The 136,112-nt window shown below is 38.0% G+C and overlaps 6 protein-coding genes across 10 annotated transcripts; 4 read left to right on the forward strand and 2 right to left on the reverse strand.

The window, feature by feature from the left end:
• Positions 1-317: 317 nt before the first annotated feature.
• On the forward strand, positions 318-18,640 carry LOC106052502 (uncharacterized). Its single transcript, XM_056014901.1, has 7 exons — positions 318-579; positions 3,984-4,120; positions 7,115-7,379; positions 11,915-12,190; positions 13,104-13,262; positions 14,752-14,781; positions 17,801-18,640. The coding sequence occupies exons 1-7, from the start codon at positions 417-419 to the stop codon at positions 17,866-17,868; spliced, it is 1,098 nt and encodes a 365-aa protein (XP_055870876.1). The 5' UTR covers positions 318-416; the 3' UTR covers positions 17,869-18,640.
• A 9,109-nt stretch (positions 18,641-27,749) lies between these two features.
• On the reverse strand, positions 27,750-45,246 carry LOC106053089 (uncharacterized). 2 transcript variants are annotated; one of them, XM_056014963.1, is made up of 9 exons: positions 44,976-45,246; positions 42,860-42,961; positions 41,690-41,880; positions 40,944-41,130; positions 39,565-39,840; positions 37,076-37,189; positions 34,819-34,848; positions 32,489-32,561; positions 27,750-28,314 (listed from the first exon to the last, which is right to left on the reverse strand). In XM_056014963.1, exons 2-9 carry the CDS (start codon positions 42,912-42,914, stop codon positions 28,149-28,151), a joined length of 1,092 nt encoding a protein of 363 aa, XP_055870938.1. In that variant the 5' UTR covers positions 42,915-42,961; positions 44,976-45,246; the 3' UTR covers positions 27,750-28,148. The 2 variants fall into 2 exon arrangements, with proteins under 2 accessions (XP_055870938.1, XP_055870939.1); XM_056014964.1 differs by having other exon boundaries at positions 28,179-28,314; positions 32,484-32,561.
• A 2,006-nt stretch (positions 45,247-47,252) lies between these two features.
• LOC106063002 (uncharacterized) lies at positions 47,253-77,632 on the forward strand. Of its 2 annotated transcripts, XR_008775728.1 has the most exons (11): positions 47,253-47,415; positions 49,437-49,530; positions 51,298-51,488; positions 61,806-62,019; positions 64,877-65,152; positions 67,015-67,161; positions 68,383-68,412; positions 70,250-70,457; positions 74,587-74,613; positions 75,460-75,508; positions 77,052-77,632. XR_008775728.1 is itself a non-coding variant. In XM_056016359.1 (10 exons), the coding sequence occupies exons 2-9, from the start codon at positions 49,467-49,469 to the stop codon at positions 74,588-74,590; spliced, it is 1,134 nt and encodes a 377-aa protein (XP_055872334.1). In that variant the 5' UTR covers positions 47,253-47,415; positions 49,437-49,466; the 3' UTR covers positions 74,591-74,613; positions 77,052-77,632. The 2 variants fall into 2 exon arrangements, 1 of the variants encoding a protein (XP_055872334.1); XM_056016359.1 differs by lacking the exon at positions 75,460-75,508.
• A 1,323-nt stretch (positions 77,633-78,955) lies between these two features.
• LOC106059506 (uncharacterized) lies at positions 78,956-83,019 on the reverse strand. Its single transcript, XM_056016360.1, has 3 exons — positions 82,919-83,019; positions 81,624-81,675; positions 78,956-80,252 (listed from the first exon to the last, which is right to left on the reverse strand). The coding sequence occupies exons 2-3, from the start codon at positions 81,655-81,657 to the stop codon at positions 79,663-79,665; spliced, it is 624 nt and encodes a 207-aa protein (XP_055872335.1). The 5' UTR covers positions 81,658-81,675; positions 82,919-83,019; the 3' UTR covers positions 78,956-79,662.
• A 4,005-nt stretch (positions 83,020-87,024) lies between these two features.
• Positions 87,025-114,284, forward strand: LOC106076029 (uncharacterized). 3 transcript variants are annotated; one of them, XM_056014904.1, is made up of 13 exons: positions 87,025-87,098; positions 88,678-88,804; positions 90,493-90,671; positions 91,816-92,008; positions 93,205-93,483; positions 93,732-94,007; positions 96,634-96,774; positions 97,426-97,455; positions 99,894-99,965; positions 102,203-102,235; positions 110,647-110,658; positions 111,605-111,649; positions 113,952-114,284. In XM_056014904.1, the coding sequence occupies exons 2-13, from the start codon at positions 88,720-88,722 to the stop codon at positions 113,960-113,962; spliced, it is 1,356 nt and encodes a 451-aa protein (XP_055870879.1). In that variant the 5' UTR covers positions 87,025-87,098; positions 88,678-88,719; the 3' UTR covers positions 113,963-114,284. The 3 variants fall into 3 exon arrangements, with proteins under 3 accessions (XP_055870879.1, XP_055870878.1, XP_055870880.1); XM_056014903.1 differs by having other exon boundaries at positions 99,882-99,965; positions 113,952-114,283; XM_056014905.1 differs by having other exon boundaries at positions 87,082-87,098; positions 88,678-88,829; positions 99,882-99,965; positions 113,952-114,281.
• Positions 114,285-116,268: 1,984 nt separating this feature from the next.
• LOC106050357 (uncharacterized) lies at positions 116,269-135,589 on the forward strand. The gene is made up of 8 exons (XM_056014902.1): positions 116,269-116,447; positions 118,757-118,824; positions 119,439-119,726; positions 120,311-120,409; positions 124,255-124,284; positions 126,908-126,955; positions 131,007-131,036; positions 135,339-135,589. Exons 1-8 carry the CDS (start codon positions 116,422-116,424, stop codon positions 135,341-135,343), a joined length of 594 nt encoding a protein of 197 aa, XP_055870877.1. The 5' UTR covers positions 116,269-116,421; the 3' UTR covers positions 135,344-135,589.
• Positions 135,590-136,112: the final 523 nt, after the last annotated feature.

The following is a 136,112-nucleotide window of genomic DNA, read 5'->3' on the forward strand; positions in this document are numbered from 1 at the left end:
GTGAGTATGTGAAGTCATATGAAACTCAGCACTCTCCCTTAGCTTATATGTCAGAAAAATTCTAGATTTATTTCTATCAATAATTATGTCCTGATGTCCCAAGTCCTCATTCCGATGTTTTATCAAGAGTCAAATGTATATACTTTTTTAGCTTATCAAGACGTCCATATTTTGGTAATTTTGCACACCAGATACACCTATGACTCCATTTATGAAAATCGCCCATACAAAAAAGACTATACGCACCAGCAGTGTGATGCTATGTCTTCAAATCGTGCGACACCTTCCCTGAAAGCTGCTTACACTACCGGGTCAACTAATCCTCAACACTTTCTCTTTACATGCTGCATGCTCATACCTTGAAGGTTTGGTTTTAAAATAGTATCGGTATAATTTTTGCAAAAGTATTTTCCGCTATGTTCGCTTTCCGACAATGCCACCAGGTCCTATCTTCGCTGTACTGGGCGCTCTGCATGCAAATCAACTCACTTGCCATGAAGCACTTTTCTCAGGATGTATCGGTTTTACTTATATACGTAATCCTCCAACAGGTCTCATTTGCATTTGAAAACTTTCAAGGTAAATTTAATTAGTATAATAGTAATAGTAAATCATGTCTTCCAGTCTGATGGTAAAGTAGGACAGTGATATTTCAAGGAGCTTAGTAGGACAACATTATTTCAAACAGCTTTGTAGGAATGTAGTTTTCAAGCAGCTTCGTAAAGCAGTAGTATTTCAAGCAGCTTCGTAAAGCAGTAGTATTTCAAGCAGCTTCGTAAAGCAGTAGTATTTCAAGCAGCTTCGTAAAGCAGTAGTATTTCAAGCAGCTTCGTAAAGCAGTAGTATTTCAAGCAGCTTCGTAAAGCAGTAGTATTTCAAGCTACTTCGCAGGACAGTAGTTTTTCAAACCACTTCGTAGGACAGTAGTATTTCAAGCCACTTAACAGGAACGTAGTATTTCAAACAGCTTCGTAGGAGAGTAGTATTTCAAACTGCTTCGTAGGAGAGTAGTATTTCAAGCAGCTTTGTAGGAAAGTAGTATTTCAAACAGCTTCGTAGGACAATAGTATTTGAAACAGCTTCGTAGGACAGTAGTATTTCAAGCTGCTGCGTAATCCTAGCTTCGATCTCAAAGATGTGTCTAATACATTAATTTGTTGACATTAGTTGGGGGAAAAGTAAAGGCGGTTGGTCGTTGTGCAGGCCACATGACCCCCCCCCCCCCTCGTTAACACCGAGCCACAGAAACAGATGAGCTTTACATCATCTGCCCCATAGATCGCAAGATGTAAAGGATGGGGTGGTGGGGGGGATTTACTTTACTTTACAACATTTAAATGCATGGGAAACAGCTTTAACTAGCCCATGTAATTTTGCATATTTTAATTATTTAATCATTACTGATTACGTCTTAACTAATGTTTTCCTTTCAAAGGGCGGTCTTCTTGTAAAGTCATCGGTTATGAAGCTAAAGTTTGCTAGTTTTATCCAGCATATTCATTCGTTTTTAGGTCCGTCGGCTTTTTCGTCGCTCAAGATAGGAGGAAAGAGAATAAGGATCCATTTAGAGCAGGGGTTCTCAACCTCTGGGGGTCGCGACCCCCCTTGGGGGGTCGATTGACCATTTGCCAGGGGGCGCCTAAGACCATCAAAATATGGATTGTTATTGTCCACTCTTCTATTGCTGTATGTGTGTGTCGGGGGGGGGGGGGTCGCGGCAGAGTGGGAGGTTGTAAAAAGGAGTCGCCAAGCTTAAAAGGTTGAGAACCGCAGGATTTAGAGAGTACTAGGGCTTCGATTGTGTCGGGGACGTCAGTTGTCATTATTCCCTCGGTTGTATTAACAACAGGGTTTTTTGTAATTAAAGACGGGGCTTCTATAGTCCCTTTATCTCTGAGCTCAAGTTCTCAGATTTTCATTGTTTTTTTCCAATTCCATCCACTCTTACACTATGGGATAGTGGTACGGCTATATCAATTGCTAATTAACAGTAAATATCAACGATTGAAATATTCTATTATTGTCATTATTATTATTATTATTATTATCATTTTTGTCAATGATTATTATTATTATTATTATTATTATTATTATTAGCATTATTATCATCAGTATCAATTATTATTATTAGCTTTATTATCATCAGTATCAATTATTATAATTAGCATTATTATCAATTATTTTTATTATCAATATTATCTTTATCATCATTATCATTATTATTAGTTAGTATTCACTCGTCACTAAATAGCAAGGCCGGACAGTTGTGACCAAGAAAGATCACTCTTTTTTTATTTCTACCTCACGTAGCGGCGAAAAAAGAGAGGGGGGGGGGGGCAGAGAGAACAAGTAATCTACTCTGTATTCACCCTTCACTCAAAAGCAGGGTCGAACTCAACCGTTGTGGGGACCTATGCGAAACGGATTTCGCGTGGCCAAGTGTGGGTAGGGATACGGATAATAAGTGAAATTTAAGAGTTTGTATTAGAAAATAAATTGGTCTTTGCATTTTATTCATCTTTACTACTTACAGAACTACTTTACGAGCATTGGGTGTAGCGAAGTCATACAGTATATCATAATAATTCAGTTTCCTACATAGATCACGCTTAATAGCAAGAATTACCAAATGCTTCAATCTATCTACGTGAATTGTTGACCTCAAGTAATTCTTCGTTAGTTTGAGCGCGAGAAGCTTCTTTCACCAGATTCCACAATTACGCGATAATGCCGTTTTTTTTTTTTAATCGTGCGTAGGATTGCCGTTTTCCACATTGAATGACACTCCAAAAGGACCATTTTTGTGTATATATTTCATGAGATTTATATGAGTTTTCAAAAGATTTGTAATAATTTCCGGAGATTTCCATGACTTTTCATATATTTTCAATTTCAGGAGATTTCTAGGAGCTCCCGCTAAATCGAATCAGGCGGCCGCGGGAAATCTGTTATAAGTTATAAAATGGTTTAATTTAATAATTTACACCTACAGTTAGCGCGGCTCTTATGAAAGTGCGGGGCCCACTGCGGTCGCATAAGTGCGGAGCCCACAGCGGGCACCTAAGGCCGGCCCTGCAAAATAGCGGCGTATGCTACGCCGCCGGTCGACTAGTTTAAGATAAGAAGATACGAATTTAATAAATTAACATACGTCGTGTTTTATTTAGAGATTTTAAGGCTTTGTCATTGGAATAGTATAAAGTGTACGAGATACATTCGCTTAGCCAGGATTCTTTCTCGGGAAGAAGAGGAGAGGGGCGGGGTAACAAATGTTCCAATGTTTTTAGCGCCCCCGAAAAAAGAAAAGACGCTATTAGTTTTGTGTGGAATGTCCGTCCGTCCGTCCGTCCGTCAAATGGTTATAGATTGTTCAAAAATAATATTTTTTTTTTACATTTGTATTGCTAAGTTAAGTAAGTCCTATCACATTAACTACAAATTTACACAACAAAAAATGTTTCCTTTTTTAAAGAAAAAAAAAGTCTATTTAGTATGCATATACGTTTGACCTAATTTAAAACAACTATTAATAAGTATTTTTCTTATTATCGCGGGTACTGCAGCAGTTACATGCAGTAGCAGTACACCTAACAATTTTTTTTTACTAACATGTTTTTTTCTTGCGGATTTGAATAAGAGATTGACCCTTTACAAAACAATTAGATCAATTATATATTCTTTATAAGACATCAGTTAGGCCAGGTTCACATTTAACTTCACATTCACTTTCACCTATCCTTTGGTCTGCTGGACAGCTGGGGGCACCACACAAGATCCGTCAACCTTCTTTCTCTATTCTTTTCTGTCATTTGTCTTTGATAGAATTTCATTCTGATGTTCTTTCTGAAAATATTGAAACCTGCCTTTTTACCTTCCTGGGTGGACCACTTCGGGGGCCGATTTTGAGTTTGTGTTTCCACACAAACTGTCTTTGTAACACTGTTTTAAAAAATATTTTCAATGTTTTACTTCCTGTTATTTAGCTTCTATTACATTCACAAAGCATTGTGAACTTAGTCCAATAGTAGGCGAGGACGAGGTTAATGTACGAGTGTCTATATTTCCGAACTTCAATGAATACTTCACTTTGATTCGATCTTCAGCTGACGCCAACATTGCGGTAAGTTGTGGTAACAATGTGGTAAGTTGTGCTAAAATTGTGATAAGTTGTGGTAACATAGTGGTAAGTTGTGGTAACATTGTGGTAAGTCTTGTAACATACTATGATTATTATCATTAATATAGTAGACTTACAGTTACTCATCATGTAAAATATATTCCATGAAATCATTTCACAATGACTACGATACAAATATTTAATTGGGGATTTAAAAGGGACCGGGGATGAAGTGACCAAGGATGAAATGGCCGGGGATGAAGTGACCAAGGATGAAATGACCGGGAATGAAGTGACCAAGGATGAAATGGCAAGGGATAAAGTGACCGGGGGTGAAGTGACCAAGGATGAAATGGCAAGGAATGAAGTGACCCGGGATGAAGTGACCAAGGATGAAATGACCAAGGATGAAATAACCGGGGATGTAGTGACCAGGGATGAAGTGACCAAGGATGAAATGGCAAGGGATGAAGTGACCAAGGATGAAATGACCAAGGATGAAATAACCGGGGATGAAGTGACCAGGGATGAAGTGACCAAGGATGAAATGGCAAGGGATGAAGTGACCGGGGATGAAGTGACCAAGGATGAAATGGCAAGGGATGAAGTGACGGGGATGAAGTGACCAAATATGAAATGGAAACGGATGAAGTGACCAAGGATGAAATAACCGGGGATGAATGGACCTAGGATGAAATGGCAGGGGATGTGTCAATGACAGGTTGAATGGTGTAATACTGGGTTCTTGCTTCCTGAAGTACTCTAGACACGTGACAAGACAAACACTATACGACTGACTCAAGTCGGTTCAGCAGACAACATGAAGTTTATTTTACTATAATAATAACAATAATAATGCACTCCTTGTTAGTGCTACAAGTCAAGAAATAATGAACAATCCTATCCGCATAACAGCGGTATCAAAAGTATCCAATACGTTAACAACAAATCAAGTCCGCATCTCAGCGGGCAACACTGTGTAGAAATATAGATTAACTAATACACGTCTCAAAAGACTACTGGCAACAACTGCCCATAAGTTACTTTCTAACTGAAATTACTACAGACTTTTCTAAGTCGCTACTGTCCATCCCGGACTAAAATATTACTTGACCACACGGTCCAAAGAATAACACTTGACTTCTAACTTGACTTCACTTGTCTGCTTTACTTGACTGACTGACCTCTAAGTCTAACTTAATTCATTCTACTTCCTGTTTTCTACATCAGGAATTCCACGTGTCTTTTAAACTCTTAACATGACGTGAACTTTAGATCATGCAATGTCAACTAAGACTGTGACAGGATGAAGTGACCGGGGATGAAGTGACCAAGGATGAAATGACCGGGGATGAAGTGACCAAGGATGAAATGGCAATGGATGAAGTGACCAAGGATGAAATGGCAAGGGATGAAGTGACCAAGGATGAAATGGCAAGAGATGAAGTGACCAAGGATGAAATGGTAAGGGATGAAGTGACCAAGCATGAAATGGCAAGGGATGAAGTGACCAAGGATGAAATGGCAAGGGATGAAGTGACAAAGGATGAAATGGCAAGAGATGAAGTGACCAAGGATAAAATGGCAAGGGATGAAGTGACCAAGGATTAAATGGCAAGGGATGAAGTGACCAAGGATGAAATGGCAAGGGATGAAGTGACCGGGGATGAAGTGAACAAGAATGAAATGGCAAGGGATGAAGTGACCGGGGATGAAGTGACCAAGGATGAAATGGCGAGGGATGTGGTGACCGGGGATGAAGTGACCAAGGATGAAATGGGAAGGGATGTAGTGACCGGGGATGAAGTGACCATGGATGAAGTGACGGGGGGATGAAGTGACCAAGGATGAAGTGACCGGGCTTGGAGTGACCAAGGATGAAATGGCCGGGGATGAAGTAACCAAGGATGAAATGGCAAGGGATGAAGTAACCGGAGATGAAGTGACCAAGAATGAAATGACCGGGGATGAAGTGACCAAGGATGAAATGGCAAGGGATGAAGTGACCGTGGAAGAAGTGACCAAGGAGGAAATGACCGGGGATAAACCTGGGAAGATAGACTTTTTATTTAAGGGAATTACTATTACAATACCTCTATTCAACTTAAAACATTCATAGAAACGTATGTGAAATCTCTTAACAAACGGCTCTAAAGATTTTCCCTAAAATTTTACATTTGGAGTCTACCGTTGGGGAAAGATTGACTTGCTTGTTGGCCACACGGGAAGAACTCTGGTTTGACCGTTAAACTTTTTCAAAGTAGAGAGAAAGAAATCTTCGCAATCCTTGAAGAGTTTTAACAGTTTTTCTCCTAACTGACGATACCAGCGTTGATTCTACCAGAATGTGGTAAATAATTACGGAGAGAAAGAGTTAATAAATTAATGTTCATTACAATTTTGTGCATCGTCCTCTAAGTTTAGATCACAGACCCACTGACACTAGTCAGCTTTTCATCTCCAATGTTGGTGCCACTTTTAAAGCCCCGATGGCTATTCGTCATACTGTGAGGATTTTTGGGGGGCATTTATTTGCATACAAAATATGCTTCGGATCTATAGTGTTGATGATGTTAATGTCATCTGTTTCTTTGGCCAACCGTTAACGAGCAGGGTGTCGTGTGGCCAGCACAACGACCGACCGCCTTTACATTCCCAACTTAAATCAGGCACCCATTAGGATTGGATGAAATCAGGAGCGCCCATGGAAATCTCGAAATTTAAAATCACAGCCTTGACCACAGATTCGAACCCAGGACCACAGGTTCAGAAGCCGATATATATATATATATAACAATATATACACCGTACCGCAGCACCTTTTTGAGTGCGGGGAAAAGAATATTACTTTTCTTGTATTTTAACGTATATTATTAATTTAGTAGTAGTTGAAAGTTAGGCAATCAATCACTGAGTACCGGCATCTATTTTTTTTACACATATTTATGTATTTCTGTGATGCAGAGTTAGATGTTATTAACCCTTTGCTTCCTGCAGCTCTGTAAGTTCCATGTGTTCAGTGGTAAATGCGAGGTAGAAGAAAAGTACAAGGACTACCGCTGTGATTGCAATGCTGATAAAAACCATCAGCACCTTTTCTTCTTGACGAGCGAGATCTCTGAGGAAATAACGAGGCCTCTTGACGACAAGACACTGACCTTAGTAAGTCTAGAAATCATTATCAACGAGTTGATATCTCCGAAAAACTTTAAGTCAGTTTCAAATATAGTCGGACCTACAAAAAAGGATGTCAAAATATTACGTAAGCAAAGCTTTATTATCTATTTTATGCAAAAATTACTGCTCTTTTAGTTTTGTGTAGCCTGTCTGTCCGTCTGTCCGTCCGTCCCGTTTAAATCTCAGAAACTAGAAGAGAAAATGAAAATCGGACATCATGATATTTTAGATCATTCAAAGTTCTGATGCAACGGCTATTTTTTTTCTTTTCCAAAAGTGAACAATCTAATTTTTTAAATTATATATGCAAGCAGATTTTTAAAACAATTACACCACTTTTCAATGAAAATTTTCAGGGGAAGGAGATCTTATTAAAAAGTTCACAAGCTTCTTCAAAATAAATCAAGCTTCATTCATAGATTCGCACATTGGTACAATACATTTGCATCTAAGGTCACAATGGTAAAAGTGTCAATGGATCATTATAAAATGTATTTTCCATTTATTAAATAACTCATTGAATAGAATACTGATTCAAATTTTATTTTTAAAAATGAATTTTGATACGAACTTCGTTTTAGTTATAAGTTTAAAAAAAACGAACTACTTTAAAGCGCGCAGTTTTGACATATCGTCGTTATAGGTCCCTACACTTGACAGTCTAAGTAAGACTAAATAGAGCCCAGATCAACATATCTTTATAATAAGAGTTCTAGTCTAGAAATAGTAGATTCTATATCAAGATTATGTCTAGATATAGACTTAGGACTAGACTTAGAGACTTAGATCTATTTCTAGATCTAGACATATAGAGACTTATATCTATTTCTAGATCTAGGCTTAGACTTACATCATGAATCTACTAAATCTAAATTTAGATCTAAAACTAGGTCTAGATCTAGCTAGATCTACGTTTACTTAGTATGACAAAAGACAATGGAGATATTAATTTTTATTTGCGAGGGGAATGTCTTGTTGTCATCTTATCTTAGACGTTACTTCAAAAAGAAGATGATTACGTTATCTGTACAGTAGGTGAAGAAGTTGTTTTATCGTGTTGCCAATTTATCTAATTTTGTTAGATGAATAAATCTTTTTTAGTTTCTCTTTATTACATGTTATTAATTTTGAATGTATAGATAAGGTTAAAAATGTATATATATGGAGATGCTGTGGCTGAGGGGTAAAACACTTGGAACTGAAAGTCTCGTGTTCGAATCCTGGTGAAGACTCTAGGTGGACCACTTAGGGGCCGATTTTGAGTTTGTGTTTCACACAAACTGTCTTTGTAACCTTGTTAATATCTCATTCTGTTTTTTGGGGGAAAAAAAGGATTTTTCTGTAGTTTTTAGGAATTCGCCATCATTTGGGGCCCGAGTGGTTTGATCGCTTTGGTGGCTGTGTAATATTTAACATTGACTGTAAAAATAATCTTTCGATTCCCCCCCCCCCCACCTTAGCTACGCCTCTGGGCTTGGGGTTGTGGTCTTATTTTTAAAAAATAGCTTCATACACAATAATAATAATAATAATAATAATAATTATTATTATTATTATTATTATTGTAACAGAATGTAACATTCACTTTCTCGTTTTGTTCATTGATGTATATGTGTATTAACATCTAGTGGTATTCCGTTCTGCGCCGCAGTCCATTTCACGTAGAACAGAAATGAAGGTGACGAAATGTTAACTAGGTCAGCAGACGAGAAAATCTACTACTAGGAATTGTGGGACATTTTTTATCGCAACACTATTGGAGAGTTTCACACTAGACAGTTATCACCGTCATCTGCGCCTTATTTAACTCTTTCTCTCCTAATCGACAATACCATCGTATAAAAAATGCATGCGTTTCCCTTTAATTCTATACCAAATACAACATTTTCTGATTACAAACAATAAAGCTATTGAAGCCCAATCATAACAGGGGAGTGAAATAGTAATGCGCAAAAAAAAAAGTATTCCTTTAAAATGTGGAAAAATAATTACGGAGACAAGGAGTTAAACATATTTTTATTACAAAGCTTATATCAACCCATTGTCTGTTGGTCAGGTACAATTTTGTTCAGTTATTTCTCCATCACTCATTCTCTTATCAAGTTGAAACTTTATATATGTATTCGTTGTACTAAACAAAAGATGAAACAATTCAAAAAGTAACCAATTAGTTAACTAATTATTGGTTATTAATTTTTTATTTGGGTATTGAACAAGGGAAAGAAATGCTAGATATTGAGAGATGTGGTTGTTTATGAGAGGTTATCCCCTTATTACGACTTTCGACGTTTTTCGTCCCGCTTTCCATTCTCGGATCCAAGTTGAAAATTTCGCCTAATTATTCATAGGCGATGAAAATACATAAATAGATCAAAATATTAACCAATAATTTAGTCAATTAGTGGTCAATAACTAATTTGTCGTATATAGTTTTAAAAAAGGAGCATATTAATGCAGTATTGAGATATACGACAGTAACCTACCTTTAGATAAGCTCTGTTTTTTGTTTTATAAGCATGTTTTATATATTGCTTGTTTCCAGTGGACGTTTTGAAAGCTGTAAAATTCAGTGGAGATTGAAGCGATAGGAAGACATATGGCGTGGGGGAACTCGTCGTCAAAACAAGACGATACTGCTTTGCAGAGTTTGTTTTAAATGCACAAGATGAACGCATGTCTAGTTCGTTCCATCGTGGTTCGACGATGACCACTTTGGTCATCCAGTGGACTAAGGGCTTTACACTGAGGGTTTTGTGCCTCCTCATGTGGGTGGTGAGACCTATGTGAGCCCGGGATGTTCTTATCGACGCCCTCGACTGAGGTGCATTTGTCAGATTGGTGAAATTGCTTTAGAGCACAATGGGGGAGATGATGACAAATGGGGTATGGAAAAATAGATGTCTGATAGTAGCAATATAAAAATGTAACAAAATGGAGAAAAAAAATAATCTCAATGAAACAACACAACTCAAGTTGGGAAGAGAAAAGGGGAGGGGGGCGGACTGGGCAGTGGTCAGCGACCATGACGGTTTGTTTACACATGGCCGTTGGCCGAGAACAATGGAGTGCGCTTGAAAGGAGAGTGTCCGTTCAAGGGGCGCAACACTCGTCAAAGTAGAATGACTAAAGGGGAGATAATTCATATCTCTTTTCTAAGTGCAGTATCAGTACGCTAGTAAAATTATCACGGCGGTCAGCCGGGATAAAGGGAATAAGATAAGATGTACCAATATATACATGGGTGCATCAATGATCAATTGAGCAACGTAGCATTAATAGATTAATGCAATACATAAATATACACATATGTCATGTTTATGTTTTCTACTTACGCCAGTGAGAAATACACAGTGCACTAATTAAATATAAATGAAATAAGCGAAATACACATGATATTATCCAGTGAGAAATATACACAAAAGTAATTAAGATGGAACTTGTGATTAAGTTCGGCTTACCACCAGGTATTTCTCTAAGAGTAAGAATAAATGAAATAGTCCAGACTCGATTGCTCAGCTAGAATGAGAAATGAGAGGGTCTGGCTTGATTTAATCTACCTTATAAAGGCCTGGAAAATCTGGGCGGGAACAGGAAATGGGATTGACCAAAGATTATCTCTCACGTGGGTTAATCCGACAAGAGTCGCACCTTGGAGTGTCACGAGGCGTGTTGACCCGAGTAATTTCTTTGATCAAAGAGAGACGTGGGGGGGGGGAAGAAAGATTGACTTGCATTCCACCCAAGGTGGTGTCAACTGCGACCGTCAAACATCAGGCTGGTAAGACCAAAGAGACTGTGTGTTTATCTTTCCGCGATCAAAGGGAGATAAGTGAAAGGACGCGGCCTAGCTATCTCCAAGTTGGTGGACTAAGACTAGCCTAAAGAGGAAAAGGTGGGGCGGGTGATGAAATTGGAGATAGGACGGGGAAATAATTAAAATAAGATAAATAAATAATGATAAAATATAATTAACGCTGTGATAAAATTGAGTGACTCTGACAGCAAGCTTTTGACTTGTCACAGTTATCTATAAGATAACTCCTCTGATACTTTTGTAGTGATTTCCTATGCTACACTACAGTTCCTGTGTAAAACATTTTTATTATAGATTCATATCGTTGAAATCTGAAAGAAAGTAAGAAAAATATACTGGAAGAAATTTACCAAAGGCTTCATCTTATTTGGGAGGCGCGGTGGCTGAGCAGTAAAGCGCTTGGCTTTTGAACCGGGGGGGGGGGGGGGGTTCAAATCCTGGTGAAGACTGAGATTTTTAATTTCGGGATCTTTGGGCGACTCTGAGTCCACCCAGCTCTGATGGGTACCTGACATTTGTTGGGGAGAAGTAAAGCTGATCGGCCGTTGTGCTTGCCACATGACACCCTTGTTAACCGTGATCCACACAAACAGATGGCTTTTACATCATCTGCCCTATAGATCGCAAGGTCTGAAAGGGAATACGTCACTTTTTACATCCTATTTGGCGGCAGTTTTCCTTTCGACAGAGCATCAGATTTTGGTGTCACCTTCACCTTGACCTATCCCTTAGTTTGTTTATTTATTGCAGGAATGACTAAAAAAAAATTCTCTTACTAGCTGGTGTCTTTGCTCTGTGCTTCTCAGCTGCACCTATAGTTTACTTAGAAGTGGACAACGTTTTGGCTGACCTGCTGAACTGCTCCAAAAAATACGCAGCTGGCACGTTTCACACGTTCACTTTCTGTGCCAAGAACCTGGTCGACCCTAAAATTGACCTGGAGCTCAACGGAAAAAATAGTACGACGCATGGTCCGTGTGCAAAGATAGGCGAGACGTTAGCCCAGGGATATTGGAATCTGAGTATACATTACACGGATAGCAGGTGTCAGAAAAGCAAAAAATATGTCTGTCATATTGAAGGTAATTTCTTCCAATTCATGGTAAGTCCTTCCAATTCATGGTAAGTCCTTCCAATTCATGGTAAGTTCTTCCAATTCATGGTAAGTTCTTCCAATTCTTCCAATTCAGGGTTAGTTCTTCAAATTCATGGTAAGTTTTTCAAATTCATTGTTAGCTCTTCATATTCATGGTAAGTTCTTCCAATTCATGGTAAGTTCTTCTAATTCTTCCAATTTTCCCAATTCATGGTTAGTTCTTCAAATTCATGGTAAGTTTTTCATATTCATGGTTAGTTCTTCCAATTCATAGTAAGTTCTTCCATTTCTGCCAATTCATGGTAAGCTCTTCCAATTAATGGTAAGTTCTTCCAATTCATGGTAGGTTCTTCAATTCCATGGTTAGTTCTTCCAATCCATGGTAAGTTTTTCCAATTCTTGGTTAGTTCTTCCATTCCACACTATTCATCCTTTCTTATGCTCGTTGGTGTATTAACAAATCAACGTACATGAAGAGAAGACAAAAGGGAGGTCACTCTCAGCGTTACCTTCCTGGTGCTGCCTCCACATAAAGGCGATTAACTTCCTAGCTTCGAAAATAAGGTTAAAAGAGAGTTTGAGTTTTCATTAAAAACTCAGATATATTTCCCCCTAAAAGTCCACAAAGGAGTCTTGTGTTTGGTAAGCAAGCTATTAGGGTAACACAACTCTGTAAAACTGCCAATTATCATACAATCGAATTTTTTCTATATCTTTTCTGTTTTATATATTTAAACGTCACGACGGACAGACAGACCACACAAAACTAAATAGCTGCATTACACATCTGTGAGCCTCTGTGTTCTTCTGAAACTGACAGTGTTTCAAGAAATCTTGCGCGTTTCTTTGTTGTTGTCCGTTGTCTTTGTAAATATTGTTCTATTTGTAATGTCCAACAGGTATAGTGTTGCCGACCAATCAGGAGAACCGAATGATATCAAATATAACAGATTTAAATAAAAAAAGCGGCTATACAGATCAAAGTGAGAAACCTTTTTTTTCCAGAAAAATGTTCTTCATAGTGGGCGGGTCCATCCTGGGTGTGGGCGTTCTCTCAGGTAAGATTTGAATATTAAAATTCTTGCCCATTCTTATCTCTCTCTCTCTCTCTCTCTCTCTCTCTACCTCCTATTTATCGATACCGTTGTTGTTGGGCCTTATTAAATTAAATTCTGGTTTTATAAACTTTAATTTGTGTTATATAAAAAGTGCATGCATTCAACAATAATTCTATAACAAAAGTAACGTCTTCTGAGAACAAACAGAAATGTAACTGAAGTTTACAGATAACAGGGTAGAAGGTACACATGTAAAAAAAATTACATATTCTATCAAAACGTGGAAAAATAATTACGCAGATAAAGAGTTAATATCCTATTTAATCCATTTAAGTTCGGCACTAGAATCATGGTTAATAATTGCAAGCCCGGTTTTAAGATCCCGGTTTATCAAGTCTCAAAATCTAGGTTTATCTGTACAGTCTCCAAATTTAGGCTTATCTCAGTACGGTCTTAACATCTAGGTTTATTAATGTACAAACTTAAGTTCTAGGTTTTATCACTGTACAGTCTTGAAATCTAGGTTTATCTATGTATCTAGGGTGATTAAGATCTAGGTTTATCTTTACGGTCTTACGATCTAGATTTATTGCTGTACGGTCGGTCTTTCGATTACAATTCCCCCCCCCCCTGTTCTCTCGTAAATGTTAAGCAGTTCTTACTACAGAAATATTCGAAACTTTGGCCTCAACATCTTTAACCCATTCAATTCCTCCAGTGCCTATTTCGTCATGGATCAGAGTGTAGAGCTAAAAAAAGACATACTTACTTAACCCTTTAGACGCGTGTGGTACTTTAGCCTCTAAACACTATCATTGTAAATCCATGTTTTTGTATACTCATAGTAAAAAAGCTCAGCACTTTAAGGGTTAAATCAATCTCTTAATGTTGAGCTAGATCAATTAGGGTTAAATGTATTTTATTTTAAAGAAATATTGGGGGAGGGGGGGATGAATCGATTGACCATACATCACTAGTATAAAATACACCTTTGTTAAAACTTCTAATTAAGCTTTTAGTTCTTCATCGGGGGACAGTGCACGCCGGCCTCCTTGTGGTGTCCTCTGGTAAGTTCACCCTCTTGCTCTCGGGGTGTTCCGAAAAAGGCTAACGTGGCTGGAACCTCCTGGAAGACTCTCGCGTTCTCCTTGTACAGAGCGCTGCTGCTCTGCTGGAGGGGGGGGTTTGGGGAAAATGCTGAGCTCTGACTAGCATAGTTCTTGCACGCTCGTCAGGGTCTACAGCATATGCTGAACTGATCAGCCGCCGCCCTGAAGGCTAGTGAAGGGTCAAGTCATAAAAATCTGCGGGCTCTGAACAGGTGGTTGCAAAAAAAGGTATCCTGCCTCACTTTACTTCCGCGGATTAAACCCACGATGGCTTCCTTCATCCATTTTAGAAAGGCAAAGTTACATTTTCCTATTTTTCGTATTTGTTTAATAGCAACACCTGCAGTTTCTGACACTGTCTCGCGTATTCTATCTTTCAGTCATAGGTTACCTGGTCTACAGTTCATATTGTAAGTACCTTTGATACATTAACACAAATATGTTTGTAATTTTAAATCAAACAATGTAAAAATAGTTGTTGTTTTTTTTTTTGTCTATGTTCGATGTGGCAAACCATGTTAGTCACAGCTCAGGTCTGCGTGGCCACTGCAATCTCAATCTAGTATGCAATCTGAGTCTAGTAGGCAAGGGAAAAGTCATGTGGTTTTAGCGTCATGGACACAAGAGAAGTGCTAACAGGAAGTTTATTTACAAATTAGCTTTGTTGAAGCTTCCACTTTCTACACAAAAGATTAAATATATGAAAGGGAAATAACTACAGGACATAATTTCTATAGCTGGAAAACCTAATTAGAGGAGACGAGCATGTTTCAGCTGTGACGTGCAGGGCCTCTCGAGTTAGTTTCAGCTGTGACAAGCAGGGTCTCTTGAGTTTGTTTCAACTTTGACAAGCGAGGCCTCTCGAGTTAGTTTCAGCTGTGACAAGCGAGGCCTCTCGAGTTAGTTTCAGCTGTGACAAGCAGGGTCTCTTGAGTTTGTTTCAACTTTGACAAGCGAGGCCTCTCGAGTTAGTTTCAGCTTTGACAAGCGAGGCCTCTCGAGTTAGTTTCAGCTTTGACAAGCGAGGCCTCTCGAGTTAGTTTCAGCTTTGACAAGCGAGGCCTCTCTCCATTACGTCTTGCTTAAATCTTTAACCTTCTAACATTGTGTGGCTGAGTGTGGGTAAGAGTGTGTGTGCGGGTAAGAGTGTGTGTGGGGTTAGTGTGGTTAAGTGTGTGTAGGGGGTGAGTGTGGGTAAGAGTGTGTGTGTGGGTGAGTGTGGGTAAGAGTATGTGTATGTGTGGGTGTGTAAGAGTGTGTGTGGATGACTGTGGGTAAGAGTGTGTGTATGTGTGGATGTGTAAGTGTGTGTGTGGGGGGTGAGTGTGGGTAAGAGTGTGTGTGGGTGAGTAAGAGTGTGTGTGGGTGAGTGTGGGTAAGAGTGTGTGGGTGAGTAAGAGTGTGTGTGGGTGAGGGAAGGTAAGAGTGTGTTTGTGGGGGGGGGTGAGTGTGGGTAAGAGTGTGTGTGTGTGTGAGTGGGGCCTAACGTAGAAAATGAGATATTGTTATTGTTGTGAGAGACCTGTGTTTTGGAGCCTAGTTGTATAGTATAATTAATATAAGGTTAGGTTAGTCAGTTTTCATAATTATGCATATGTAATAGTTAACATTTGATGCGTTGTCTACAACTACAGTTATCCTGATGACTTGTATAAAAGTTCTAGTCTGGCGTCTCTTTCAATGATTGAAAGAAATACGTTTATGTGTCATGTCTAAAGCCAAGTTAGGAGTTCACAAACAAAATATGTTGCAGCTTTCCTATTCTATATCTACTTATATCTCTCTGACAACTACCTTCTCGATGCGTCTAGGTGTCCCCGAGGGTTCCGCTGTAATTATCAATACACAGAAACCTGAATAAACTTTACGGCATAACACACACTGCACTCTCTACTTTTGACGACTAACTCAATTCCCGTGATTCGCTCTTTTGTAAAAAATAGATACATATACACATTCACCCGTGACATCTCGCCCCTCCTAAAATTATAATCAATGTTTACAAAGATATCTAAATGACATGATTGTAAAACAAATATAAAACATTAAATCTCAATAAAACAAAGGTTCATTCGATAGGCCACAAAGGCTCTGGGTATGCCACACAGGCGTGTATGTAGTCATACAGACTTAAACATAGTCACACAGATCTTGGCGTATTCACACAGACTTCGAGGTAGTCACACAGACTTCAATGTAATAGACACATAGTCTATGTTTAAGACACACAGTCTTAGTTGAAGACACACAGTCTTAAGTTGAAGACACACAGTCTTAGTTGAAGACACACAGTCTTAAGTTGAAGACACACAGTCTTAAGTTGAAGACACACAGTCTTAGTTGAAGACACACAGTCTTAAGTTGAAGAGACACAGTCTTAAGTTGAAGACACACAGTCTTAAGTTGAAGACACACAGTCTTAAGTTGACGACACACAGTCTTAGTTGACGACACACAGTCTTAAGTTGAAGACACACAGTCTTAGTTGAAGACACACAGTCTTTGATCAAGCAACACATGCTTGTAAGAAGCGTGGTCGAGAGGCCAAGTACGCTTGAACTTGGCTTGGCTACCTAGAAGGGGGCTCGAGGTTCGACACCCGACTCGGGCAGAGTTGTGTTTACTGAGCGCCTAAAGGCAGCACGGAAAACCAACTCCTAGATACCCCCCCCCCAACTGGTCCACAAATGAGATTGGACCAAAAGCGCTCTGAGCATGCTATAAGCATGAAAGTAGCGCTATATAAAAGCTATAATAATAATAATAATAATTACTATGATAAGCGTGTCAGAATGTCCGCTACGACGTTTCGTTTACCCGGGATATGTTGCACTTCCAACTGAAAGTCCTGAAGCATCAGGGCCCATTGAGTTACCTTGGAACTCACCGACTTACGTGTGTTTAAACAGCGTAAGGGTGCGTGATCTGTGCGGAGTACGAATGTTCTGCCCAACAGGTCAACTTGGTTAATGCCCAAACAACTGCCAAGCACTCTCTTTCTACGGTGCTGTATCGTTGTTCCGCTGTAGACAACTTTCTACTGACGTATATAACGGGGTGTAGAATGCCCTGTGATTCCTGCGATAAGCATCCCCCAATAGCAACAGCAGATGCATCAGTAGCTAGTATGAATTCCTTCTGGCAGTCAGGTAGACGCAGGATTGGTTCCTCAGCAAAGAGGTTCGAATCCCAATTTGAACTATGTACTGTGCGCGAAAACTTTCTTCATGTAGCCCCTCCCCCTAAAAGCCTACTTCAACATTGGGCAAGTGGGCAAGTAGCTTGAAAGAGGCGGTATAAAATAGTAAAGGGAAAATAAAAGTTGTTTTTTTTTTTTTGGAAAAGGGAAACAACTCTTCACTTTTATGTTGTGAAGACTCAGTTCGTCAATGCTGCATCTTTGTTTTACGTGTGTCACTATGTTTACAGTTAGTGAAGACAGCAGAAGTTCTTTGAGCTTGTCCTCACCCTCATCTTTAACTACAGCAGTCGTATGAATGCCCCAGCCGTGTGACCTAACCGAAGCCTCATGATCAACCCAAGCCTCATGACCCAACGCTAGTCTCCTGACCAACATAAGCCTAGTGATCAACTCAGGCTGCGTGACCAACTCAAAAGCTCATGACCGTACTCAAGCCTCATGACCCAACCCAAGCCTCATGACCCACTAAAGCCTCATGGCCCACCTAAGCCTCATGACCCAACTCAAGTCTCCTGACCAAAATAGGCCTCATGAACAACTCAGGCTTCGTGACCAACACAAGCCTCATGACTCAACGCAAGTCTCCCGACCAACATAAGCCTCATGACCCAAAGCAAGCCTCGTGACCAACATGAGCCTCATGACCCCATGCAACTCTCCTGACCAACTCAAGCCTCGTGACCAAACGCAAGCCTCATGACCCAACGCAATTCTCCTTACCAGCATAAGGCTCGTGACCAACATAAGCCTCATGACCCAACGCAAGTCTCCTGACCAACATAAGCCTCGTGACCAACCCGCGCCTCAATGCAAACCCAAGCCTCATGACCCAAAATAAGCCTCGTGACCAACAGTCACCAACTCAGGCCTCATGACCCACCCAAGTTTCGTGACCCCAACGCAAGCCTCATGAATGTTAGTGTCAATTAGACCAGCAGTAGCTATTCACTGACCCACTAATAAACTGTATATTAACTGAACACATATCGAGGGACAATTCTGTAAAGCTGTCCCCTCGTTTGATTCTTTAATGTAAACTTAAAAAAAAAATAAAACAATTATATTTACGTTTTTTTTCTCTTACTAATGTTTACCCTCCACCAGTGGCGTAGCTAGAATGGAAATTCGAAAGTACCACCGGGTTCCCACTTCAAGGGGTCCCACAAATAAATGTCTTTTTTTTTACATTTAATATTACTCTATGTAATCTTTCTATTCTATACTAGACAGCATTCATCTAAATGATGTTATTAGATGCCTTTGCTGCACAGAAAGCACGACGTGAGGCGATATGAATAGAGACTTGTCCTATGTCCTATAGGATGGCTGCCTGGTCGTGCTGTTTGCGCGCTGGACTGTCGTTCGGATTTATCGACGGTCGAGGGTTCAAACCCTGCCCGCTCCCATCCCCCGTCGTCCTGCGGGAGGTTTGGACTAGGAAGTAAACTATCTTCAACTCTGAAGGAACATCCGAAACATGTCAAACATTTTACAAACATTTGCGATATCTCCCCTATAAACAACGGAATCATTCAGCTAGGGCCTGCGTAGCCACGGGAAATGCCGCATTAATCTTGGGACTAGAAGACAAGCATTTTTATTGTATTAGTATTCATTAAATGAGTCTGTTTTTTTTCGGATGGCGTGCTACCAGGGACGTAAGAGCGATTGACCAATGAGGCAACACATAAGAAAGCTACGCTAACGCGTAAGATTGACATATAGATTATATAGAATACAGGTGAGAAACAAGATGACGTCATATGTCAATACAATTGATCATAGTCATAAGTCAATATTATTGATTCAAGTCATTGGTCAACGAGCGTAGGTATTTCCATGTGAGACCCACAACAAGCTTATAGAACACTTTGAAAACACTCTTTGGTTATCTAGTCCTTTAGGAAAATACTGGGCTTTATTCGGGAGGTGGGGTTGACTAAGAAAATTTGATTTGTAATAGGGCAAAGTAATTATGAATATATAATATTTACAACAGATTTTTTATCAAATTATATGCATTTTACTATTTTTACTATTTGAGCTATGAATAGACCATATTTTTAATAACTTAGCTGGATAACAATTTAGCTCTTGAGCTATAAAGGGGAAATAACCCTTGAGGGTTTTTTTGGGCGCAACATGGCCTAAATTGTGCCGATGTGCCGAAACCCAAAATATCAAAATATCCATTGCATGTGAACGATGTCCCAAGGACAGTAGCGTATATGCAAGCAGCATCAGCAAAAGTTGATTCATAGATTAAGTCAATAGTAGACCAACTGTTGGACGGATTCATAGATTGAGTCAATAGTAGACCAATTGTAGGACGTATTTATAGATTGAGTCAAGAGTAGACCAACTGTAGGACGTATTCGTAGATTGAGTCAAGAGTAGACCAACTGTAGGACGTATTCGTAGATTGAGTCAAGAGTAGACCAATTGTAGGACGGATTCATAGATTGAGTCAATAGTAGACCAATTGTAGGACGTATTTATAGATTGAGTCAATAGTAGACCAACTGTTGGACGGATTCATAGATTGAGTCAATAGTAGACCAATTGTAGGACGTATTTATAGATTGAGTCAAGAGTAGACCAACTGTAGGACGTATTCGTAGATTGAGTCAAGAGTAGACCAACTGTAGGACGTATTCGTAGATTGAGTCAAGAGTAGACCAACTGTAGGACGTATTCGTAGATTGAGTCAAGAGTAGACCAACTGTAGGACGGATTCATAGAATGAGTAAATAGTAGACCAACTGTAGGACTTATTCGTAGATTGAGTCATAAGTAGACCAACTGTAGGACATATTCATAGATTGAGTCAATAGTAGACCAACTGTAGGACGGATTCATAGATTGAGTCAATAGTAGACCAACTGTAGGACGGATTCATAGATTGAGTCAATAGTAGACCAACTGTAGGACGTATTCGTAGATTGAGTCAAGAGTAGACCAACTGTAGGACGTATTCGTAGATTGAGTCAAGAGTAGACCAACTGTAGGACGTATTCGTAGATTGAGTCAAGAGTAGACCAACTGTAGGACGGATTCATAGAATGAGTAAATAGTAGACCAACTGTAGGACGTATTCATAGATTGAGTCAATAGTAGATCAACTGTAGGACGGATTTATAGATTGAGTCAAGAGTAGACCAACTGTAGGACGTATTCGTAGATTGAGTCAAGAGTAGACCAACTGTAGGACGTATTCGTAGATTGAGTCAAGAGTAGACCAACTGTAGGACGTATTCGTAGATTGAGTCAAGAGTAGACCAACTGTAGGACGGATTCATAGAATGAGTAAATAGTAGACCAACTGTAGGACTTATTCGTAGATTGAGTCATAAGTAGACCAACTGTAGGACATATTCATAGATTGAGTCAATAGTAGACCAACTGTAGGACGGATTCATAGATTGAGTCAATAGTAGACCAACTGTAGGACGGATTCATAGATTGAGTCAATAGTAGACCAACTGTAGGACGTATTCGTAGATTGAGTCAAGAGTAGACCAACTGTAGGACGTATTCGTAGATTAAGTCAAGAGTTGTCAACTGTAGGACGTATTCGTAGATTGAGTCAAGAGTAGACCAACTGTAGGACGGATTCATAGAATGAGTAAATAGTAGACCAACTGTAGGACGTATTCATAGATTGAGTCAATAGTAGATCAACTGTAGGACGGATTTATAGATTGAGTCAATAGTAGACCAACTGTAGGACGTATTCGTAGATTGAGTCAAGAGTAGACCAACTGTAGGACGTATTCGTAGATTGAGTCAAGAGTAGACCAACTGTAGGACGTATTCATAGATTGAGTCAATAGTAGATCAACTGTAGGACGTATTCATAGATTGAGTCAACAGTAGATCAACTGTAGGACGGATTCATAGATTGAGTCAACAGTAGACCAACTGTAGGACGGATTCATAGATTGAGTCAATAGTAGACCAACTGTAGGACGTATTCATAGATTGAGTCAACAGTAGATCAACTGTAGGACGTATTCATAGATTGAGTCAAAAGTAGACCAACTGTAGGACGGATTCGTAGATTGAGTCAAAAGTAGACCAACTGTAGGACGGATTCGTAGATTGAGTCAAAAGTAGACCAACTGTAGGACGGATTCGTAGATTGAGTCAAAAGTAGACCAACTGTAAGACGGATTCGTAGATTGAGTCCGACTCTCCTTCAGGATGGCGGCGTAATTGGACTACACTAGGTTTCGAACCCGGAACAATCGAGACAACAGTCAAGCTAGCAAGTAAAATTAAACCTCTATTCTTCGCTAGTGGACTCCGAAAGGTGGGTTTGAAAGAAGAATTCCAGCCTTGGACAGTAAATGTTTCAGAACAATATGTTCGGTATCAGATACCAGGAAACGAAGAGAAACGATTTTGTACTGCCACAAGTCAACACTCTAACAGGCAATTAGAAGGGACTTCTCAATACGCCTCTGAGTCCACCCAGCTCTAATGGGTACCTGACATTACCAGGAGAAAGGTAAAGGCGGTTGGTCGTTGTGCTGGCCACATGACACCCTTGTTAACCGTAGGCCACTGAAACAAATAACCTTTACATCATCTGCCCTATAGACCACAAGGTCTGGAAGGGGAACTTTACTTTTTTTTTACTCTCAATACTATGAAGAGACAAATGCTGATCTGGATTGGTCATATTGTAAGACATGACTCACTGTCTAAAATCATCCTTCAAGGCACAGTGGAGGAAGAACGAAGTCAGGTCGTCCAGAGAGAAGCTGGCTGGACCATGTAAAAGAATGGATACCACGATGACCTGCTATCTATCGTAAAAATACGCAAGCTAAAAATATATAACCATATTGCAAGATTTTCGGGGCTCGTCAAGACCTTCCTACAGGGAACAGTACCAGGAAAAAAAAAAGAAGAGGCAGACAGAAAAAAAACGATGGGAAGACAACATAAAAGAATGGACGGGCGTGACATTGAAAGAGGTTCTGTCTAAGGGAAAAGACAGAGGAATGGAGAAAGACAATCGACAAACGGCCTTATTCTTGATATCCTGCTAAGAACAACTGCTGACTGGGAAAAAGTGGAGGGATTTGGTGACTCGAACTGTTACAGCATCCTTACAACGATAGTCAAGGGACAGATGATGATTGTGATAATGAATAAAGATAATATTTATTATCATAAGATCTAGATCTAAATTACACGTTGATCTATTAATATATGAATTTCCAATAAGGGACGACATATGTAATTGCTTTATAAACATTTGAAGACCAAAAGAAAATCCGCTGCCGAGGACAGAATCAGGCAGCGAAAAGAAAATCTTAATCGGCCACCGGCGGACAACGGTTATGCTTGTCCTGGTTGTGGCAAACTATGTATGTCACAGCTGGGGCTGCGCAGCCACGGGAAATTACTGCATTCTTTATTGATCTTTGGACTCAGAGACAAGCCTTAGTATTAATATTATTATAAACATTTAAAGACTTACCTGACTGAGGCATAAACAATATACTACTCACTTTTAAATAAATACTTTATATTCACATCGACTGAAGGATATAGATCTAAATGCATTTAATTCACCATCGTCATAATCAGTTTCAAAGTTTCATCAGATTAAGATTAACAATTCATTTTACTTTTAATGGAAGAGACAAAAAGCAAAAATTTCCGATAAATGTCGCATATACTATTGCACTCCGCATTAATAGTAAGACTCGAAGTAAAAAACATTTGAGTATTGATCATGGTATTGATATTATTTATTTTTATTCTTTTTGAACACAGCAACGGTTAGATAATGGATAGAGATGCTGGTGAAATATATGGAGCCAATCTCTTCACTTGAATCCAGTGGCGTTAGAAAATTCCACTTTTAGCCAAAATATTCGTTGTCCTCCTGTAGATATCGTTTTGAGCAGTTGAATCGGTTTTAGCATCTGCTGATATTTCGAGTGCCCATAAAGGGCATTCATTACTACTAAGACTAAGACTGCTTTATTGATCCTTTGTTTGTTGTGATTACAAGGACTCTTTTCTCATATAAAGACAACACAACAGAAAAATACACATAAATACAACATAAAGAGTTTATTCAGCGACTGCACACTCTATTACACTACAATCTATCGATTCAGTCCTCAGCCGGGCATGCAAAGATTCAAAGGCAAATATTATTTCAATATACAGTTCAGTCTGCTCGATAAGAAGAAGTTATCTCTCGAGATAAAAGGACAATAGCGTTATTAATTCACATAAATTAACACGTAGACTCATGGAAGCAATGGCTTCCAGAGTCCTGTCCTCTGTGATGGCTAGGAGGTACACGAGGAAGGTATGTATGTAACGACACTCTGTAAACAAGGGAACTCTGGAAGCAATGATACTCTGGAAGCAATGGCACTCTGTGTGTAATGACACTCATTGTATAATGACACACTGCTTGTAATGACACTCTGCATGTAATGACACTCTGCATGTAATGACACTGTGTATAATGACACTCAGTACGTAATGTCACTCTGTGTATAATGACACTCTGCATGTAATGACACTCTGTGTAAAATGACACCCTGCATGTAATGACACTCTGTGTATAATGACACCCTACATGTAATGACACTCTGTGTATAATGACACTCTGTGTATGACACTCTGCATGTAATGCCACTCTGCATGTAATGACACTCTGTGTATAATGACACCCTGCATGTAATGACACTCTGTGTATAATGACACTCTGCATGTAATGACACTCTGTGTATAATGACACTCTGCATGTAATGACACTCTGTGTATAATGACACTCTGCATGTAATGACACTCTGTGTATAATGACACTCAGTACGTAATGACACTGTGTATAATGACACTTTGTGTGTAAAGGCACTCTGTGTATAATGACACTCTGCATGTAATGACACTCTGCATGTAATGACACTCTGTGTGTAATGACACTCAGTACGTAATGACATTCTGTGTATGATGACACTTTGTGTGTAAAGGCACTCTGTAAGTAAAGGCATGAAGCTCACAGTGCTACACTCTGGCAGAACCTGGGACGCCGCTGATTGTAAATTGTATCGGCACTCCCCGTTCCTTTGGACACATGAGATGGGGACACTGCTGTATGGGAGACATCGTTCCGACCATAGCTAATGCCTAGACATCCATCTTATTTCTGTTGAATTATCTATGTTCTAAAGGAGGCCATGGTATGTGTGGTGGAATAAGTCCGCCGATCGGTCCGTTTGCACTTTCCGATGGGGATGATGGCCTGCGACTCCTAGGGGTAAAGTCTTAGAGCCACAACGTGGTAAATATTTTGTTGGTATTATATAGGCATATAGACAGGCACAAGCAAAACGCAAAGCTTAATGATTTTGTGGAAGAACAAATGTTTAATAAAGAATAATTAAGAAGAAATACAATCGATGAGTATGAGGATGTACAAGGTGATTTATAACGAATTATAAGATAATATCATCACTGGGATGTTGCTCATAGAACTCGAGTATGGTTTGCTTATTCGGCTGTCTCTCACTTATCTGTATCCAAGGTTCTCCTTCGGGTTGGGGTGATTGAGGCTCCGCTGTGCTTGTAGATAGTAGCTGGTGCCCTGCAGGTAGGCAGGCACTAGTGTGATGAGGATGAGGATGCCAGCGGTGGGCTTACTCCAGTAGTAGGTGCAGACCAGTCCTGGGACTTCAGCCTGGAATGCCTTCGGTTCGGGTCGAGGGTGATGAGTGACTCACCCTCAACGGGAATGTGTGGAGAGCTGCTGAGGTCTACCTTCAGGCAACAAAACACGCCAGCCCTGGTGTAGGAGGCTATGAGATGAGACGTGAGAGGAGCCTGAATTATTAAACCATACAGGCTGGTTTGCGAGGGGCGCGTCCTTGATAGGAGCGTCTCCCCCAGGCTAACTAAGATACTTGCTAATCAGCATTTCACTAGGTCTAATAATAATTGTTCTACAAATAATATAGTAATAATAATACAAATACGTATATAAATGTACAAGGCAGGGGCATAAATGAGAAGGGAAACAGGGGGACCATATTAGAGAGTTGTAGCCCCTGTGACCTCATTGACCCACAGTTAAACAAGTCCATGGTCGCTCGTGACCAGAGGACCGTGACAATAAAAAGGGGGGGGGGGTAGAAGAGGGTACATGCCTAATGCAGGCCAACCGGTCGAAAATAATGGTGTAGACACGCGAGACTGATTCTCGGGCCTAAGGATGCATGGTGACAGCACAGCATGTGCATAGCAAAAACAAGCATAATTATAATGTATATATGTGTGCACATATACAGGTACATATGCACAGGTAAGTAATAATCTAGACGTGAGCGGGTCCAGATGAACATGAGTATGAATAAACAACAAATGCATAAATAGACAATAGGGTTATCTAAATTGTAGGGTGGATGTCCACCGTTGGGAGTACAGTCAACATTGACGAGCAAATGAGGAACACATATTCATAGAGATTTACAAATGTAATATTTTGAAGCAAACAAGTGTTAACATGTTAATGATACATGAACATAAATGTTACAGGCGAAGACACACTAAATAATAATGATAAAGTTTTTCCAACTCACCCGCTTTGCCTTACACAAGTTCCCAAATGAATCGTTGACTTGAGAGTCTTCTGACTTCTCAGTGATTCTGATCTAGAATGGCATTAACCTTAAACTTTCGTCTCCGGCTTTTATAGGTTCCCGAGCTGTGTGTTAGAGTAGTGACGATCCAATGGCCATCGAGTCTTTCGAATTTAGAATTGTTAAATTGGACCAATCTTCATTTGGGGCTCACTCACCTGACTTCTTTAACCCACGACCCTGGGGGGGGGGGGGGGGCGGAGAAGGATGAAAGCGGAACCATGCAACAATTATCAGGCTGGACCATCGCTCGATGGTACAGCGGACAGGAGCGATTTGAATAGCCCTGGGCGTTAGGAGTGTCGACACAAAGTGATGTACGTGGACACCAAATTTTAATGTCCCTGGACTTGACAACTGCGTGTGTTTGTTCTGGCCTTTCAAGTTTAATGCTCCTGGACTTAATGGCTACGTACGTTTATTTCGGCGTTTGGGGCGTAACTTGGGATGTGTGTTTATTGCCTATAATTTGGTGGTTGGATCTAACCTTGGTGTAATAGGATGTTTGTGTTCTACGCTGGTCAGTTTAGTGTTGAGAGAGGATATACAATGCTAACTAGTGGTAAAAAGGGGGGGGGGGGGTAGTTCCGCACTGGTCAGTTCTGTATTGAGGAGAAACGCGTTTCGTCACAGTATGCGGACACAATCTAAACCTATCATGTGGTGAGCTTCACTTGAACCTATGTCTCGCTCTTGTTCAGATCTTGATGGTTTTCAAAAAAAACTTTGGCGATAATTGGAAACAAAAGATTACCTGGCCTAGTAGGTGTGTCAAGACTAAAACTTTTTTTTACCTTTACCTATCCCTTAGTCTGTTGGACCGTTGGGGCACCTCTGTCTTTTTCCTTAGATAGAACCTCTTTCAATGACAGGCCCGTCCATTCTTTTATGTTGTCTTCCCATCGCTGTTTCTGTCTGTCTCTTCTTTTTTTCCTGGTTCTGTTCCCTGTAGGAAGCCCCGAAGATCTCGCAATATGGTTATAGAGTTTTAGCTTGCGTTTTTTTACAATAGATAGCAGGTTATCGTGGTATCCAATCGCTCTAGTAACCTTGTCTCTAATCTCTTGGTTTGTGATGCGGTCTTTAAATGTGATACCTAGGATCCTTCTGTAGCATCTCAATTCCATTGCTAGGATCCTCCTCTCTAGCTCTGCAGTCAGCGTCCAAGACTCACAAGCATATAAAAATGTGGCCATGACCAGAGAGCGCATCAGTCTGATTTTGGTGCCGAGGGCTAATCCTTTGTCTTTCCATATTATTTTAAGTTTTACAAGTTCCGCTGTGGAGTGTGCTATTCGGGCCAGTAGTTCAGGTTTCGTTCCCTCATCTGAGACAGTAGCTCCGAGGTATAAAAACAACAGCTTTATTCCACTTACCCTAGTAGACAACTTATACCTAAAAGTTTATTGAGTGACTACACTTAGATATTGTAACATTCTTCACTTTGCACACTCACGAGAGTAACACATAAAAAAAAAAAGACTGACACAGTTTTGGTCTAATGACGTTTTATACTTTTGCGGTAGAGTTATTTACACAACTTTTGTGTCTTGCAGCTCTAAATACAATAACATAATCAATACAATAAATGGGGAAATAGTGCATCTTGGAAACCATTCAAATCAAGTGTCAGAAGCTAAGAGTCAAATGTACATAAATATGCAAATGTATAAATACTTTATCGTCAAACATTGTCACAATATGCAGGTAATAGTTATTTGTAAGTTGTTTGAGTAGGCTTACAGCTAAGAGAAATAATCAATGTTATTATTAATTTTTGTTAGGATGGGATAATTTGAACGTGACAACGATTGTCTTTCTAGTTTCATTTCACGTATCACTATTTGCTATAAATAATTTACACAATCATTTGTGAACAAGTTAGTCATTACGACCTGTACAACTATGGAACAGACAAAAAATAGACTAATTTGACATGTAAATCTGTTAAGTTGTAGTTGCTGAAACGTGTAGTGGAGACGTCAAGTTGGCATGCTCTCTCAGCATTCAATCGTAATGCTTCATTCAAGGGAGGCAAGTACACGTCATCATGACTAACTTGTAAGTAGCTGAAGGGTAAATAGAACGATGTTAGCCATAATAATATGCAATGCTATATTAATGAGATGCATTCTTTAACAACCTTACATAAAACGTACAAGTATACAACATAAACACAAAACACTGTACGTATGAGGCAGTGACGGCACACCGGCATCATAAACATTATGACTACGTCATTTATTACACATTCGCTTAAGAACGTAGTCGGGCATTAGCATTATCCAAAAAAAATGTCATGTCTGTCTGTCTGTCTGTCATGCTGTTCACGTTATTTCCCCTGCTTCCCATTCTCGGAACAAGTTGTAACTTTGTTCAATAAATCTTTGTCGATGACAACACATGAATCAATAAAAAAAAAATAACCAATCAGTTAAATAATTAGTGGAAATTAATTAATTTTGCTTTATGTAGAAAAGGGAGATAAATCTTGCAGCATTGCTCTTTTTTCTCTAATTCAAGAAGCCCCTTTATATACTTGTCGTTACAAGCGTCACATTATTGTATCAAAGAAATAAATCACTGTCTTGTGCGTAAACATAGGGGAAAATACTTTTCAATCTTAAAATACAAAATCAAATTATGTTAGACCCATGAATTGCAGTTTCACTCTCTGTCAAAAGTGTAAAAACAAAAAAACAAAACAAAAACAAAAAAGACGCGTAGATTTACAGTTCATGAGAGTCTTTAAATGAAGTTAATATCTTTAATTCACCAACCTTATGCAAATAAACAATGTGGAGTTGTATCCATCAATTGAAAATATCTAATGTAATATGTATATGTGCAGAATATAGAGAAAGTATTAATAAGCTATTTATTTTAAAAATAGTTGAATAATTTCTTTGTCCTCTTCGCATTACGGAATCAAAATTTCTCAAGTATGTTGTTTGTGGCATTAGTATTAGAGGCTTGATCCATGACAGTAACCCAAACGTATGTAAACAACAAAAGGGCGGTAATAAAGCAGAATTGAAATGAACGTCTTCTGCTACTCTAGGAGTGTATCAACTGGTTCGAGACATCTAGATTCAGCGTCCTTTTAGAGTGTTGTTGTATTTATTTCAAAATCTCTCCCAGTCGCCTTCCTTTCTATTAAGCCGATGTTGTCGCTATATAACACCTAACCCGAGATACACAAAACAAAATGTATCTTAACTTGTATGCCCAAATGTCTCTCCACAGACCAACGGGACTGTACAAGATATCAGTATGTAAAGAAAGATCATATTAATTCGACATTGGCATTGTACTCTATAAGATCAGCAGGGGCGGACTGGCTATATGGGCATTCGGGCAAATGCCCTGTGGGCTGGTACCCAAATGGGCTGGTTGGGCCACGAAAGGGCCGCATGGATAAAAGGGCCCTCTGAGCGTCGTGTTACAAAAAAAAATTCACAGACTCTACAGTGTAATACTATTTTAATGAAACACATTTACCTAATATTGTGATAGCCTACATCCGTAGATAGTGCTACTAGTAGGCTTCATTCTTTTAGGACCTACACATTTAGCGATTAAAAGGCAACATTAGGCGTATATTTGTATACAGATTTAGAGGTTACTGTATGCATGCATATCGATACTTTATCAAACTTAACATAGTGACTTAGAAGACAGGTAGGTCTAGAAGGGTATGCCCATCATAGGATATAGAAGTTATGGGCCGGATTGTATAGAAATGCCCGGGCCGATTTCGACACCCAGCCCGCCCCTGATAAGATGTGCTATTGATGGTCGTAAACTTGTAGCACCTTACTGCTGGTAGACAACTTAGAGGCCGTAGATTGTATTATATTTTAACTTGTCATAACTCTAATTACTTCTTTGTGAACAATATTAAACAATATTCAACAATATTAAATAAAACGTTTATGACAATACAGACACATTCAGCTTGAAATGAAATAAATGTGGTAGACTTTGGAAATAATAAAATATAGTATTTTGAACAACATCTAGGCTACAATTATAACACGTTCTTACAATCTGACATCCTGGACTCGTCTGGCGTAGCGAAGACACCTTACGACAGTGCCACTATTCTTGCATCAGTCCCCCTACAAAGCCACCGACTAATCGCTTACTTCTTCTAAACATCACCATGGAAACACACACACACACACACACACATCGTAACAATGATGTTGTCACTTCCCCTCCCCCTTATATTTATCTATTTTAATAAGCTTGAGTTTAATTCTAAATGCGCTTATAACGTACTCTTCGACTATTTACACTCACGAAAGTCGAAAGTCGCTATTATTTAAGTGTTGTTAGTTAAAATGTATATTAACGAGGATGTCATGTGTCCAGCACAATGACCAACACCCTTTACTTTGCCCCTACTAATGTCAGGTACTCATTAGAGCTGGGGGAACTGAGAGGCATCCTAAAAATCCCGAAATTATAAATCCCAGTCTTTGCCAGGATTCGAACTTGGGACCCCAAGTTTTGAATCCAAGCGTTTCACAACTCAGCCACCGCGCCTCCCGTGCGCTATGAAAGTCCTATTTTTAAAGCATGCTCTCTGAAATTCGTGCTTTTGCAGAATCGTTAGGGCTCTCAGGAAGTCTTGCTTATATAGTATACCCAGTGTGCTGTGGGCTTCATGCTTGTATAGTATACCCAGTGTGCTGTGGGCTTCATGCTTTTATAGTATACCCAGTGTGCTGTGGGCTTCATGCTTTTATAGTATACCCAGTGTTCTGTGGGCTTCATGCTTTTATAGTATACCCAGTGTGCTGTGGGCTTCATGCTTTTATAGCATACCCAGTGTGCTGTGGGCTTCATGCTTTTATAGCATACCCAGTGCGCTGTGGGCTTCATGCTTTTATAGTATACCCAGTGTGCTGTGGGCTTCATGCTTTTATAGCATACCCAGTGCGCTGTGGGCTTCATGCTTTTATAGCATACCCAGTGCGCTGTGGGCTTCATGCTTTTATAGTATACCTAGTGTGCTGTGGGCTTCATGCTTCTATAGCAAACCCAGTGCACTGTGGGCTTTATACTTCTATAGCAAACCCAGGGCACTGTGGGCTTTATGCTTGTATAGCAAACCCAGTGCACTGTGGGCTTTATACTTCTATAGCAAACCCAGTGCACTGTGGGCTTTATACTTCTATAGCAAACCCAGTGCACTGTGGGCTTTATACTTCTATAGCAAACCCAGGGCACTGTGGGCTTTATGCTTGTATAGCAAACCCAGTGCACTGTGGGCTTTATACTTCTATAGCAAACCCAGTGCACTGTGGGCTTTATACTTCTATAGCAAACCCAGGGCACTGTGGGCTTTATGCTTGTATAGCAAACCTAGTGCGCTGTGGGCTTCATGCTTGTATAGCAAACCCAGGGCACTGTGGGCTTCATGCTTCTATAGCAAACCCAGGGCACTGTGGGCTTCATGTTTCTATAGCAAACCCAGTGCACTGTGGGCTTCATGCTTCTATAGCATGCTCTGTGCACTCTGGGCGCCCTATTTCTACAGCAGTGATACCCAAATACGGCCCGTGGACCAGATCCGGTCCGCTGAAACGTCTGCACAAAGTGTAGAAAAGAAGAAAAAAAATTGGAAGATGTATCATTCGTTGATGGATTGGCACCATGACCTTTAACACTTTAATGTGGAAAAGATGATAAGTCAACAAATTTGTTTTATAAAGAAAATGTGACTGTTTTTAAAACAAGACATAATATAAACCGGACATATCTATTACTGCTCAACTGTTCCTAATTTTTTCGCGTTACAAACAGTAATTTTGAAATCATGGAGGAATTAGTAGCTGTGAGAAGAACCACCACGCGAGGACCGCAGCTGTGTATCAAGGATTGGCCTTTCTAGTCACACAAGAAGTCGCATGGACCACCACGCGAAGACCGCAGCTGTGTATCAAGGATTGGCCTTTTTAGTCACTCAAGAAGTCGCATGGACCACCACGCGAAGACCGCAGCTGTGTATCAAGGATTGGCCTTTTTAGTCACTCAAGAAGTCGCATGGACCACCACGCGAAGACCGCAGCTGTGTATCAAGGATTGGCCCTTTTAGTCCCACAAGAAGTCGCAAAGGGAAAAGATTACCTCTCGAGACGTAAAATGCCACAGAAATAAAAAGGTAGTATGACTGCATAGAGTGTCCGCCTGGTTGACAAGCAAGTATAAGTCAATAATAAATATGTACCTTACGTGTAAAAGAACTCCTTCCGTTTGGGAACTCCTTCGAGACTGTTGGAATCAGATATGCTGGAATCTCTTAAGACTGTAAGACCAAAAAAAAAAACAACATTCTTTTAAGGCAGGGGTTCTCAACCTGTGAGTCGCGACCCCCTTTGGGGGTCGATTGACGATTTCTCAGGGGTCGCCTAAGACCATCGAAAAAATGAATTGTTTTTCTCCAATCTTCTATTGTTGTGTGTGTGTGCTGGGGGGGGGGTCGCGGCAGAGTGGGGGGTTGTAAAAAAGGGTCGCCGAGCCGGTTGAGAACCGCTAAAATTTAAGCAAAAAAAAAAATTGGAGCATTTATTGTTCCGCTACGGAAGATATTTAGGATTTTACTGTTGTTCATGCTAATACGGAGTAACGCTAACTTAAATGACGCGATATTGGTTATGTTCCTTGAACAAGGGGAAATAACCTACTACTATTATGAAAAGAGGGGAGATAAAAGATTTCGAAGTCTTCACTACCTTGCAAAACTTGTAGGAATGAAAAATAAAATGGACTGTTACTAATAACATGAGAAAAATAAAGTAAGCACCAACTTGAATATTCAGTCAGACGACAGGCTCTTGTGAAAGCAACGTCTACCCTGTTTTTGTTTGTTCGTTTTACATATTCCTTCAGAATCGAAGACTATTACATTCTAGCCCAAACGTCCCGCAGGATGGCAAAAGGTAGGATTCGAACGCGGGACCATCGAGACGCAGTCCAGAGCGCATACCTTACGACCAGGCAGCCATCCGAGCGTAGTAGAACGACTCTCCACTCTACTTTGAGAATAGATTCTTATTATAATGTTGTATTATATATTATAATAATCAACTCGCGCCTCTTTACTGTTAAATATTTCCATGAGGGCCTAAACCAAAGATTTGAAAACATTCTTGATTGGGATCTTTCCGACCAAAGTATTGATCCCTTTTGTGAAGGTGGACAAACTCAGATCCCAACCCCCCAGAGGAATCCATATTAATACAGGAGCAGCTTATTGAAATATCCACAAACGAGGGACTTAAACCAATGTTTGAACAATGAGACCACAAATTCTGGTTTACAAAAACATATTCCAAATATATATCCTGCTATATGGGTCAGTGAGCTCGCCAGAAAAACTAGTGACTTGGCAGAATTTAAGTCATTGGTTAATATGCATGGCTAAATGCATGACGCGTAAGACGTAATCATCTTCTTTTTTTTTTTTGTAGTAACGTCTGTATTGTATAAGATAAGATAAGTGTAAAGAACTTATGGACGGCTTTTCCTTCTTCGTATTTGTTACAACGTGATTTCCTTGCCTACATGAAAATGATCACAAATAATAGAAACTGACTTGAAATGTGTTCTCCTTGAGCCGGGCATAAATACACTCATAAAATCTAATCAACCTTATCCCAAGTCATTTTCTCAAATTTGTTTGTTAAACAAAAGCTACTAACAAAACAAAACAAAAAACTCCGTCAAAAATGTGTTGTTTTTTTATATTGGTTACTTATAGAATATGTTTTATATAGCTTTTTTATTTTTACTTAGGGTTACGTGGGCAAGTTTTGACTATATAGAGGTCCCCAGGCTTAAGAGCCTCTGAGTTACATAATAATTTCTGTGCACAATTTTAGCTTAGCATATTCAAATTTTTTAAAGCTCTTCTGTGACTTTAATTTAGTTGGCCATTTTAAATGTTAAATTAGCGGAATACCTTGAAGATGCACCACTCCTATTTCGACATACGGTAACGAACTAATGACATAATAAGTAGGATTCTAAATCTTCATTAAAAAAAATTAATTCATTTACAAAAAGCGTAATTCAAACCGAAATACCAGTTAAAAGAAAAATAACATCTAATCATCTTTTGAAAGACAAAAATAGTTAATTTATAATATTCGTCTACAATATGTAGCCCTCAAAACGTCTGTCGCGGAAACGGGGCGGGGCCTAAATGATTACCGCTCTAAAATGGCAGCGCCAAAACGTCCTTCTTTAAGAAGGGCGAACTGACTTTTGAGTTGTGGAATGATTACGTAGCTCATTCCGGATTATTTGAAAGTCAATGTAAAACATGTTCACCGTCAAACTCCAGTTTCTAGAACATTCCTTGAACTTTTTTAAAAATTTCATTTACACATTCTTATTCTCAATAATTATAACCATAATGCGCTACCCTACAATAGTCGAATACAAAGCAATACATTTAGTAAATATGTTCTTTTATAATGGAAAGCATATCTATAAATCATTCTACGTGACATTATATTTTATAAAATATTGTAAAATATAAAAAATTAGAAAAAAATTACCTCGATGTGTATAAATGAAGCAAAGTAATCCTGAAACAAAAAAAAAGGAAACTAACCATCAATTGTTTTATACTTTTTAGACACTTTTCACATGTGTATCAGGCGCGGTGGCTGAGTGGTAAAACGCTTGGCTTCCGAACCAAGAAGTCCCGGGCTCAAATCCCTGTCAAGACAGGGATTTTTAATTTCGTGATCCTTAGGGCCGCCTCTGAGTCCGCCCAGAGAAATGTCCACGTGAAATTAGTTCTAAAAAAGTGAAGGCGGTTGGTCGTTGTGATGGCCACATAATACCCTATCATCAGCCCCATTAATCATGCTCTGAAAGGGGAAATTTACATTTTTTTCGCATGTGCATTTTGGGATATTACAGAGTGCCTACGTTTCCTGTAGGGTCTCCACTAGTGTAGTTTTTACAAATCTTATATCGTATACCCCTCCCACCAAACAGACACACACTTAAAAAAAATTGTTCGCACCTCTTTAGTATGCTGCCGTCTGGCGGAGCGCTGTAAAGTCTCTCAGATGAGTCTGAGTGGGATGTAATGAAAAAGGGAGATAAGCTTACAGACATGCAACCCAATGTTATAGTGTTTGGTTCATTGCATGTTTATTTACACGAACTGGAACCCAAAATTTACATAATAAATACTCGTGAAAAAGTGTTTCGAGGATAATGTTGAAGTATACTGAGGATATAGAGAAACTATCTGTCTGAAGAGAGTACAGCTGAAGAGGCAGATTGTTCTTCCTCTAGCCCAGCGAGAGAGTGAGAAGCTCCTCAAGTGGAGCACGGAAAGAGGTGGGGGGATCCAGGGGCGTAACTAGGAATTTTCCATCGTCTGGGGCCCGAGGGGCTTGACCTCTTTTGGGGCCCCTTCATTTTGCGTAATATTTAATTTTTAATGTAAAAAACACTTATTTTGGGCCCCTCTCAAGTGGGGGCCCGGGGGGATTTTCAAATTTTCCCCCCTCCTCCCCCCACCCTAGCTACGCCACTGGGGGGATCCCGGAAGTCATGAGTCTTCTTTCGTTCTGAGCATCTCCCAGTAAGAAAAGTTCATATCGAAAAGGCTTTTCAAACACAAAAGGTAAATAGAGGTTGTGCAGGTCAATACTATTTCGCATGAAGATGATCTTACTAAGATCACGCGCATTACGGAAGTGCGCTGTGTTTTCACTCGCATGCCCTAAAAAATAAAGTTTAATCCAAACTATTAATGTCAATCTTCAGCCTGTAAGTTTAAATTCTTCAATCCTCAAGCTAAATGCATACCTTCAATTCCTAAAATGAAATGCCTATTGATAGAAAAAAAAAGGAATTTTCGGTAAAGTAGACAGTAGCAAGTCAGCCATCACTCTACTGCAGTTATACATGGGGTGTTTGGGGTATCTAGGAGGGGTAGCGCCTCAAGTTGACAGGCAGTCGTACCCTCTACTAAGGGTAGTTTGGCGTACTCTTGGTCCCCACTCGGTACCCAACTCTCACCTGTGGTTACCAGAAGCTGTAGCATGTTCAGCGGCCGGCTAAACCAGGTAGAGGATATCTGACATGTCCGTGACACTCAGTACACTAAGGTTCTATCACACCTAGCATGTGAGGTCTGGACTTGGCGGCCTGTGCGAAACGTCACACAACTAGACAAATCGGACAGAAAGGCGAATACCAGCACAATGCTGTGAAGCACTCTAGAGCAGGACAAGGCACACAGAAAGTCTCTGGTCATCCACTGCACCCAAACTCATCCCAGGACGTCTTGACCAAATCTTGCTTCTGTAAACGGACGGGCTTTTAGGCGAGAGAGTGAGGTCGATGTGTTACGCAAATCCTCCTTACTTAAATCAAAATCTTCAGTGCAAGTCACTCAGTCATCCCCCACCAAATACCTCAGCCCCTGGAGGACAAAAGTGGTCATCAAGATAACCACGATGGGTGAACTATATACTATAGTAGTTTTATGTGGCACGGTGGTTAAGAGCTTGGCTTCCGAATCTGGGGGTCCTGAGTTCGAATCTCGGTTGTATACTGGGATTTTGAATTTACAGAATTTTTAACTCTAATGGGTACATGACTTTGGTTGGGTAAAGTAAAGTCGGTTTGTCGTTGTGCTGGCCACATGACACCCTGCTCGTTAACCGTTGGCCAAAAAAATTGATGATCATCATCTGCCCTATAGACGGTTTGGTCTGAAAGGGGAAGTTTTTACTTTTTAGTTTTACATAGAGTTTAATTATAAGAAAACAACCTTTGACCTTTTACCTGCTAAAAGAAAGATTCCAGAGAACACTAACGATATTTTAAACCACCATAAGTCGTCATTGGGCGGTTCATTAGGCTGGTCCGTAGTGACAGGTTGAGTTGTAGACTCAGGATCTGGACATTCAAACAAGCAAAACAGAACAAAAAAAAATCTAATATAAACAAGGTACCTGCAACTGTATCACCTAAAAATGGGAAATTATCAAAGTTCGATATCAAACAAAATAATTACCATTTATTAATTGACTAATTGGTCAGTTGTTGTCTTGTTAATGATATATGTTTTGATAGGTACAAATACATTACATTTTTTAAGTGTGAGAGAAATTACATCTACAAACTTTTTATTCGAGTTGGAAAAAAAACTCGAATCTCAAAAAACTCAAGTTTATCCAAGGGAAAGAACTCATGTGTCAATCTAGTCATGCTTACTTACTTAGACTTATGTCCTCCCGCGCTGTTGGGCGGCAAGCTGTCTCCATAAAGATCTGTAGTTGGCAATGTCTGAAGCCTCTCCTCCCACCTGGAGTCCACTGTTCTGAGGTCCTCCATGAAGGTGTGGCGCCAAGTAATACGAGGACGTCCCTGTTTGCGCTTTCCTCGTATTGGCCTCCATGTCATGCTTAATCAATGACTTAAACTCTGGTAAGTCACTGGTTTTCCTGGCTGATTCAGGCAGCCCATTTCCCTTCTCTAGAGTTTGACCACGTGACCTTAAGGACAAGGACCGTAGTCCCTACAGGAAGTGGTACACCATGTCATGCTTAATCAATGACTTAAACTCTGGTAAGTCACTGGTTTTCCTGGCTGATTCAGGCAGCCCATTCCCTTCTCTAGAGTTTGACCACGTGACCTTAAGGACAAGGACCGTAGTCCCTATAGGAAGTGGTACACCAATTTCAAAGGGAGGCTTTCTAGTGCTGTCTACGAATCTTTAGGTTCCATATGCATATATATATATATATATATATATATATATATATATATATATATATATATATATATATATATATATATATATATATATATATATATATATATATATATATATATATATATATATATATATATATATATATATATATATATATATATATATATATATATATAATATATATATATATATATATACCCACATTTCTCATTAAAAAGCATTTATTCGCCTTAGTTCTAAATCAAACAAAATAATTAATCATCAACAATTAATTAACTAATTGCTTAATTTTTTTTATTGATTCATGTCTTATAAGGCTCATTGAATAAATGTGCAAAATTTCAACTTCATCCGAGAATGGGAAATGGGAAAAAAAAATGTTCAAACTTTTTAACAGACAGATAGACAGAAAAGTTAGTTGATAAAAAATGTGCCGAAAAAAAAGAATCAGAATTGCTAATTCGGATCAATGCAGTAACCATGCACAGAGACATGAGTTCAGCTCAATGGTCAGACGGTCAAGTGTTGAGGACACTAAGATAAGCATCACATAATTCTGTATTTTTTTTATATGCCCCAGACAACTTTCGCCTTCAGCTATCCCGTAGTGACTAAGTTTATTGAACCGTTGGGGCACCACACAAGATTTGTCAACCGTCTTTCTCCGTTCCTTTCTGTCCTTTGCCTTAGATCGAATTTCATTTAATGATAGGTGTCACAACACGCACACACAAGATGTCACAATGTGTTGTGATGCCGGGGATTTTACTTGAATTAAAAATAGTTGAATAAATGACGATCTAGAATCACAATAAAAGATTCTCTGTTAAAACAAAACTCTGGAACTTTATTTAAATATAAAACGTAAGTACAGCTTATGTACAAGTTACAGATCAATCAACACAAAATATCACAAAGGCTTTTAAAACAGAGCTCTTAGAAGACCGACTGACTACTATGAAAATATTTTATCGACTGGCGTTCTCTCTACTCTCGCCAATTCTCTGGCGCTAACTCTTTAAAAAAAATGTCTTTGTTTAATTTCAAATCAACCAATAGATTTGAAACATCATAATCACGTTTTGGGTAAAACCTGAGGTGCTGTCAAGGGTCTAAATTTGTGGGGTAATTCCTGAGGCTCAGTCAAGGGTTTATATTTCTTTTAAATGTGAAATGTACAAATAATTCTACAATGGCATTTGTGACAATAGGCCTGTCCATTCTTCGATGTTGTCTTCCCACTGCTGCCTCTTTCTTCCTGTTCTTCTTCTTCCTGGTACTGTTCCCTAAAGGAAGGTTTTTGCAAGACTCAGGACCTTGTGTTTCTACACACGATTTAAAACGGCATTTACCATGAGGCCAGTTCAGAGACAAATCACACTTTCGCCCTCTAACAAATGTTAAGTCATTCGGTACTCAGGGTAAAGATTTTAAAAAGAACAAATCTCAAATTATACAGGGGTTTAAGCAGAGAACCAACGGTCAGGAAACGAAGCGCTGCACCACTCGGCCACCAGCTATGATGAATAGTTTGAGAAGACACAGGTTGACTTACCTGCGAGTTTGCAGGTAAACGAGCCTATATTTTGACAAGAGTCCATAAATTCAAACTCGATCTGCTCATCGGCTTTGGTATGAACAAACGATTCAGAAATGCAGTCGCCATAGATATGTTTTTTTGCCTCTCCTAGCCAGGAGATCTCCAGCCTTGGGGACTTCAGATTATTCACGCAGAAATCCACCAAAAATTTTGAATGCATGATCATATCAAAGAAACATTTCTTGTGTTCAAAGGATATTCCATTTATTCGAACCGAGATTTCTGGGGGGTCTGAAACAAAGAGAGAGAGAGAGAGAAACAAAGAGAGAGAGAGAGAGAGAGACAAAGAGAGAGAGAGAGACAACGAGAGAGAGAGAAAGAAACAAAGAGAGAGAGAGAGAGAAACCAAAAGAGAGATAGAGACAAAGAACATAGGAATATAGCTATAATATTTAGCAGTTTTGCTAAATGTACAGTAACATGATCTATTTACAAGACATGTTGATATCCAGCCGAATATCGAATAGTGCCCTCCGGTGTACCTAGTTTGAAAAAAGGCAGAAGCTTTACAACAACTGTGCATTGTAAAAAAAAAAGTAAAGTATCCCTTTCAGACCCCTTTCAGACCATGTGGTCAAAGGGCAGATGATGTTAAGGCCATCTGTTTCCGTGGCCTACGGTTAACGAGTGTGTCGTGTGGCCAGCACAACGACCAACCGCCTTTTCCCCAACTAATATCAGGTACCCATTAGAGCTGGGCCCGAAGATCCAGAAATTTGAAATCACAGTCTTCACCAGAATTCGAACCCCGGACCCCGGTTCGGTAGCCAAGCGCTTTACCTCTTAGCTACTGCACCTCTCACTGAGCATTGTGGTCTGCCAGAAACAGATGGAATTAATCTACTTGGATTTGTGACATCATGGAGGAAACACGAGACTAATTATGACGTCATGCACTTCTGAGGTTTATTATCAAATCTTGTAAATAATCCGGAATTTTCTATGATAGTTTTCTCCCTTAATTAATAACTAGAAGAAGTAAACATTATTATAAGGACGAAACCCAGTAGGTAATGCTCACAAGACCCAGAAACTAATGACCCGAGACAGAAATGCCCAAGACACCCAGAAAGTAATGACACGAGATGCAGATAGTAATGCCCAAGACACACATAAAGTAATGCCCACGATATCCAGATAGTAATGCCCAAGACACCCATAAAGTAATGCCCAAGATATCCAGATAGTAATGCCCAAGATACCCGTAAAGTAATGCCCAAGATATCCAGATAGTAATGCCCAAGACACCCATAAAGTAATGCCCACGAGACCCAGAAAGAAATCGTACGAGATCCCAAAATAATTTCCCTGAGACCTGTGCCTGGGGTACTTACGGTGGACGATAATAGTTTCAGAAATGTATTCCCAAGGAGCGTCCTTGAACTTGTGCTGGATAATTAGTCTGGTGTTGCTCCATTCAGAAGTGATCATCATCTCTGTCAACAAATCAAACCTGTCCTTTTGATCGCTCCACCACTTACATCGACCTCCCTGCTTGCCCTTAAACTCCAAGAAACAGATCTACATTTTGAAAGGAAAAATGACACACTAGAAAACTTTATGGCAATGTGACTTGACCAAAAAAAGAAGCCTATTTTTACATATATCAACTCACTCTGTTGATATAAGCTCAACACCAGAAAGAAAGATACATACACATTATTTCTCCCACACCCATTCTCCGATCAAGTTGAAAACATGAACAAAGCAACAGTCAATTAAAAAAAAAAATAACCAATTAGTTAATTCGTCGGTATCAAACAAGGAAAAGAACTTGTGACCGATGTCTTCAGAGAGATAGCTGCCTTACGAGCCTACGACGCGGGAAAGTCTTAGTAGACTCCATTAATATCAGACGACATTGAGGGCAGTATTTCTGAGGAAATTACACCAGAAGAAGCTAGTGGGGTGATCAAGGCATGGGCGGGCCCGTCAAAGATATTAATCCTGGCAAAAGCCAAATAGGAATGTAGACGGGCGACAGATATGTGTGGTGCTCCAGCGGTCAAAGAGGCAAAGGGGGAGGTGACGGTGACATCTGTAAGTTAACTAAAGAGCCCCAGATTTGTAAGCCACCTACCAATGTCTTCGTTTTGTCAGTCTCTGACATGCGATAGATGATCAGGGGCGGCATACGCGCTGGGTCATCCAAGATGTAGACGTTTAATGATACAATCAAACTCTCATGCCACGGTTGGAAGCCATCCTCGTAACACTTGGTACCTCTCGTCTCAATGTCCGAGACGCGGCTTAAATTACCTAACTGGAACACTGAGGAAGAATTAAAAAGGTTAGAGCAATAGTCCATACAGTGGCGTAGCTAAGGTGGAGGAGGGTGAAGAATTTGAAAATCCCCGCCGGGCATTCCTCACTAATCTTCGGGTTCGAAGACAAGATTTATTTGTTAGTAGACCGAGTGAAGTATGTGCTCCAGAAGACGAGTTTATTAAACTCTTAACTCTTTCTTAACTCTTTCTCTCCTAACTGACTATACCAGCGTTGATTCCACCAGAATGTGGTAAATAATTACGGAGAGAAAGAGTTAAATAATGTATTCCTCAAATACCAGAAGACGCAGAGTCTGTTTCATAAGAATTGTTTTGTCCCCCAGCTAAATTAATTTTTTTTTTCTTTTACTTTGAAAAATTATAACGGTCAAATTAGAGTTTTCCGAGTGTGACCAACGAGCTAGTAATTTTTTTTTCCAACGATATGCAGCAACTGTCAAATTTCTGGAAAAAATCATTAGAGCCGTTTTCAAGAATTGCGTTAACCTAAACCCACCTAAAAGTTTCCACCCACCTAGGTTTTTGAAGTTTCGACGAAGTTACCACTTGAATAGAGGAACTGTCATGATGGCTTTTACGGTTAAGTAAAATAAACTTTTACTGGTGAAACATTGCTAGGAGGGAATGGCGTCTGTCCTATTTCCGTAAAAAAAAAAGTAGTTACGTATGGTATAAAATTTTTGCATTGATCCCTCAATGGAGTTTTATATTTGAAGATGATGCAGAGTTCAAAGTTCATTACTATTATTTTCAGTTCGATCTGTTGGCATAACAGGTGGGTGGTTGGGGGGGGGAGGGGTAATAGCTAGGATGCTTTAGACTTTCAGCAAACACAACTCTGTTTGAGTCCCGAATTAAAACAAGAAAAAAACATTTTTTTAAATACATGTTTTAAAAAGACAATACCTTCATTTTAAACTTTAAAATATAATAATATTATTTTTAAAAATTTTTCAATTTACCTGTGTCTGTAGGCGAGTATAATACCACGAAACTTAAAGCAAAGTAAGTGTTCATAGTCCAGGAGCAGCAGTCGGCACTCAGCGGTTTGACGTAGTCCAAGGCTAGAGGAATAGAAACTTTAAAACATCGATTGGTGTATCAATACATTATCAAAATAATGTCTTTCTTATTCTGTAAATGGCTATTTTGTCTATACATAATGAGTCATACATATATATAATGGCTGCTCTAGTAAAGAGAATAACTAGAGCTCCCTAATGGCTATTTTGTCTATACAACTTAATGAAGCATACATAATGAGTCATACATGTATATAATGGCTACTCTAGTAAAGAGAATAACTAGAGTTCACCAATAGCTATTTTGTCTATACAACTTAATGAAGCCTGCATAATGAGTCATACATATATATAATGGCTACTCTAGTAAAACTAATACGTAGAGTTCCCCCTTTCAACCTTGCGATCTATGGGGCAGAAGATGTAAAGGTCATCTGTTTCTGTGGCGGCCTACGGTTAAAGAGGGTGCCATGTGGTCAGCACGACGAAAAACTGCCTTTACTTTTCCCCAGCTTATGTGAAGTACCCATAATAGGTGGGTGGACTCGGAGGGGCCTTTAAAATCCAGAAATTAAAAAAAAAAAAAAAAAAAAACAGTCTTCACCAGGAGTCGAATCCGATACCCCTAGGTTCGGATGCCAAGTGATTTACCACTCAGCCACCGTGCTTCTATGTACTCAATTTTTTTTTTATTATAGAAAAGAGTAGATTAAATACGTTTAGAGTAAAACGAACCATAGAGCCTCCGAGGTCGTCTGACACGAACACAGGACAAGGGGAAGATAACCCCTCCAAGTATCTCTACACTCCTTTCCCCAGATCTTTTCAATCGCAAGTCGTCCACTGCCGAGAGGAAACAATCATAGGATTCACTCAGACCCCTTTCATCCACACATCGCTTTGGATGTCCACTTAAGGTTCGAGATGATCCGTATCCCTTTTATAAACCTTGTGACCCTGTTCCAGTTTCTTAATGTTTTCTTGAGTTGATTGGTCCCAAACGGAGGATGCATATTCTATTACTGGCCTAACCAAGGTTAAATAACATTTTAATTTTATATTCTTATTTGATTTATAGAAATTTCTTTTAATAAATCCTAATGCTTTGTTTGATTTTTTGATAGTTTCAGCAATATGTGGATTGCATGACAGTTTTTCATTTATTATAACACCTAGGTATTTTGCGTTTTTAGTTTGTGTTACTGGTTTACCATGAATAAGATAAGTGGAATTAATTTATTTTAGTTTTTTTGTTACTCTTAATAACTGACGTTTTTCTGGGTGGAAAGACATGCTCCAATTTGATTCCCATTTCTGTAATTCATCTAATTCTCTTTGCAAAATTTCTGTATCTTGTGTTGTTTTTATTGTTCTATATATTATGCAATCATCTGCGAATAATTTGACTTTTGTTCCTGAACTAATGCAATTTGGTAAATCGTTTATGTAAATTTAAAATAGTAGTGGACTGTTCCTTGAGGTACGCCTGAGTTTACTGTTATTGATGTTGATTTAGAGCCATTTTACTATTACAGTTTGTTCTCTCCCTATCGGAAAATCTTTAATCCACTGATGCAATGGACCATCAATAAAATACTAAGATTTTGTGTGACTAGATGTAGTATTTTTTCTTTCAAATCTAAAAAGTACAATTCTCAGCCCTAACAATAGCAACAAAACAATGCTTCCCTGAGCTATTTAAAGGTCAAGGTAGTTTAATATTGAACTTTGCATTATAAACATGCAAGGAAGACGTTTGAGTCTGAATTAACCTGTTTGGGTGGAACAAGAGGGATAACTTCTCTACTCCTATTTGATTTTAAGCTTGAATTTTCTCCCTTTTCATTCAACCAGTCAAACTCTTGTATTGGTGATAATTTCTTTCCCTAAACAACTGACCAAGCCTCCCGCTGATTGCATTTGAAAGTAGCGCATGTTTAGATCATTTTCGTTTCAGCAGACGATAGCAAGATTTTAGTCTCAGAAGTGTCAGAATCAAGGTTCATAACACCTGTTGAAGAGATTGAAAAAAAAGCTAAACGAACGCCTGCTTTACCTGATGAGAATGTCACTAGTTGGATCTAGATCTAAATCTACACCATATACTTCATACACTGATACAGCAAGGGATACAGAAGTTAGATCTCGATCTAGATCTTTGGACTTCTATAAAGAGATGTGGATATAATAAAGAACTTAATTTACTTCTTCTTTGTTGTTTTTTAGGTAATTTGTACAAATATTATGAATACAGCTCCTTCAATTTCTTCTGTTTTATGCCGTGATTAAAATTGAATAATTAAGAAATCCTAAAGAAATTCTCGCTATTGCGTTTACAATTAGGAACTTCCGTTCAGCTAAAATATTCATTTTTTCTCCACTTCTTGTCTTGGCGGGAAAATCTCGCTCTAATAATAATTCTTATTAGCTGTAGATTTTAATAATAACATCACCCGATGTGGTGGCAGCTGACCTTCAGAGCTCTGTACCATCTATTGTGTACATTTTGAAAGACATCTTTTAAAAATTCTTTTTTTTTACTGATTAATGTTATCTTATACGGTCTACAACATGGGTGAAACCATTTTGTACTTGAAAACATTTATAATTTTGACTTTGTAGTATCTTATCTTATCTTATATAATACAGACGTTACTTCAAAAAAGAAGATGATTACATCCTACGCGTCATGCATTCAGTCATGCATATTAACCAATGACTTAAATTCTGCCAAGTCACTGGTTTCCCTGGCTAGCTCAGACAACCCATTCCATGCTCTAATAGCACTAGGGAAGAAGGAGTATTTGTACAAATTTCTCCTAGCGTACCGCCTAGGTGATGTGCCTTTATCTTTGTGTCTTTCTGAGTATTTTACTAAATTTTGTTTTTGATTATGGTTCAGTGTTTTATGTATAATTGCTACATAGTAAATCTTCAACATAGAGCATAAGTGGTTAATTTTATCATTTGTTGTAAAATATGAACATACTTTTCTTTAGTAACTGTATGAATATAAAAAAAATGTATAATTTAAAGGCCTATGTAAAGGTATATTATATAACACATTTATCGTGTAACAAGAAACAATAATAGTACATGAAACTGAAAACGTATATTACTGGAAATTTAAAAAAATATAAATATCGTTTGTTTGTTTTTTTATACTGTAAACATTTACAAACATGCCAACTTATTTACAGGCCCAAACACACACACAGACATATATTATATTATTATTCAAGGCCCTTAACATTCACTGGAAGACTTTCGTTGCATAACAGAGGGCGGTACTGCTGCACACCTGCCACATCACCAGAAACGGTGGAAACTGATAAAGAGAAGAACATTAAATTGTGTTTCTCTTATTAACGAAACTTGACCCTGGAAGTGCCAGAGAAAGAATTATAACATATTAGTAATTGACTTTAATATCCATAAGGAAATTAGTCAGCGATTTATTTTTCCTTTATAAATTTTCGAACGTTTCATTACAAATGAATTCTAATTATTGCGTCCCTTTATTAAAAGAAATTTTTACAAATCAAACGAAAGCATAAAACTAAAATGTTAATTAACCTTGTTTTTGGCCAATAATAGACTATGCATCCTGTGTTTGGGACCCCTCAACTCAGGAAAACATTAAGAAACTGGAACAGATACAAAATAGAGCAGTGAAATTCATATCAAAACCAGTGACTTGGCAGAATTTAAGTCATTGGTTAATATGCATGACTAAATGCATGACGCGTAGGACGTAATCATCTTCTTTTTTATTGAAGTAACGTCTGTAATATATAAGATAAGATAAGATAATGAATATTCACATTTGACTAGAGTAACACCTTTAGTAAAATCACTATATTTAGAAAGTCTTCAGGACAGAAAACTCAAAAAGTAAAGTAGCAATTAGAGTCTATACAAAAAACACTGAACCATAATCTTCAAATACAAAAACAAAATCTAATAAAATACTCTGAAAGACACAAAGATAAAGACATATGCCTTATAGCATATGCTAGGACAAGTCTGTACTAATGCTCCTTCCTCCCCATTGCTTTTAGTAATTAGAGATAGAACATAGAATGGGTTGCCTGAGTCAGCCAGGAAACCAATGACTTGGAAGAATTTAAATCATTGGTTAACATTCATGACTAGATTGGCCTAAAAACACGCGTAGGGCGTAATCATCTTCTTTTTTGAAGAAAAGGCTGGGATTTTATAGGATACAGAAACTACCATCGGAAAATTTTGGAAGACGTTCGCATTTCAATATCTTTAACAATGAACATTCCTAGATGAACGGAAAAAGCAATTTTTGTGTGTGTGTGGGGGAAAAAACTATTTTTATTTATGATAAGTGTTTCTACTTGAAAATACAGAATTTTTCTTATCAAAGTGATTTAAACATAGATGCGCTGTGTGAATATAATCTCATTGTGTTGACAAAAGGTAGAGAAGGATCTTGAGCTGATAAGGAGTTGAAACTCATTGAAGAGGTAATAAACATGAGAGAAGAAATATAATACAACAAAATAAGAATATTAAATACTTATGTCTACAGCTTGAAGCAGTGGAACTAGATCTAGATTTAATATTTATGTTTTAATATTACATCCTACTCAAACTGTAAAATATTCGTATTACACAAATAACAAACTAGTGTTTAAGAGGGAAGACATATTAGGAACTCCATTTATTACGTAAACACAAGCGGTGTTGCACTGACGCGCTAGTGTCAAATGTACATATCTTATCTTATCTTATATAATACAGACGTTACTTCAAAAAAAGAAGATGATTACGTCCTACGCGTCATGCATTCAGTCATGCATATTAACCAATGACTTAAATTCGGCCAAGTCACTGGTTTTCCTGGCTAGCCCAGGCAACCCATTCCATGCTCTAATAGCACTAGCATACAATACCAATATGTTACACAAACCTCCTGCTGGACAAAAGATCATACAGGCACATTTCTTATTCCATACGCTAGGACAAAGTAGTACAAGTGCTCCTTCTTCCCTTGTGCCATTTGAGAATGGAATGGGTTGCCTTAATCAGACATGAAAAGTAAAGACTAAGCAGACTTTAAGTCACTAATTAACATGCTTGACTAGATTGACACATGAAATGCTTAGGACATAATTATCTTCTTTCTTGAAGTAACGTCTGTAATATAAAAGATAAGAAGATAAGACAGTAGAGCAGGGGTTCTCAACCTGTGGGTCGCGACCCCCTTGGGGGTCGATTGACGATTTGCCAGGGGTCGCCAAAGACCATCGAAAAAGTCTATTCCTCTATTGCTGTGTGTGTGAGCGGGGGAGGGAAGGGTCGCGCCAGAGTGGGGGGTTGTAAAAAGGGGACGCCGAGCTTAAAAGGTTGAGAACCGCTGCAGTAGAGGGTGACAGTGAGCACTATATAGGGTTAGGGACCATCAGACAAAATCCTAAGCGTATACCAGTAGACCAGGCAGCCGAATCAGAAACCCCATTAGTAAGGAACCATGCTGAGAGTTACTCCCTTAGAGCACGGAAGAGGAAGCGGGCAGTGAGTTGTAAGGTCGACTTGTCCCCGTACAGGGACAGCCCTAATGCCACACATGGACCAATTAACTCTCTCTCTCTCATTTCCTTGTCCCGATCGTCCCTCATGCAAAACGCGACATTTACTGTTTCGTCGTCCTCGACGCAATGGCGGCACCGTGTGTAGTAGTTTTCTTTCCACCGTTTAAAGTACGCGCCTATGGCCCTAGTGTCTCACCAATGGGACAGTCCGATTTGTCTAACATGCGACCAGGCAGCCAGCATGTAGCTTCAAGTTCATACCTCACTTTTTTTCTGATCCTTGGTCTATTGGACAGTCGGGGGTACCACACATGATCAGTCGACCCTTTCGGTGACAGACCCGTCTATTTCTTGATACTGTCTTTTCATTTTTCTGTTATATATATATATATTATATATATATATCCTTTCCCTGGTACTGTTCCCTAGTATTGTTCCCTGGTACTGTTCACTGGTACTGTTCCCTGGTATTATTATCTGGTACTGTTCCCTGGTACTGTTATCTGGTACTGTTCCCTGGTACTGTTATCTGGTACTGTTCCCTGGTATTGTTATCTGGTACTGTTACATGTTAATGTTCCCTGTTACTGTTTCCTGTTAAGGCACACTTGTACTGTTCCCTGCATAAAAACCTGTACCATTAGTTCTCTACCTCAGATCTCTTTATAACCCTCAAGCCCCCCCACACACACCAACGCTGACCCATTTAACTACACAATGACTTACATTTAATGCTGGACTCAATACACTACGGCACAGACACACTTCCACTAACATTCACCAATACTACGAGTGTAGTGTTACGGATTCATTGTTATATAAATATATAGAACGAATGACAGAAGAATGTGTAGACATTTCAATACCCTAGTAGGAAATAGTGTCAATGATGAGTAATTGCTGAAGGAGCAGTCAAATAAAAAATCTGATCTATTGTTCATTGTCTTTCTCAGGGGCTGGACTCTGTACGCATACCGTGGATCATGCACACCAATGAGCTATTAATAGCATTCATCTTAGGGTATTGGCTCCTACGTCAGACTGCAGGTACGCTACTTGCTCATTGATATAACTTACGGGTGAAGTTAAGAACCCATGGCCTGCGGAGCACATTAGGAATGCAGTGACATGTTTTTAGAGTTGGAGCTTGGAGACGACAAGCTCTAGAGAGATCTGAACGGAATCGTGTGCCGAAGCAGGCCAGAGTCCTAGTACTTGGGCTGTAGCCCAACTGAGATGAATGGATAGCGCCATGTTAAGAAAAAAAAATATATCACTGTTGTAACGAACTTTGGTTAGTTCTTGCTATAGACAAACAGTTCGATATACTAAGGGTACGATTCTCCAATGATATGATCATCCCCCCCCCCCCAAATAGTCCGTTCACACAATGCGGAAATAATATCTCTCAATACAACAGACCACAATCACCAACACCCTACTCAGACCAGGTCAGCTCTCCAACTGCTAGACTGACCACAGGAAACATTATTGTCCCCCCCTTGAAAATCCCGTGCTAAGGCAGTTCACCCATACAACTAATATAATACACAAGCACACACACAATCTCACATCTTACACAACCTCGCTCTTGACAACTGTCAATTATTTATTTATTAGATGGGATGTCATTTCTTGAAAAAAAAATTTCGCGTGGCTTTACCATAGGTCATCTTTCTTGCATCTTTCTTGCATCTTTCTTGCATCCATCTTGCATCTTTCTTGCATCTTTCTTGCATCTTTCTTGCATCTTTCTTGCATCTTTCTTGCATCTATCTTGCATCTTTCTTGCATCTTTCTTGCATCTTGCTCAGTTATCTATGGTCCCATCTCTTATGTTGGCCGGTGAGGGAGAGATATTTAAAAAAAAATAATAATTTCTTGTTGCATTTAGAAACTCAATAAACTCAACTCAGCTAGAGTCAAGATTAGACCTTGAGCCCCATTGAAAATGAGCTAAGAATCTTCAGGTGTCGCTCCTTCTACAAGAGTTAGTTTTACAGCCCCTACATGCATAGCGCCATAGTAATATTTTTTTTATGACTTTACTAGTTCAAGAGTAGTACTCAACTAATAAGAGTGTCATGTGGCCAGCACAACGACCAATCGCCATTACTTTCCTCCAACTAATGCCAGCTACACATTAGACTTTAATTGGCTTTTTGGCATCCTTACATCCCAAAAGCTCAAAATCAAAATCGTCACCAAGATTTGAATCCGAAACCCCTAGATTCGAAAGCCAATCGCTTTATTACTCAACCACTACCCAACACTTTAAACTACATCTGTGAGGCATTAGAAAAGTCAATGGAGGAGCTGCAGGATTGCACGAAATATCATCGAAATATTAGATACCAGCGTTTTGCCTTGCTAAGTGGAATATAGAGCATATATGGCAGCGATTCTCAACCTTTTTAGTTCCGCGACCCCTTTTTACAATTTTTCACTATGTGGCGACACCCCCCCCCTTTCCCAGCAGTAAAGTTATCTGTGTTTTCGCTAATGTTATACAGATCCTTTTTTATTAGTTATTTCATTATAAAGATATAATCCACAATAACATGATGGCGTATTACTGGGTAATAAACTGGTGTGCTTTTTGAGAACGTGGGTAAATTTTCACCATAGAAACAATACCTGTAATTCTGCAATAACGCAACGTTGTCTATTAGATGTATAATGTCTATTAGATGATTATGAGATAATTATCACCCTTTTACATACCGACATTCTAATCAGGAATCGGATAACAGCAATCCTACAATGAGCGATGTCTGCAATAATACATATATATTTTAATTTCAACAATCTCAGCTTTCCTATTCCCCAACATGAGTAAAGGCTCTTCCACTCAAGAAGTGACAGAGTTCTGCTATAGTGACGGCTATATACCAGGCCAGGATGTGATAACAGTGAACGGACGTGTCTACCCCATGATGAGTGAGATAGAGATCCCTCCGTTATCGGTCTATGTCAAGTCTGAGACGGATGACAGTAAACAATTGGTAAGTAAGCAATACCTAGTCAAGTTGAGGGGAAAAAAGTGTCCCCTTTCAGACCTTGTAATCTCTGGGGGCAGATGATGTAAATGTCAATGTGTTGCTGTGGCCCACGGCTAACGAGGGTGTCACGTGGCCAGCGCAACGACCAACCGCCTTTACTTTTCCCCAACCTTATGTCAAGTACCCATTTTTAGCTAGGGGAACTCAGAGGCGCCCTAAAGATCCCGAATTTAAAAATTCCAGTCTTCACCTGGATTTGAACCCGGGACCCCCGGTTCGGAAGACAAAGCGCTTTACCACTCGGCCTCTAAGCATTACCCACAGTGATCTTTTTTTTTTTTTGTTCACGTGGTCGTTAGTAGCGGTCACTTTAGGACCTTCTCAGAAGTATAGTACCCATGAAACATAGTTTAAGAACATGATGGCGCCCCTCCCCTTCCACACTAAAGTCTCTAGATATTGTTGATACCAAAACAAATCGAGTCTTCCAGTAGCCAGTGCCGTATTTAGGAACTAGTTTGTATAGGGATCCCCTTTGAGGGCTCTTTATTAGTGCTGATATTGTATGTTACTGTTAAATATATCTTGAAGCTCTAAGCTATAGCTTATGTGGAATCCCCCGTACCACCAACGAAACCACTTTCTGTTCCAAATTTTTTTTTTTTATATTCGCGGAACTTAAGATCTTGGAAAGTAAGAAAGAGATGTGAGAGATATCTAAGAGAGAGATGTGAGAGAGATGTGAGAGAGATGTGAGAGAGATGTGAGAGATATCTAAGAAAGAGATGTGAGAGATATCTAAGAGAGAGATGTGAGAGATATCTAAGAAAGAGAGGTGAGAGATATCTAAGAGAGAGATGTGAGAGAGATGTGAGAGAAATGTGAGAGAGATGTGAGAGAGATGTGAGAGATATCTAAGAAAGAGATGTGAGAGATATCTAAGAGAGAGATGTGAGAGAGATGTGAGAGATATCTAAGAAAGAGATGTGAGAGATAGGCCCCTATCTAAGAGAGAGATGTGAGAGAGATGTGAGAGATATCTAAGAAAGAGATGTGAGAGATATCTAAGAGAGAAATGTGAGAGAGATGTGAGAGATATCAAAGAGAGAGATGTGAGAGAGATGTGAGAGATATCTAAGAGAGAGATGTGAGAGATATCTAAGAGAGAGATGTGAGAGATATCTAAGAAAGAGATGTGAGAGAGATGTGAGAGATATCTAAGAAAGAGATGTGAGAGAGATGTGAGAGAGATGTGAGATATATCTAAGAGAGAGATGTGAGAGATATCTAAGAGAGAGATGTGAGAGATATCTAAGAGAGAGATGTGAGAGATATCTAAGAGAGAGATGTGAGAGATATCTAAGAGAGAGATGTGAGAGATATCTAAGAGAGAGATGTGAGAGATATCTAAGAAAGAGATGTGAGAGATATGTAAAAGAGAGATGTGAGAGATATCTAAGAGAGAGATGTGAGAGAGATGTGAGAGAGATGTGAGAGATATCTAAGAAAGAGATGTGAGAGATATCTAAGAGAGAGATGTGAGAGATATCTAAGAAAGAGAGGTGAGAGATATCTAAGAGAGAGATGTGAGAGAGATGTGAGAGAAATGTGAGAGAGATGTGAGAGAGATGTGAGAGATATCTAAGAAAGAGATGTGAGAGATATCTAAGAGAGAGATGTGAGAGAGATGTGAGAGATATCTAAGAAAGAGATGTGAGAGATAGGCCCCTATCTAAGAGAGAGATGTGAGAGAGATGTGAGAGATATCTAAGAAAGAGATGTGAGAGATATCTAAGAGAGAAATGTGAGAGAGATGTGAGAGATATCTAAGAAAGAGATGTGAGAGATATCTAAGAGAGAAATGTGAGAGAGATGTGAGAGATATCAAAGAGAGAGATGTGAGAGACATGTGAGAGATATCTAAGAGAGAGATGTGAGAGATATCTAAGAGAGAGATGTGAGAGATATCTAAGAAAGAGATGTGAGAGAGATGTGAGAGATATCTAAGAAAGAGATGTGAGAGAGATGTGAGAGAGATGTGAGATATATCTAAGAGAGAGATGTGAGAGATATCTAAGAGAGAGATGTGAGAGATATCTAAGAGAGAGATGTGAGAGATATCTAAGAGAGAGATGTGAGAGATATCTAAGAGAGAGATGTGAGAGATATCTAAGAGAGAGATGTGAGAGATATCTAAGAAAGAGATGTGAGAGATATGTAAAAGAGAGATGTGAGAGATATCTAAGAGAGAGAGATGTGAGAGATATGTAAAAGAGAGATGTGAGAGATAACTAAGAAAGAGATGTGAGAGGTATGTAAAAGAGAGATGTGAGAGATATCTAAAAAAAGAGATGTGAGAGATATGTAAAAGAGAGATGTGACAGATATCTAAGAAAGAGATGTGAGAGGTATGTAAAAGAGAGATGTGAGAGATATCTAAGAAAGAGATGTGATAGGTATGTAAAAGAGAGATGTGAGAGATATCTAAGAAAGAGATGTGAGAGGTATGTAAAAGAGAGATGTGAGAGATATCTAAGAAAGAGATGTGAGAGGTATGTAAAAGAGAGATGTGAGAGATATCTAAGAAAGAGATGTGAGAGATATCTTAGAAAGAGATGTGAGAGATATCTAAGAGAGAGATGTGAGAGATATCTAAGAAAGAATTGTGAGAGCTATGTAAAAGAGAGATGTGAGAGATATCTAAGAGAGAGAGAGATGTGAGAGATATCTAATAGAGAGATGTGAGAGATATCTAAGAAAGAGATGTGAGAGATATCTAAGAAAGAGATGTGAGAGATATCTAAGAGAGAGATGTGAGAGATATCTAAAAAAGAATTGTGAGAGCTATGTAAAAGAGAGATGTGAGAGATATCTAAGAGAGAGAGATGTGAGAGATATCTAAGAGAGAGATGTGAGAGATATCTAAGAGAGAGATGTGAGAGAGATGTGAGAGAGATGTGAGAGAAATGTGAGAGAGATGTGAGAGAGATGTGAGAGATATCTAAGAAAGAGATGTGAGAGATATCTAAGAGAGAAATGTGAGAGAGATGTGAGAGATATCTAAGAAAGAGATGTGAGAGATATCTAAGAGAGAAATGTGAGAGAGATGTGAGAGATATCAAAGAGAGAGATGTGAGAGAGATGTGAGAGATATCTAAGAGAGAGATGTGAGAGATATCTAAGAGAGAGATGTGAGAGATATCTAAGAAAGAGATGTGAGAGATATCTAAGAAAGAGATGTGAGAGATATCTTAGAAAGAGATGTGAGAGATATCTAAGAGAGAGATGTGAGAGATATCTAAGAAAGAATTGTGAGAGCTATGTAAAAGAGAGATGTGAGAGATATCTAAGAGAGAGAGAGATGTGAGAGATATCTAATAGAGAGATGTGAGAGATATCTAAGAAAGAGATGTGAGAGATATCTAAGAAAGAGATGTGAGAGATATCTAAGAGAGAGATGTGAGAGATATCTAAGAAAGAATTGTGAGAGCTATGTAAAAGAGAGATGTGAGAGATATCTAAGAGAGAGAGATGTGAGAGATATCTAAGAGAGAGATGTGAGAGATATCTAAGAGAGAGATGTGAGAGAGATGTGAGAGAGATGTGAGAGAAATGTGAGAGAGATGTGAGAGAGATGTGAGAGATATCTAAGAAAGAGATGTGAGAGATATCTAAGAGAGAAATGTGAGAGAGATGTGAGAGATATCTAAGAAAGAGATGTGAGAGATATCTAAGAGAGAAATGTGAGAGAGATGTGAGAGATATCAAAGAGAGAGATGTGAGAGAGATGTGAGAGATATCTAAGAGAGAGATGTGAGAGATATCTAAGAGAGAGATGTGAGAGATATCTAAGAGAGAGATGTGAGAGATATCTAAGAGAGAGATGTGAGAGATATCTAAGAAAGAGATGTGAGAGAGATGTGAGAGATATCTAAGAAAGAGATGTGAGAGAGATGTGAGAGAGATGTGAGATATATCTAAGAGAGAGATGTGAGAGATATCTAAGAGAGAGATGTGAGAGATATCTAAGAGAGAGATGTGAGAGATATCTAAGAGAGAGATGAGAGAGATATCTAAGAGAGAGATGTGAGAGATATCTAAGAAAGAGATGTGATAGGTATGTAAAAGAGAGATGTGAGAGATATCTAAGAAAGAGATGTGAGAGGTATGTAAAAGAGAGATGTGAGAGATATCTAAGAAAGAGATGTGAGAGGTATGTAAAAGAGAGATGTGAGAGATATCTAAGAAAGAGATGTGAGAGATATCTTAGAAAGAGATGTGAGAGATATCTAAGAGAGAGATGTGAGAGATATCTAAGAAAGAATTGTGAGAGCTATGTAAAAGAGAGATGTGAGAGATATCTAAGAGAGAGAGAGATGTGAGAGATATCTAATAGAGAGATGTGAGAGATATCTAAGAAAGAGATGTGAGAGATATCTAAGAAAGAGATGTGAGAGATATCTAAGAGAGAGATGTGAGAGATATCTAAAAAAGAATTGTGAGAGCTATGTAAAAGAGAGATGTGAGAGATATCTAAGAGAGAGAGATGTGAGAGATATCTAAGAGAGAGATGTGAGAGATATCTAAGAGAGAGATGTGAGAGAGATGTGAGAGAGATGTGAGAGAAATGTGAGAGAGATGTGAGAGAGATGTGAGAGATATCTAAGAAAGAGATGTGAGAGATATCTAAGAGAGAAATGTGAGAGAGATGTGAGAGATATCTAAGAAAGAGATGTGAGAGATATCTAAGAGAGAAATGTGAGAGAGATGTGAGAGATATCAAAGAGAGAGATGTGAGAGAGATGTGAGAGATATCTAAGAGAGAGATGTGAGAGATATCTAAGAGAGAGATGTGAGAGATATCTAAGAAAGAGATGTGAGAGATATCTAAGAAAGAGATGTGAGAGATATCTTAGAAAGAGATGTGAGAGATATCTAAGAGAGAGATGTGAGAGATATCTAAGAAAGAATTGTGAGAGCTATGTAAAAGAGAGATGTGAGAGATATCTAAGAGAGAGAGAGATGTGAGAGATATCTAATAGAGAGATGTGAGAGATATCTAAGAAAGAGATGTGAGAGATATCTAAGAAAGAGATGTGAGAGATATCTAAGAGAGAGATGTGAGAGATATCTAAGAAAGAATTGTGAGAGCTATGTAAAAGAGAGATGTGAGAGATATCTAAGAGAGAGAGATGTGAGAGATATCTAAGAGAGAGATGTGAGAGATATCTAAGAGAGAGATGTGAGAGAGATGTGAGAGAGATGTGAGAGAAATGTGAGAGAGATGTGAGAGAGATGTGAGAGATATCTAAGAAAGAGATGTGAGAGATATCTAAGAGAGAAATGTGAGAGAGATGTGAGAGATATCTAAGAAAGAGATGTGAGAGATATCTAAGAGAGAAATGTGAGAGAGATGTGAGAGATATCAAAGAGAGAGATGTGAGAGAGATGTGAGAGATATCTAAGAGAGAGATGTGAGAGATATCTAAGAGAGAGATGTGAGAGATATCTAAGAGAGAGATGTGAGAGATATCTAAGAGAGAGATGTGAGAGATATCTAAGAAAGAGATGTGAGAGAGATGTGAGAGATATCTAAGAAAGAGATGTGAGAGAGATGTGAGAGAGATGTGAGATATATCTAAGAGAGAGATGTGAGAGATATCTAAGAGAGAGATGTGAGAGATATCTAAGAGAGAGATGTGAGAGATATCTAAGAGAGAGATGAGAGAGATATCTAAGAGAGAGATGTGAGAGATATCTAAGAGAGAGATGTGAGAGATATCTAAGAAAGAGATGTGAGAGATATGTAAAAGAGAGATGTGAGAGATATCTAAGAGAGAGATGTGAGAGAGATGTGAGAGAGATGTGAGAGATATCTAAGAAAGAGATGTGAGAGATATCTAAGAGAGAGATGTGAGAGATATCTAAGAAAGAGAGGTGAGAGATATCTAAGAGAGAGATGTGAGAGAGATGTGAGAGAAATGTGAGAGAGATGTGAGAGAGATGTGAGAGATATCTAAGAAAGAGATGTGAGAGATATCTAAGAGAGAGATGTGAGAGAGATGTGAGAGATATCTAAGAAAGAGATGTGAGAGATAGGCCCCTATCTAAGAGAGAGATGTGAGAGAGATGTGAGAGATATCTAAGAAAGAGATGTGAGAGATATCTAAGAGAGAAATGTGAGAGAGATGTGAGAGATATCTAAGAAAGAGATGTGAGAGATATCTAAGAGAGAAATGTGAGAGAGATGTGAGAGATATCAAAGAGAGAGATGTGAGAGAGATGTGAGAGATATCTAAGAGAGAGATGTGAGAGATATCTAAGAGAGAGATGTGAGAGATATCTAAGAAAGAGATGTGAGAGAGATGTGAGAGATATCTAAGAAAGAGATGTGAGAGAGATGTGAGAGAGATGTGAGATATATCTAAGAGAGAGATGTGAGAGATATCTAAGAGAGAGATGTGAGAGATATCTAAGAGAGAGATGTGAGAGATATCTAAGAGAGAGATGTGAGAGATATCTAAGAGAGAGATGTGAGAGATATCTAAGAGAGAGATGTGAGAGATATCTAAGAAAGAGATGTGAGAGATATGTAAAAGAGAGATGTGAGAGATATCTAAGAGAGAGAGATGTGAGAGATATGTAAAAGAGAGATGTGAGAGATAACTAAGAAAGAGATGTGAGAGGTATGTAAAAGAGAGATGTGAGAGATATCTAAAAAAAGAGATGTGAGAGATATGTAAAAGAGAGATGTGACAGATATCTAAGAAAGAGATGTGAGAGGTATGTAAAAGAGAGATGTGAGAGATATCTAAGAAAGAGATGTGATAGGTATGTAAAAGAGAGATGTGAGAGATATCTAAGAAAGAGATGTGAGAGGTATGTAAAAGAGAGATGTGAGAGATATCTAAGAAAGAGATGTGAGAGGTATGTAAAAGAGAGATGTGAGAGATATCTAAGAAAGAGATGTGAGAGATATCTTAGAAAGAGATGTGAGAGATATCTAAGAGAGAGATGTGAGAGATATCTAAGAAAGAATTGTGAGAGCTATGTAAAAGAGAGATGTGAGAGATATCTAAGAGAGAGAGAGATGTGAGAGATATCTAATAGAGAGATGTGAGAGATATCTAAGAAAGAGATGTGAGAGATATCTAAGAAAGAGATGTGAGAGATATCTAAGAGAGAGATGTGAGAGATATCTAAGAAAGAATTGTGAGAGCTATGTAAAAGAGAGATGTGAGAGATATCTAAGAGAGAGAGATGTGAGAGATATCTAAGAGAGAGATGTGAGAGATATCTAAGAGAGAGATGTGAGAGAGATGTGAGAGAGATGTGAGAGAAATGTGAGAGAGATGTGAGAGAGATGTGAGAGATATCTAAGAAAGAGATGTGAGAGATATCTAAGAGAGAAATGTGAGAGAGATGTGAGAGATATCTAAGAAAGAGATGTGAGAGATATCTAAGAGAGAAATGTGAGAGAGATGTGAGAGATATCAAAGAGAGAGATGTGAGAGAGATGTGAGAGATATCTAAGAGAGAGATGTGAGAGATATCTAAGAGAGAGATGTGAGAGATATCTAAGAAAGAGATGTGAGAGATATCTAAGAAAGAGATGTGAGAGATATCTTAGAAAGAGATGTGAGAGATATCTAAGAGAGAGATGTGAGAGATATCTAAGAAAGAATTGTGAGAGCTATGTAAAAGAGAGATGTGAGAGATATCTAAGAGAGAGAGAGATGTGAGAGATATCTAATAGAGAGATGTGAGAGATATCTAAGAAAGAGATGTGAGAGATATCTAAGAAAGAGATGTGAGAGATATCTAAGAGAGAGATGTGAGAGATATCTAAGAAAGAATTGTGAGAGCTATGTAAAAGAGAGATGTGAGAGATATCTAAGAGAGAGAGATGTGAGAGATATCTAAGAGAGAGATGTGAGAGATATCTAAGAGAGAGATGTGAGAGAGATGTGAGAGAGATGTGAGAGAAATGTGAGAGAGATGTGAGAGAGATGTGAGAGATATCTAAGAAAGAGATGTGAGAGATATCTAAGAGAGAAATGTGAGAGAGATGTGAGAGATATCTAAGAAAGAGATGTGAGAGATATCTAAGAGAGAAATGTGAGAGAGATGTGAGAGATATCAAAGAGAGAGATGTGAGAGAGATGTGAGAGATATCTAAGAGAGAGATGTGAGAGATATCTAAGAGAGAGATGTGAGAGATATCTAAGAAAGAGATGTGAGAGATATCTAAGAAAGAGATGTGAGAGAGATGTGAGAGAGATGTGAGATATATCTAAGAGAGAGATGTGAGAGATATCTAAGAGAGAGATGTGAGAGATATCTAAGAGAGAGATGTGAGAGATATCTAAGAGAGAGATGTGAGAGATATCTAAGAGAGAGATGTGAGAGATATCTAAGAGAGAGATGTGAGAGATATCTAAGAGAGAGATGTGAGAGATATCTAAGAAAGAGATGTGAGAAATATGTAAAAGAGAGATGTGAGAGATATCTAAGAGAGAGAGATGTGAGAGATATGTAAAAGAGAGATGTGAGAGATAACTAAGAAAGAGATGTGAGAGGTATGTAAAAGAGAGATGTGAGAGATATCTAAAAAAGAGATGTGAGAGATATGTAAAAGAGAGATGTGACAGATATCTAAGAAAGAGATGTGAGAGGTATGTAAAAGAGAGATGTGAGAGATATCTAAGAAAGAGATGTGATAGGTATGTAAAAGAGAGATGTGAGAGATATCTAAGAAAGAGATGTGAGAGGTATGTAAAAGAGAGATGTGAGAGATATCTAAGAAAGAGATGTGAGAGGTATGTAAAAGAGAGATGTGAGAGATATTTAAGAAAGAGATGTGAGAGATATCTTAGAAAGAGATGTGAGAGATATCTAAGAGAGAGATGTGAGAGATATCTAAGAAAGAATTGTGAGAGCTATGTAAAAGAGAGATGTGAGAGATATCTAAGAGAGAGAGAGATGTGAGAGATATCTAATAGAGAGATGTGAGAGATATCTAAGAAAGAGATGTGAGAGATATCTAAGAAAGAGATGTGAGAGATATCTAAGAGAGAGATGTGAGAGATATCTAAGAAAGAATTGTGAGAGCTATGTAAAAGAGAGATGTGAGAGATATCTAAGAGAGAGAGATGTGAGAGATATCTAAGAGAGAGATGTGAGAGATATCTAAGAGAGATGTGAGAGATATCTAAGAGAGAGATGTGAGAGATATCTAAGAGAGAGAGAGATGTGAGAGATATCTAAGAGAGAGAGAGATGTGAGAGATATCTAAGAGAGAGAGAGATGTGAGAGATATCTAAGAAAGAGATGTGAGAGGTATGTAAAAGAGAGATGTGAGAGATATCTAAGAGAGAGATGTGAGAGATATCTAAAAAAGAATTGTGAGAGCTATGTAAAAGAGAGATGTGATAGATATCTAAGAAAGAGAGATGTGAGAGATATCTAAGAGAGAGATGTGAGAGATATCTAAGAGAGATGTGAGAGATATCTAAGAGAGAGATGTGAGAGATATCTGAGAGATGTGAGAGATATCTAAGAGAGAGAAAGATGTGAGAGATATCTAAGAGAGAGAGAGATGTGAGAGATATCTAAAAGAGAGATGTGAGAGATATCTAAGAGAGATGTGAAAGATATCTAAGAGAGATGTGAGAGATATCTAAGAAAGAGATGTGAGAGATATCTAAGAGAGAGAGAGATGTGAGAGATATCTAAAAGAGAGATGTGAGAGATATGTAAGAGAGATGTGAGAGAGATGTGAGAGATATCCAAGAGAGAGATGTGAGAGATATCCAAGAGAGAGATGTGAGAGATAGACCTTGTAATATGGGTACAGATTTTTAGCTTGCGTTTTTTACGATATATAGCAGGTTATCGTGGTATTCAATCGCTGCAGTAACCATGTCTCTAATCTCTTGGTTTGTGATGCGGTCTTTGAACGTGATACCTAGGATCCTTCTGTAGCATCTCAATTGCATTGCTAGGATCCTCCTCTCTAGCTCTGCAGTCAGCGTCCAAGACTCGCAATAATATAAGAGCGTGGCCATAACCAAGGAGCGCATATTAGTATGATTTTGGTGCCGAGGGCTGATATGGCGTGCTGATATAAACCACTTAACTCTTTCTCTCCGTAATTATTTACCACATTCTGGTGGAATCAACGCCGGTATCGTCAGTTAGGAGAGAAGGAGTTAAAAGATATTTTTTCAAAGTTTACCAAATCTACCTTTTCATTTTGAAGACTGGCGCGTTATAAAAAAAAAATATGCAGTTGTATGTTGCATATGTTCTATTTGACAGGTCTGTGTCCTTGACTTTCTAATACCGTCCTCGGTGTCCTGTGTGTTAGAAAAGGAAACGAAAAAAGCCGGAGACCCGGATCCGTCGAAGATTATGTATAAGTTCAACATCATTGTTCGTGTTGCTCCGGACTGGAATAACTGCCGGCTCATTATCGAGCACAGAACGAAAGACGCTCCATGGGATTATATTTCTTCAGTAATACGAGTCCACCGTGAGTACTTAAACAAGAAAAATATTCAAAAAAAAAAAAGGTTACAAATACAGTTTGTGTGAAAACACAAACTCAAAATCGGGCCCCCTAAGTGGTCCACCCAGGAAGGTAAAAAGGCAGGTTTCGATATTTTCAGAAAGAACATCAGAATGAAATTCCATCGTAGACAAATGACAAAGAGAAGAATGGAGAAAGAAGGTTGACGGATCTTGTGTGGTGCCCCAGCGGTCCTGCAGACCCAAGGATAGGTGAAAGTGAATGTGAAGTTAAATGTGAACCTGGCTTAAATGATGTCTTACAATAATAATAATAATAATAATTTTATTTATAAAGCGCTGTTAACAAACAAAATGTAGGCTCAAGGCGCTGTAATAACATTACAAACACAAACACGACAATTTAAATACAAAACTAATCTAAAAAAGTTTTAAACAAGTAGGTCTTAATGTTCTTCTTAAAAGTGGTATAGCATGTTGTCTGTCTGAGATCATGGGGAGTGAGTTCCAAACCTTTGGTCCGTGCACTGTTAAAGCCCGCAGACCGTAGCTTTTGAGGGAGAAACGTGGCACCACTAAAAGCGTTGAGTCCATTGAGCGTAGTAGGGCTCTCTGGTGGACATATGGAGTAATCAGTTCTCTAAGGTACAGGGGCATCTCATTGTTATATATACACTGATGACAAAGTGTGGCGACCTTGTAATCGATTCTCGTTTTCACGGGAAGCCAATGGAGCATGCGCAAGAGCGTAGTAGCAGAATCTTGTCTTGTTTTTCTAAGTACTATTCGTGCGGCGTTGTTCTGTATACGTTGCAGTTTGGCTATTTTGTCATCAGGTATACCTGCTAGCACGGCGTTACAGTAGTCAAGGCGGGAGAGTATGAATGCCACAGCTAGCGTTTTTGTTGACTCCGTTGTTAAATATGGTCGAATATCTAATTGATCTAATTGTTTTGTAAAGGGTCAATCTCTTATTCAAATCCTCAAGAAAAAAAAAACATTTCCGTAAAACAAAAATATTTTTTTCCTTTAGTTAGGTGCGCAACTGTCTCTGATCAGCACTGCAGTTCACGCGATAATATGAAAAACTACTTATTAATTAATTATTACTAATTGTTTAAAAAAAATGTTTTGATTGGTGTACTACCAGGTACAATAAATAATTGTGCATAATTTTAACTTAAAACGAGATTTTTTTCAGACAGAGTGAGTTGATATACGTTTTGCAAAAAATACAATCTTACCAATGTCCAGGTGACCTGTCCTACTCAAACCCAGTAATCTATTTCACTTTTGAAAAACTGTTCGTTGTAGTATAGCGACACGAAGCTTCATAATTCTAATATATCACTGGAGCCTCTTGAGAAGAGCCCAGTGAAATAATCAGACCCCCTTTGTCTATAATTTTATGTATTCAGGCCGGTTTTACATCGTTTGGTGCCCCATGAGAGCTAGGTAGGCTTTGTTAAGTTCTTTATTATGTTTAACTAGTCGACCAGCGGCGTAGCATACGCCGCTATTTTGCAGGGCCAACCTTAGGCCACTGCAACCTATGCGACCGCAGTGGGCCCAGCACTTTTATAGGACCCGCGTTAATTTTAGGTGTATAAATTATTAAATTAAACCATTTTATAACTTATAACAGATTTGTCGCTTCGCTAGTTACTACAGCGTAGATTACTCCCCCCCCCCCACCCCCTTTTCTTTTAACATGAGGTAGAAAAAAAAAAGGGTGATATATTGCAACGGTCCTGCCCTGCTATTTTGTGACTACGTGTTCTCTTCCCTCCCTTTTTTTTGCTCATGGACTATCCGCAGAGTGATCTTTCCTTTACTCCTTACTACTCGTTTAAACTGTTGAGGGAAGAAGAGAATTATATATATAGTTCGGATTATGATTTCTCTTTCATGGCCCATTTAACAGATCGGACTTTACAAAGGTTTGCATTAACGATGACTTGAAATTGGGGTGTGTATCAATATATATATAAAACGGTATTCAAATTATAATATGTCCGTCACAATATTCGAATCGTTCAATGGGACATTCAAATTTATCATAAGCTTGATATATTTTTCTGAAAATTTAGGAAATTATTTTTATTTAGTGCAAATGTCTGTCCCCTCCTTTCAAACCGCTACTCCATTCATTGATTAAATCCATTTAAAAAAAAAAAAAAATTCAAGACGTGACTTTGTTTTGATTGTCAAAAATAATAATGTTTCAATGATTCTTTTTGTAGTTGTAAAAAATGTTGTTTGTAAAATGTTTTACATGTTTTTGGATGTTGCTTCAAAGTAAAGGATAATTTATTTCCTTGTCCAAACCTCCCGCTGGACGACGGGGGATGGCAGCGAGCAGGGTATGAACCCGGGACCGTCGAGATAATCAGTCCAGCAAGCTAACCGCACGACCAGGCATTGGTGTTAACTTAAAAACAAAATAATAGCATATTATTGATAAAGAGATATATTACAAATTACGGCATAACATCTACCAGATATGTACAATATGTCAGACGAGTGAGCCCGATTCTGTTTTGAATTGAAAAAAAAAATTGTCTTTCTTTGTTACATTTAAGTATTGTTTTAGAATTGCGTAGTTTTAATTAAAACAATCGCTTGCTTAATTAATTTTATAAACTAAACGGTTTGCTTTTAGAAAACAAAAGAAGCCGTTGCACCTAAACTTTGCAAGCCGCATCGCATGGTGAAATAATAATTTTTTTTCATCTCTTCTAGTTTTCGAGATCTGAGTGTGACAGACGGACAGACGGACACTTTGTTCAAACCTAATAGCGGCTTTTCCCCTTACAGTGGCTGTTCAAAATGTATTCTTTACCTTTTTTTTTAAATTTTAGCTCTCCCTTTGCTGAAAATCAAAATCAATGGGGCTCAGCTGAATGCCCACAGGTGTCGCTTTGGCACAGACGTCGGCTCAGAGTTACTTGTCATCTTCTGTGTGGAGAACCTTCAGGCCCCCAGACTTGAAGTGTCCTGGGAGAACGAGCACGGCGTGATAGAGGAGAATGGTTGCATTACGAGAAATCTAAAGCACACTAAGGCGGATGAGTGGTTGCAGTTTGTATTCTTGGACAACTGTCATAATGATGGCTCTATCTCGTGTAGAATTGTTGGTGAGTGTAACGTGGATACTTTTATAACAAATTTCATAGCAAATCTGTCTGTCTGGGTTGAATATTGTTACGATCTTCTCAATCAGGCCTTCTGCAAACACTACTTAACGACACAACAGCACATCTAACACAAAAACTTGACAACAAGAGCTTCGAGTAACAAAGTGGCAGTTTATTTACAAATACATAAACAGCCAATAATCACAATTGGCTACACTAACTTCAAATGCTTTTCTACACAACAGAACTGCCTAACTAGCACTACAAGTCTCTCTAGCTCGTACAACTACATTTTTGATGACTCGCTTTGTAGCACACAGTACTTACTGCTTGCTGTCCTGGACTCTACTGTCCTTTTTAGAACACTGTCTCTCGACCGTGAAGGCTCTTGATCACATGACCACAACACAGGTCCACTACTTGCGGTTATTAGCAGAACTGTCCCTTGTCTATCGACAGCCGTTGACCCGTTGACCTGTGTGATTGGCCTGAGTCGTGTGTATCAGTAGGCCGCACATACATTAACTCTTTCGGTCCGCCACTGGAGTTACTACAATATTGTACACGTTTTCTTATCCAACTTTCAATTCTCGGATCAAGATGAAAAATGGACCTCATTCACCAATCGTAAACAAACAACATTCAGTCACATGATCTTATTGAGAAAACAACGGAAAAAACGGTCACGTGACAACCATAATGAATTAAACATGAGATCGTAAATTATATAGAAGAGCTAGAGCACCAGGTGGCTAAATGTTGTTTGTTTACGGTTGGTGAATGAGGTCCAATTATTCATTGTCGAAGACAACATATGACTCAATTAAAGAAACACAACGTTTAGTCATTTTTAATCAATTTTGGTTTACATTTATATGTTGTTATAATTTAAGATAAGTTAAGATAATATTTATTGCTCCATGTAAATGGAAATTCAGTTTGACTTGACCCCCCTCAGCGTAACTACTGTAACAATAACATTATAGATGCAAGTACGAAGAACATTCACACTCACACACGAAATACATATGCACTCACAACAAGCGCTTTAGGATGGCTTCCTGGTCGTGCGGTTTGCGCGCTGGACTGTCATTCGGATTTATCGACGGTCGAGGGTTCAAACCCTGCCCGCTCCCATCCCCCTTCGTCCTGCGGGAGGTTTGGATTAGGAAATAAACTATCTTCAACTCTGAAGGAACATCCGAAACGTGTAAAACATTTTACAAACAAACATTTTATTCTTCTCGATAACGATAGATGACCTTTTTTTTCCGTGGTCGAGAGGCTAACTACGCTTGAACCTGGCTTACCTATGAAAGTGGCTCGAGGTTCGACACCCGACTCGAGCAGAGTTGTGTTTGCTGAGCGCACTAAAGACAGCACGGAAAACCTTTTCCCAGATACTCCCCCCCCCCCCTCCAACTGGTCCACGAATGAGATTGGACCATAGTGCCCTGCTATAAGCATGAAAGGACCAGCTCGAGAGCTACTAGTGTCATAGTTCTTTTTTTTTCTAGTATTAAGACAGGATTATTTTCACACTTTACATCCCAGGGAAATTCGAAATTGATTGTTCCTGGACTTCCAGGGGAATCGTGAGTTTACTGTTCCAGGACACTTACTGTTCTTTGATTTCCAGGGGAATAGAATGTTTACTGTTTTTTTTATTTCCAGGGGAATAGAATGTTTACTGTTTTTATACTCCAAGCGAACACAATGTTAAAAGTTCCTGAAGTGCTAGAGGAACATTGTATAAAATGTTCTTGGCGCCCCAAAATGAACATAACGCTAATTTTTTTTTGTTTTCGAATCCTCCGATAACAATGTTACATATATGTGAAGGCTTTGTGTCTTCTGTTTAGACAAAGAGTCCAACCTTCTGAATATTGTGAATGAAACAGTCACCCCGAAAATGGATGAGCCTACAGAGACAGAGTCTGACACTTCAGATTATAGTTGGATATTGTTCATGTTACCTTTACTTATCTCCAGCCTGTTCGCTTTAGCAGGTAGGTTCCCAGGTTGCTTGGTCATGTTGTATACGGTACGTTTTTGGCGCGGTCGTTTTGGCGCATCCGTTTTTTTTTTCCGCGGCCGTTTTGGCGGATCCGTTTTTTTGCGCGGCCGTTTTGGCGCATCCGTTTTTTGCGCGGCCGTTTTGGCGCATCCGTTTCGGCGCGAGACGTTTTGGCGCAGGGGACGTTTTGGCGCGAGATATAATTTGATGATAATTAAATAAGCGGGTGGCTTTTATAACAATGTTTTTTTCGTTCTACTATAATATTGTATGCGTAGTCAAAACGTCAAAGCTTCGTGTAATATACGCTACAAACTGTCAAGGTGGCTCCATGTTCAAACCCTGACTGCCTTCACCCCCTGTCAGTCCCAAAGCAGATCTGCCGTAGAGCGTCAAATTCTTATTTTTATGTTATTTAAAAATTAAATTTTTATTCAGCTTAATGTTTGTTTTGGTCTTATTTTTTTAAATGGTATTTTTAAGCTGACGCTACAGACTTCAACTCAGACGATATCTAGTTCGAATCTTTCTCAGATTTCTTGCGATCTAGCGACGCACTAAGAACTGCAAGGCTATTATACATGAAGAAAGAAATAATTAACCTTTCCACACAACCCAGTCGTAAACCGAATATATTTCTCTGGAATAAAAGTTGTCCATCTTTTAGTAATCTATACATTTAGACAAAGTTGTCTCTATTTCTATTTTTGGTAATCTCATGTCTCTCACTGTCTAGTAAAATTTTTTTACACATTTTTTTCTCCAAAACCGTTTCTTGGTTCAAAATGAAACCTTACAAAATTATTTATTGTACCTAACAAAACTTGGATCAGTCAAAAACAAAACAAAAATTAATTAGTTAATAAATTATTGTTAATTAATCATTCTGTATTGAAAAAGTGAAATTGAGAAATATGGATTTGTTTCCCTTAGTACGTTCTGTACACGTTATTTTTTTCTCCCATTCTCGAATCAAATTGAAATTTTACATAATTAATCATACTCGATGATGCACGAATCAATCAAAAAATTAATCCATCAGTTAATCAATGAATGATAATGTATGAACGGCAGCTCAGAGCGCATACCACATCATTAAACAGCCAACCATGGCTCAGAGAGTAAACATTTTAAAGTAACGATTATATTACATTGTTTCTAACTTTAAAAAAATAATTATTAATTTATATATGTATTTTTTTTTTACTTTTAGGGTTGCTTTGTTTTGCTCTTTCATACAGAGGTAAGATAGACGTTTCTGATGTCTTGTGACCGAGAGCAGTGTTTCCCAAACTGTTGACCTATGTGTTCCCCTTTTATAACTTTTGTAATGCTGAGTCCCCCCCCCCCCCCATCAACCTCCACACTTTAATTTATTAACAGAACATAATAAATGGGTATTTAAAAAATCAACATAGTTAATGTGGTGGGACCCCCTTTTTTTCAGGCCAAATTCATTCTTGTGTTCTATTAATATAAAAAGGTTAGCTAGCTAGGTGAGTGGAGCGGTAAAGCTTGGTTATCGAACCGGGGTTCGAATCCTGGTGAAGACTCGGAATTTTTTTTTATTGTGGTATCCTTGGGCGCCCCCGAGTCCACCCAGATCTAATGAGTACCTGGAGATTAGTTGGGGAAAAGTAAAGGTGGTTAGTGGTTGTGCAGGTTTACACGACGCCCTCGTTAACCGTGGGACACATAAACAGATGACCTTTACATCATCTGCCCTCTAGATTGCAATGTTAGGAAGCCAAGCGCTTTACCACTCAGCCATCGCACCTCCACATTCCAATGAATGATTGCACAAAAAGTTATAATGTATAATTGCATATATTGCTGTATGATTGCATACCTATTATAGATATGATTGCACAAATCGTTTGAGTCAAATGCATAAGTACAACCTGAATCTTAATAAAAAAAAAATTGCATAAATTAAAAAAATTTTCAGTGAAACAGTGCATATTTTTCGCTTTATTCCTAATATAAGAATGTAAACAGAATTTGTCATGAGTAAAATATACAAAGTCCTCCTGTATTCCAATGTCCTCCTGTATTCCAATGTCCTCCTGTATTCCAATGTCCTCCTGTATTCCAATGTCCTTCTGTATCCAATGTTCTTCTGTATTCCAATGTCCTCCTGTATTCCAATGTCCCCCTGTATTCCAATGTCCTCCTGTATTCCAATGTCCTCCTGTATTCCAATGTCCTTCTGTATCCAATGTCCTCCTGTATTCCAATGTCCACTTGTTTCTAATGCCCTCCTTTAATACAATGTCCTCCTGTATTCTAATCTCCTCTTGTATTCCAATATCATTGTATTCCAATGTTCTCCTATATTCCAATGTCCTCCTGTATTCCAATGTCCTCCTGTATTCCAATGTCCTCCTGTATTCCAATGTCCACTTGTTTTCTAATGCCTTCCTGTAATACAATGTCCCCCTGTATTCCAATGTCCTCCTGTATTTTAATGTCCTGCTGTATTCCAATGTCCTACTGTATTCCAATGTCCGCCTGTATTCAAATGTCCTCCTGTATTCTAATGTCCTTCTGTATTCCAATGTCCTCCTGTATTCCAATGTCCTTCTGTATCCAATGTCCTCCTGTATTCCAATGACGTCATGTATTCCAATGTCCTCCTGTATTCCAATGTCCTCCTGTATTCCAATGTCCTCCTGTATTCCAATATCCTCCTGTATTTCAATGTCCTCCTGTATTCCAATGTCCTCCTGTATTCCAATATCCTCCTGTATTTCAATGTCCTCCTGTATTCCAATGTCCTCCTGTATTCCAATGTCCACTTGTTTTCTAATGCCTTCCTGTAATACAATGTCCTCCTGTATTCTAATCTCCTCTGTATTCCAATGTCCTCCTGTATTCCAATGTCCTCCTGTATTCCAATGTTCTCCTGTATTCCAATGTCCACTTGTTTTCTAATGCCTTCCTGTAATACAATGTCCTCCTGTATTCCAATGTCCTCCTGTATTCCAATGTCCTCCTGTATTCCTATGTCCACTTGTTTTCTAATGCCTTCCTGTAATACAATGTCCTTCTGTATTCCAATGTTCTCCTGTATTCCTCAGCCTCCAAGAGAAAAGAGTCTACTGTATCAGATGATGAGAGTACCATCAAGCCGCCACCAGGTACTGCCCGTTCCAAAGCCCTTCTTCAAACTCCATCTAAAACCAGTCCTAATGCATTAAAGGCTATGTCTGAAAGCAGTCTCAAATCAATCAGGGAACGTGCCAAAAGGAACCTTAAGGTAGCAGAGTCCAAGGAGTTTTACTATGCGTAAGTTTTTTTGTGAGTTTATATTTTTCTAGCAAAACAAATCGCAAACTACGAACACAGTAAATATACAATAATAATAATAAGCCTTTACGTCGGGTCCAAGATTAACAAGGATGTCAGTAATTCAGGCGGCTACGCCGTTTCTAGCTGTGACCTACCACCGGCAGACACCACAGTACTCGGCAGGGCCGGACATAACAATTGTGGGGCCCTATTCGAAACGGATTTCGCGGGGCCAAGTTTGGACAGGGAAGCGGATAATAAGTGAAATTTAAGAGTTTGTATTAGAAAATAAATTCGTCTATGCATTTTATTCATTCTTGACTGCGTACAGAATTACTTTACGAGCCTTTGGTGTAGCGAAGTCATACAGTATATTCTGATAATTCTGTTTCCTACATAGATCACGCTCAATAGCAAGAATTACCAAATGTTTCAATCTATCTTTGAGAATTGTTGACCTCAAATAATTCTTCAGTAGTTTGAGGCGCAGGAAGCTTCTTCCACAAGATTATACGGCTAATGCAAAATGACGTTTTTATTTAACGCGAGTAGGATTGGCATTTACCATATTGAATGACACCCCAAAATGACAATTTTTTTCTATGTATTTCCGTATATTTTACGGACTTTTTCGTATATTTTGCAATTTGGGGGATTTCACTGAGCTCCTGGTAAATCGACAGGAGGGCCTGGGAAATCTGTTTTAAGTTAGAAAATGGGTTAATTAAAAAATTTATACACCTTGAATTAGATAGGGTCCTATGAAAGTGCGGGCCCACTGCGGTCGCATAGGTTTCAGTGGCCTAAGGCCAGCCCTGGGACTCGGTGCAAGTTCTTAAACCAAATCATGCATTATTTTTAGGTTTAATAACTTAATCTTACTTTTACTAAGATATTATTACTTTTAATAACATATTCTTTTTTTTTTAAATAGCATACTCTTACTTTCAATAAAATTTACTCATTCCTACTTTTCATTGTTTCTTATACATGGTAGGTCGTCCACAGTTACGTATTTAGACTGCAAAGGCCCAAAACTATTTTAGATATGGGGGGGTCCCTTTAAAAGTCCAGATATTTTATGTCAGTGAAAAATATTCCTTTGGGGGCCCTAAGGTGTAGGTGAATCTTGCCCTTCTTATCCATCAGTGACCCTTACCTTTGTCCGGACAGTAATCCTAAAGACATCGTTATACTTCTTGTTTCCTGAGCATGCAGATTTAGTTTTCCCCCCAAACTAACAAAACACAGTAACTAATTCAGTTCAATGTTGAGCTAAGAATCGATACTCTTCATTAATTAAGCTTCTCACGATACTTTTCGATTCTAAACCATGGGAGCAATAGAACACTGTTGCCAACTGAATAATGAAAATTAGTTTTGTGCTAAATGCGAAAGCGCATAGAAATGTGATGTTTCGCTTAATGCCTCGTGCATCTTTGTAAATGACCTAGCTTAGCATCACTTCCTGTTTTCTGTACATCAGATACACCAAATAGATGGCTATTTATAGTTATCCGCCATTACAGAAAATCTACAATACATCTGTGTCTACGAGCATTAAGAGTTAACACTAAGAATTGAAAGGGATTGGATACTCTTAGTCACGTGGGCTCTTTTCTTAGGTTTATAAATGCAACATTGAGCGCGCCTCACATAACGAATCGGAGCCTTTGTGGCTGAGCGGTAAAGTGCTTTGGCTTCCGAACCGGGGGTCCCGGGTTTGAATCCCGGTGAAGACTAGGATTTATACTTTCGGGATCTTTGGGCGCCTCTGAGTCCACCCAGATCTAATGGGTACTTGGCATTGGTTGGGAAAAGTAAAGGCGGTTTGTCGATGTGCTGGCCACATGACACCCTCGTTAACCGTGGGCCATAGAAAAAAAAAAAGACCTTTACATCATCTGTCTTATAAAACGCAAGCTGTAAAAGGGTAACTTTACCTTTTTTTTTTTATTAATCTACCGAATCACTAAATGTATGAACGCTTTTAGAAACAAATCTTCGAAGATCTAGGTCAGTGACGTAAGTGAATGATGGGTTAGATCAATGATTCCCAAAGTGGTCTATATAGACCCCCAGGGGTCTACGAAGACTTTCAAGGGGTCTACGAAAGTTAAAATGGGAATAGGGGGTCCATGAGATGTGCTCGGGGGTCTACGATAAAGAATCTCAATTCAGCATGTCGTGACTTTAATTTTGACAATTGGACTTTTTTCATCCACACATTTATGATTTGTACCTTAAGAAATCCTTAAAATTGTTATCCTGCTGATTAAATGAAATATTGTTTAATTTAATTTGATAAATATATTCAAATAGTGTAGTTTTGTCTAGTTATACATTTAACAAAAAGAAATGTAGACTGTACAGCGTTAAGTGTTTGAAATTGAACTTCATTACTTTATTGTCAAACAAGCGAGTGTTAATGTGCCATTTTTTTATGATGCTATGAAACCAATTAAGCTGGAGGATCATTTGAGATGGTTCCACCCTGATAAAAAGATAAAAGTTTGCAAAACTTTGAAAAACTCAAAGATAAAGTTCAGAATACACCCACAAAATCTCTTACACAAACTTATATCATTAAAAGAATCTGATGTTTGGGTTTTGTGGCCGGTGTCTTGTTTTGGGACTCTTGATGAAGAATGCAATTTTGAAGACATGGTTGGCATTCTCTGTTGAGACTCCAAAAGGGCTAATTACAATGGTCCAAATTTTAAGCTTCCGGATAATATGTTTTCTCATTATAATGTGTACGGTTCTGATGTGAACAGTTATAGGTGGTCCTATTGGATAGTTTATAATAGGTTTCATCTTCCTTGTATATCAAATAAGAGCTTGCCCATTTCTCGTTTTTAGAATTCACTATTAGTTTTCTCACATTTGGCAAGTCAGTCAGCCTTCTATTTCAACATTGGATAATAGTGATCTTGCTGTTGTTGTGCTTTACAAGGTCACACAATTGTTTTGTACAAAATCTTTTGGATGCTCCTTTACATTATGTGGATAATTACATCCAATCCCAAATCTCCAGACGGGAGAAGCGAGCAGGCAAGGTGACCACCGAACATCAGTCCAGGCATCATGAGTTGTTTTATTTAGGAGGCATCAGAGTTTGTCAAGCCTTGAAGGACTATTTTTATATTGGTCACGAAATAAATTTAACTGTTTGGTGAACTTGGCTGATTCGCTAACATGGTAGCTGTTAGATCCAGTGCTCTTATTTCTTCTCTGTGGTTGTCATAGAGCTTATTAGTTACAATGAACTTAATTTTTAAATTATTTTTTCTCCATTTGGCCGTTAAATGAGTATTCCAGCTCCTCCGTTTGTGGAGGCTTTCTGAGAACAATCCATGTAAACTCTGACTTATCGGTTATTAGGGCGATGGATTTGCAGAAGAGTTCACTAAATTCTTGAGCTCTGTTGGAATATAGTCAAATATTTCTTTCTTCTTAATTCTTATGTAAGTCTTTGCAAACGACATATTTCTGCAATCAACATGTTTCTCTATAAAGCTGGCTGAGTCAACTTTATCTGGTAATGATTTTTTTATTCAAATTATAATGGCTCAAGAAATTTACGAAAAACTGCTCTTTATGAAAACTTTTACTGTGATACTTAAGGCACGTTAATCTTTAATGTTTTGAAGAACTACTTCATAAAACAACAAATCCGAATATGAAAAACAATTTCAGTAGCAACGAATGGTGAGCTTGCAAGCCTTTAAAAACAAATGTTTCCAATGTGTTTAGTGATTGTATGCTGTATATGTTAACTATTAAATAATGGGTTGAAATTTGAATTTTGTTAATACATTTATTTAAAAAAATAGATTCAACTTAAAATGTAGTAATTTGAAATTGATGAATTTTCAAAAATTCAGTATAACTTAATCAGGGGGTCTACGGAAAACCAGAAAACATGGCAAGGGGTCTACGAGACAAAAAAGTTTGGGAACCACTGGGTTAGATAAAAGAAATGAATCTGTTTTGATTGTCACATAAATATGGATGCCTGCGTAAATGTGTCTATATGTATGAGTGTGTGTGTTCTTATTTTCATAAATATAGGTATAAATATGTTTGTAATAATTTGTTTATAACTTTTCGTATATCACTCTAGTTGAGTCAAACAAGGGTCCTCAATCACGTAAGTAGAGGTGTTTTTGGTTCTCATGACTTCTCTCGCTCTCCCTCCCTCCCTCTCTCTCTCTCTCTGTCTCTCTCCCTCCCTGTCTCTCTCTCGGGTCCTCAATCATGTAAGTAGAGGTGTTTTTTTATTCTTATAACTTCTCTCTCTCTCTCTCTCTCTCTGTCTCTCTCTATGTCTCTCTCTCTCTCTCTATCTATCTCCCTCTCTCTCTCTCCCCCTCTCTCTCTCTCTCTCTCTCTCTCTCTCGGGTCCTCAATCTCGTAAGTAGAGGTGTTTTTGATTCTTTTTACTTCTCTCTCTCTCTCTCTCTATCTATCTCTCTTTCTCTCTCTATCTCTGTCTCTATTTTTATCTCTCTCTCTCTCTCCTTGGCTTTTGCGTCTCGAGAGACGATCTTTTCCCTTTGCTTAGTCTACAGCATTATTTAATAAACTAGTAGGTCTCTTTGGAAAGACACTTTTGTCTTTGGAAAGACACTAAGACACAGGGTGACAGCAATCACGTACCAACAAAAGGGTGTACAAGAAAAAATAAGTGTGCAATTTCGCAACAACTTTGATTAACAAGTCATTAAACATTCTTTGAGTCAGAAGGTTGGGGAGAGGGGCACACTTTCTCCTGGCTACGAAGATCCGCCAATGACTTACAAATTTAAGTCAAGTTTTAGGCTTTCAACACAAAAAAATATAATTCTGTGCAAAGTTATCTATATAGGACCTGGTAGGACTTACACTACTATTTGTTGATACTCTTCGTTTGATGTTTCCCTTGATACGTGTTGATACGTGTTTCATTTAAAACGTTTTGATGCGTGTTTACCTTGATACATGTTGCTTTCGACAGACCAAAGGAAAACATTGGACAAGAAAATGGGACATCCCCTGTCACATTAGTAAGTATTTTTTTTATTGTTTCACCAGTTGAGGCAAAGACTCTATGCCCTTGGAAGAGGCACAAACAGGGGCGGACTGGCTATATGAACATTCGGGCCAGTACCCTTGTCACCGAAAGGGAAGCATGAATGCCATTAAAAATGGTTCTTAGATGGTATAATATTCTCTTTCAATGCAACAATGTTGTGATTAAAAAAAATCTTTTACACTTTAAAGTCTAATACTAATCTAAAGCATAGTCGTAAATACCCAACACCCGTATATACTGGTTCTAGTAAACGTTAGTTCCTTATACACACTAAACAATAAACAAGAAACTTAAGGCCATTATTTATTTTAGAGAAGGACGTTATTCGGATGAATCTATAAAAGGACAAACAAAGTTTTAAGTCCTCTAGATGACATGTCCAGTGACACACGAATTGTAATTGGTTTGCAGGAGTTGTCGCATGATCTCAAGTAGCCGCTACGAAGTCCTTCACAAATCATAATTAATGTATTGGTTGGAATCAAAATGCAAAAGAATGGAAAATAAGGGAGCAGAAAATAAGATTAAAAGCAACTTTTACTGGAATCCTGTGCAAAAAAAAAATTAGTAAAATTCTAAATGTGTTCTCGCAAGCACTAGAGCAGCGGTTCTCAACCTTTTAGTCTCGGCGACCCCTTTTGCAATACCCCACTCTGCCGCGACCTCCCCCCCTCCGCAAACTCATACAGCAATAGAAGCGTAGACAATAACAATCCATTTTTTCCAGGGTCTTAGGCGACCCCTGGCAAATCGTCAATCGACCCTCAAAGGGGTCGCGACCCACAGGTTGAGAACCCCTGCACTAGAGATTCGCCAACGTTATGATAAGAGCATTAGTGAATGAACAGGGCTCAACGCCATAAGACGACAAAGATATTTCCATTGGCTGAAATACATAGGAGCTCGAGTCCAGCGGTTCTCAACCTTTTAAGCTCGGCGACCCCTTTTTACAATCCCCCACTCTGCCGCGACCCCCCACCCTCATACACAAATACAGAATTGTAGGGTAGACAATAACAATCCATATTTTCGATGGTATTAGGCGACCCCTGGCAAATGGTCAATCGACCCCCAAAGGAGTCGCGACCCACAGGCTGAGAACCCCTGCTCGAATCAAACACTATGACAGAACCAGCTTTGAATACCTTGAATTTAAATCTCAAGTGCATGTATATGTTAATGTATATGGTAGCAGAAATTTGTTTCATAATAAGAGATTCACCATTCCAAGGGTTATACTTTATTCATTTAGTCACGGTGCTTACCAGGTAGTTTCAAAATCATTATATTGAAAATACTGGGCTGCATTGCATAGAAATGCCGGACCGATTTTGGCACCCAGTTCGCCCCTGGGCACAAACCCCAAAATTCAAAATCCAAGTATTCGACGTGATTCGAACCTAGTACCCCAGGTTTGGAAGCCAAACGCTTAACCACAACGCCAACGCGCCCATAAAAAAAAAGACTCAAGTCTTTTTTTTATTCACCAAAATATTTTTTTTTTTTTTTTCCAGATACATTTTTTTCTTTAGCTGACTTGTAATTCGACATTCAATCTGGCATTGAGTGGCATGATGTGGTCGAACGGTGTTTTGTCAATTAATCGACAGGATGTTTCAAACATCATAAGGATTATAGTTGATTATACCCTATCGAGACTGTTCATTTAGTCAATTAATTTCTCTCAAGGAAGGTTTATTTTAATTTGAAAATGCCTTACTTAACGAGGACTGAGTGAAATGGGAGATAATAAAAGTGTTTTTCTAGGGCTGAGCTAGAAGGGTGACAGGAAAGGGAATCATTTGTGACAACTTGAAGATTATGTAGACACCTTGTCGCCTGACGTGAAAGACACAGTAGCTCCAGCTCTCTTTCTATCTGACTTTAGCATTACTGCTTGCGTATATTACCTTAGTAAAATAAAATGTTTGTATGTTCTATAATTTTATCATACTTTTTCCATTTTATGCTATTGTAAATAACAAGTTGCATTAGAAATGCGTTCAAAACAACATAATTTTCCATGTGTATGTGTGTCAAACGTTGTAAGAATTATTACTGTTTATTATGTAAGTAAATATTACATACGTTTTAATGTATTTTGTTCATTTGTATTACTAGGTTTGTTCATTGATCAAAATTTTTTTACAATTAGTGGGATATCTGGTAGAGTGACAAAAACCGCTTGGCTGTCTTAGAGGGTTCGAATCCCTAAGAAGAGCAGGGTCTTTTAAATTGTAATACAGTAGAGCTGTGTTCGCTGAGCGCGCTAAAGGCGACACGGAAACCTTCTTCGAGATATCCCTCTTCAATAAATACTTTGGACCAGAAAACACTGACTTGGGGGTATGGTTTGATAGTCAGATTCCCCGGTGCAACTGAAAGCCACCAATTGGAAGTTCCATGTGCAGGCGGAACGCTCTTTAACACATTGACTAGCTTAATAAAGAAGGAATGGCGGTACCGGCCAATGTTTTAGCGATGCTAGGAACACATCTAATCCCACCAGAGGAGCCGCTAACATACGTGAGTGCAAAAGCAAGGATTTGTGAATGGATTAAGTCCAAGTGGTACAACGGCTGAGACTTTTGTACCACGGGACGGGAATTCTTGAAGGTTCTCAAACTCCCAAACAGGAAAGTACGAGTTGTGGCAACTAGACAGAAAGGATCAGGCAATTTGGGCACGTTTTCGCACGGGACACTGTCCGATAGAAATCTACTTCACTAGGATCTGAATGAACCACGACCCTAGATGTCGACACTGTCACACGGCAGACTAGACTGTAGAACACATCCTCAACGACTGCCGCATGCTTAGAAGCGATTTCGAAGATTGTAGTCTTGTAAACCATAGAACTGGTGCATGCCGGGTCTCGCCCTGTACGGAGACAGGTAAACCCTACAGAACACTGTGAGGTACCTGGACCGTGCTGTAACGTATCAATCTCCGCACGTAGCTTTAGTGCATGTAGACTTACGAATGGTGGATCCACCTCTGAGTTTGTGTGATAACACTATTAGTTAATTAACTATTGGTAATTAATTATGTTGTAAAAGCATGAAATTGCGCTAAACAAAAACAATTGGTAAAAATATTTCTAATAGCACAGATTTATCTTTTTTGGCCTAGATCTATTACAAATTTAAATACATGACTGATCCAAACTGATTGATAGATTTGCATATCTTATTAGCTTTTTTATTACGAAAAAGATTTTTTTTACTATATGAACTAAGAGAAAGAAAATAGTTATGAATATCAATATGCCCTTTTATATACCGTTTCCTTATTAGTTTTACAGTAGCCTATGGCTTTTGTATAGCTAATTATCTAATATATAAAGTATAATGTAAGGAGTATGTATGTATAAATGCATGTATGCATTTATGACCTTTATAAAAATCAAAACCGTATGTCCAATGATAATGAAACTTTGTATTAACGATTCTTAATTACAGCCGTGATCTTAGGATATGTACATTGCCTTGTACTAAATTAGGTGTATTGACATAGATTTTAACTATTTAAACAGTCCATATGCCTCATATAAGACGGACAATGGTCATGCTCGCCCTGGATGTGGAAAATATGTAGGTCACAGCTGGGACTGCGTAGCCACGGTAAATACAGCATTAAAAAAAACGAAAAAAAAAAAAAACAAACAAACCCGAGCAAAGCCAGGTAAAACATAGCTAGTAATTATATAGCTTAGAAAGACTCAGTGAAACAGCGTTGCAGCTTATTTCTTTATCTGTATTCCATGGCCGCTGAAGTTTATGCCAAAGCTGTTACATCCTCTGTGGACATGACTTCCACCCAGACCGATGCTGTGGACGTAAGCTCCGCTGCTGCCTGGGCAGGTGCACGTGGTGTAGGTCAGCTTGGTCAGGTCATAGTCCTTGCTGTATTCTCTTTTTTTGACACTTGTGAGCCACTCCCCAATGCTGACCTGTTTAGGGCATCCGTGAGGGTGGGAGACGATGAAGCACAGCTTGGTTTCAGAGTTACGGTACTTGGTGCAGACTTTGCTCCACAACTCCCGGCAATGCTTCCTTTTCGCAAAGAGCTCGTCCCCTAAATCTCCTTCACAAACCACAAGCTTCAGCAGAAACGAGTCGGTTTCTATCGTCCTATCATAAACGCTGAAATTTCCAGGATGGTACCAGGGTGATTCTGCTCATCGTAATACAATTTGCATTTAGTATGTTCAGCCTCAATGTCGTCAAAGACAACATGCGTAGCTGTTCTTATGATTATCTCCCACCAGACACTGCTGGGTGCCCCACTTTGCCCATGGCTGTGTACTAAAGAACATTTCGGGCAAATGCAACTTGAGTATTGCCTAAAAAACGAATGCCCACGAACGTCTTGGCCAATGCCGTCTAAAAATTTGATAACGTTGTAGACTTCCCCACTGCCAAATCTCAGGGATTCTTTTTTCTTCGGCTCGTAGTAGGGATAGGGCACATTTGAATTGGGCAAAAACTTTGGACGGTGTGGACTGGTCATTTTGACATCCACCCTCACAGTTAAATGGCCTTCAGCTCTTATATACTCATACAAGTCTGCATCTTTAAGGCCTTCAGGTAGATGATTGATATTAAAATGTGTGTACGGAATAAACTCTTTATGTTCCGGATTTTTTTGACATTTCTTTAAAAGTTCGTGCAGATCAGCTTCTCCGCCTTCGGCTACTTGTGTTTCAATAGAACCTTTAGAATAGATAAATAAATATTTTTTAAAAATTGATTGTATGGCAACAGTCACAATTAGTTGTGCAACAAATAAACATAAAACTTTAAATTATAAATTCATCAAGTTGTTTACGGAGTAGGATTTTTTTTAAACACATTTATGTAAACGGTATTAGATTTTTGTCAAAATAAATTTTTGTATTGTTTTTATTGCTAAATTAACTACGTTATGTCATATTAACTACTCACATTTACAAACAAAAAATGTTTACTTTTTTATTAAAGAGAAAAAAATATTTTTAGTATGCATATAAGTGGAATTTAATTTAAAACAACAATTATTAATAGTGTTTCACATTATTTGCTACAATATGCAATATAAACACACCACATGTAACTAATGGGAAACATTTTTTAAGAGGAAAGTTTTATTTGTTGAGACTTTAAATAAGAGATTGGTCATTTAACAAAACAATTAGATCAGTTAGATAATCATTCAATAACATTCAGTTATTAGTGATCAGTTAGGCCAGGTTCACATTTAACTTCACCTTTACCTATCCCTTAATCTGTTGGACCGTTGGGACACCACACAAGATCTGACAACCATCTTTCTCCATTGTTTTGTCTTTTGCCTTGGAATGAATATCATTCACTGACAGACCTGTCCATTCTTTCATGTTGTCTTGCCACAGCTTTCTCTGTCTTCCTTTTCATCTTCTTCCCGGAACTGTTCATGTAAGAAAGGTCTTTGCGATTCCCGAGGAGCTTGTGATGTGGTCATAGAGTTTGAGTTTACGTTTATTTTTTACAGTGGTTAGTAGGTCATCGTGGGGTCCAATAGCTGTGTTACTTCTGTTTCTTATCTCTTCATTCGTGATGCGGTCTTTGTAAGTGACACCTAGGACTTAAATGTCTTCATAGCTATCGGCTCATCGAATAGATATGAATATTAACAATGTAATAATAATAACATTAATAAATGTCCGTATCCTGGGGTATCAAGTCGTTAGTCGAACTGACAATACAACAGTATCGGCAACACTTTTGACACGAGTACGTCTCTTCATTATGTATCGACAGAGATAAGGTTGTAGTTGTAGGTAAGTTTTAGTTTCTGACATTCTTTCTGAAAATATTGAAACCTGCCTTTTTATCTGCCTGGGCGGACCACTTCGGGGGCCTATTTCGAGTTTGTGTTTCCACACAAACTGTCTTTGTAACCTTGTTAAAATATGGTTCAGTGTTTTATGTATTATTGCTACTTTACATTTTTATTCTCCTGAAGCGTCTCTAAATGTAATGCTTTTAATAAATGTGTTATTCTAACGAAATGTGAATTTTGTACCACTAGGTCACCACAACCCTATGTTAATTAAGCATGCTTACCAAATATCTCGCTAGATAGCAACATGGAGTCCATGATAAACGAAATCAGTGTCTGGTTAAAATTAAAAAAAAAAGATATAGATAAAATAGATTACTGGCGAAAGCATTTGGAAAGTTTACAGAAAATTATTAAAGAAATAAGCTCTAATGTCTTCATATATCTTTGAAAACAAGAAAAAGACAATAACTCCATTCTACAACTTATGGGGCGATTGTTTTCTCTTGACAGCTATTAAATACTGCATTTAAAAAAAATGGATGATTTTCCTACAAATTGATAATCTGAAAAACGGTTCTAACGATTTTCCTAGAAATGTAACAGTTGCTGAATATCGCTGAGAAAAGAGTTACACTCTTGTTGACCACATTATATTTTAACAGCTTATTTAAGGGAAACGAACCGCTAATTACTGCAATTTATCTGAGAATGACAGGGTTTAGCTCCCTTTCTGCTATATAAAGCAACATTAATTAATGAGTACTAATTGGTTAATTTGTGTTTTTTTATTCATTCGTGTATTTTTATTGACTATGATCCACATCAACTTGATCCTTGACAAGGGGATTAAATCCATATATACATTCACATCTCTCACTAAGTAGCATTTGTTCCCTTTTTTCGATATCAAACAAAATAATTAACTAGTTGGTTAATTATTTTTATTGATTCTGTGCAAAGTTTCGACTTGATCCGAGAATGGGAAATGGGAGAAAAAGCATGTTCAAACTTTTTACCAGAGAGAGACAGACAGACAGACAGATACATTAAATTGATATAAGCTTTTAAAAAAAAGGATAAGTATAGGCTTAGAAGCGTTTTCTGTTAACTGTGGGGAGCTATTGCATAGGAAAACACGCTGATAAGTATATGAACCTATTTATTCAGTTCCAAGTCTAAGCCAGTAATAACTATTTAGAAAAGTAATACTGCTGTAGGCTTACATTTGATAATATTATATCATTCCGAGCAGAGGCGGTCTTAGGGATTGACGAGTGGGGCAACCGCCCCGTGCCCCGCGCTCTAGAGGGCCCGCAATAAAGAGAATCGTTTGTCGCTGTCAGTTCATAGTGGGAAGCGTGGTCAAGAGGCCTGGCTTGGCTTGGCTACCTAGAAGGGGGCTCGAGGTTCGACACCCGACTCGGGCAGAGTTGTGTTTACTGAGCGCCTAAAGGCAGCACGGAAAACCAACTCCTAGATACTATTTTTTTCTACCTTTTGGATTGAGAGACATATCTTCGAGACTATTTGTCCTTGGTTAATACATTTATTAACATAAGAACTAATAAAGACTTACCAAATACTTAGCTCGTAAAACGCTTATCGCATGCGTGTGTTAAATGAGGTGTGTGTTGACGAACACACTCGTCGAGCCTACAATTCGTACGCTGCGTTTTGCAGCTAAACGCTGACAAGTCTGGAGATAAAGATCTAAAAATAAAACAACTTAATACATTGTGGTTCTGGGCTCTCTGCCCTCCTATATAGTCTCTAGCAATCGATGACAAGAGAAAAAAAATGGAGGAAATTTTTCTATTCGGGTTTGACAGTAAAGGAGTTTTCCTTAGATTTATTTTTATTAAATAAAAATCTTACCGTGGTGAGCTATAATAATATAATATCCAATGGTCCTCAAACATCGAAAAAGCCTCTAATTTATTGATTAATTGGTAAATTCTTATTGATTCATATGCTGTCATTGACAAATAATAGTTGCTCAAAGTTTCAACTTGATCCGAAAATGGGAAGTGGGGAAAATAACGTGTACAAGATTTTGAACAGACAGAAGGGATTTAGTTGATATAAGCTCTGTAAAAAGGGCTCTCGGTCTTGGTATTGCCTGCTATCTGGAGTGCTGGAGTCGCTGGCTGTGAAACAAACAAGACAAAAGATCGAAGACAATGCAAATTTAAACATTGCGCTCAGCGCTTTGAGAGTGTCACAAATTAATCAATAGTGCTAGTGTCGCAATCTAAGATGGTGCCAGATGTTACGATTATATTTGAGCTATATCACACCATCAATGATCGTGGTCGCCGAGGATCTTGAAATCGTCTTTTAATAAGATGATCGTATAGAAGTAGCTATAGATCTAGTTGATAATACGATCATTCAGAATGTTGTCAGTTGATAAGAGGATCATCTAGAAATGCCAATCGCTAAGTCGATCTAAGTATGTTACTATATTCAATGAAGAAACTTCTCTTCGTCTAAAACAATTACTTTAATTCAGAACTTGAAAAAGCTATTCACAAAAAATTACAATGGTTAAATGTACTTGAATAATATAACTGATCTACACAATAATATAATTGAGTTCTAATACTAAACTCTAGTACATGTTCTCTCTAACACGTTCCATACAAGACTGACAAAAAATCTAGAACTTTTCCCCGGGTATAGCGTTGTCACGTGTCTAACGTCCCCTTGTTGCAATGCCAACCAATAAATGCAGCTCAATGTACAATAATTAATATTTCAAAACCAATCGCATTTATTCTGAACATATAGCTCTGCCGCGTGATGGAAAATCCCGAGGTAGCTGAAGCTCTGCCGACAGGCTAAATATAGACTGTTGCTAAATATAGATACAGTGTACGTGACAGAGAGGATCCATCTTGAGCTGTATTTTTTTTTCTTCTCCCTGATAAAGGAGTTATTTGCACATTCTTTGAAACAAAACGTTAAACAAGAAAACAAAAAAAAAAAAAATAAAAAGAGGCTGTGCAATGAGAGGGTAAAGTAGTATAGTACTTTATTCACCTTCACCTATTCCTTAGTCTGTTGGATCGTTGGGGCATCACACAAGATCTGTCAACCATCTATTTCCGTTCCTGTCTGTCTTTTGCCTTAGATAGCACCTTTTTCAATGACAGGTCCGTCCATTCTTTTATATTGTCTTCCAGTCGCTTTCTCTGTCTGCCTCTACTTTTTCCTGGTACTGTTCCCTAAAGGAAGGTCTTTGCGATCCCCGAAGACCTTGTAATATGGCTATAGATTTTTAGCTTGCTTTTTTTTTTGTTACGATAGCATCTTGGGGTCCTATCGCTGTAGTAACCCTGTCTCTAATCTCTTGGTTTGTGATGCTTTCCTTAAATGTGATACCTAGGATCCTTCTGTAGCAGCTCAATTCCATTGCTAGGATCCTGCTCTCTAGCTCTGCAGTCAGCGTCCTAGACTCACAAGTATATAATCATATAAACGTTCGTCTCCCATACGAGATACGTGCCCTACCCAGCGTAACCGTTGGACTATAAGAAGTCCCTCTATACTGTCCATACGGGCTTTCGCAAGGACATTGCTGTTTGTAGTGCGGTCTTGCCACCATATGTCCATGATGGAGCGCAAGCATATATATATATATGTGTGTGTCTGTTTATTTATTAGGTAAAAAATAATGACTCCTTAAGTTATTGAATATCCAATTAATAAATTTTTTTTTTTTTAATTGGCTGGCCGGATTATCAGATTCTTCTTCTTGTAAGTACAATAAAATTATTATGTGTATGTGTGTGTTTACAATGTGATATGTGGATACTGTATGATGAAGAATTCATGTAAAACCTGATACAACTCCACTTATGATTACTAAATGAGTTTAGTTTTTTTGTGAATCAATAATTAACAGCTTCATGTCCTATCTGTAAGTTGACATATAGTATTCTGTTATGCATTTATAAACTATATTTTTCTATTTAATTGACCTTGTTATTTTTTTTATTTCATTTCAGCCTCTTCTGCTTCTAGTCCGTCAATATATATATATATATTGGTATAACCCTAGTGGCGGACTGAAAGGGTTAATGTGTGTGCGGCCTACTGACACACATGATTCAGGCCAATCACACAGGTCAAGGGTTGGTGAACAAGAGACATTACTGCTAGTTCATTCAAATATGACCCATGTTGTGGTCATGTGATCGAGAGCCTTCACGGACTAGCGACAGTGTGTAACAATAGACAGTATAGTCCAGGACAGCAAGCAGTAAGGACTGTGTGCTACAAAGTGAGTCCTTGAAATTGTAGCTGTACGAGTCTAGAAGTAGACAGAGAAAGACTTGTAGTGTTTAGTAGGCAGTTCTATTGTACAAGAAAGCATTTGAATTAGATGTGTCCAATTGTGTTGTATTGGCTTTTCATGTAATTGTAAATAAACCGCCCACCTTGTTTATTGAAGCTCTTGTTGTCAAGTTCTTGTGTTAGATGTGCTGTTGTGTTTAGCATTGTTTGCAGACGGAGAAGAGAAGAACGTAACAATATATATATATATATTGTAATAACTTTTGCAGGAAACAACTCAATGGCAAGGAAATAATGACAAAATAATTTTAATGACATAAATCACAAAGCAAGGCGGATATCGACAACCATCCAAAATATTTCCATTCCTCCTCCTCTCTTCCATTCACTTTCAGTCTCTTTATAGTGCATTGTGGCGCAGCCACAGAGCCACTACAGAACATGGTTATTACAATATATATATATATATATGCATGAAATATTGTTGAAAGACTTCACACACTTTCTGTAACAATGGACGAACTTATACTGCGTTTCTTGTCATCTTCAGTCCTTAATACAGACACTAATAATTATGCGTCATTTAGGCCAAGTACAGTATTTCCAGTAACGACGCAGACCCAATTGCGACCTTCATATTTTGTCGCTTCTGACGCGGATAAGGTCGTTGACCTAGGAGGAGAATTAAGTTCCCTTTTCCTGTCGAATACGAAGGGTTTCGCTCAAAAGACTGACCAGACAAAAAAAGACATAGAAAAAGAAACTAATTTCCTTCGAATCGACTGCATGTTTGTTTGTTTGTAAAAAGTTGTACATGTTTCGGATGTTCCTTCAGAGTTGAAGATAGTTTACTTCCTAGTCCAAACCTCCCGCAGGACGACGGGGGATGGGAGCGGGCAGTGTTTGAACCCTCGACCGTCGATAAATCCGAACGACAGTCCAGCGCGCAAACCGCACAACCAGGCAGCCATTTATGTGTTTATATCTATAAATTCTTTGTATTGATTGTTACTAAAAATTTGCAAACTTAGTCTTTTAGTGTTATAATATGGAACCAAACTAGGGCCGCATCCATCTTACAGAAAGCCATGTAGACGTGTAGTACAGTGGGCAGGAAACTGCCCAACGGTCACCGGCATCTTAATTTTGTTTTCCCTAGGGTTGACTACCGAAGGCATTGCTTTGTTTTGTTTGACCTCAAGTTAGGATTCAGAGTTAGCCATCTCTTAGGTCGGTAGCCGATCTAGGCGTAAGATAGGCATAGGATCTCCTTCTACACCAAGCTCTTTGGCTTTGCGGCCTAGAAATCAATCAACAATGCAAATTATTATAATTTCTTTTTTTAAAATGCGAAACGTTCGAATATAAAGATGAACGGAAGCACAGCAGCATACAAATAAACATGGCGTCCTATCTACTTGTTATGTAAGACTAGCTTATTGTAGATATAAATTGTGGTAAGTGTTTGATTTAATTTATTCGGATTTACGTTTTAATTTTATATTAACCATTTTAAATGAATATAATCATTTACAATAAACTATATAATTTAAGGATAAGTCAAATTTTAAAAAGAAAAACCAACGACTCAGCAAATTGTATTCACTGATTAGTATTAAACTATCATTGGATCTTGTTTGTAAAAAGTTGTATATGTTTCGGATGTTCCTTAAGAGTTGAAGATAATTTACTTCCTAGTCCAAACTTCCCGCAGGACGACGGGGGAACGGAGCGGGCAGGGTTTGAACCCGAAACAATTGATAAGTTCGAAAAACAGTCCAGCGCCTGGACCAGGCAGCCATCCTAACATGATTGACTAGACTTGGATACGCCGCGGGTGTTATTCCTTCTCTTTTTGAAGTAACGTCTGTAATTTATAAGATAAGATCTAAAAAGAGCATATGAAAGGGACAGCGGACATCAGAAATTCGCACTTTAACTGCATTGTAATCTAAGCATTACCAAACGATAAATATCAAGATTTAGATTTGTATTAATGTAATGTATGGCCAAAGTTTGGCAGATGATTTTATGCGTTTTCTATCTGAATTGCAAACTGCAGAGAAAAAAAAGTCTCGCCAGGTTGGAAGGACAGATGAGGACGCTATTGTAGCTAGTTAGAGGTGAACTCTATGGGGTGGTCAGTTGATGCTGCCACTGAAGGCTTCATGGTTTATGTAGTTTACATTACTTAGCATACATCACCAGACAACATTGACCAGCGCAACATCAACGTACCAGACCTCGCACACATAAAAGTCAAAATCAAATATTTCCTCAATCTGAACATTATTTTCTGTTATAAACAGAACAGCTTCAAAACTTGAGTCCACAGTGTTGAAAAGTGCACACAAATTATGCAACTTTTAAAAACCTTTTCAAAAACAAATCGAATGGCTCTAAACCAGTGATGCCCAAACAACGGCCCGTGGGCGGCATATAGCCTACAACGCTCCTCCGATCGGCCCGCCTAATCGTCGGCACAAAGAGTAGAAGTTCCACCCCCCCTTTTTTTTTCAAAAACACATTTTGAAAAATGTATCTTACCTACGTTAGGGCCCTTATGCATTGGCACCATGATCTTTGACATTTGTACGTTTATGAAATTGGAGAGTTGAAGAAACCACAAGTGGAATTTAGAATCTACCAGGAAAAGTGATCGATTCTTTTTTTCTAAAGAAAGTGTTGTTTTTTGGGGGGAGGGGCGGGGGGGGGGGGGGGTTCGGTACCTTTACGGTCACGTTGCCCGCTTCACGAGTGTCGGAAATTAAATTGGCCCGCAGGTTTCATTAGGTTGGACATCACTGCTTTAAACAATAAATATTAAGTGAAAAACAATATGCATCAGCGCCATTCTCTCTTTAGTTTTGTGTTATTCATATGACAGATATTTGAACTTTTTTATCAATATTATTAGTTCAACATCATTGTGAAGTTGTTGTTTTTTATTTTAGATATTATTATAATTTAGTTGGTATTTTGCCTTATGCAGTTGTTTCAAAGTAAAATAATGACGCGATTTTCTTTTTTTTCCAGGTGGACAGTATTCTTCCATTCAGAAATCAAACACACACGAATATGGGGTTTCCTTGTTTGGCTGATATGTGTTTATTCTATGTTTTTATGGACATTACTTTGAACAAAGGACAAAGCTTGCGAAAACGTTGTTAATGGTTTTTTAAACCTAAGTTTGTTTATTTTTTTATCAAGTTTTAAGTTTTATTTTACGTGTAGATTTAGAAGATTCTATCTCTAATAGTGAAACTTGTGATCACACCAGCAGTTGTGCAGGGGCGTATCTGAACATCGAGGGGAAAAGACGAAAACAATATTGTCACTTAGCAGTCTAACTGCATCTAAATGTAACTTTTCCCGGAAGTAGCCTTACAAATTAGCTCCGCTTTTTTTTCTTCTAAAAAATTCTAAAGACTGAAGAGCTCTGACGTCATCTGATCACGTGTTTTGAGCGTGGTTTGGCTAAGAATTGTGGAATTTGTTTAAGTGGGTTAAAAACACGTCGGTTGTCAGATGGAACTTAAAGAGACATGTCGCATATATTTTCAGTTGTAGAATTAATATATATTTGTTTGAATTTATTTGTGAACGAGCTCTGAAGAAGATATTCAATTGATGCAGTTTCATTTGTACATTTTGTATAGTGCAAGTGATTCCTAGTTCTTGAATGAAAGTTTTGCATTTTGAAGTAAAGGATCTTCATTATTTGAATATCTAACGATCTAAAATCAACATCTACATAAGAGCCCCCCGGTATCACAGGAACATCTTGTGACATATTTGACACCATCCAGATCCTGTGACAAATATATCATAATCTTTCCACCTAATGTTCTTGGGAAACGAAAGAGACGCATGGGGGAGGGGGGAGGCTTTACATCTGTAACCCTTAATTCTTAAAATGTGAGATCCGAATTGCGGTTGCGATAGATCTTATGGCTCTAATGCAAATGAAGTTAGGATTTTTAATAAGGCCAAAGCTTAACTAAGGTTCCATGTGTCCAGCACAACGACTAACCAAAAATGAGGCCATGTATCCAAATGTGAAATAATCTGTGTCTTTGCCGTCAACTCCAAAAAGGCTCGTTTCGGGCAATCAGAGCGTCAAGGCGCACCATAATCCTTTTCACCACTGGGAGTTCTCTCGGTAGACAGGCGTGGGCTGGTAGCTCTTCCCTAGTCTTGTCTGAAATGTCCACATTCACCATTACTGGGCCTGGAGTTCTTTCCTAGTCATGTTTGAAGTTTCCACATCCCTCATTACTAGGCCTTGAGCTCTTCCCTAGTCATGTCTGAAGTGTCCACATCCATCATTACTGGGCCGGGCGCTCTTCCCTAGTCATGTCTGAAATGTCCACATCCATCATTACTGGGCCTTGAGCTCTTCCCTAGTCATGTCTGAAGTGTCCAAATCCATCATTACTGGGCCGGGAGCTCTTCCCTAGTCATGTTTGAAGTTTCCACATCCATCATTACTGGGCCTTGAGCTCTTCCCTAGTCATGTCTGAAGTGTCCACATCCACCATTACTGGGCCGGGAGCTCTTCCCTAGTCATGTCTGAAGTGTCCACATCCACCATTACTGGGCCGGGAGCTCTTCCCTAGTCTTGTCTGAAGTGTTCACATCCACCATTACTGAGCTGGGTCGTGCCTTGATTGGGATTATCTGCTTTCATGCATGCACCAGAACTTCATATTAGCAGTTAAAAGATTAAGTATCTACTTTCTTTGCTGGTATAACTAAAATAAACATAATAGGCAGGTTTTACACATAACAAGTTGTGGTTAGGATTGATTTACATGATTTGCATAAGTGTATGACATAATTGTTTTCAAGGGATTAACATACCCACTGGAGGCGTGAGGTTTTCTCACAACTGTTACCCCAACAAGGTCGTGAGTCAAAAAGATTACGTTAACATCGTCGGGTTTCTCAGCCGAGATGGTCTTCTTAGTGACCTCTGGTCAGGTGTCCTTGACTTCTACATTGAACCTGTTGCAGGAAGAAGCCATAAGGTAAGTATGAAGGAACTTCGATTATCTGTTTTTAACATCGGTAGACACTTTGTACGCCGTCACACGCCAATCTGGCAAGTGGCGAGTATTTTCCCCCGATTATTCTATCTGGAAAGCTAAAAATATCTCATACATGTTTAAAGGGAGCTAACAATAAACATATTTTTCATACTATGCCCGAGAATTTAGATAAAAATTCAGAAAAATATAAAAAGGAGCAAAACAAAAAAATTTGGAGGAGTTGTCGATCCGTTGTATTTGTGCAATAGTCAAATACTTTCACTGTGAATTAATAATTAAACATCATATTTGTACTGAGTATTTAAAATTTGTAATATTCACTGCTACTAAATACGCTAGAATTTTGCTTATCACTAGCTATTGTATAAAGTGTTCCCCTTCAGGCTTTACGATCCATAGTGAAGACAATGTAAAGGACATCCGCTTCACTGACCCACGGTGAACGAGGGTGTCATGTGGCCAACACAACGACCAACCGTCTTTGGTTTTTTCACAAACTAATGTCACATACCCTAAATATCCCGAGGGAAAAAAAAAGTCTTCATTAGGATTCGAACCCGTAACCTTCGGTTCGGAAGCCAGGCTCCTTGCCATTAAGCCTCCGCGTCTGCTACTAGTTGATAAGCATGTATTTAATTATCGTAATAGCCAGATAGCATCAGCGGATATTTACTTATAAATCTCTGGTTCGATAATTTTCACATTGGATATTTGGCCATTCGCCGTTACACCATAGTGATGATCTCACCATATGCTTACAAATAATTGTAGAAAGATCTTTCTTTTTTTTTTTTTTTTTTTTTACCTGCGAAGCGTTTATTAACTTACGAAAAGAAAAAGGGAGAATGGACCTCATTCACCAATCGTAAACAAACAATATTTAGTCACGTGATAATATTGATAAAACAGCGAAAAAAAAAACCTGTCACGCGATAGCGATTGTGTATTAAAAATTAGATCGTAATTTGTATAGAAGAGATAAAGGAATCACGTGGCTAAATGTTGTTTGTTTACGATTGATGAATGAGGTCCATTCAGTACAAAATAATTACATCTTATATAGATCTAGAACTCTAGGTCTAAGTCAGGGACAGTAACCCATGCTTTTACTTCATCGTTGTAGGTCTGTGGCGTGAGCTTTACAGCGTGCTCTAGCAGCCAGGCCAACGCTTGTCGGTGCACATCAGTGACGTCATTGAACATGTATTTCTCAGTGACCATCAGGCTGACCTCAGAGATGAACAACAGCAGGGTCGTGGCCTTCACCTCCGACGAGGTCAACTTCACGTCTGAGGCCGCCACCATCATATTAGAGCGTAAGTCGAACAACATTTGGTGAAACTTCGTTAATGACCCGGGCTCCTCGGGGCGGGTTTAACTCTAGAGGGGTTTAACTAATAGGTAGTTACTCTCAAAGTGTCTAGCTGCAAAGCTTGGGTTCAAATCTTCGTGGATTTTATTACTTTCACTTAAAATGTGACAGCCCTGTCTATTTGCATAACTTTAAATGCACTTATACAACGCGCTATAAAGATCAACTCAGGCGCCATTTCGCCCTCGCTGGCATAGAGAAAGGTAGCTGGCAGCAGATGGCCTCTGCAAATGATACTTCGAGAGCTCTCACAGAGGCTGCGGGACATTCATTCTGGGTTGGCGTGGTCATTTTAAAAACTGCACTCATTCTTAATCTTCGGAATCGAAGACCATCGCCATTACAATGGTTACCAGAAATTTCTGTCGTTTGAAGACATACTTTAATATTTCGTACAAAGAAAACAGTACAGTATTATGAAAGCGTCTTTGAAAGCCTTCAACATTGACCCTGACACTTGGGAGACGAAAGCACGCGATAGAGCATCATGGCGCGGCGCTGTGGAAACTAGCGTGAAAACGGCAGAGGACAAGAGAACAGATTTCACAGAAGAAAAGCGCAAAAGAAAAAACAATTAAGGCAACTGACACACGCTTCAACTGGAATAACCTGCCCAGAAGTGCGAAACCGAACATTCCGGACTCACATAGGTTATACCACCACTTCAGTCAAGTACAATTTCTTTCCCTTGTTCGAGATACCAAACAAAATAATCAATTACCAATATAAATTAACTAATTGGTATTTTTTAAAATTTATTATTGCATTGTCAAGTAAAAGAAATAACGGTCCAAAACTTTCAGCTTGATCCGAGATTGGGTGTCGGAGAAATAACGTGTACAAACTTTTTACCAGACAGAGTTGATATAAGCTTTGTAACTATCGAAACAATCTAGCTGAAGGTTTCTGGGTTTATTCTGTGTTAGCGTTTTTCAGAAATAATGGCATCAAAGTAGCATTCATTTTTTGAAATTTGTATAAAAAATTGTGTTTGTTTTAGAAATTTTCGGTGCTCCATCGAGACGACAGACTGACGAGTATACCACACGATCAGGCAAGAGTATATTTTACTTTGCCTAGAATTAACTTTAGTCACAGAGTTATTACCAAAAATATTTTTATATACATTAATGTATGCAGCGGATGTCTGGTCAAGTATAACGTTCGACAACAAAACAGTCAATGTCCGGAGTTGCATGGTGGATGTGTCCAGGAAGACCGTGACGGCCTTCACCTTCTGTGTGATGTACGCAATTAAGCCTCGGTTGACCTACAGATACAGACGACAGGAGGTCGCGCATGATGACGGCAGTTCCTGCCTGCACGGAACCTTGGAACTGATGAATTCACTGGTCACCTTGACCTTTTCTTACCTTGACGAATGTGGTCGCAGTAACTCTTTCGTCTGTTACTTGTACTGTAAGTAACAATCGCTAAAGAACGCTTCAACTCTGACTTGCGACGTCGCAACCAATATCTAGATAGATAGATAGATAGATAAATAGTTAGATAGATAGATAGACAGATAGACAGACAGACAGACAGACTGACAGACAGACAGACAGAGACAAACAGACTGATGGGCAGACGGACAGACAATAGATAGATACTGGCATGTTGAAATCTGCTTTGCACTTGGAATCTGAACTACTATTTCCTTATGTCAGCTGACGTCCTGATCTACCTTCAACTAAACAACACAATGGTGGACATCTTTAACTGCTCTGCCAGTTGGCCCCAAGGCCAGATCCTACTCATCACATTCTGTGCGTCACGAATTAGGCAACCTAAGGTGGTTGTGACCTTCAACGGCGACACACTTGGGTCGTTTCAAACTGAATGTGCCAATGTGACAGTACACGTGTCTTCATTTAGTAACACTTTAAACATAGACTATAGCGACAGTTCTCAGAACGCTGGATCTTACGACTGTTACATCTCGGGTAGGTTTCTCAAAGCTGGGCATGAGGCGTGTGTCAAGACGTCGTTTAGTACCAACAGCGAACATTAATCTTTTGTATTTAAAATGATTTATTTAAACCCGACATGAGTTACCTTTTCAGCCTGATAAGTAATATACATTTTTAAGTCGCGGAACAACGGCCACATCACCATTCTAGAAATAGTCCCGTCCAAATAGAATTGATATCCTAGGGCTCCACCATATACTTATGGGCAGGATTTACAAGCCAGGGGTCGTAGCAGTCGTAGCTTAGCAATTGACTCTAGCTATCTGTCGATCTGTCTGTTTGTCTGGCTAAAAAAACTAAAAATATCTAGGTCTTAAAATAAATGTATAATTATCATGGAATCTCCATGTGGACATAATTATTTTAAAAATTAAAAAAAAAAAAGGGTTTTATAAAAGAATTTACAAATCAGCAAGAACATAAAACTAAAATGTTTTTTAACATTGGTTATGCCAATTTTAGAAGGTGTGTCCTCTATTTGGGACCCCGCAACTCAGGAAAACATTAAAAAGCTAGAACAGATGCGAGATAGAGCGTGATATTTATAACAAAGGAATATGAACTTTTGATTCGAGTAACCCCATCACTATATTAAGAGACGCTTCAAGACTAAAAAAAAGTAAAGAAGCAATCTATATATATAATTCTCTTCTTCCCTAAACAGGTCAAACAAGAAGTAAATGAAAGATCACTCTCTTATTTCTGCGGATAGTCACCCCACGAAAAAAAAACAAGAGGATGGGGGGGGGGGGGGGAGAGAACACGTTACGGATGTCTGTGCGCTGGACTGTCAAACCGTGCCCGCTCCCATCCCATGCGGGAGGTTTGGACAACTCTAAAGGAACATCCGAAACATGTAAAACATTTTACAAACACTAAATAGCAGGGTCGGAATTAAGCATTGTGGGGCCCTATTCGAAACGGATTTCGCGGGGCCAAGTTTGGGTAGGGAAGAGGACAATAATAGAAATTTAAGAGTTTGTATTAAAAAATAAGTTCGTCTATGCATTTTATTCATTCTTTACTACGTACAGAATTACTTTACTAGCCTTGCGTGTAGAGAAGTCATACATTATATCATAATAATTCTGTTTCCCATATAGATCCCGCTCAATAGCAAGAATTACCAAATGTTTCAATCTATCTTTGAGAATTGTTGACCTCCAGTAATTCTTCATTAGTTTGAGGCGCGAGAAGCTTCTTTCACCTGATTACACAATTACGGCTAATGCATAATGCCGTTTTTATTAATAGCGCGTAGAATTGAGGTTTTCCATATTGAATGACACCCCAAAATTACAATTTTTTTCTATGTTTTTCCGTATATTTTAAGGACTTTTTCGTATATTTTGCAATTTTGGCAGATTTCCAGGAGCTCCTGGTAAATCGACAGGAGTGCGCGGGAAATCGGTCACATAGGTTGCAGTGGCCTAAGACCGGCCCTGCAAAATAGCGGCGTATGCTATGCCGCCGGTCGACTAGTAATATATAAAACACTGAACCATAATTTACAAACACAAAAGCGCAACTTAATAATTACTCAGAAAGACACAAAGATAATGATAATGTATAGGATAAGATCTACAAAAGGCATATGGAACTTTAAAAGCACTAAGGCCTATGATTTTAAAAAAAAGTAATGCCGAGATTTATTTTTTTTTTTACCTTTTACCTATACCATAGTCTGTTGGACCGTTGGGGCACCATGCAGGATCTGTCGACCGTCTTTCTCCATCTCTCTCTGTCTTTCACCTTAGATAGAGCCTCTTTCAATGGCAGGCGCGTCCTTTTTTTTCCCTTGTAAAATGGCCAAGTTAGCGAAGTTAAACAGACTTGTATGTCTTTTGTACATCCGGTCAAAAAGCCCAAAGCCTATGTTTCCATTTGTTCCTGTAATTAAAAACAAAGCCCTTCAAAAGTTTAATAAGATGATAATGTATTAAAACTGGTTGGTAGTTATTCTTTGAGGTAGCTTGTATGTTGCGGGGGAAGGGGAGCAGAATAAAACCAAAAGTAAAAACAAGCAAAATGTAAACAAGCAAAAGAAAACAAAAAAACTGATCTAAGGGAAAGAACCGCTTATTACTGTCATTTATCTCAAGATGGCGGGGTTAAACTCTCTTTCTTATTACTAAAACGAAATGAATAAATTACTACTATTAGAGTAATAATTGGTTAATTTTTTTTTGATTGATTCATGTTTTGTCAAGTACAATAAATAATTGTTTTTAGAGCAGTGGTTCCCAAACTTTGTTGCCTCGTAGAAACTGGGAAGTCCTCGTAGACCCCTGGGGGTCTATATAGACCACTTTGGGAATCACTGGTTTAAAGCTTCACTTCAATTCCAGAATGAAAGTGGGAGGGAAAAAAAGCGTGTTTTAAACTTTTTTACCAGACTGACAGACCAACAAAAAATTGCTCTAAGCTTTGATAAGAAGAACACTTTATTCTCTTTCTTTTTCTCTCCGTTGAAAAACTCCTTAAAGCCCAACCTTTCGTTGTACTCTAGAACTTGCAACACTTTTTTTTCTTTACAATCATAAAAGCTCCGTTTCATTAACTTAATAATACATCCCTCTCTCCACCTATGTTCTTCCAGGAGTCAAAGGTCAAGGTGACTTTTTGGAGACGATGCCCTACGACTGGTCAGACTCTAATGAAATGAAACCACGCTCCGGATTCCGAATCGACACATTCCTGATTGCCCTAGTGATGACCATTTTCCTCATTTTTGGGGCAGGTAGGGCTTGAACGAGAACTGACATGAAACATAGTTACGCCCTCACAAAGGGAAGTAACGTATTATATTACTCGTAAAAGCCAAAAGATTTTTATTCGGCGATATATGTTTCTAATAAGACTATGATAAAAAGTACCTTAAATTCACTTTTTTTTTTAGTATAAATCTCAAGACGCTAGATTTAAAACAAATGACTATCCACATTTGACTAGAGTAACGCCTTAAGTAAAATCACTTAATTTCGAGACGCTTTAGGACAGAGACTTAAAAGCAACGAGGTATTGAAGAGAGAAATGCGCTAAATCTTATATGAGAAATATGAAGTCACAACTTAATTTAATACTCAATCGGAAAGGCACATTCCGCACCAGATGTCAGGATGTCAGCGGATGTGATGAAGTCATGGGTAATTCTTGACACTTGCACGTGCGTTTTTTCCGCTAAGTTTATTTTTACCCAAGACTATGTTTAATTAAATTGATGCGTGACAATGATTATCCGCGGGATCGGAACATGGCCCTCTAAATGTAGGGTTGTGCTGCCGATTGGTAAATGGTATTGCAACTCCAGACATTAATGGTTGATATAAAGCATGAATATATATATAAATATAACTAAGAAACTAATACATTCTTTTCTGCTCTGTTTCAGTTTCTTCCATCTTTGTGTACGAATATTATGGTCAGTGAAATTTTTTATTTACAAACAATTAGTCTAATCTATAACATTAAATTAAGCATATAAATGAAAATGTCCTTTTCAGGAACATGGAAACTAGACATAGTAACAAGCAATAGAAAAAAATTAAACCTAAGCTTATATAAGGGGAAGTAACCGTTAATTATTACCATTTATCTGAGAGTTACAGGTTTTGGCTCCTTTTCTGCTTTACATAAAACAAAAATAATTGATTCGTGTATTATTATCGACTGTGAAAAATTATGCAAATTTTCAACTTGATCCGTGACAGTGATCACGTGACGCGCAAACCCAGTAGTATTGAAGCATACATAGTTATTTAATTAGATATCGCCATAAACAACAACGTGCGAAAACACATTTTAACTCCTTCTCTCCTAACTGACGATATCGGCGTTGATTCCACCAGAATGTGGTAAATAATTACGGAGAGAAAGAGTTAAAGCAGTTGGAGTTTTGTTGATGGTTTGGTCTGTAGTGTATAGTAGCTCAAGAAAGATAATCCAACCTAAGTTTTAGACGTAATTATTAACTCGACTCGCCGATTGCGGCAATTAACAATTATTAATCACAAATCTTAGAAATAAACGTATTCTTTTGTAACAAATTGTCACTGCTCATTATGTGACATTTGATTACGCATGTTTAAGTGCCTACTGTACAGTAATTAACTCTTTCTGTCCGTAATTATTTACCACATTCTGGTGGAATCAACGCTGGTATCGTCAGTTCGGAGAGAAAGAGTTAATGATGCCTTCCTTCGCTTGAACTGATGAACTACTTGATGTCGCGTAGGTCTACTAGATCTATTGAGTACTACGAACTATAGTAGCACAAGAAACATATAGACTCAAAACTTAATACGATGAGTAGCAGACGTACAATGTATAACACACGAAATAACAAAATAACAGTTCACTGGCCAGTCCAGCCATCAATAATCACATATTGTGTCTCAATATTTCAGAAATACAATAGAATATATAAATTACACAACTGGTAATGCTTATCACTATTCATATTATGCATCTAATCACGTGTATGCTCAAGGTACTTACTGATTTCTGACCATGTGGTCAACTCTCAGAACGAGACTTTTTACCCATAATTCCCAATTAGGTTTCACCTCACGTGAAACATTATAAACACAATAAAAAGTTGTACTCCGTGATTCCCGACTTGTTCATGTCACAAACAATGATTTGACACAAATACTTACAGAGCTACAATATTGTTACAATATACAAAATAGACTTCAAATTAAAATGATGCTAAAAGACTTCCATTCATCACCTCGCTCAACTCAGTAATCTACTTGTTGCCATTTTGTATTATCACGTGTCTTTCTACTTTCAATACCCATCATGCTCTTTTATATCCGGTACATATCTTACATTAGTCTACACACATACACAGCATCAGGGGCCGGCCTAGTTAAATTTAGCCTATCACTATCAGGCAGGGTTTTTGTCACAGGCTTTTAACAATGGGGGACTTACATGGATAACATATCTCATCTTCTTATCTTATATAATACAGACATTACTTCAAAAAAGAAGATAATTACATCCTACGCGTCATGCATTTAGTCATGCATATTAACCAATGATTTAAATTCTGCCAAGTCACTGGTTTTCCTGGCTAGCTCAGGTAACCCATTCCATGCTCTAATAGCACTAGGGAAGAAGGAGCTTTTGTACAAATTTGTCCTAGCATATGGGATGAGAAATGTGCCTTTATCTTTGTGTCTTTCTGAGTATTTTATTAAATTTTGTTTTTGTATTTGAAGGTTTATGGTTCAGTGTTTTATGTATAACTGCTACTTTACTTTTGAGTCTTCTGTCCTGAAGGCTTTCTAAATTTAGTGATTTTACTAAAGGTGTTACACTAGTCAAATGTGAATATTCGTTTGTTATGATTCTCACCGCTCTATATTGTGTCTGTTTCAGTTTCTTAATGTTTTCTTGAGTTTTCTATCTTGTGTATCGTACGATTGGCGTAACTTTCATTAAGTTACTGGCTGCTGTTACGTTTGAATTGCTTCCTACGCATGTTGTATAATGAATGTCGATGATAAAAGTAATAGTTATAGTTGCGATTTTTTTTTTTAAAGTTTGAAGAGGGGCCTCGCAAGCATCCATTAAATTGTGCATCGCAATTTCACAAATCTGCCATATCGGCTTATCCATGCCTTGATAACATTCTGTAGTTATATAGAGAAAAAGTATTCATTAACATACATTTATTAGGTTTATTTCCGTGCATGTTTAAGATAAGACGACACCATGTTTTAATCAAATGAGTTGATGTGACTCCATCCTTGTCAACCTCATATACTGCTTTGCTTTAATTTAGAATTATTGTCACACGTGCGAGGCAAGATGTTATCCTTATGCACTGGTGTCTAGTTTCTGTTTCAGATAGGCGGAAAAGTAAAAGTCCTAAACATCACGCACCAGCGCCATACAAAATCTCTTCCAAAGACATTCTAGGTCAGTTCCTTTTTTTTGTATTAGTCTCAAGTTTCATAATATAATTAATGTGCATGCATAGACATCATTAAATATAGACTGGAAAAAGGAAATAACTTCATGTAACTTGAAAACATGTATATCTATTGTTGTCGGATTTCCGAAATGTTGCATGATCGTCAGTCTTAGAGAAACAAAACTACACTGCTGTATAATATAGTACACAAAATTGCAAGTCACAAACTTTCGTTTCATAAAACTCTTTTATCGGCCAGTCTATATTTATTTATGTCTATGTGTGCACGATTGTTGATTGAAGTTGCAGACTGCCTTTGATTTATAGCACCAAACTGCTGGTAGACAACTCTATGCGTATTATAAATAAACTTGTTAGTAAAATGTTTTGTTTTACATGTTTCGGATGTTCCTTCAGAGTTGAAGATAGTTTACTTCCTAGTCCAAACCTCCGCAGGACGACGGGGGATGGGAGCGGGCAGGGTTTGAACCCTCGACCGTCGATAAATCCGAACGACAGTCCAGCGCGCAAACCGCACGACCAGGCAGCCACCCTTGTAAAACTTAAATAACTTGAATGACTTCTTTGTGAACAATACTAAATAGAGCTTTTACTACATTATAGACTGATTCAACTTAATGATAAAATGAAAAAGAAAATGTGGTAGACTTTAGTGATAATATAAAATGATATTCTGAACAAAATCGAACTCACTACAAAAACACGTCTTTTCACTCTGGCGTTCTGGAGTCGTCTGACCTAACAAAAAACCACTGACGACAATGTCACTTATCTTGCATCATTCACACTGCAAAGCTAACCTCTTCCCACCGTCACCATAGAAACACACTCCATGACATTTGGGATGTAAAAGAAGAGTCTTGAGATAATAATAACCCTCGTGAATACGGGGGAGGCGGACGAGTCTTATGCGGACGAGTCTTATGCGGACGAGTCTTATGCGGACGAGTCTTATGCGGACGATTACTGCTTTGCCTCCCAGATCTTTCCTGCCCTCAGCTTTACATAGTAAACTAAGTCTCCGTGTTCTTTGTGGTCTTCCTCTGCGTCTTGTGCCCAGAGGGTTAGGGTTCCAATCCAATGCCTGTCTAGCTCTGCTGCTGGCATTCTTTGCCTTTCCAGCGTGACGGCCAGAAGGATCGTAACGGGAAAGGCTTCAACTCTCTACCCTCGTGACGACAGTCGGCATCGCATACCACAAGACCAGGAAGCTATTCTATTCAAATAAAGGAATATAAGACCATCTGAACCGATAGACGTACACAAAGTAGGTCAGTCAACTAGCAGTGACAAAGTAGGTCAGTCAACTAGCAGTATCAAAGTAGATCAACTAGCAGTAACAACGTAGGTCAGTTAACTAGCAGTAACGAAGTAGGTCAGTCATTTAGCAGTGACAAAGTAGGTCAGTCAACTAGCAGTGACAATCTAGGTCGATCACTTAGCTGCTGATCAAACAAAAGAGCTATAACCCTGTTCACACTTGTTTCAACGTTAGTTATCAAAGGGAAATCACCTTGTTTGGCGTGATAGCAAATTTTTAATTTTTCGGTTATTTCCAATGCTAGTAAATTATTTATTTTTTTTTAAGCTTATATCAACTCTGTCTGTCTGTCTGTTACAAAATTTAAACACGTTATATCTCCCACTTACCATTCTTGGATCAAGCTGAAACTTTGCTCAATTGTCAAAGACAAAACACGAAAAAATAATAATAATACTAATAAATAATTAAATAGTGGTAATTAATACATTTGATTGGATATCGAAAAAAAGGAAATATTTTTTACAGATATTGGCCTTAAATGTGGAGTTTTTCCCCTTACATAAGCTTTTCTTTTTTTTTTTTTTATTTTTTTTTTTCATATTTGCTTGTTTTTAAATTAATGTTTGTGATGGTATCCCCTTTGTAGTGGTTGAAACACCAAAGTAGTCCTTGAAAGTAATGCTTATGAAGTTATAGTATGCAAAGTATTCATGATGTATGATGTTTTCATTTCTGTAGGTCAGTGTAAGTTATTGTATAATCGTGATGAGAATAAATCTTAACATAGTGGCCTTGCCCTTTGAGAAAAAAAAAGGGAAAAGTATTTATAAATTTATGACTAGGACACAGTATGTATTTGTCTGTGTGTGTGTGCCTGCGTGTGTGTGAGTACTTACATTGACTAAGACAATTTTAAACTCCCCGGTACTTATCAATCAAGGTGTTTAACTTTTCCAGGTGATGTCTACACAGGACCAAGCCGAATTAAAAGTAAGTAAGATGATCTGCTATCAGTGGCGTCACTAGGGGGGGGGGCGTGGTGAAGGTGGCACCGGGTGACACCAACCCTTGTGACGCCTCCATTTGTTATGTTAATAATTAAAAGAATTTTTAAGGCATTTAATTAAGAAAACAAAAAAAAAAAAAGCTTTTATAACGGTGGAACCACTGGCGTAGCATCAATGGCGAGAAGGGGCTCAATGAACCCGGGACAACTACCATTAGGGGGCCCATTTCGCTTGGGCCTATGACTCTTGAATTGTTGAGAACTTGGGGGTGACACCAAAGTGAAAAAATAATTTCCCTTTTGTAAAAACCGATTAAAAATAGAATTTTAAAAAGCTACCTCAAAATATCCTAAACGTTGTATCAAAATTTATATCCACTTCGAAGCCAGTGTTTGAAGCTTTAATGTACGGATTGGCTTTTTATTAAGTTTTGTATATTATAATGGTGGCTAGCCCTAATCGTTCGTTCAAGGTGACAATCGTTTCCATATCGTCCCATTCTTTTTTTTTTCCTTGTCTGTTCATAAAACCATTGGTAGTATGACAGGAAAGGGGGATGGGGAGAGTTTGGTTAAGAAACAGTCCTGATTGTCACTAATTAAAATTTCGATACAGCTGCAAATTATTCAATTTTCTCAAAGCTCAATATGTTTTTATTTTGCTTTGTATTTAAAATATGTAAAATCATTACTTTATCTTGCTATACTCTTAGAGTCTATTTTTCCAATCTGCGTTCAGGCTGAGCTGTCAGCTGGTCAACGCACCAACAATATCATTATCTATGAACAATTTTGGATCTTCGCTCTTTGTAATGAACATGAAAATCTGATTTTGTTTGACCACTCGCTAATGCTCCTATATCTGTGACTATGACTTTATAATTGATGAACTCCATCGGGTATATTACAATGAACAGTATCTTTGATCATGAACTATATACAACTTCTCAATAACCTTGACTACTTAATAGTATCTTATGCTCGTATATCTGCAACTATGAATTTATAATTAATGAACTGCAGCGGATATATTAGTTTGTACAGTGTATTTGATCAGGAACTATATACAACTTCTCAATAACCTTGACTGCTTAATAGTATCTTATGCTCATATATCTGCAACTATGAATTTATAATTAATGAACTGCAGCGAATATATTAGTTTGTACAGTGTATTTTATCATGAACTATATAGGCCTACAACTTCTCAATAACCTTGACTGCTCAACGTGGATGCGTTAACCTGTTTGTCTTGTGTGTTATTGTAAGTGAAAGTATAATCTGGGTAGTCTGACCAAAACAAATTAGTCTGACATTAAAAAAAAAATTAGTCTGACATTTAGAAAATTAGTCTGACATTTAAAAAAAAAACTATTGAATCCAAAGAAGTTTACATTGTGAAATAGTGTAAGACATTCAATCAAGACGATGCGTCCTCGAAAGTCTTCATCGCATTGTTTTGTTGTCTTCTGTATTGTATACAAAATGTTAAGGTAATCATTATATCAGAATAAAAAGGAGATAAAATCTAAACAAAATAAAAATAACATTAAATATTTAGCAAGTCAAAGAAACATCCGAGTGTTAACATAGGAATTGTTTAAGTTGAACTTCCTTGCGCTATTGCGATGAATGAGGAAACCGACTTGGGGAGCAGGATTAGAACACGATCTAGAAGATAGACAAGTAACTAAATGGATCATGGAATAGTGTCACTCTCTCTGACCAATGCTTAGTATTTGGTTGAAACTTGGTTCATTGTTCTTAAAGAAATTTAACGCTATGTATTTATACAAAAACCTCAGAAAATTGCTATGAATATTCAAATTTGACAAGAAATCAAAGCCCAACAGATTCAAAACGAGATAATAGACCTGTTGGGTAGTTCTGGAAAAAATACCGGTACTATAGGATATCAATTCGGTATCATTTGTCTATTTCATTGGTGGCAGTGCTCAAGGCAAATAAAAAGTTGATATCAAATTCGTTTGTTTTTTTTGATACTGTTTAGCGATCTCCGTTGACGGAACATCTAAAGAAATAGAAATAAGAGTCATTTCTTGGTTTTCATATATGTGAGTATCAAACGTCAGCAGAATTTGCTGAACAAATGCTCCAAGTAATTAAAAAAACAACATTTATCCTTAAATAAACCACTAGACTAAAGCTATGAATGTGCTTCCAATATGATTGGATACTAGAATGGCTTTTGGGCATTGTTTCATCAGAAGAAGCCGCACGCGCATTAAGAAATAGCTGCACTGGTTTCTTACTTTGCTACTTAGAAGGCCAGAGAAATGTTCACTAAATAAATGTTCGATCTATTTACTGTTAAATAATGGACCTAGAACTAGATACTAGTTTGTATCAATGTTTCAAAGCGTGACACCTAGAAGTGTTTAAAGAATGTAAATGTGTAGAATGGGAACTTGGACTCATAAAACATTTCTTTTATATATTTGAAAGTCCGTTACCTCGTTTCATTCTGTTCAGAAATTGGACAAACATTGACATTGAGTCAATCACAATTAGATGATTAAAAAGCTACTCTACTTGCAATGGAATGTCTTTTGGTCAATGTGCCGATACATTCAGATTACTCAATTGTTTTGTCATACATTGTGTTCGTCTTATTGGGGGAGGGGGGGGGCCACCAATATATTCTTGAACCCGGGCCCACGGGTATCATGCTACGCCAATGGGTGGAACTATGAAGCAATGATATAAGCGCCACAGCCTTCTCGTTTATAGTCTCGGGTTGGTCAGTTTCAGTTGTCTTCTTTCTGCCTCTCCGAGACGAGAGTGATCTCTCCTTTTGAGTGGCGACGCTTCTTCTTCTAAAATAAATTATATTTAAAGAAATTCTAAAAAAAAAATAAAATAATAATTTTGGTATGCACCTAGCGTATAGGGGGCCTGGTGGCGGATGGTTAAAGTGCTTGGCTTACCAAAACGAGGCGTCTGCGTTTCGAATCTCGTTGAAGAGTGGGATTTTGAATTCCTTTATTATTAGCCTCCCCCCACCCCCAATTGAGTCACTCAATTCTAAAGGGTATATGACCTACGTTGGGGAAAGTAAAAACGCTGTGCTGGTCACATGATACTCCCGTAAACTGTCGGCCATAGATCCTGATGACTTTTACATCATCTGACCTATAGATCGCAAGCTATGAATGAATGAATGACTTTTACATCATCTGACCTGTAGATCGCAAGCTATGAATGAATGAATGACTTTTACATCATCTGACCTATAGATTGCAAGCTATGAATGAATGACTTTTACATCATCTGACCTATAGATCGCAAGCTATGAATGAATGAATGACTTTTACATCATCTGACCTATATATCGCAAGCTATGAATGAATGAATGACTTTTACATCATCTGACCTGTAGATCGCAAGCTATGAATGAATGAATGACTTTTACATCATCTGACCTATAGATTGCAAGCTATGAATGAATGACTTTTACATCATCTGACCTATAGATCGCAAGCTATGAATGAATGAATGACTTTTACATCATCTGACCTATATATCGCAAGCTATGAATGAATGAATGACTTTTACATCATCTGACCTGTAGATCGCAAGCTATGAATGAATGAATGACTTTTACATCATCTGACCTATAGATTGCAAGCTATGAATGAATGAATGACTTTTACATCATCTGACCTATAGATCGCAAGCTATGAATGAATGAATGACTTTTACAACATCTGACCTATAGATCGCAAGCTATGAATGAATGAATGACTTTTACATCATCTGACCTGTAGATCGCAAGCTATGAATGAATGGATGACTTTTACATCATCTGACCTATAGATCGCAAGCTATGAATGAATGAATGACTTTTACATCATCTGACCTATAGATTGCAAGCTATGAATGAATGAATGACTTTTACATCATCTGACCTATAGATCGCAAGCTATGAATGAATGAATGACTTTTACAACATCTGAGCTATAGATCGCAAGCTATGAATGAATGAATGATTTTACATCATCTGACCTGTAGATCGCAAGCTATGAATGAATGGATGACTTTTACATCATCTGACCTATAGATCGCAAGCTATGAATGAATGAATGACTTTTACATCATCTGACCTATAGATCGGAAGCTATGAATGAATGAATGACTTTTACATCATCTGACCTATAGATCACAAACTATGAATGAATGAATGACTTTTACATCATCTGACCTATAGATCGCAAGCTATGAATGAATGAATGACTTTTACATCATCTGACCTATAGATCACAAGCTATGAATGAATGAATGACTTTTACATCATCTGACCTATAGATCACAAGCTGTAAATGAATGAATGACTTTTACATCATCTGACCTATAGATCGGAAGCTATGAATGAATGAATGACTTTTACATCATCTGACCTATAGATCGGAAGCTATGAATGAATGAATGACTTTTACATCATCTGACCTATAGATCGCAAGCTATGAATGAATGAATGACTTTTACATCATCTGACCTATAGATCACAAGCTATGAATGAATGAATGACTTTTACATCATCTGACCTATAGATCACAAGCTATGAATGAATGAATGACTTTTACATCATCTGACCTATAGATCACAAGCTATGAATGAATGAATGACTTTTACATCATCTGACCTATAGATCACAAGCAATGAATGAATGAATGACTTTTACATCATCTGACCTATAGATCGGAAGCTATGAATGAATGAATGACTTTTACATCATCTGACCTATAGATCACAAGCTATGAATGAATGAATGACTTTTACATCATCTGACCTATTGATCACAAGCTATGAATGAATGAATGACTTTTACATCATCTGACCTATAGATCACAAGCTATGAATGAATGAATGACTTTTACATCATCTGACCTATAGATCACAAGCTATGAATGAATGACTTTTACATCATCTGACCTATAGATCGGAAGCTATGAATGAATGAATGACTTTTACATCATCTGACCTATAGATCGGAAGCTATGAATGAATGAATGACTTTTACATCATCTGACCTATAGATCGGAAGCTATGAATGAATGAATGACTTTTACATCATCTGACCTATAGATCGCAAGCTATGAATGAATGAATGACTTTTACATCATCTGACCTATGGATCACAAGCTATGAATGAATGAATGACTTTTACATCATCTGACCTATAGATTGCAAGCTATGAATGAATGAATGACTTTTACATCATCTGACCTATAGATCGCAAGCTATGAATGAATGAATGACTTTTACATCATCTGACCTATAGATCGGAAGCTATGAATGAATGAATGACTTTTACATCATCTGACCTATAGATCGGAAGCTATGAATGAATGAATGACTTTTACATCATCTGACCTATAGATCACAAGCTATGAATGAATGAATGACTTTTACATCATCTGACCTATAGATCACAAGCTATGAATGAATGAATGACTTTTACATCATCTGACCTACAGATCACAAGCTATGAATGAATGAATGACTTTTACATCATCTGACCTATAGATCGGAAGCTATGAATGAATGAATGACTTTTACATCATCTGACCTATAGATCGCAAGCTATGAATGAATGAATGACTTTTACATCATCTTACCTATAGATCACAAGCTATGAATGAATGAATGACTTTTACATCATCTGACCTATTGATCACAAGCTATGAATGAATGAATGACTTTTACATCATCTGACCTATAGATCACAAGCTATGAATGAGTGAATGACTTTTACATCATCTGACCTATAGATCGCAAGCTATGAATGAATGAATGACTTTTACATCATCTGACCTATAGATCGGAAGCTATGAATGAATGAATGAATTTTACATCATCTGACCTATAGATCACAAGCTATGAATGAATGAATGACTTTTACATCATCTGACCTATAGATCACAAGCTATGAATGAATGAATGACTTTTACATCATCTGACCTATAGATCACAAGCTATGAATGAATGAATGACTTTTACATCATCTGACCTATAGATCGGAAGCTATGAATGAATGAATGACTTTTACATCATCTGACCTATAGATCGCAAGCTATGAATGAATGAATGACTTTTACATCATCTTACCTATAGATCACAAGCTATGAATGAATGAATGACTTTTACATCATCTGACCTATTGATCACAAGCTATGAATGAATGAATGACTTTTACATCATCTGACCTATATATCACAAGCTATGAATGAGTGAATGACTTTTACATCATCTGACCTATAGATCGGAAGCTATGAATGAATGAATGACTTTTACATCATCTGACCTATAGATCGGAAGCTATGAATGAATGAATGACTTTTACATCATCTGACCTATAGATCGGAAGCTATGAATGAATGAATGACTTTTACATCATCTGACCTATAGATCGCAAGCTATGAATGAATGAATGACTTTTACATCATCTGACCTATGGATCACAAGCTATGAATGAATGAATGACTTTTACATCATCTGACCTATAGATTGCAAGCTATGAATGAATGAATGACTTTTACATCATCTGACCTATAGATCGCAAGCTATGAATGAATGAATGACTTTTACATCATCTGACCTATAGATCGGAAGCTATGAATGAATGAATGACTTTTACATCATCTGACCTATAGATCGGAAGCTATGAATGAATGAATGACTTTTACATCATCTGACCTATAGATCACAAGCTATGAATGAATGAATGACTTTTACATCATCTGACCTATAGATCACAAGCTATGAATGAATGAATGACTTTTACATCATCTGACCTACAGATCACAAGCTATGAATGAATGAATGACTTTTACATCATCTGACCTATAGATCGGAAGCTATGAATGAATGAATGACTTTTACATCATCTGACCTATAGATCGCAAGCTATGAATGAATGAATGACTTTTACATCATCTTACCTATAGATCACAAGCTATGAATGAATGAATGACTTTTACATCATCTGACCTATTGATCACAAGCTATGAATGAATGAATGACTTTTACATCATCTGACCTATAGATCACAAGCTATGAATGAGTGAATGACTTTTACATCATCTGACCTATAGATCGCAAGCTATGAATGAATGAATGACTTTTACATCATCTGACCTATAGATCGGAAGCTATGAATGAATGAATGAATTTTACATCATCTGACCTATAGATCACAAGCTATGAATGAATGAATGACTTTTACATCATCTGACCTATAGATCACAAGCTATGAATGAATGAATGACTTTTACATCATCTGACCTATAGATCACAAGCTATGAATGAATGAATGACTTTTACATCATCTGACCTATAGATCGGAAGCTATGAATGAATGAATGACTTTTACATCATCTGACCTATAGATCGCAAGCTATGAATGAATGAATGACTTTTACATCATCTTACCTATAGATCACAAGCTATGAATGAATGAATGACTTTTACATCATCTGACCTATTGATCACAAGCTATGAATGAATGAATGACTTTTACATCATCTGACCTATATATCACAAGCTATGAATGAGTGAATGACTTTTACATCATCTGACCTATAGATCGCAAGCTATGAATGAATGAATGACTTTTACATCATCTGACCTATAGATCACAAGCTATGAATGAATGAACGACTTTTACATCATCTGACCTATAGATCGCAAGCTATGAATGAATGAATGACTTTTACATCATCTGACCTATAGATCACAAGCTATGAATGAGTGAATGACTTTTACATCATCTGACCTATAGATCGCAAGCTATGAATGAATGAATGACTTTTACATCACCTGACCTATAGATCGCAAGCTATGAATGAGGTACCTTTGCTTTTTTTTACCTTGCCTAAACGTGTTGATGAGTCATTTTATTTTAGATATAAATTTCTTGTATGTGTTTGCACTAACATATTCAATCAGAAATTAACATTATATCTTTTTGTACTGGAGGAGGGGGAGTTTCCTCCTTTATTTCAATTATTAAAGTTTGCCAAAGGTTCTGTGTGAATGAATTATAGTGGGGGGGGGGAGAGAAAAATTACGTAAATTCATTGTTTACCTAACAGAGAGAGGGGGGAGAGCTAAAGTATGAATCCCTATGGAGTCTTAATCTTCGATGTAACTCGAGCTAAACATATGAGTTTAAACACCGACCATTGTGAACTACCTGCCACTGGTCTGAAGTCGACCTTTGACCAAACTGTGCAAACTCCCTTGACCTTTCGACTGAACTGTGAGAATTCCCTTGACCTTTTGACCCTGGGTCTCCACTTGTTTTCTTCTTACAATAATAAATCTTTCGTTCAAATTATTTTTTTATTTAAATATTTTTTTTTCTTTTGGACAGGTATATCAACAGGTAAGCATTGATGTTCACTTTTGCAAACGTATGAAGCGGAGGAGAATTTCTTTTACAAATGATAATCTCTAAGCTTACATAACGTGCCATAATTTATAACAAACCATTCATTATTAGGATCAAGCTTTCTTTATTTTATTCCTTAAATAAATTGTGGATTCTATTACAGTAGTGATACTATGGTTTTCTAATATGTAGCAAAGCCATTTCTATTTCTATCACTTTAATTGATGCCCTTATTTTTTAGTAATTTTATCAATCTGCTGTGATTGATGACATTGTTATCATTGATAACAAGCTCTCATGGGAAGACCACCTTGGAACTCTGACGAACAAAACAGCCCAGTGACTATTTTTCTTATATAAACTCAATAGCTTTAAACTGTCTGTGCCCTATGCGAAATCTGCTAACATACGGAATAACTTGTTGGCAAGGCAACGCTTCATCTAAACTGTTGCGCCGCTTAGAAAACATTATAAAAAGGGCATCAAAAATCACACGCACCACATTACCATATTTAAAGGAACTTTTTGAACAGAAATGTCTAAGAAAAATCGGAAAAATCTTGGAAGACAACAGCCACACGCTCTATCATAACTACGTCTAGTTGTCGAAAGTGGGGGACTGCTGTCAATCAAGACTAGAAACAGAGCGGTACAAATACTCGTTCGTACCTCACTCGGTCAGACTATATCACCGCCACTCATTGATCAGGGAACATGAAATGCACCAAGATGCCTGTGTGTAGCCGCTGAATGAACTCTTAATGTTGTGTCTGTTCTATTTATGTGTATTTTTCTGTTGTGTTGTCTTTATATGAGAAATGGGTCCATGTAATCAAACAAACTTCCATAAGGATCAATAAAGCAGTCTTAGTATTAGTAACTACTTAAATATGTTTTTTTGTGGGTATTTAAATGTTTACTTAAAAATTATTTTTTTCAGGTACTGGTGATAGCTCCAGTGTAGATTCCGAAAGTTACGACTCGAGTAAGTGGATCATATTTAAAAGCCTCTAATTAAGGGAACCAGGAGTGAAGAGCCTCCTGATTTAAGTCAACCATGTGTATAATCCATCAGTTTACTTAAGTCAACCAGGTGTAAACCTGTCTTCACTAAAGTGACTAAGTTATAAAAGCCTCTCTTGAGTAATGTTTCACCTTTCATTAACCCCATAGTCTAATGACCGTCTTTCTCCCTTCCTCTCTGTCTTATATCTTGGGTAGAATTTCGTTCAATGACAGGCCTGTCCATTTTTTGTGTTATATTCCCGTCTGCCTCTTTTTCTTTTTTCCTGGTACTGTTCCCTGAAGGAAGGTCTTTGCGAGCCTTGAGGACCTTGTGAAGTGGCTATAGAGTTTAAGTTTACGTTTTTTTTTCACAGTGGTTAGCAGGTCATCTTGGGGTTCAATCGATGTATTAATCATGTTTCTAATCTCTTCATTTGTGATGTGATCTTTTTAAGTGATACCATCACTAAAGAGATACAAGACACCGATAGCAAAGACAAACAGACACAAACACTCTTTTGTTCCCCTGGCAATCAAATCATTAAATAAGAACAATCAGGTATAGAGACATTTACTGACCACCATGTTGTTTTTAAGCATATTTATATCCCTTATCTATATTAAACTTTTTTTAAAGAGATTTTTGTTCTTATGCTGTCAACTTATGCATTTTTAAGTGTATTTACTGAAATGAAGGTCTATAAAAATGTTAATAATAAATTGATGAAGTTGTTTCTTCTTTTTTTTTTCAATAACTTTTTCTAAAAGAGTATTTTGTTCTTATGCTATCATTTTAAATGAATTTTAATATTAGATCTAATAGCTGCTAGAAAGAAAGACAAAACAGCAACAGAAAAATGTTGGCAAGTAATTCAAGGGAGATAGTCTAGTATTAAGCCTTAAAACCAAAATGGCTATTTCCAATGACAATATATGGTAATAAGAAATAAAACTTAAAAATTTATATTTTAAAAACTATTTATCTCCGAGGAAATCAAATTACTTATATTTGTAATCTGCATTTTTTTCTGCATATTCTTAAAATATCAGAGAAACCTGATTTAGCGTTTCTAGTCTCGTAAACTAATACCTACTTTGTCACATGTAAACTATGAGTGAGTCTGGTGTGAATGTAGGCCTACACTCTGGTCTGTTATAGTTATAATGTCTTTTGTTTGGTGTAATGCACAAATTGTAAGACAAATTTCCATACGGATAATAAAGATTATTATTATTATTATTATCTCCATTCCATTGCTAGGATACTCCTCTCGAGATCTACAGTTAGCGTCCCTAATTCGTCAGCATATAAGAATGTAATGAATACCCGAGATCTTTCTGTAGCATATGCAATCAATTGCTAGGATCCTCATCTTTGTATTCATAGTCAGAGTCCATGATTCGCAAGCATGTAAGAATGTGAACATAGAGTTGAAGCTAGGTGCTGAAACAAGTGATACATACATATATTAAACATAAATGAATAACATTATGTTTAATATATGTATGTATGTAAGAATGTGGCCGTGACAAGGGAGAGCATCAATCTGGTTTTAGTGTAGAGGGTCTTTGTCTTTCCTGACTTTTGAGTTTTGCAAGTGCTGTTGTGGACTTCGCAGTTTTCACCAGTAGTTCCGGTTTGGTTCTTTCAACTGAGACAATAGCTCCGAGGTATTACAAGTACCTTTAGTATACCAGATATATAAGCCTCTCAAGACTAAAATATACCAGGTATAGAGCCTATCTTACACTCAAGTTTATCAGGTATAAAGCCTCTCATAAGTAAAGTATACCAGGTGTGACAGACTATTGAATTAACTCGTTTAAATAATTCACTTTGCCTAGCGTTATAGCTTATATTGTATAATGTATAGGATCACTGAATTGAGAATGTCAGCTTTTGCATTTAATTTGTGGTGATATCTTAAGCCTTTGTCTTCATTTCTGCAGTAAGCGTTTGAAGAAAAAGACGGATCTGGATCTAAAAACTGAAATAAAAAAGAAAAGAAAATATATATCAAACATACACTCATGTGGTTTTAGATTTGTGCACCATTTTCATTTCGTTTTTAAAGTTTTAATAGTACCCTAAGAAATTTTGAAAATTAAGTCCTAGCTAAAACCTCCTGCATGGCCCACAGGATCGTCGTTACGACAGTCCAAAGCGCATATCACACGACCAGTCAGTCTAAATAATCTTTGCGAATTGGGAGAGAGAAAAAAATAGTAAATATATTTTTATGTTATAAATTTTATAACTTTTATTATTGTTTACCCAACAGCAACCTCTTGACTATTTATAGCAAGCACCCAAAAGGAGGAGTAACTACATTTTGAAAAGGATAACATCATGTAACAATGAACTATTCTCTGAAAATACCAGAGTTGTGATTCTTTGAGATCGACCAACACTGAATGGTGGACAGTAATAAAGTTCAAAATTCGCTTTCGTGGACTCACTTGAGACCTGACAAATTTGTCACATACGAAGACGGTGGATGCTATGTTCTAAAATAGATTAATGATTTTTTATTTTTTTTACAGTGTAATTTTTTTGTCACAATGATTAAATATAAACTATAACAAAAAAAAATTGAAATAAAAAATAATAAATGTCAAAGGAATAAATATTCTTTTTGCGTGTGGCTTTTTTTTTAACTTGACCATGTTGATTAAGAGTGATCTAGCTGTTGACCATGTTGGTCATCTGTGGTGTAATTGCTGACCATGTTGGTCATGAGTGGTCTAAATGTTGACCATGTTGGTCAAGAGTGGTCTAGACGTTGACCATGAGTGGCCTAGCAGTTGACCACATTGGTCAATGTTTGCTGACCCTGTTGATCATAAATGGTCTGTTAAGTGCTGACCATGTTGGTCATTTTGCTGTCAACTGTGCATTCCTTGAAATAAAAGTTGGTTACATGTTTTGTGGTTGATTGATGGAACAATGTCATAATTACATATTAAGTCCTGAAACGAATGAGTTCCTAAAAATTGAGGCTGGACTTGATGGCAATGGTCAACGCCAAGACGGAATCAATTCATTAAGTGTTGTGAACGTTTCGAGACGTCCCTGCGGAAATAAAGATTATTACGTCATAACAAGTTATCTGCGCCGGTTGTGGCAAAATATGTTTGTTTGTAAAATGTTTTACATATTTCGGATATTCCTTCAGAGTTGAAGATAGTTTACTTCATAGTCCAAACCTCCCGCAGGTCGACGGGGGATGGTAGCGGGCAGGGTTTGAACCCTCGACCGTCGATAAATCCGAACGACAGTCCAGCGCGCAAACCGCACGACCAGGCAGGTCGCAGCTGGCACTGCGTGGCCTCTTAAAGTACTGTAGTCTTCATTAATTTTCAGACTCGAAGACGGAGCCTTATTATTAATAATTAAAAGCTTTATTACCGCTAAAGGGACGCAATTTATTTCAAACATTAAGCGTTTGTTGGAGATGTTCCTACAGGGGGGAAGAACTGTAAATAGCTAGCTCGTTTTGGTGTATACGGTCTATAAAAGGCAGGCACTTGACCGGAACCCACAAGGAAAGTGGACAGACCCAAGCAAACCTGGAAGAGGTCAGTCATCAGTGAAGCTGAGGGTACTGGAATGACACGGGAGTCAGATGAAGAAAGCTGCCCAGAACCGAGTTCGGGGGAGAGGTGTGGTTGCGGCCCTATGCTCCCCTGGGAGTGCACAGGATTAAGAGGTGTACAAAATACAGGAAGTGTTGGTGAGTTGTGATTTTTTTTTAAAAGGATGCAGTGTTCAGCACAGCAGAATCAAATTGGCTAAGCTTTTCTGTCTATAGCACCAAATAGTTTCACCATCAATCGATAAGCAGAATGATTCATTAGACATTCACTATGAAAGTTGTGGCACTAACGACAAAATGACAACACCTTATCGTCTGCTGTTATATATTACAGACGTTACCTCAAAAAAAAAGAAGATAATTACGTCCTACGCATTTCATGTGTCAATCTAGTCATGCATGTTAATCAATGACTTAAACTGTGCTAAGTTGTTGGTTTTCGTGGCTGATTCAGTCAACCCATGTCAATCTCTAATGGCACTAGGGAAGGAGCATTTGTACGTAATTGTTCTAGCGTATGGGATAACATCTGCGATGCTATCTTTGTCTCTTTCTGAGTATTTCATTATATTTTGTTTTTCTGTGTGTAAATTATGGTTTAGAGTTTTATGTATTATAGTTACTTTACGTTTTATTCTTCTGTCCTGGTGATATTAATTAAGCTTGTCTTCGAGTCCGAAGATTAATGAGGATTGCAGTATTTCCCGTGGCTCCACAGCCCCAGCTGTGACATACATATTTTGCTACATCCAGGGCAAGCATAGCCATTCCTGGTGATATAATTGTGCATTAAAAATCATATCCTTGTGCATTCAAAAACAAAATGACACTTCGAATTTTAGCTCAATTTTGGTATATTTAGTTGGCAACAGTGAGAATCAATTTATTGTCCTTCACATTGTTTAGTTTATCAAGAATATCTCCAATAAGAACACAAGAAACTTTGTGTAAATTTTTATTTGTTTCGCGAAATATAAGTTCTGCTTTTAAATTGACAGAAAAAGGAAATGATTACTTTGTTCTTTTCAAATTTAAAAAAGAAAATGTACAATTACAATCATGCAGAAAGTGTATGATTGTGTTTCGAAACAGAAGAAAGACTTCATTGTACTATGGAGCCTAAAGTCACACCAGGTTTGACGTTCTTTGACCGGAAATGAAGAAAGACAAGACGTTGACTTTGTAAGTAAACAGGGGCGGAGCCTAAGTTACTCGAAACGAGGGAAAACAGTCGTCGAAAGTTGTTGTTTTTCATTCACATCTATATGGGGTCTGTCTATCTATTAAAAAAGTATTTCATCTCTTCTCCTAACGTCTTGGGATACGAGTTATTGGGAATAGGGATGTATCAAATTACAACTGCTAGAATCCAGGGCCTGCCTTAGCCATAGTCAAACTCGGCAGCCGCCTAGGGCCTCCGATTAGTGGGGGCCTTAGACAGGAAACAATATAGATCTATTATTAACCTATCGATTTGGTGACTAGTAGTCACTGAACTATTCCGTGCAGTTAGCACGAGATTTTTCTTGGTCGGAGACTGACCACGAGGTGGACACCTCAGTTGATCTTGGACTCTTGTAGAGAGAGGAGTGTTATGGATATCTTTGACAGTAGAGTGATGTATAAGTATTGAAGTTATTATAATTGATTTGTATTCAGGACATATTTCCTTGGACATATAATTTGTGATGGCTGAAGTCGCCTATATCTTTTGTGATTTATTTAATGTCAATAAAATCCATTGTCTGCTACCATAGTGTATATTAATGATTCTAAATGTTGAGGTCGGAGAGTCCAGTACGTCAGTGTTCTTACGCACCAACAAATCTAGTGCGTGTGAGAAAGTAATTAATTAAGAACACAAAGAACATTATAGTAGTACCAGAAGAGGTATCTACAACACACGACATTCGCGTTACCAGGCCTATAACAAGAACCAGGCCGTGACACTTAATGTTATTGTTGGAGTACACTAGGATGATTATTGTTTTTATTTTTGTGGCCATCAAATTCGCTTCGCCTACAGCCTCCAATTATTCTAAGGCCGGACCTGATAAATTCTCTCCCCCCCCCCCAGACTGAACAGTATAACAGTATATATAATATATATGTCACAGCTCTCCTATTCTATTTATAACTCGCTAGAATCTACCTTAGGTGTCTAGGTGTCCCTGGTTCAGTTCTAGTTAACGAAATAAAACAATGAAACCACTAGATCAAACACATAAACTTTAATCAGCTTTTACTGCATATCACACACAAGCTGGTCTCTGTCTGATCAACAAAACACACTTCCGGTCATTCGCGCAGATTGTAAAAATAGATTATACGTACATACACACATTCATCCGTGACAATATATTTATGATCTCTTGTATATTACTGGTCTTATATCCGGGAGGTAGGGTTGACTACAAAAATTTGATTTGAGATTGGCCAATGTAATTTGCGCATCTATGTTTACAACATGTTTGTATTAAATTATATACATTTATACTATTTTTACTCTTTAGAGCTAAGAATGGACCCTTTTTTTATAACGTAGCGGTATAACATTTAGAGCTGGCGCTATAAAGGGGAAGTAACCCTTGAAGGTTTATGGGCACGACATGGCCTAAATTTCGCCGATGTGCCAAAAGCCCAAAATATCAAATATTAGTATAAGTATTTCAAGGTTAGAATCAAAGTAGAGTACAATTCTCCTCTCAGACCTTGCGATCTATGGAGCAGATGATGTAAAGGTCATCTGTTTCTGTAGCCAACGGTTAACGAGGGTGTCATGTGGCCAGCACAACGACCATCAGCCTTTCCTTTTTTCCCCAACTATTGTCAGATACCCATTAGAGCTGTGTGGACTCAGAGGTGCCATTAAGATCCCGAAAATAAATTCCGAGGATTCAAACCCGGGACGCTTTCGGTTCGGAAGCAAAGTGGTTTACCACTCAGCGACCGCGCCCCCAAAGGTGAGAATATATAGGACGAAATGTAATAAATACAGAAACAGAATGTGTGTCTGAGTGACACATACCGTTTTGGCTATCTAACAAAAGGGACTCGTGTTTGAATCCCGTTGTGGATTAGAAATGTTTCATTGAGGGCTCGAGCTGAGTTTTGTTTTGCTGGGCAGCTAAAGGCAGCACTGAAACCTTCACCCAGATGTTCCTTCACAGTTGAAGAGAATCTACTTCCTGGTCCAAACCTTCTGCAGGACGACGAGGGTTTGGCAGCGGGCACTGTTCGAACCTGGGAACTTTGAGACCACCGAAAGACAGTACAGAGCGCATAACACACGGCCCTTTCCAACACTTAACTCCTTCTTACTCTCCCATCAGAGATTTCTTCTTTTTTTTTTTTTTACCGTAATCTACGGGACACCAAAAGAAAACAAAACGTTAGTGTACGTTTTTATAAAAACATTAGTTTACCTTGTCTTTGATGTGAGTCATAATCCCTGGTGTTCCTGTTTCAAATCCCTGGTATCTCTGTTTCAGCCATGCATGTCGAGACAACTTCACTGCCTATCTGGTCTGTCTGTATGTCACGTTAGTGAAAGGTCAAGGTAAGATAACTCATTTCAGATCACATTAATATTCCTTCTTGACTTTACTTTTAAAATAGTTGAAAGTTAATCTACACATCGTGCTATATTAACTAGGGACCTGGAAGACATTGCGCTATCTGCGCATTAACAAGACAGACTACCCATCATTCTCCAGCAACATATTAAAACCATATTATTAACCATAATATTATGCATATTATGTATCAGTAAAAAAAAAATACAATAGGGCAACATCATATATGCACAAACTGTGGCAAGCTCTGCTATTGTGAGACAGATAAAGTCAGTCGCTCCACAATAGGCTTGATCAGTCACTCCAGATTCTGCCCCTTCTCAAGACGAAACCAAAGCCATTGACTCAACTGGGCGCATCCATTGTCTTTCGACACAGAAGGAGCCATACATAATACGTAGGTTGTGAAGACCCTGCCTTGTACCAAATTCAATCTACGTTGCATTGCAAGAGAGGTGATTTACAGTCCTGAAACATCGTTGAAACTCCATATTTTGTGTACAATAATTTGCTTGGTTAAAATGTGTTAAAGGGAACATCACTCTTAGTTCCTTTGTCCACAGACGAAATGTATGTATCTTTCGACCAAATGTTTCAGATGATGTAGCTGACTTCAGAGTCGGTGACCTGTATATGGTCAGTCGTAATTGCTCGAAGTCCACCTTGCCCTTGGGTACCATCCACCGGTTCAAGACCTGCATCGTTACCTCCAATTACACCCACCTCAGCTTATCTATCAATAATGATAATGTATACCCGAGTCTGGCGCCCTGCGTCTCAAGGGAATGGCAACTGACCTCTACTATCACCACCTTTAACGTTACCCTGAGCAACGCCACCAGCGTCTACCCGGACTCTAAGACTGTCCTTACATGTTTAGTTCACGGTAAGTAGCTTTCTTGAATAGCGTTACCAGAAATTCGGAGAAAAAAAAAAGAGGAAGCGTCTTTATAAAGAAAGCTGCGCCACCGTTAGTTTGTAACCTTAGATTGTCACCAGCAAGGTTTAAATCTAAAATAATCTGTGGAAAATGTTTCTAAGATCATTATAATTAATTTTAATTGTCCTCTCCTCTGAAGCATTTTCTCATATATATATATATATATATATATATATATAAAAGTAAAGTTCCCCTTTCAGACCTTGCGGTCTATATGGCAGATGATATAGAGTCATCAGTTTCTGTGGCCTACGGTTAACGAACGCTTTTAATTTCCCCAACTAATGTCAGGTAGCCATTACAGCTGGGTGGACTCGGAGGCGCCCAAGGATCACGAAATAAAAAATCGCCAGTCGTCATCACTATTTGAACCCGCTTTACCGCTCAGCCACCGTACCTTTTTTAAATAAATAAATAGACATATATGCTTATATATTTCATATATTTGGGGGGGGGAGGGGGGAAGGGGGTAATATAGATATTAATCAAGACGTATTTATAGTTTACGTTCTATTGCATATTTGTTACAGCCCCTGAAGAGCCGATTGAGATCCCCTTTGACTCACATCTTGATTGGTTTCTCCCTGTGGTTATTACAGCCATGATCGTCTCGTTCCCAGTTGTGACGTGTAAGTATTGGGGGGGGGGGGGGGTATTGACATTATGTATGTATTGGTGTGTGTGTGTGTGTGTTGGGCGGGGGGGGGGTAATTGACATTATGTAAGTATTGGTGTGTGGGGGGGTATTGACATTATGTAAGTATTGGTGTGTGTGTGGGGGGGGGGGTATTGACATTATGTAAGTATTGGTGTGTGTGTGGGGGGTATTGACATTATGTAAGTATTGGTGTGAGGGGTGTTTTATCGACATTATGTAAGTATTGGTGTGTGTGGGGGGTATTGACATTATGTAAGTATTGGTGTGGGGGGATATTGACATTATGTAAGTATTGGTGTGGGGGGTATTGACATTATGTAAGTATTGGTGTGTGTGTGGGGGTATTGACATTATGTAAGTATTGGTGTTGGGGGTATTGACATTATGTAAGTATTGGTGTGTGTGGGGGGGGGGGTATTGACATTATGTAAAAATTGGTGTGTGTGGGGGTATTGACATTATGTAAGTATTGGTGTGTGTGTGGGGGGTATTGACATTATGTAAGTATTGGTGGGGGTATTGACATTATGTAAGTATTGGTGTGTGTGGGGTATCGACATTATGTAAGTATTGGTGGGGGGGGGGGGTAATTGACATTATGTAAGTATTGGTGTGTGTGTGGGGGGGTATTGACATTATGTAAGTATTGGTGTGTGGGGGGTATTGACATTATGTAAGTATTGGTGTGTGGGGGGTATTGACATTATGTAAGTATTGGTGGGCGTATGGACATTATGTAAGTATTGGTGTGTGTGTGGGGGGGTATCGACATTATGTAAGTATTTGTGGGGGGTATTGACATTATGTAAGTATTGGTGTGTCTGGGGGTATTGACATTATGTAAGTATTGATGGTGGGTATTGACATTATGTAAGTATTGGTGTGGGGGGGAGTATTGACATTATGTAAGTATTGGTGTGGGGGGGGGGGTATTGACATTATGTAAGTACTGATGGGGGGTATTGACATTATGTAAGTATTGGTGTGGGGGGTATTGACAATATGTAAGTATTGGTGGTGGGGTATTCACATCATGTAAGTATTGGTGTCGGGGGGGGGGTGTTTTATCGACATTATGTAAGTATTGGGGGGAGGGGTATTGACATGATATAAGTATTGGTGTGGGGGGTATTGACAATATGTAAGTATTGGTGGTGGGGTATTCACATCATGTAAGTATTGGTGTCGGGGGGGGGGTGTTTTATCGACATTATGTAAGTATTGGGGGGAGGGGTATTGACATGATATAAGTATTGGTGGGGGGGTATTGACATTATGTAAGTATTGGTGTGTGTGTGTGGGGGGGTATTGACATTATGTAAGTATTGGTGTGTGTGTGGGGGGGGGTATTGACATTATGTAAGTATTGGTGTGGGGGGTATTGACATTATGTAAGTATTGGTGTGTGTGTGTGTGTGGGGTGGATATTGACATTATGTAAGTATTGGTTGGGGGGGGGTGTTTTATCGACATTATGTTATTACAGAGATTTATCCTCCTCCCTCCCCCCCCCTCCTCCCAAACCCCATATTGTAAATGAAAGGAAACAAACAGGCAAGCGACTGGTATGACATCTTTTCTCGAGTGATGTAGAAAGCTAAAAATAGCTCATGGGACATCATTTGTTAAAAGAACTGAAATGATAAAAAACTATACCTCTAAATTCGAGATATTCTTAGATGGAACAATATAAAAAAAGGATGGAACTTTATAAGTCACGAATCAAATTATTGTTTATCAGTAAAACATACTGTTATCCAAACCATTGTTTGCACAGTGCCCATCGAAATCTTAAATCTCAAAAATAGCCAGCACACCGAAAAATACAACACATATGTACAATAATCCACACACACACACAAATGTAGATAATGTAATTGTATTAACTACCTTGGAACAGTCGTGTCATTAAAATTCTAATAGATCTCGATGATCAACAATAAATCTGTGTGACTAGAAATATTTGTACCAATTGTTTTTGTTTATCGCTATTTCAAGCTTTTAGCGTTCTAAATATGCTACGATCCTATCACTCACCTAGATCAGTTGGGAAAGTGGGAGGATGGGATGGATATCTGGGTAGATTTTTACCGTAAACGGTTTTTTTTTAATGGGGGGACGTCCAGAATTTGATCATGGCTCATGCCTACTCAAGCCGACATGCTAACCACTCTGCAAGTGAGGTGCTTATGGCTATACAAGATTGTATAGTTCTGTATTCTTTGTTTTAGACTTACTTTAAAGTTGCGACTTATAAAAGGAACTGACTCAGCTTATACCACCACTTCAGTCACGTACAATTTCTTTCCCTTGTTCGAGATACCGAACAAAAATAATTAATTACCAATATTTTGGTTAATTTGTTTTTATTGATTCTTGTGTTGTCATGTAAAATAATTAGTTGTGCAAGATTTCGGCTAGATCCGAGATTCGGTGTCGGGGAAAAACATGTAAAAACTTTTTACCAGACAGACAGAGTGGGTTGATGTAAGCTGTGTAAATGGAAACATGGAATCCCCATATTGAGGAAACTATAAAAAAAAAATCAAACAAAGCATTAGGGGTTATTAGAAAAAATTTCTATAAATCAAATAAGAACATAAAACTAAAATGTTATTTAACCTTGGTTAAGCCAATAATAGAATATGCATCCTCTGTTTGGGACCCCTCAACTCAAAAAAAACATTAAGAAACTGGAACAGACACAAAATAGAGCAGTGAGATTCATAACAAACGAATATTTACAATTGACTAGAGTAAAACCTTTAGTAAAATCACAAAATTTAGAAAGCCTTCAGGATAGAAGACTTAAAAGTAAAATAACAATTATACATAAAACACTGAACCATAATTTTCAAATACAAAAACAAAATTTAATAAAATACTCAGAAAGACACAAAGATAAAAGCACGGTACTAGTACCATATGCTAGGACAAATTTGTACAAATGCTGCTTCTTCCCTATCTCTATTAGAGCATGGAATGGGTTGTCTGAGCTAGCCAGGAAAACCAGTGACTTGGCGGAGTTTAGGTCATTGGTTAATATGCATAACTAAATGCATGACGCGTAGGACGTAATCATCTTTTTTTTTTTTTGAAGTAACGTCTGTATTATATAAGATAAGATAAAAAACAGCCTATATGATATCCCACCATTAACAAAGCTCCTTTTAGTATATATTCCATAAACTACTGGTGGACCATAGACTACTTGTGGTCCTTATACTACTAGTGGACCATAAGCTACTGGTGGGCCAAAGACTACTTGTGGTCCTTATACTACTAGTGGACCATAAACTACTGGTGGACCATAGACTACTTGAGGTTCTTATACTACTAGTGGACCATAAGCTACTGGTGGTCCATAGACTACTTGTGTATTATAAGCTACACAGAGTACTAGTGGACCATAGACTACTGGTGGACCACAAGCTTCTGATAGTACATAGACTTCTAGTGGACCATAAGCTGCTGGTGGTCTCTTGACTAGTGGTGAACTACTGGTGGATCATAAGCTACTGGTAGACCACAAGCTACTGTCGGTCCATAGACTACTGGGTATCTATAAGCTTCGTGTGCTCCACCGTGACCTCCGTGATTGAAGGTGCCGGTTCCACTCGCCATACCTGGATTAAGTTGTGGAAAAACAACTATTAATAGTACCAACCGTACAATCCCATAGTAACCATGTGACGTAGAAATGAACAACCTCAGTATCCTGAGCCCCTGAAAGAAACTTTGAGCAAGGAATTTAATAATGTCATCACGACATCGCAACAAAATTAATTACAGCTGTATTAACATTTTCTTTTTCAGGCATCTCTTTAATCATCCATGACAGGATAAGTAAGTAGAGTTTTGGTTTACATTTCTATTATACCGTGTAAATAAACATATGTAGAATTTATGTTAATGCAATGCCTACAATTGGCTTGCATTTTCTTCTTGGATAAAAGGTGGAAGTCGGAATTGCTTGAATTACCGCACTTCCCTCAAATGTGTCTTTGTATTCAGTAAAGAGTTAACTTGCATTCGCCTCATGGGTAGAAAGTGGGGGCTGGAAACTGGAAGATTGATGGCTGTTTCTCAAACGGCTCAATTTTTTTTTTTTTTAGAAATTTGACCAGATAATTTATATATTTTTTTGGGTGGGGCCAAAAAGTGAAAACTCTGGTTTGGCCTTTGTACTTCTTATTCAAAATATATAATTATCTGAAAATTAAATTTGGTTTAACGTTTTTTTTTTAGCTCGGTTTCAGCGGGAATTACCGCACTCCACTCAAATGTTTTTTTATATTCAGTATAAATTAGAAAAGAGTTGAATAAAGAAATATATATATAATTATATATAAACGTGCACATTGCACGCACCATCTGTTTGTTACAAGAAAAAAAAGTAAAATCCCCCTTTCAGACCTAGCAATCTATAGAAAGAAATTACAGGTAAGTTACCTGCTTCTTTAGCTAATGGTTAACGAGCAAGGTGTCATGTGGTCACCACAACGACCAACCGCCTTCACTTAACACAACTGAAATGAGGTACCCATTAGAGTTGGATGGAATCAGGGGCGCCTTAAAAATCATGAAATTCAAAACCTCAGTCTTCATACTGAGTTTCGAAACCAGGACCCCAAATGTGGAAGCCAAGCGCTTAACCACTCTGCCACCGCGCCCAATTCTATATATTGACATGAAACTTCTGTCCTCGTGCCCTTTTAAAATCATTAGCTGGACTGTTTATACAACTTAGCTCTGCAAAGCTCAGCGGAAAGATTTCTTGAAATAATGCATAACAAGAAATAAAAATGCAGTGAGAAATGTCTCTCTCTCTTTCTCTCTCTCTCTCTCTCTCTCTCTCTTCCTACCTAGACTGAATTTATAGAATTTGTTATCACTACTTATCACTGTAGAAACCTGCATCTACACGTAGAGTTTTTTAAATACGAGTTAGTTCAAAGTAATCTCTCCAGCTCTTGACAAAACAGAGTCTATAGAGCATCTTGTGACGGAGGACATAAGTATAAGTGTCGTCATAGAAAGACCAATGTGTCATTGAAAGGCATACGTGTCATAGAAAGACGATGTGTCATCGAAAGGCCAATATGTCATCGAAAGGCCTATGTGTCATAGAAAGGCCTATAGGCAATAGAAAGACCAATATGCCATAGAAAGGCCTATGTGTCATAGAAAGGCCTATAAGCAATAGGAAGGCCTATATGTCATAGAAAGGCCTATGTGTCATAGAAAGGCCTATAAGCAATAGAAAGACTAATATGTCATAGAAAGGCCTATGTGTCATAGAAAGGCCTATAAGCAATAGAAAGACTAATATGTCATAGAAAGGCATATGTGTCATAGAAAGGCCTATAAGCAATAGAAAGACTAATATGTCATAGAAAGGCCTATGTGTCATAGAAAGGCCTATAAGCAATAGAAAGACTATCATAGAAAGGCCTATGTGTCATAGAAAGGCCAATGTGTTATAGAAAGACCAATATGCCATAGAAAGGCCTATGTGTCATAGAAAGGCCTATAAGCAATAGAAAGACTAATATGTTATAGAAAGACCAATATGCCATAGAAAGGCCTATGTATCTTAAAAAAGACCAATGTGTCATAGAAAAGGCCCCTGTGAGTTATAGTAAGGCCAATGTGTCATAGAAAGAGTGTCATAAAAAGGCCTATGTGTCATAGAAAGACCAATGTGTCATAGAAAGAGTGTCATTGAAAGGCCTATATGATTGTATGCAGTATTCCCGCCCCTCCCATTGGTTTTCGTTTGCTATTCAAAAGCATCATCTTAACTCGGTCTTCACATTTAAGTCCACTGCTTGGGTTACTGATGTCATTGGGTTATTGGTGTTTGTTTTGTTTTGTTATTTATTCTTATTGTTCTCCTGATTGTTCCAGTTAATGATTGTTCCAGTTAATGACTGTTCCAGTTAATGATTGTTCCAGTTAATGATTGTTCCAGTTAATGATTGTTCCAGTTAATGACTGTTCCAGTTAATGATTGTTCCAATAAATGACTGTTCCAGTTAATGATTATTCCAATAAATGATTGTTCCAGTTAATGATTGTTCCAGTTAATGATTGTTCCAGTTAATGATTGTTCCAGTTAATGATTGTTCCAGTTAATGATTGTTCCAATAAATGATTGTTCCAGTTAATGATTATTCCTGTTAATTATTGTTCCAGTTAATGATTATTCCAGTTAATGATAGTTCCAGTAAATGTTTTTTCTGTTAATTATTGTTCCTGTTAATGATTGTTCCTGTTAATGATTGTTCCTGTTAATGATTGTTCCTGTTAATGATTGATCATACAATGCTAATTGGGTGTGCGCATGTGTGTGTTGTGTATTACTGATTGTCTTTATGGCACTGGTGTTACTTGTCGCTATTGCCATTGTTTCCCTATGAGTTTCTCACAAATGATGTGTTTACATTTTTGTTTCATTCCATCTCAGCTAACGCTCAAGGAGCCCATGAAGAGAGACCATCTTCATCTCACTCAAGTAAGTGGCCGTCTATCTGTGATGTTAATCCTTTTTTTTTTTTAATGTCGGCTACCCCTGTCAGTAGTTCTAGGAAAGAGAGTGCCCCATCAGAAATCTGGTCTATTGGAATGGCTTCATTTCTAAGAGCTCCAGAAACTGCTGCTCTGACAGATCGTAGAAACATGATCGTCCATGCTAACTAAGTATTGCATTTGTCTGTCTGCTGATGTCCAGGAGGTGCTATCGAATAGCTGACGATGTCAACGGTAACGCTTCTGGTACAAGTTTAAAGATGAATGATTCTGTTCTGAAGAACATCCATGAAATGGAGTTGAATAAACTAGAGATGGGAAACGAACCGAACCCGAACCGAACGAACCGAACTCGAACCTCACTTATGGCCGAACCGAACCGAACCCGAACTTTGAAACTGCTTGGTTCGAACCGAACCGAACGAACCCTCCTTATCTTAACCGAACTAATTTTACAATTTGTACATCCTTTTTTTTAATTTTTGGTTTAAAAAAATAAAAAAAAATTACTTAAATATTTTATTTAAATTCTAATGATTCCATTATACTTTGAAAACTTGGGAGGGGGGGGGGGTATTTTGAAAACTTTAAAAAGAAAAAAAAAAGCGGCGCGTTGGGGTTCCCATGGGTTTTTCCGTATGTGCCGAATCCCCCCTGGCCTTGAATTTTCGCGGGCTGTTTGCAATATTGGTTTTGAGTTGAATAGGCGCCTTCTAATTAGATCTAGATCTAGACTCTAGTTCCTAGTAAGTACCAAGTCAACATTAAAATATTGTCACTTTTATTTGAGATGGCTGTTAGTTGAGAGTAGAATATTTTTTGCCGATTAGAGAGTGTAGATATGAATCTACAATAAGTTCATTTGTGTTCTAGTTTAAAATAAATTTTAATTATCTTCTATTAAGTGATTTATTTTTACAAAATTGTGAAGTTTTCCATATTGGAATATTATCAGTGGCGTAGCAAGGGTGAGGGAGGAGGGGAGGAAATGGAAAATCTCCCCGGGCCCCCACTTGAGGGGGGCCTCAAATGAGTGTTTTTTTTACAATATTCAATATTACGCAAAATGCAGGGGCCCCCAAAGAGGTCCAGCCCCTTCCGGGCTCCCAAATGATGAAAAATTCCTAGCAACGCCCCTGAATATTTTTACTATTATTTTGTTTTGCATTATTGATCATCAGTATTTTTAATGCAGCGTTTCTCAAACTTTAGGTCCTCCCCCGTGGGTGGGGATGGCGAGTACCTTGAATTGGGGGATGGGGAGACGCAACTTCCTGACTTAAAGGGGTGTCATAGAGTGTGTGTGTGGTTTCTGGTGGCGATAAGAAGAGGTTAATCAATTGATTTGTGTTTATGCATTGAGTATGATGAAATTAGCGTAATGCAAATGTGAAACGGCAGACAATCTTGAGACCTAGATTTCGTTTAAATACCAGTATATTTCATTAATATTACATCTCTATCAAAAGTTAAATATGTGAATATTGTAATAACAGTTAGGCTATATTGAGTTGTTCACATAAGAACTTTATTTTAAAGTTTATTAAGTTTATATGTTATTATAAGGCTTGTCTTCGAGTCCGAAGATTAGTGAGGAATGCAGTTTTTCCCATGGCTGCGCAGTCCCAGATGTGACCTATATATTTTTGCAACATCCAGGGCAAGCATAACCACTGTCCGCAGGTGGTCCATTTAGTTTTTCTTTTCGCGTCTGCGTTTGTCCTCGGCAGCGGATTTTCTTTTGGTCTCAAATGTGTATCCCGCGGCCTTCGGGAGTGAACTCCAACTGACTCGTTCTGAGGCCGCATGTGACCAGGTGCTCTCTTCTATGTCAGCTAAGCAAAGTTGACGCCTAAGCTGGTCTTTGAAGCGTTTCCGTGGGGCGCCTCTGTTATGGCGGCCACCTTTTAGCTCACAAAAAAAAAAAGACTGTCTTTGGCATACGTTCGTCTCCCATACGGGATACGTGCCCTGCCCAGCGTAACTGCCGGACCATAAGAAGTCCCTCTATACTATCCTTACCGGTAAAAATATAAAACGCCTTTATTGGTTCAATTGTACTAGCTGTTTGTAAGCGACAAACCAACGACCAACTAACAAGGAGAGGGAGCGTCGAAAAAAAAGTTTTATTTTCAGTTTAACTTATCTGAATATTAGTATAATTACATGTTTAAAAATTAAAATATATTATGTAGTAGATGTCATTTTATCTTCTAATAAGACCTTGTCAACTGTAGACTGCTTTTTGCGAGGCACGTATGCACAATATGGGTCAAAACGTTTTGAAGAAAACATTTTACAACATCTCCGCTATTGAGATTCTTCTGCATTTTTATCTCAGAATAGTCGAATTTCTTCCGTATATTGCAATTTATTATAGTGACGACTTATGTGTGAAAAAAAATCCTCGATAGAGACGTCTTTACACGAAGAATATTTGTTTTTTTATTATGATGAATAGTGCGTTCTGAAAGAAAGCACATCGATATTAGCCTTTAAAAAAAAATCTCTTCTTACTAAGAGAAAAAGGTTAGAATACGCTTAGCGCCGAGTCATGCCCAGAATTAAACCACTTGCCGACTTGAGCAAAAACCTGCCGCATCTTCAATTCTATCTCCATTAAGAAATTTTTACAATGCTTAAAATGTATGTAGGCAACATTATTTTGGAAAAAGTATTGCCCATAGGCCTATTATATGTTGCAAAGTATTTGTTTTATGTAAAAATTAAACTTAAAGTGTTTTATCTGATAAATTGTATAAAACCTTATAACTTAATTTTGCTATTACATAATTTCATAACATCGAACCGAGCGAACCCGAACTTTAGACCTGATCGAACCGAACCGAACCCGAACTATACTCGTCATCGAACCGAACCGAACTCGAACTTAAATCTGACCGAACCGAACCCGAACTTTAAAAGTTGGGTTCGATTCCCATCTCTAGAATAAACCTGTGAGGAAAATCCATGAAATGGAGTTAAGTAAACCTGTGAGGAACATCAATGAAATAGAGTTGAGTAAACCTGTGAGGAACATCAATGAAATGGAGTTAAGAATTAAGTAAACCTGTAAGGAACATCAATGAAATGGAGTTAAATAAACCTGTGAGGAACATCAATGAAATGGAGCTAAGTAAACCTGTAAGGAACATCAATGAAATGGAGTTAAATAAACCTGTGAGGAACATCAATGAAATGGAGTTAAATAAACCTGTGAGGAACATCATTGAAATATAGTTAAATAAACCTGTGAGGAACATCAATGAAATGGAGTTAGGTAAACCCGTGAGGAACATCAATGAAATGGAGTTGAATAAACCTGTGAGGAACATCAATGAAAAGGAGTTAAGCATTAAGTAAACCTGTAAGGAACATCAATGAAATGGAGTTAAGCATTAAGTAAACCTGTAAGGAACATCAATGAAATGGAGTTAAATAAACCTGTGAGGAACATCAATGAAATGGAGTTAGGTAAACCCGTGAGGAACATCAATGAAATGGAGTTGAATAAACCTGTGAGGAACATCAATGAAATGGAGTTAAGTATTAAGTAAACCTGTAAGGAACATCAATTAAATGGAGTTAAATAAATCTGTGAGGAACATCATTGAAATGGAGTTAAATAAACCTGTAAGGAACATCAATGAAATGGAGTTAAATAAACCTGTGAGGAACATCAATGAAATGGAGTTAAATAAACCTGTGAGGAACATCATTGAAATGGAGTTAAATAAACCTGTGAGGAACATCAATGAAATGGAGTTAAGTAAACCTGTGAGGAACATCAATGAAATGGAGTTAAATAAATCTGTGAGAAACATCATTGAAATGGAGTTAAATAAACCTGTAAGGAACATCAATGAAATGGAGTTAAATAAACCTGTGAGGAAAATCAATGAAATGGAGTTGAGTAAACCTGTGAGGAACATCAATGAAATGGAGTTGAGTAAACTCTGTTTGAAGTTCTTTTATTGTATAGTTCATTTGACTTCATTTGTTCCCTAATTTCAATCCTGTATGTCTTTGTTCTTCAGGCAGCGAAAGTGCAAAGTCCCCGAGTTCATGTAAGTGAGAACATTTCTTACTGGGTCAAAAGATGGTCAAGAATTCCTAGGGTTAGGCCTTGAGAAAGTGGTCAGCAATGGTGTTGGCTAGTAAACATTAAACAAAAAAATATATTTATGTGTAAATAACTTTATTCTTCTAAATTGTCTACATACTAAGGCTTACAAAGATTCAGTACCTCCCCCTTTCTGTCAGCTAACAAACCTTTACACATTTCATCAGCGCAATTCTTCGACATGCCAAAAAAAAAAAACATAGATGTCTGGGTTTATGAGTACATAACAATATCATTACCATCACTTGTCTAGTTGCAATTCTAAATCCCCACCCAGTTTACCTATAGACGTGTAATTAACATATGCTTTAAACTTCCATGTCACTTTATTGAATCTTATAAAAAGGAAAGTTCCCCTTTCATACCATGCGGTCTATGGGGTAGATAATGTTGAGGTGGTCTCTTTCTTTGGCCAACGGTTAACGAGCAGGGTGGTCATGTGGCCAGCACTACGACCAACCGCCTTTACTTACCCCAACTAAAGTCAGGTACCCATTAGAATTGGGTGTGAACTCAGGGGTGCCCCTAAAATACCCCAAAATTGAAAATTCCAGTCTTCGCCGAGATTCGCACCCATGATCTACAGGTTCGTAAGCCCAGCGTTTAACCATTCAGCCACCGCGTCTCCATTTGAATCATACAACCTTAATTATTTCACGTCTAGAAGACAACTCTGTGTAACAAATATATTATGAATAAGTGTTGTTAGCAGCGCTGTTTTTGAAGGGCAATAGTTTGATTAATGGGCTATCTTTGTAAGGAAGAGGTGGCTTCGGAATAGAGTGCTTGACTTCCAGACTAAAGGCCCTGAGTTCGAGTCCCTGTCAAGACTTAGATTGAAATGTCGATGTGTTTAATTTTTTCCTCATTGCATCTCCCTCGCACAGTTACATTTCGAATGGGGAAAAAAAGAAAGAAAGACAGAAAGAAAGACTAAAAGAAAGACTGAAAGAAAGACAGAAAGAAAGACTGAAAGAAAGACTGAAAGAAAGACAGAAAGAAAAAAAGAAAGAAAGACAGAAAGAAAGACTGAAAGAAAGACTGAAAGAAAGACTGAAAGAAAGACTGAAAGAAAGACAGAAAGAAAGAATGAAAGAAAGACTGAAAGAAAGACAGAAAGAAAGAATGACAGAAAGAATGACAGAAAGAATGAAAGAAAAACTGAAAGAAAAACTGAAAAAAAAATACAGAAAGAAAAACTGAAAGAAAAAATGAAAGAAAGACAAAAAGAAAGACTGAAAGAAAGAATGAAAGAAAGAATGAAAGAAAAACTGAAAGAAAAACTGTAAAAAAAATACAGAAAGAAAAACTGAAAGAAAGACTAAAAGAAAAACTGAAAGAAAGACTGAAAGAAAGACTGAAAGAAAGACAGAAAGAAAGACTGAAAGAAAGACAGAACGAAAGACAAAAAGAAAGACTGAAAGAAAGACTGAAAGAAAGACTGAAAGAAAGACTGAAAGAAAGACTGAAAGAAAGACTGAAAGAAAGACAGAAAGAAAGACAGAAAGAAAGACTGAAAGAAAGACTGAAAGAAAGACTGAAAGAAAGACTGAAAGACTGAAAGAAAGACAGAAAGAAAGACAGAAAGAAAGACAGAAAGAAAGAATGAAAGAAAGACAGAAAGAAAGACTGAAAGAAAGACAGAAAGAAAGACTGAAAGAAAGACAGAAAGAAAGACTGAAAGAAAGACTGAAAGAAAAACTGAAAGAAAGAATGAAAGAAAGACAGAAAGAAAGACAGAACGAAAGACTGAAAGAAAGACTGAAAGACTGAAAGAAAGACAGAAAGAAAGACTGAAAGACTGAAAGAAAGAAAGACAGAACGAAAGACTGAAAGAAAGACAGAAAGAAAGACTGAAAGAAAGACTGAAAGAAAGACAGAAAGAAAGACTAAAAGAAAGACTGAAAGAAAAACTGAAAGAAAGACTGAAAGAAAGAATGAAAGAAAGACAGAAAGAAAGACAGAACGAAAGACTGAAAGAAAGACTGAAAGAAAGACAGAAAGAAAGACTGAAAGAAAAACTGAAAGAAAGACTGAAAGAAAGACAGAACGAAAGACTGAAAGAAAGACTGAAAGAAAGACTGAAAGAAAGACTGAAAGAAAGACTGAACGAAATATAGAAAGATAGACAGAAAGAAAGATAGAAAGAAAGACAGAAAGAAGGATAGAAAGAAAGACAGAATGAAAAATGAAAGAAAGACAGATAGTAAGACAGAAAGAAAGATAGAAAGAAGGATAGAAAGAATGACAGAATGAAAAACTGAAAGAAAGAGAGATAGTAAGACAGAAAGAAAGACAGAAAGATCTCAAGAGGGCTAGGCGCTGCCTACAATATTATGCAATAAAAAACTACATTAAATGAGGATTCCAGAAATATGCACCTTTGGGGCTTCGGAATAACTTTACTTTGCTTTTTTTTAAACCAAAAAACGAAATAAAGGAATTTTAGTTGGTCTTGAAGTGGATTGCTGGCATCCCACTCTACAGAATGGACATCTTAGTGTCTACTTGCTTCTTTCTAAAACGTGTTCCTCATTGCGCCATCTCTCCAGCTCAGTCGTCTTAAGACCAAATAGTCTACAAACAAGGATCGACTGTTTTCAGATACACTCTAGTGCAGTGGTTCCCAAACCTTTTTTCCTTAACGGAGCACTTCGCACATTCTGAGTATTAGGTGGAAAAATTCGCTTATTTTTTTTTTAGAGATTAATTAAAGTGGCGGCCTACTAGTAACTTATTCCAGTAATTCGCGGAACACCATTTCAGGCCTTGCGGAGCAGTAGGGTTCCGGGGAACACAGTTTGGAAAACACTGCTCTAGTGGATATGTAATTACCAAGTTTGTTTTTCTTTATGATTGTCGTGGCTGACCTGGAGTATCTGGCTACTGACACTAGTTGGACATAGGGGAGGTTTCTTTCTATACTGTCTGATACTTCCTATTAGACCATGGATTGAAAAAGTTGGTCAAAAGTTGGACATTTGGAAATTCCCGACACTGGCAGCGAAGTTAATAGACTTACTTAAACTGAGACATAGATCCTCCCGCGCCGTTCGGCGCATTTGGGCGGCAAGCTGTCTCCGTAAAGATCTGTCACTGACAATGTCTTCCCAACTGGTGTCCACTGCTCTGACGTCCTCGATGAAAATTATACGAGGTCGTCCCTGTTTGCGCTTTCCTCATATTGGCCCCCGTGTCATGGCAACTCTTGGTTTGCGTAATTCATTCTGTGGGAGGACAGAATTAGCGTCGCGCTAATAAATTGGGCTCGATTCCGATACTGGCCAATTTATCAGTGACGGTCCAATTCCGATACTGGCCAATTAATCAGTGACGATCCAATTCCGATACTGGCCAATTTATCAGTGACGGTCCAATTCCTATACTGGCCAATTTATCAGTGACGGTATAATTCCGATACTGGCCAATTTATCAGTCACGGTCCAATTGCGATACTGGCCAATTTATTAGTGACGGTCCAATTTTATTTTTTAAAAAAGTTTTTCAAGAGGGGATTACCCACGTGGTGTTGAGACTAAATTTGCAATAAAGACCTTATTTTAAAAGAAGACCTAAGTCTCAAATAAAAACTTCTTCAAATAAAAATAAGGTTATTTAACCTTGGTTAGGCCAATAATAGAATGTGCATCCTCCGTTTGGGACCCCTCAACTCAAGAATACATTAAGAAACTGGAACAGACACAAAATAGAGCATTGAGATTCATAACAAACGAATATTTACATTTCACTAGAGTTATACCCTTAGTAAAATCACTAAATTTAGAAAGTCTTCAGGACAGAAGACTCAAAAGTGAAGTAGCAATTATACATAAAACACTGAACCATAATCTTCAAATACAAAAGCAAAATTTAATAAAATACTCTGAAAGACACAAAGATAAAGGCATACTTCTCGTCCCATATGCTAGGACAAATTTGTACAAATACTCCTTCTTCCCTAGTGCTATTAGAGCATGGAATGGGTTGCCTGAGCTAGCCAGGAAAACCAGTGACTTGGCAGAATTTAAGTCATTGGTTAATATGCATGACTAAATGCATGACGATTAGGACGTAACCACCTTCTTTTTTAAAGTAACGTGTGTATTATATAAGATAAGATAAGGTCAGCCACATGATATAACTATCCTTGAATACTACGCTACTCTATATCATGTTTTTTTGTTCCCCGATTATTCTAGTGTCATAGTAATGACCTCATGTTACTACCCTTTGTTTATATTCAAAGATTAAAGATAGCAAAGGAAACTGACATCCCGATGAAGATCTAATCGATCATCTGAACAGCAAGGGAGACGACAGACTACCCACAAGCAACCAGGCTGTTCAAAGGAAAGAACAATTCCTTTTTAAATGACAGTGACACACGGGCGTCTGCCGAACTTGGTGGACAGGAGAACGAAACACCAAAAGACACACCTGGCTGTAGGCACGTGACCCTCTGATTATGTCATTAAAAGTACTAGATAACAAATTCTATAAAAGGTTGGGAATAATGACCAAAAAGTGCTTTGTTATTCTTACAAAATACGATCAATGTGTTTTTGTGTTTCGAAAGATTAGTAGTGTTTTCATACCAATGGGATCTATAGTGTTATCTTACATGGGAGCTACACCGCTGTTCTAGATGGGATCTATATTGGTGTCCTACATGGGATCTACACCGCTGTTCTAGATGGGATCTATATCATTGTCCTACATGGGATATATATCATTGTCCTACATGGGAACTATATCATTGTCCTACATGGGATATATATCATTGTCCGACATGGGATCTATATCATTGTCTTACATGGAATCTATGTCATTGTCTCACATGGGATCTATTCCATTGATCTACATGGGATCTATATCATTGTCCTACATGAGATCTATATCATTGTCCTACATGGGATATATATCATTGTCCTACATGGGAACTATATCATTGTCCTACATGGGATATATATCATTGTCCGACATGGGATCTATATCATTGTCTTACATGGGATCTATATCA

Source organism: Biomphalaria glabrata, chromosome 17 (assembly GCF_947242115.1).
Source record: "Biomphalaria glabrata chromosome 17, xgBioGlab47.1, whole genome shotgun sequence".
Lineage (NCBI taxonomy): Eukaryota > Metazoa > Mollusca > Gastropoda > Planorbidae > Biomphalaria > Biomphalaria glabrata.

Excerpts from the sequence above, each read along its gene's own strand:
- LOC106052502 (XM_056014901.1), top strand. The coding sequence starts at position 417 with ATGTTCGCTTTCCGACAATGCCACCAGGTCCTATCTTCGCTGTACTGG. Across the intron at positions 4,121-7,114 it reads CAGCTGACGCCAACATTGCG|CTCTGTAAGTTCCATGTGTT; the intron begins GTAAGTTGTGGT and ends TGCTTCCTGCAG. Across the intron at positions 14,782-17,800 it reads CCTGGTCTACAGTTCATATT|TTAGTGAAGACAGCAGAAGT; the intron begins GTAAGTACCTTT and ends CTATGTTTACAG.
- LOC106053089 (XM_056014963.1), bottom strand. The coding sequence starts at position 42,914 with ATGAACACTTACTTTGCTTTAAGTTTCGTGGTATTATACTCGCCTACA. Across the intron at positions 39,841-40,943 it reads TGAAACTATTATCGTCCACC|ACCCCCCAGAAATCTCGGTT; the intron begins GTAAGTACCCCA and ends TCTTTGTTTCAG. Across the intron at positions 32,562-34,818 it reads CTTCATTTATACACATCGAG|TCTTAAGAGATTCCAGCATA; the intron begins GTAATTTTTTTC and ends TTGGTCTTACAG.
- LOC106063002 (XM_056016359.1), top strand. The coding sequence starts at position 49,467 with ATGCACACCAATGAGCTATTAATAGCATTCATCTTAGGGTATTGGCTC. Across the intron at positions 67,162-68,382 it reads CAGCCTGTTCGCTTTAGCAG|GGTTGCTTTGTTTTGCTCTT; the intron begins GTAGGTTCCCAG and ends TTTTACTTTTAG. Across the intron at positions 68,413-70,249 it reads TTTTGCTCTTTCATACAGAG|CCTCCAAGAGAAAAGAGTCT; the intron begins GTAAGATAGACG and ends TGTATTCCTCAG.
- LOC106059506 (XM_056016360.1), bottom strand. The coding sequence starts at position 81,657 with ATGGACTCCATGTTGCTATCTAGCGAGATATTTG. Across the intron at positions 80,253-81,623 it reads GCTATCTAGCGAGATATTTG|GTTCTATTGAAACACAAGTA; the intron begins GTAAGCATGCTT and ends TCTATTCTAAAG.
- LOC106076029 (XM_056014903.1), top strand. The coding sequence starts at position 88,720 with ATGGGGTTTCCTTGTTTGGCTGATATGTGTTTATTCTATGTTTTTATG. Across the intron at positions 94,008-96,633 it reads TTACGACTGTTACATCTCGG|GAGTCAAAGGTCAAGGTGAC; the intron begins GTAGGTTTCTCA and ends ATGTTCTTCCAG. Across the intron at positions 97,456-99,881 it reads CTTTGTGTACGAATATTATG|TTTCTGTTTCAGATAGGCGG; the intron begins GTCAGTGAAATT and ends ACTGGTGTCTAG.
- LOC106050357 (XM_056014902.1), top strand. The coding sequence starts at position 116,422 with ATGAAGAAAGACAAGACGTTGACTTT. Across the intron at positions 116,448-118,756 it reads AAAGACAAGACGTTGACTTT|CCATGCATGTCGAGACAACT; the intron begins GTAAGTAAACAG and ends TCTCTGTTTCAG. Across the intron at positions 120,410-124,254 it reads CTCGTTCCCAGTTGTGACGT|GCATCTCTTTAATCATCCAT; the intron begins GTAAGTATTGGG and ends TTTCTTTTTCAG.